The 142,198-nt window shown below is 53.1% G+C and overlaps 2 protein-coding genes and 1 pseudogene across 2 annotated transcripts; all 3 read right to left on the bottom strand.

Annotated features, from left to right (window-relative positions):
• Positions 1-44,821: 44,821 nt before the first annotated feature.
• On the bottom strand, positions 44,822-46,983 carry LOC135982823 (uncharacterized). Its single transcript, XM_065591028.1, has 2 exons — positions 46,057-46,983; positions 44,822-45,461 (listed from the first exon to the last, which is right to left on the bottom strand). Exons 1-2 carry the CDS (start codon positions 46,595-46,597, stop codon positions 44,959-44,961), a joined length of 1,044 nt encoding a protein of 347 aa, XP_065447100.1. The 5' UTR covers positions 46,598-46,983; the 3' UTR covers positions 44,822-44,958.
• A 14,068-nt stretch (positions 46,984-61,051) lies between these two features.
• On the bottom strand, positions 61,052-107,502 carry LOC135982779 (guanylate-binding protein 1-like). The gene is made up of 11 exons (XM_065590954.1): positions 107,370-107,502; positions 68,399-68,480; positions 68,115-68,242; positions 66,571-66,680; positions 65,513-65,715; positions 64,830-65,072; positions 63,407-63,687; positions 62,682-62,894; positions 61,981-62,083; positions 61,668-61,861; positions 61,052-61,246 (listed from the first exon to the last, which is right to left on the bottom strand). The coding sequence occupies exons 1-11, from the start codon at positions 107,463-107,465 to the stop codon at positions 61,052-61,054; spliced, it is 1,848 nt and encodes a 615-aa protein (XP_065447026.1). The 5' UTR covers positions 107,466-107,502.
• Positions 107,503-118,326: 10,824 nt separating this feature from the next.
• On the bottom strand, positions 118,327-128,395 carry LOC135982778 (guanylate-binding protein 1-like; annotated as a pseudogene).
• Positions 128,396-142,198: the final 13,803 nt, after the last annotated feature.

The following is a 142,198-nucleotide window of genomic DNA, read 5'->3' as shown; positions in this document are numbered from 1 at the left end:
CTGGAGCTCAGCAGTTTCTCTTTGGAGTCTGGTCCTGAAGTTTTTTTGCTGTAAGATGGCTACCTTAACATCTGCTATTGTGTGGCCAGGGAGGTTGAAGTGTTCTCCTACAGGTTTTTGTATATTGCCATTCCTGATATCTGACTTTTGTCCATTTATCCTCTTGCGTAGTGACTGTCCAGTTTGGCCAATGTACATAGCAGAGAGGCATTGCTGGCATATGATGGCATATATAACATTGGTGGACGTGCAGGTGAATGAGCCGGTGATGTTGTAGCTGATCTGGTTAGGTCCAGTGATGGTGTTGCTGGTGTAGATATGTGGGCAGAGTTGGCATCGAGGTTTGTTGCATGGGTTGGTTCCTCAGTTAGAGTTGTTATGGTGCGGTGCGTGGTTGCTGGTGAGAATATGCTTAAGGTTGGCGGGTTGTCTGTGGGCGAGGACTGGCCTGCCTCCCAAGGTCTGTGAAAGTGAGGGATCATTGTCCAGGATGGGTTGTAGATCACTGATGATGCGTTGGAGAGGTTTAAGCTGAGGACTGTAGGTGATGGCCAGTGGAGTTCTGTTGGTTTCTCTTCTGGGCCTGTCTTGTAGCAGGAGGCTTCTGGGTACATGTCTGGCTCTGTTGATTTGTTTCTTTATTTCCTTGTGTGGGTATCGTAGTTTTGAGAATGCTTGGTGAAGATCTTGTAGGTGTTGGTCTCTGTCTGAGGGGTTGGAGCAGATGCGATTGTACCTCAGTGCTTGGCTGTAGATGATGGATCGTGTGGTGTGACCGGGATGGAAGCTGGAGGCATGTCTGAGAGCAGACAGCTGTTTAGTCCAGCAGGCAAAGGCAGAACGAGATCGAGTGGCTCATTGTTGAAGCAAGACACATTCAGCCTAGCGTCCATGTGCACGTCTTTCCCAGGGCGGAGAATCAATGGCTGGAACAAATCACGGAGGGAAGTGGTGGGTTTTCCCGAGTCTCTAACTCCTGACGGGACGTCTTTCTAACAGACTCTCTCTAGCTCTCCCAGACGTGCTGGGCTGGCGGTGGGAATGACTGGGGGGGGGCTCTCGGCTCTGTGTATGCGGGAGGTCAGACAAGATAATCATAATGGTCCCTTCTGGCCGTAAGATCTATGAATCATGCCCCCGGATGTAATTCCTTTAGGGAGAATCCAGCTGCCCAACGGGTACGTGAAGTGCACTCAGACAGCTGAGTGCCGGGTTCTGCTGCCCACTCGCTTCCTGCTCCTAAGAGATGTGAGTCGGGGAAATTGTAACCCAGCCACCTCCTGCCCTGCCCAGCACTGACACCTTCTGTACCACGCAGCTCGGTCACCGTGTCTGACGCGCCTTCCTACATCCTACTGGGGTAAAACCTCACAGTGACCCGGGGTGTTCCATGCACCAGAACAACACTGAATTATTGCTGGTGGGACATGGGTATATCTGTATAATTTACGCTCAGATTGGCTCATGAGGTTAACCCAAAATTATCACTTCTACGTCCAGACACAGCCCCAGGACTGTATCTCTCATTCCAGCTGCTCCCAGACTCTCCATCCCCCGGCGATCGGCCATGGCAGACACAGCGACCTCCTTCCCCTGCCACGTGTGGGGATTCTACCCCGGGGACGTCACCGTCACGTGGCTGAGAGACGGGCGGGTTCTGACCGACGCCACCCGCTCTGCCCCCCAGAGGAACCCGGATGGGACCTTTAACCTCACTGCAGTTTACATCTTCACCCCCAGTGCGAGCGACTCCGGCAGCATCTTCTCCTGCTGCGTCAGCCACGCGGCTCTGGCCCAGCCCCTGCGGGAGGAGTTCCCCCTGGATGTCACAGGTGAGGGCGTGTTGGGCTCCCAGCTGGATGTTATGGGCTGAAGGGGGCACTCAGTTGAGTCTGACATGGGACCCCAGCAGAGACCCATGCTGGTACATTAGGGGAATATTGGGGGTGGGGGATGGGATGCTGGCGCCCCCAGGGCTGAAGGGGCCCAGTACAGTAGTGGGGGCAGTGGGAGGCCGGAGGAGCGCTCAGGTCTGACTGGCTTTATAACAGAAATGCCAGGGCAGCCGGCTCCCTCTGACCCCCAGCTTCCCCCCTCCCCACAACACACACACACTCCGCAGGCTCCAGGCTGGGGGCACAACAAGGCTGTAATTCTGCCTGACAAAATATGCTGTACAGGGACAGGTTCAGCAACCCCCAGGCAGCCCTGCGCCTGCATCCTGTACCCCCTGGCGGGTGGGGGAGCGCGGGGAGGGCACCACACCTCACAGGGAGGTGTCATGAGCTGGGTGTGACTTTCTCTCCCTTTCCCATCCCGGTGCAGGAGCGGATCACACCAGCGCTGCGATTGGGGCGACCCTGGGGATCCTGGTCGCAGTGGGATCTGCGGCAGCCATTTCCTGCTGGAGGACGAGGCGGGAAGGTAAGGGGGGACAGTGCCATTGGCCAGTGTGGGGGGGGGCTGTGTGGCCCCAGCGGGAGCAGAGAGTCCGGGGAGGCTGAGGGGATAGGTACACAGCCAGGGATACCCAAGGGACTATGGGACTAGGGGGGGGGCCTCTATACAGACTGAGCCCCCTGCAGTTGATGACTCACACCTCCTGATATTGGGGGGGCACAATGTAAAGGGGGGGACACGTGACCGCCCCGTGTGTCACCTCTGGGAGGAACTTCCCTGGGCGAGGGCAGCCAATCCCCCACGTGCCTCTGGGCCTGTCTGGGGCCAGCCCTGGTCCTGGGAGACTCACAGCACCAGTGTCTCCCCAGAGGTCACTGACACCTCAGTGTGGGGCGGGGGCAGGCAGTGCCCCTATCTCCAGCTCAGCAGGGGCCAGGGAACCTGCCCCCAGCACCCCCCCAGTGACCCCCTGGCCTGCGCCCAGCGTGGGGGCTGCCGTGCTCTGCCCCCCACCAGAGTTACCTGCGGGGGTGTCTCTGTCCTTCTCCCACTGTGCCTCCCCCCAGCTCACTTGGCCGCTCTCCCTGGGGCCTAGCGGGGAGGGGATTTTCCTCCTTCGCATCCCAGTGAGAGGAAAATCCCTCAGCTCTCCAGCCCCTGCTCTCACTGACGCTCCTGCTGTCCCCCCATCCCCAGCCCGGGCGCAGGTGTCCGGGATCCAGGTGTTACCGCACTGGGAGCCCCGGGACGAGGTGTCGTTTGCCATCCAGATCCAGAACTTTTACCCCAGGGCATAGGCACCGACTTCCCCTCTGCCCAGTGGGTGCTTGATCCCCCCACCACCACCCCTGGACCCACCCTCGCCCCATTCCAGCCCTTCCCCAAATTCCCCACCCCCTTCCTGCCCCCATTCCACCCCCTTCCCCCAAGTCCCCGCCCCAACCCCGCCTCTTCTCTGCCACCTCCCCCTAGCACGCCGTGTCCCCGCTCCTCCCCCTTCCTTCTAGAAAGTTCTAAGCACCGCCAAACAGCTGTTAGGTGGCAGGGGGTGGGAAGCACTGGAGGGAGGGGCAGGAGCGGGGACACGATGCACTCGGGGGGAAAGGGGGGAGCTTGGCTGCTGGTGTGTGTGGAGTACCTGCTAATTTTTCCCCGTGGGTGCTCTAGCCCTGCAGCACCCACCGAGTCGGCGCCTATGCCCCAGGGGGATTCACCGGATCCAGAGGAGCTGTGAGGGGGCAGAGAGATGGAGAGACGAGAGCCTAGCAATCCACCAGAACCCGGATCTCACGTTCAGTTCTACCAGCATCTGGAGACTCCCCAGATGGGGACTGAACCGTCCGTAGTTCAGAGTCCGAGTGTCCGTCACATTTGAGGGTAGGCAGGTAACATTCACACGTCTCCCTCAAGGGCTACACAATAGCCCCGCCCTGTATCACCGATGGGTGCACGCTATGGGTAGATCCTTGAATCACGACTCCCAAGTGCTGAGTTATGTTGATGAAATTCTAGTGGCTACGGCTACGAGGGAGGAAAATCTTACAGTAGTGGAGGAGGTCATTAGCACCATCCAGCAGACTGGCTTCTTGAGAACGCCGAGGAAAATCCAACTGGCTACCCAAACGGTGTCCTACCTCGGTATTACTCTAGGCGAGGATGGGAAATCCCTAGATAAAGCAAGGGTGGAGTTAATCACCAAATTACCAATTCCCAGAGATGTCTCAGCCTTACGGTCCTTTTTAGGGCGAGCGAGGCGTGGGAGCAGTTTTAATGCAGGAAGAACTGAATAAAAAATTCCATCCTGTCGTGTTTCTCAGCAAAAAACTGTCTGAGAGGGAAAGCCACTGGTCAATCAGCAAAAAAGGAATGCTACGCCATTGTGTACGCGCTGGAAAAACTATGCCCATATGTTTGGGGACGGTGTTTCCAACTACGAACAGACCATGCTGCGCTACAGTGGCTTCATACCACCAAGGGGAATAACAAAAACTTCTTCGGTGAAGTTTAGCTCTTCAAAATTTTGATTTTGAAATACAACACATTTCGGAAGCTTCTAACAAAGTGGCTAATGCACTCTCCCGGAAAAATTTCCCAGAGTTAACTGGTTAACAATTGTTTTTAAAATAAAACATATTGTTAGTTTTTATATAATCAGTAGTATGTCTAAAGGTACATGTGCTGGAAAACAGACTGCCGCTTCAGCCCCTGTTCCACCCTCCCCCCTCCCCATGTTCCGTATCCTCCTCACCCAGACGTGTAAGAACGCGGGGGGGGGAGGCTCCGTACACCTTCCCATTCCACCCCAGTAGACAGCCCAAGCAAAAGGCTGTCATTTTTTTAACCTTTTCTTTGTGGCTTTTTCCTTCCCAGCAATCCTCCTCCCAAATACCACCCGGGTTCCCTCCCTCTTTTTCTAATCTATTAATAAAGAATAAATGATTTTTAAATGATAGTGACTTTATTTGGTTTGAAAGAAAGCTGGGGGAAGGGGCAGGGTGGGTTCCTTACAGAAAATCAGTCAGTAAAGGGGGAGGGTTTTCATGAAGGAGAAACAAACAGATATTTCACACTGTAGCCTGGCCAGCCATGAAACTGGTTTTCAAAGCTTCTCTGATGCACAGCGCTTCCTGGTGTGCTCTTCTAATCGCCCTGGTGTCTGGCTGCGCGTAATCAGCAGCCAGGCGATTTGCCTCAGCCTCCCACCCCGCCATAAAGGTCTCCCCATTACTTTCACAGAGATTGTGGAGCACACAGCAAGCAGAAATAACAATGGGGAGATTTCTTTGGCTGAGGTCAGAGCGAGTCAATAATGAACGCCAGCGACCTTTTAAACGGCCAAATGCACATTCTACCACCATTCTGCACTTGCTTAGCCTGTAGTTAAACAGCTCCTGACTCCTGTCCAGGCTGCCTGTGTATGGCTTCATAAGCCATGGCATTAAGGGGTAGGCTGGGTCCCCAAGAATAACTATGGGCATTTCAACATCCCCAACGGTTATTTTCTGGTCCGGAAAGTAAGTCCCTTGCTGCAGCCCTTTAAACAGAGTAGTGTTCCTGAAGACGCGAGCGTCATGAACCCTTCCCGCCCAGCCCGCGTTGATGTTGGTGAAACGTCCCTTGTGATCCACAAGTGCTTGCAGCACCATTGAAAAGTACCCCTTGCGGTTTATGTACTCGGTGGCTTGGTGCTCCGGTGCCAAGATAGGGATATGGGTTCCGTCTATCGCCCCATCACAGTTAGGGAATCCCATTGCAGCAAAACCATCCACTATAGCCTGCACATTTCCCAGAGTCACTAACTTTTGTAGCAGCAGCTCAGTGATTGCTTTGGCTACTTGCATCACAGCAGCCCCCACAGTAGATTTGCCCACTCCAAATTGATTCCCGACTGACCGGTAGCTGTCTGGCGTTGCAAGCTTCCACAGGGCTATCGCCACGCGCTTCTCAACTGTGAGGGCTGCTCTCATCTTGGTATCCTGGCGTTTCAGGGCAGGGGACAGCAAGTCACAAAGTTCCATGAAAGTGCCCTTACGCATGCGAAAGTTCCGCAGCCACTGGGAATCATCCCACACCTGCAGCACGATGCGGTCCCACCAGTCTGTGCTTGTTTCCCTTGCCCAGAATCGGCGTTCCATGGATAGAATCTGCCCCATTAACAACATGATCTCCAAAGCACCGGGGCCTGTGGTTTCACTGAATTCTGTGTCCGTGTCCGTGTCCATGTCCTCATCATGCTTGTCGCTGCGCTGCCGCCGCCGCTGCCTCCTCTCCTCGTTTTTCTGGTCCTGGCTGAGCATAAACTCCACGAGAATGCGCGAGGTGGTTACAATATTCATGAGTGCTGTCTTGAGCTCAGCGGGCTCCATGCTTGCCGTGGTATGGAGTCTGCAGTGTTCACCCACCCAGGAAAAAAGGCGCGAAAATGGTTGTCTGCCGTCCGTTGCTTTCATGCAGGGAGGGAGGGAGGGAGGAAGTGAGGCTGTACCCAGAACCACCTGCGACGATGTTTTTTGTCCCATCAGGCACTGGGATCTTAACCCACAATCCCAATGGGCGCGGGAGACTGCGGGAACTATGGGATAGCTATGGAATTGCTACCCACAGTGCAACGGTGCAGAAATCGACGCTAGCCCCGGTACTTGGACGCACACCACCGAATTACTGTGCTAGTGTGGCCGCACTCATTTCGACTTTATACAACCTGTTTCTCAAATCCGAATTATCTAAATTCGGATTAATCCCGTAGTGTAGACATACCCTTATTAACTCTGTTTTCTCCTAGAACTCCAGGAAGAAATCACAGCCAGTGTGGAACCAAACGTCCAACACTGTCTGTGATTTGGGGGGGGTGTCGTAACTATAAAGGGAAGGGTAACAGCTATCCTGTGTACAGTACTATAAAATCCCTCCTGGCCAGAGACTCCAAAATCCCTTTCCCTGTAAAGGGTTAAGAAGCTCAGGTAACCTGGCTGGCATCTGACCTAAAGGACCAATAAGGGGACAAGATACTTTCAAATCTTGGGGGGGGTGTGGAGGCTTTTGTTTGTGCTTTTTGTTTTGGGTGTTCGTTCGCTCTCGGGACTGAGAGGGACCAGACATCAATCCGGGTTCTCCACATCTTTCTAAACAAGTCTCTCCTATTTCAAACTTGTAAGTAAATAGCCAGGCAAGGCGTCTTAGTTTTCCTTTGTTTTCTCAACTTGTAAATGTACCTTTTACTAGAGTGTTTATCTTTGTTTGCTGTACTTTGAACCTAAGACTAGAGGGGATTCCTCTGGGCTCTTTAAGTTTGATTACCCTGTAAGGTTAATTTCCATACTGATTTTACAGAGCTGATTTTTACCTTTTTCTTTAATTAAAAGCCTTCTTTTTAAGAACCGGATTGATTTTTCCTTGTTTTAGATCCAAGGGGTTTGGATCTTGATTCACCAGGAATTGGTGGGAGGAAGGAGGGTAATGGTTAATTTCTCCTTGTTTTAGATCCAAGGGGGTTGGATCTGTATTCACCAGGAGTTGGTGGGAGAAAGGAGGGGGGATGGTTAATATCTCTTGTTTTAAGATCCAAGGGGTTTGGATCTGTATTCACCAGGGAATTGGTGAAGGTTTCTCAAGGCTTCCCAGGCATGGGAATTCTGGGGATGGTGGCAGCAGACCAGAGCTAAGCTGGTAGTTAAGCTTAGAAGTTTTCATGTAGGCCCCTACATTTGTACCTTAAAGTTCAAAGTGGGGATACAGCCTTGACAGTAAAAAGCAACAGAGGGTCCTGTGGCACCTTTGAGACTAACAGAAGTATTGGGAGCATAAGCTTTCGTGGGTAAGAACCTCAATGAGGTTCTTACCCACGAAAGCTTATGCTCCCAATACTTCTGTTAGTCTCAAAGGTGCCACAGGACCCTCTGTTGCTTTTTACAGATTCAGACTAACACGGCTACCCCTCTGAGCCTTGACAGTGGGACACTTCTGGAGGCATTAACATGCCAGGGTGTCCACACTGGCTTGTGGCGCTCCAGCCGGGGCGCAGCAAGCCTTATGTTTCTCGTCGAGATGGATTACCGGGGTGCTCCAGTCGCGGAGTCAGGGCGCTCTACGTGCCTTGCCAGTGTGGACGTGTCAGGAGTTAGGGCGCCCGGGGCTGCTTTAATGCGCTCTAACTTGCAAGTGTAGCCAAGGCCTAAGTCAAGCTAGGGACACTTGGAGAACTTGCTGAGCAAGACGCCACAGTTCCAACGACAGTCACTGGCAGTAAGAGGGAACTGAGGGGGCGCCGGGTCGGCTGGGGGTATATATAGAGCATTATGGAGGTGCCACTTCAGGGGGCTCCACAGCCGACCCGACGGGTGCTGCTAGGGGAAAAACTTTCCGACGGCCGTGCATGCGGTGCGCACACCTAATTGGAATCGATATGAGTAATCACTTGAAGAAGAACCTGGGGCTGCTAATGGAGTGTCTGAAAAGCTGAACAGCATTTTGCCTTTCTCCATCCAATGGGCTTTACAATCCCCACCCCGGAATTCAGACTCCCAAACCCTCCTGGGAAGGAGGGAGCGTCGTTAGGCGACTTGTCCAGTCACACAGGACCTGAACCCAGGAATCCCGTTTCCCTCCCCCCAGAGGAAAGACCAGGCTTCTCCCCTAGCCCAGATCTTTGTGTGCAGAGGGGACTGATGCCACAAGCCAGCAAACAGGAACAAACAAACTCGACTGACTTCAGAATTTGGCTGTGTCTGTAACCCACATTAACACAACTCTTGGGTCTGTTCTCTCCCATCAATGTCGAGGAGGTGGATTACCTACATCGATGAGACCCGCCCGTAGCACGTGTGGTGTGGACGTGGCCCCAGCCTGCTATAGCTTTGGAGTGAACAGACCTGGTCTCTTAGGTCAGGCAGAAGAGGCTCATCATTTTAGATTCAGGAGCTAAGTTAATTTCCTGGATCTTCTCACCCACAGTCAACTTCTGGAACTCTCTGCCGCGGGATGTTGTGGAGGCCAAAGTATAAGTGGGTTCAAAAAAGGATTCGATAAGTTCATGGAGGACAGGTCCATCAATGGCTGTTAGCCAGGATGGGCAGGGACACAACCCCATGATCTGGGTGTCTCTAAACCTCTGACTGCTAGAAGCTGGGACAGGATGAGGGGGGATGGATCACTGGATAAATGCCCTGTTCTGTTCCTTCCCTCTGAGGGACCTGGCACCGGCCACTGTCAGAGACAGGACACTGGCCTGGAGGGACCATTGCTCTGACCCGGTCTGGCCGGTCTTACGACACAGATGCAAAAAATGCTGAAGAACATCGGCCTTAAAAGAACAGAGATTCCATGAAGTCTCCCAGGGACTTTGCTGCCGGTGCCGGGTCACCGAAAGGCCTGGAGATCCCCTGGGGCTGGGCTGTGGAGAAAACTCTCCCATAGCGAGCTGGCCAGAAGGAACACATGCGGCCAGGCCTAGTCGCCAAAGCCGAGGCCGTCGTTGCCTGACTGGTGACGAGGCTGGGGGAAAACACAGACGTGTCTTTCTTACCCTTCCTCCTCGCAAGCGCGCACTCTAGATAGTCGTCCTCCGTCACCTCCTGCCCGTTGAGCTTCAGCTCCAGCGTGAAATCCCAAACAGCCCAGATGAATTTGGGGAGTCGTCCTCAAAGCCATCCCCGGCCTGGGCTTTCATCCGGATGTGGGTGCTGATCTCAAACACAAAGCTACTCGTAGGGCTGAGGAATCCAGGCGGGGCCGTAACAAAGACAAGGAGTAGAACAGCCCCACCCTGTCCAGCGTGGAGCCCTCCCCCTCCCCCCAGGGCCACTCCCATGGCAAGGATACTGGTCCGTGGTCCCTTTGCTGTTGTAGACCAGGGTGCTGCTGAGCAGCACGGCCAGTGCGAAGATCCACACGTCGTTCTTGTTGTCGCCCTGCACAGGAAAGAGAAGACTGGTGGCATAACACAGGCTCCTGGGGTTGAGTTTTGGGGCCCTAGCAGCCAGCGGGGCTGGAGAGACAAGCCCCCTCCCAGCCGTGCAGTGACGCGGGACAGCCAGGATGGGAGATGTGGGCCTTTGCCTGGTTTTGCACCCTTGGTTCCGGGATTTCTCAGGGTGCCGCTGAACGCACGACCCCTGCGAGAGCTGCCACACGGCTGCTGCCCGACCAGCCCTAACTCCAAACGGCCCCCCCAGAGCTGAGCCCTGAGTCCTCCAGCTCCACTGCTTCTGCTGTCAGTTACTGGGCCGGTCTCCCTCCTTCCTTAGCTGGTCTGACCTGTGCCGAGTGGGGAAACCCCCCAACACAACCAGCCAGGCCATGCGAAAACCTCCCGCTGCAGCGGCTCCTACCCGGATTGTTCTGGAGAAAGCTCCTGTGGACGGCGCTAAACTTCCTTGGGGCCTCTCTGGTCCTGATGCCCTGCAGAGCCTGGGAAGCCCCCCTCCTGTGGAACTGGACCTGTTTTCCCAAGATGCCCTTTTGAAGTTATTGACATGAACTGTGACCATATAGATCATTGTTGGAACCAAGCAGGGGGTTGGACTAGATACCTCCTGAGGCCCCTTCCAACCCTGATATTCTATGATTCTATGATTCTATAGTTGCACCAGATCTTGTACAAAGGAGGTCAAGAAGGTGTCTATGAAAAGGTAGTATTTTGCTGGTTATAATTATACTATCTGTACATGTGTGTCATTTTTGTAGTTGAAGTTTGTATCTCAATGTGTTTGATTCTAAGTAACACCAGTGAAGCATTTTGCCAGCTTATGGAGAAGGGACTCTTCAGATTAAGTGCCCAATCAAGAAACACTTAACTGACAATGAACCTTGGGAGACTCCAATCCACATCCAAGGAGCCTCCCTGGGGACGTTCAAATTCGCATGTGAGCAATGGCTGCTCTACCTGTAAAGAACTGAGTCATGTATGGACAATAAAAGCTCTGACCTCCCTCGCCTTATCATCCTGGCACCGGCACGGCTACACCAACGCTGCGAACCAATCACCAGCGTCAGGCAGGTTTCTTGCTATAAGCCAATAATAAAACATAGCACAGGAAAAAGGTTCGGGACGATCCCCATCCCCGGGAAGCCGTCTCGGGTGGTGTTGTTACATTCACCTTACGCAGAAGGTGTGCGCCCCAAGTCACACCCCTAAAGCCATGTGCGTGTCCCCTCCCTGTGTACGGGCACAAGGGACAGTGTACGCCATTCAAAACTAGCGCTAACCCGTCAGCTTTCCCCTCCCATTGTCCTGGGGCCTCGGCGTCCCCTTGTCCTGATCACCTGCACTGCAGGTACTGAGGGGCGGGAAAGCACAACCTAGGGCTGTACCAGGGTCTTGTCTTCCTTTGGGACATCCCAGGGCTCTCCTGGGAGTTAACTGCCACCCGTTGCTGTGATGAGACGTGCCTATGTCCTGATCCTGCCAGCTTTTCTAGCTGCCTAGCCAAAGCTTCCTGCAGCTCACTCAGGGCCAGGGGATACTTGGTGTCAGGGATCAGGAATCGAATAAAGGCCCAGGCCAGTCTGGGCTCTGTCACTGCTAGAAAGTTTCTGCTTAATGCACACTAAGGTATACATGGTGCTGCTACTACATAGTGTTAACATGATAGATAGATAGATAGATAGAGACAGGATACAGGGAGAGCATAGATGACAAATTTCTAATCTGTTGGGGGGGATGCTCCCCCTGGCTCCTCCCAGGCCCCGCCCCCACTCCACCCCTTTCCCCAAGGCCCCACCCCGTCTTCCTTCTTCCCACCCCTGCCCCGCCTCTTCCCCACCCAGTTACGGCCCCTCCCCCAAGCCATTTTTTCCCCATGGGTGCTCCAGCCCCACAGCACCCACAGAGTCAGCACCTATGGGGGATAGACAGACAGACAGACAGACAGAGGCAATGTACGGGATATACAGCCTGACAGACAGAGGTGGTGAGACAGACAGACAGACAGGCAGTGTATGGGGATATACAGCCTGACAGACAGAGGCCGTGGCTGGATAACAGACTCATGCGAGCTGCTGCGAGCAGGGGGATTTCACAGCTGGCCCAAAGGGGGAGATGAAGGATCCCGGATGGTATCAGGAAGCAGAAGGTCTCTCACCCATTCTCCTGCCGGCCAGCTGGTTCAGCAGGGAAGGACTTGCCGGTGCGGTACAGCCTGGCGACGACCACCACCACCACGGGCTGATCCACGCAACGCAGGGCCTCCAGCGCCTCCTCCGTCACCTCCAGCCCCCCGTCGGCCGTGTTGGCGATGAGGCACACGGGCTGCTCCATCGCTCACCTGTGGAACAGCAGGCGCAGAGCTGGAGCCGGGGGAAAGAGGGGAGGGTGGCCTTGGCGTTTCCATCTGGCCCCTTCCCTCCACCACTGTTGTCAGGCCGCTCCGCAGGGGCCACAGACCCCAGCATGAGAATTATTGTCAGACATGCACCCACCCGCTGGTGGAGCACTGCACGAACGCTGCCTCGCGACCCTCCCAAGAGAGACTCCGCCTCCCTCTCACCCAGGGGAACCCAGGCCCTGAGAGGGGAAGTGATTCGCTGAAGGTTACGTATGAAGTCAGTGGCACAGCAAGGAGAGAAACCAGGAGTCCTGGCTCCCGCCCCCACTCCCTTCCCAAAGCAGGGATAGAACCCAGGAGTCCTGGCTCCCAGCCCCACTCTGCTGTAATCACTAGACTTCACTCCCCTCCTGGAGATCTTTATTCCAGACACTTCTCTGCACTTCCCACTTCCTTCCCTTTCCACCCCACCAGTTCCGGCCCCACTGGGAGTGCTCAGCTCTGTGAGCTACTGAGCAGCCCAGCTGGGATCCCCCAGCTCGCTCAGGCCAACCCTCGGCCTTCAGCGCAGAGCAGCCGCTGATCAAATACTGGAGGGCAACTGGACCAGCCACAGAGCAAGAGATTCCCTGCCCGGCTGCCCCAAAGAGCTGTAATTCACCTGCTAATGGAGAGAAACGTCCCAGCCGTTCGCTTTGTCTCTGCCTCCTTCTCTTCTCTCTGCTTGCACCTTGGCAGACATTTGAGATTGAAAGTGAAATCGATTTCCTAGCGAGACGGGGTGGTGGAGGGAATAGCTTGTATTGGACCCACTTCTGCAGGGGAGAGACCAGCTTTCACGCTTACACAGAACTCCTCTTTGGGGCCGGGAAACAGGCCTGGGCTGCACTAGAGTTAGGGGTAAGGCAGCTTATGTCAACCCAGTTCTGTCTGTGTCCACATGCCAGCCTTGCTCCCGCCGATGTAAGTGCCCTACTCCCCCGAACTGATAACGCCGCCTCTGTGAGTGGCGCAGGGCTTATGTCGGTGGAGTTACCCGGTGTGGACACTGCGGGTAACTTACATTGGCTGTCACTCTTGGCAATTCCATGGCTCCCTGCTTGGAGCCATGAAATGGACAAGAAAGCCACTCACCCCTTGGGCTGTCACCCCAGGGCAGGTGGGAGGCTCCAGCTAAAGCCCAGCTGCCCTCCGGGGTCCTGGCTCCCCACTCCCAGTCGGGTTGCTGCCTGGGCTCCCCGCTCCCTGCAGGGAGCTTGGGTGCCATCTGGGCTCTGGGGTCCCTGTTCCCCGCTGGGAGCCCGGGTGGCTGCCATGCTCCCAGCAGGAAGCGGGGAGCCGAGAGCCGGGGGGGAGGCATGCAGAGCTGAGAGTGTAAGTGGCTGTAAGTCGACCTAACAGCGATGGAGGGATGTTTGTAGGTTAGAGAAGCCCTTAGTACATTTCCCAGACCTCAAGGAGATCTCGGTGCGGCTCGAAAGCTCGTCTCTGTCCCCAAAGCAGCTGGGCCAATAAAAGCGATTCCCTCCCCCACCCTGTCTCTCTAATGTCCTGGGACTGACACGGCTACAGCTGCACTGCAGAGTTTTCATATCGAAAGTGAAAACAGGAGGTAAAAGTTTGATTTCACTGGGGCTTGGGAACAATGTACAGAGCAAATTCCAACCCTGCCATGCCCTCTTCTCCGGGAATTGTAATAATTAGCTAGCAATAGGACGGGCCAGTCTATCAGAAATAAACTGTGCTAAGGTTACATTTCATGCTACGCAGGCAGAGACCTTTGATAAAACCTCTGAATCCTCTTGTTGGAAGGCGGCAGCGTAACATGACTTCATTGCTTAGAATCCAGGACGATCCCAGACAAGAACCAAAACCAGAGAGAGACAAAGCAGGCTGCTCCCAAAGGCCGAGAGGCCCTGGTCCCCCCACCTTGCTCTAGGCTGGCTCTCCACAGACTAATTCGGATCGCACACTCCCTTACAGAGCCCCCGACCAGCCAGCAGGCCCAGGAAAACCCCTGGGGATTTAAAGCAAGAGCTTGTGTTTTTTTAACACAGTTTGCAATACACCGCTGGTCTGGTCGCTCAGGGCAGAGCCCTCGCCGTTGTGTTCTTCCTTCTGTACGGCTCCAAAGCTGAGGGACCAGCTCAGCCCAGCTGTCCTCAGGTGCGACACCCCCTAAAGCCTACAGGTTTGTGCCTGTTTATAAGGCATTGGAGTTACCCTAAGTGCTGAACGCGAGAGCAGCCGGGCCTGGTCCTGCTGAGCCTCAGGCCCCTGATTATTTATAATAAAGGCAATGGGTGCTGGCGCAGTTGTGGCTTCCCAGGTATTTTTAGCTGTGCAAGCTACCTCACAGCTGGAGCGGGTCTGCCCCCGAGCTACCATCCTAGCATAGACGTACCCTGAGCGCGAATGGCGTGTGCTGTCCAGGGAGCTAACGCAGTGCAGTACAAACTGCCTGGGCCAGGTCTGCCCTGGCACGGCCTGCGAGATTAATGGGCATTTGGCCCCAACCACCTCAGGCGGGGCCGAGCATCCCGTAGGCGCCTAAAGCCCTTTGGCAATCTACCCCCTCTGTCCTGGCTTGTACTGTGGGGCCGAGCCCCCACAGTGCCTGTCCAGTCTGAAAATCGGCTCCAAAGGGTCTTAAGGGGAGAGGGGTCAGAGACGCACCCGGCCGCCCCGCAGGGTTATGAAAACCAATATCCCAGTAAAAGAAAAAGGTTCTCCTGATCCCAAAGGACCAAGCCCCAGACCCAGGTCAATATACAAATCAGGTATTACCCACAAATCACGCTGTTGCCAATCCTTCAGAATCTAAAATCTAAAGGTTTATTCATAAAAGGAAAAAGATAGAGATGAGAGCTAGAATTGGTTAAATGGAATCAATTACATACAGTAATGGCAAAGTTCTTGGTTCAGGCTTGCAGCAGCGATGGAATAAACTGCAGGTTCAAATCAGGTCTCTTGAATACATTCCCCACTGGGATGGGTCCTCAGTCCTTTGTTCAGAGCTTCAGTTTGTAGCAAAGTCCCTCCAGAGGTAAGAAGCAGGATTGAAGACAAGATGGAGATGAGGCATCAGCCTTATATAGTCTTTTCCAGGTGTAAGAACACCTCTTTGTTCTTACTGTGGAAAATTACAGCAAAATGGAGTCTGGAGTCACATGGGCCAGTCCCTGCATACTTTGCTGAGTTACAAGGCGTATCTGCCTTCTCTCAATGGGTCCATTGTATAGCTGATGGTCCTTAATGGGCCTGCAGGGCTGGGAAAAGCCCTGGCTCCTGCCCGTTGCCCAGCCTTGAGCCCCGGGGAGGCCCTCAGGAGACCGGCCGCTGCTGTGGAGGTAGCAGCCGGGGCTGGCTCTGGCCCGGGTGGGCAGCGTGGGCCGCCGGAGACATGCGGCGAAGAGAGGCTGCGGGGGCGAGACTTGTCCCAGGCAGGGAGGCCGGCGGACAGGGGTGAGGGGCCAGCCGGGGTCCCCATAAACTTCCCCGCCGCTGCCAGGGAGCCCCGCGCCTCTCTTGCTTGGCTGCGCTCCAGCGGCTCGCCCCGCTGGGAAGGAGCCGCAGGAGCGCAGCCGAGCGGGAGAGGCGCGGGGCTCCCTGCCGGCGGCGGGACGCGCCGCATGTGCCCACGGCGGGCTGGGGGGCGGGAGGCTCTGCAGGGCTGGGAAAAGCCCTGGCTCCTGCCCGTTGCCCAGCCTGGAGCCCCTCAGGCGACCAGCCGCTGCTGTGGCTCGGCTGTGCCAGCTCTGGCCCCTTGCACGCCCGCGCCACGGTCTATACGGTCCCAGTTTATGTCAATAACATCACACGGGGTAGCAACTTCTTGCTCAGATACACGATGGGGTGTCTCTCCCCCTTTTCATCCTCCTGCATTAACACCGCCTCCAGTCCCGTGTCTGAGGTGTTGGTGAACACCAAAAAGGGCTTGTCAAAGTCTGGGTTTGCCAGAACTGGGCCACTGACCAGAGCCTCCTTCAGCGCCCGGAGAGCCTCCTGGCACTCCTCAGTCCAGACCACCTTGTCTGGCTTCCCCTTCTTGCAGAGCTCAGTGATGGGGGCGGCTATGGCGCTAAAGTGGGGCAGAAATCTTCGATAATATCCCACCATCCCAATAAAGGCTTGGACCTGCTTTTTGGTTTGGGGAGCGGGCCAGTCTCTGATCACCTCCACTTTGGCTGGTTCTGGCTTTAGGCAGCCGCTCCCCACCCGGTGACCTAGGTAGGATACCTCAGCCATCCCCACCTTGCACTTCTCCGGTTTTATGGTCAGCCCAGCCTCCTGGAGTCGGTCCAGCACTTGTCTAACCTGGGACACATGGTCCTCCCAGGTCTGGCTAAAGACACAGATGTCGTCAATATACGCCACAGCAAAACTCGCCATCCTCCTCAGTAGCTTATCGACCAGGTGCTGGAAGGTGGTTGGCGCTCCCTTGAGGCTGAAAGGCAGTGTCAGGAACTCAGAGCCCCAGAGGGGTGATAAAGGCCGATTTCAGCCTGGCATCCGCATCCAGTGGCACTTGCCAATAGCCCTTTGTAAGATCCATGGTGGTAAGGTACCGAGCACCTCCCAGCTTGTCTAGGAGCTCGTCAGGCCTGGGCATGGGGTAGGCATCGGCTACAGTGATGGCATTGAGCTTCCGATAGTCCACACAGAACCGGATTGACCCGTCCTTTTTGGGGATCAGCACCACCGGCGAGACCCAAGGGCTGGAAGATGGCTGGATCACCCCCAAAGCCAGCATGTCCCTGACCTCTCTTTCCAGGTCCTGAGCAGTTTTCCCTGTGACTCGGAAGGGGGAGCATTTTATAGGCGGGTGCGATCCTGTCTGCACCCGGTGGACAGTCAGATTAGTGCGTCCAGGCTGGTTGGAAAACAGCTGTCGGTACCGATGCAGCACCCCTCTGATCTCAGCTTGCTGGGCAGGGGTTAGCCGATCAGAGAGGGGAATTGCTTCCAGGGGGAAGCCAGCTCTTGTCCCAGGGAATAGATCTACTAAAGGGTCATCTCCCTGCTCCTCCCAGTGCCTACACAAGGCCACCACCACATTCCCCCTGTCATAATATGGCTTCATCATATTCACATGGTACACCCAGTGTGACAGCTCCACCACATAATTTACCTCATTTAATTGTTTGACAACCTTAAAAGGGCCTTCCCAAGTGGCCTGTAGTTTGTTTTTTCCCACGGGGATGAGAACCATCACCTGATCCCCAGTGGCGAAGGCTCGGGCCCGCGCCGTGCGGTCATACCAGACCTTCTGCTTCCTCTGGGCTCTGGCCAGATTCTCCCTGGCTAGGCCCATGAGCTCGGCAAGTCTTTCTCGGAAGGTCAGGACATACTCCACCACCGACTCTCCATCAGGAGTGGCCTTCTCCTCCCATTCGTCTCTCATCAAGGGACACAGGATCGGCAGTACTGTCAGACAGTGGTAAAGACCCCAGGCCAGTAAAAGTTCTGTAGCAGCCTCTGCTGGGTACGACTGATTCCCTGGTGCCCTGCGAGAGGGATGCCATGGGCCAGGTACAGTAGCTTGCGGCGATACTTCTGGGGGACCACCAGCTGCCTCCTGATCCCCCAGGACTCTGTTTTCCCTGGGGGAGCCCATTCTCGGTACAGGAACCCCTTCTCCCACAGGAACCTCTCCTGGCAACCTCTCCCCATGGTCTGTACCACACTGAGGTCAGCCAGGTCCCTGACCTTTCGCAAGGAGGGATCTTTCTGTAACTCAGCTTGGAACTCAGTGGCTGGGGAAGGGATGAGGACCTGCTCCCTCCCACTGGCTGAGTCTGAAGCCGCTGCCTCTCTGAGCCTTGTCCCAGGGCACTCCCTCCCCACCGGGGTTGGGTCCTGCGACTCCGGTGAGGTACCCTTCCCGAGTCAGGGCGTAGTGCCCCTCGCCAGCTCTGGCTCTGGGTCATGACCAGGGTGTTCCAGGGGTTGCTTGGCCAGTCCTCTAGGTTCCCCCCCGCCATTAACACCTCAGTGGGCAAATGGTGGTGCATGAGTTCAGTAAAACATTTCTGTTATACACTGATACGGCTTCTAACACAGTACAAGCTGTACTGAGACAGAACCCAGGATGGGGAGCTTTTGGGATGCACTCAGCGATGTTTGTGTCATCCCTTCCTGCATCAATTTTGCGTTGGGGGTGTGACGTTATGAGTGTTATATAATATCTCATTGAAAGGTGACAGGGCTAGAAAGAGTTAATTAATTCACAGACTGACCTGACCCATGGGCCGAACTTTAGAAACTGGTTAGGAAGATCTGTAAATGAATAGAGCTTTGAAATCCAAGTCTGCATTGTTAGAGATAGAAGGGGAGGTGTTTGCTCAGGTCTTGTGATGTAAGCAAACAAGTCTTGTCTATTGTTATAGCTTTGATTCAAAGATCAAAAAAGGAATATTAACATTTAGAAAGATTCTTGAGTGAAATAGTATTATTGTCTCTATGTCTCTTTGAAGGTTGTGATAACCCGGATCTGAACTGTTTAATGGATAAATTACCCTGTGCTAATTGCCAGGATATTTGGAAGAAAGAGAGTTAAGCCTATTGTTTTCTCAGGCCAAGAGGCTGCAGAAAATGTATAAAAACTCTGGGACACCATCCTGCTTCATCTCAGATCTGCTTTGGGTTTCAAGAGGGGGAAACCTTAAGCCACAAGGATTGAGATCCCCAGTCACTGACTGGAGCCACCCTGAATATGGACATTGGACTCTAACCTCTGGACTATTTCTAAAAGGACTTTTGGCCACTACAAGCTCACCTCTGCTATGTATCTGAAACTGAAGAATTGAATTCACATCTGTCTGTATATTGATCTTTTAACCAATTCTCTCTCTCTTTTCTTTTTTAATAAATTTTAGCTTAGTTAACAAGAATTGACTATAGCGTGTATTTTGGGTAAGATCTAAGTTATAATTGGACCTGGGTGTGTGGCTAATCCTTTGGGATTGGAAAAACCTTTTCTTTTATATGATGAGATAAGATTTTCTGTAATCATCATTATATCTGACAGGTGTGTCTGGAGGGAGGCCTGAGGCTGGGTACTTTAAGGGAACTGCGTTGTTTGGAATTCTGAGTAACCTGTATGGTAATATAGAAGTTATTTTGTGCTGGCTGGGCAAATCTAAGTATTGGAATATCCACCAGCGTTTGGGGTTTAGCCCCATTTTGCCCCATTTTGTTTGCAGTTCACCCTAATTGAGTGATCTCAGCTGGCTCCCACAGGCAGCATCGTCACAGCCCCCTTGCCTGGGAAGCCTGGCCCTCATCCGGCTAGGCCCCTACATAGTTAACCTGGTGTGGGTTCGGTCTGCTCAATCTGTTCTTGAGTTTGGGGCACTGGGTATGTATGGGGCCTCTCTGGCCACAGTAATAGCAGCTCATGTCCCGTTGGTCCCCTCGAGCCGGTTGATGGGTCCTAACGCCAGATGTTCCCCTTGGGAGGGGGTTCTCCATGTTCCCCATGTGGGAGGTCCCATGGTGACTCTCTCTCTGCATCATGGCGGACCTGATCCTTTGGGACTCCTCTCTGCCACCCCCTGACTGGCTCTTCACAAACTCCTTGGCCAGCTACCCTGCACGTCCTGAGTCCTCTGGCTTTTTGTCCACCAACCATAGCCTCAGGTCGGATGGGCACTGATCATACCGTTGCTCCAGGACACTTAGGTCAAGAAAGTCCTCCTTCGTCTGGCCCCATCTGCCCACTTGTGGGCGTAACCCTGCATCCGGAGGGCCAGTTGTAGATATGTGACCTCAGGGGTTTTACGCTGGCTCCAGAACCTTTCCCGGTACATCTCGGGAGTCAGCCCAAACTCGTGTAGCAGGGCTTTTTTGAATAGTTCGTAGTTCCCTGCCTCCGCTCCTTCCATTCCGCTGTACATCGCCACGGCTTTGGGGTCCAGTAAGGGGGTGAGAAACCGGAGCCTGTCCGCCGGGTCAATCCTGCGCAGCTCGCAGGCATTCTCAAAGGCATTGAGGAAGTCATCTATATCCTCCCCTTCCTTACGCTGGGCCAGGAAGCACTTATCAAAGCTCCGTGCAGTCCTGGGTCCCCCATCAGTCACCGCAGCCGGGACCTCACTGCTCCTTAGCCTGGCCAGCTCCAGTTAATGCTGCCTCTGCCTCTCCTCATGCTTTCTCTGTTTCTATTTCTGTTCCAGCTCATGCTGATGCTGCTTTTCACGATCCTCTAGCTTTCAGTTTTAGCTCCCTCTCCCATTCCAGCCGCCTCAGCTCCAGGGATGGGGAGCTCTGCCGGGAGGATCCCCTGCTGGCTGCAGGGGTCACGGTGCCCACGGTATTCGCTGGGCTCCTCCCAGCCCCTCCCCTAGGCATAGGAAGGAGGGGTCTCGGGATGCCCTCGGTAGCAGTCTGACCCCTCCCAGCTGGGACAGACACTGGTGCCCACCCTGCTTCCCTCAGAGACAGGGACCGGCTCCTCTGAGCGATCATCCTCCTCCAGCTGGGCAATCAGCTGTTCTTTGGTGAGCTTCCCAATGCTCAGCCCCCTCTGCTTGCACAGCTCCACCAGGTCGCTCTTAAGGCACTTGGCATACATCTCCTTGCTGGCCACTCGCAGGCCTGTGTGCTGGTTTCCAGGAAGAACCCCTAGTGTGCCAGCCCTTCTCCAGGTCACCACCTCTCTCCCAGGGTCGAGCCGCAGACTGCTCCGCCCCTGGGACTGCTCCTCTCTGAATCTTCAGCACGCCTGGTCCTGTCAATCCCCCCTTTGTTTTACTGCTCCCCAGTCACTTACTGCAGGAAGCGCCATCCACGGGGTGCAGTAGATCTCGTCGCTGCCACCAGTTGTCACGGAGTGTGGGGGGAGTCAGGGCCCTGCACCCCCGGCTTCCTGCGATTCACCATGACTCTCAGCCAGCCAGTAAAATGGAAGGTTTATTGGACGACAGGAACACAGTCCCAAACAGAGCTTGTAGGTACAACCAAGACTCCTCAATCAAGTCCCCTTGGGGGAGGGGGGGTCAGGGAGCTTAGACCCCAGCTTTGGCATTCCCTCTGTTTCCCCAGCCAGCTCCAAACTGAAAACCCGCCTCCATCAGTCTCCTCCACCTCCCCCCAGCTCCTCCTCCAGTCTTTGCCCAGTTTCCTGGGCAAAAGGTGTCACCGGGCCTCAACCCCCTCCTGGGCTCAGGTTCCATGCTCAGGTATCATCCCTCAAGTGAGGTCACACCCTGGAATCCCATCACCAATGCAGACAATCCCAAAAAAACTCTCACACAACATTCCCAGGTCAATCCACCCCACTCCTTACTCCATCACAAGAGGTCAGGGCTATGATAATGGTGCCAACATGAGAGGAAAGAACAGAGGAGAGCAGACATGGATCCAAGAGTGAAACCCTCGAGCTTTTTTTGTCCCATGCAGTTCTCATTCACTGAACTTAGTGGTCAGTGATGCAGCATCAGCTTCTAGTGAGGCTGCTGAATTTTTTAATGTAATTCAAAGCATCTGTGTATTTTTCTCTGCATCAATTCATTGATGGCAAATTTTGGGGAGTTTGCCTGGGAGCTGTCCAAGAGGAGGTACGCTAAGTGCTGCATTAGGGGGGCTGTGTTGGTGAGTATCTGAGTGCCTGCTGCTGGGACAGTTGGTCAGTTTGACCGTGTGCTTGATTGCTTGCTTGTTTGTTTGAAAAGTGTGAATTGGGAGTGCTTTGTTCCAGGTGGGCCTTGAGTGGGCCTGACTGGTATATAAGGGCAGTCAGCAGCGAACCAGCTGAGCGGTGAACAGCAGAGGCTAACAGCAGGAGTTTGCCTGGGAGTTCGCGTGGGGAGAGCGCACTGAGGCTTTCATCTGCAGGTTTCTCCGAGTAGTTCCTGCAACAGTTGAGGAAGCTCCTAAGAGGACGGTGATGTGGAAGGTGAGCGATCAGCTGTTGTAACCTGCACAGGTTGTGCCATGTTTGTCTTTCTTCCACAGGACAGAAGCGACTTTGTCTGTACAAAGTGCAAGCTGGTCTCCATGTTGGAGGAGAAGGTTCGAGGGCTGGAGAAACGAGTATCGACTCTGCGTTGCATAAGGGAAAATGAAGATTTCCTGGACAGACGTCAGGAGATGCTTCTACGGCCACAATGTTCTGAAGATTCAGAGCAGGCGCAGCAGGGACAGAAGGATTGTGAGGAGGGTGTTGCGGAGTGTGGGGGAGTCAGGGCCCTTCACCCCTCTTCCCGAGATTCACTGCGACTCTCAACCAGCCAGTAAAGCAGAAGGTTTATTTAAGGACAGGAACACAGTCTCAAGCAGAGCGTGTAGGTACGACCAGACCCCCTCAATTAGGTCCCTCTGGGAGGTTCAGGGAGCTTAGACCCCAGCTTGGGGTTCCCTGCGTTGCACCACCCAGCCCAAACCGAAACTAAACCCAAACTCCTCCCGCTGCTCCTCTCCTTTGTTCAGTCTCCTGGGCAGAAGGTGTTAATTCTCCCCACCCCCGTTCCTGGCTCAGGTTACAGCTCAGGTAGCTTCCTTCAAGGGAAGTTCCCCCTCCTCACTGCAATCCCCCTGCAACATTCCCAGGTCAAATCTGCCCTGCTCCCTGCTCCGTCACATCTCTCCCCCCTTGGAGACTGAACTGAGCAGGGTCACTCTGACCAGTGACCTGGGGAAGTTCAGGGCTCCCTCTCCGGGACAATGCGTCCGCTATCAGGTTGTCACGTCCCTTCACATGGACCACGTCCATGTCATAATCCTGCAGGAGCAGGCTCCACTCAGGAGCTTGGCGTTGGCTCCTTTCATCTGGTGCAGCCAGGTCAGGGGAGAGTGGTCGGTGTGCACGGTGAAGTGACGCCCAAAGAGATATGGCTCTAGTTTCTTGAGGGCCCACACCATGGCCAGGCATTCCTTCTCGATGGCCGCGTAGTTCTGCTCCCGGGGTAGCAACTTCTTGCTCAGGTACACGATGGGGTGTCTCTCCCCCTTTTCATCCTCCTGCATTAACACCGCCCCCAGTCCTGTGTCTGAGGCGTCGGTGAACACCATAAAGGGCTTGTCAAAGTCTGGGTTTGCCAGAACTGGGCCACTGACCAGAGCCTCCTTCAGCGCCCGGAGAGCCTCCTGGCACTCTTCGGTCCAGACCACTTTGTCTGGCTTCCCCTTCTTGCACAGCTCAGTGATGGGGGCGGCTATGGCGCTAAAGTGGGGCACGAACCTCCGATAGTACCCTGCCATCCCAATAAAGGCTTGGACCTGCTTTTTGGTTTGAGGAGCGGGCCAGTCTCTGATCACCTCCACTTTGGCTGGTTCTGGCTTTAGGCAGCCGCTTCCCACCCGGTGGCCTAGGTAGGATACCTCAGCCATCCCCACCTTGCACTTCTCCGGTTTTACGGTCAGCCCAGCCTTCTGGAGTCGGTCCAGCACTTGTCTAACCTGGGATATGTGGTCCTCCCAGGTCTGGCTAAAGACACAGATGTCATCGATATACGCCACGGCAAAACACTCCATCCCCCTCAGTAGCTGATCCACCAGGCGCTGGAAGGTGGCCGGCGCTCCCTTGAGGCCGAAGGGCAGTGTCAGGAACTCATAGAGCCCCAGAGGGGTGACAAAGGCCGATTTCAGCCTGGCATCTGCATCCAGCGGCACTTGCCAATAGCCCTTTGTAAGATCCATGGTGGTAAGGTACCGAGCACCTCCCAGCTTGTCTAGGAGCTCGTCCGGCCTGGGCATGGGGTAGGCATCGGCTACAGTGATGGCATTGAGCTTCCGATAGTCCACACAGAACCGGATCGACCCGTCCTTTTTGGGGACCAGCACCACCGGCGAGGCCCAAGGGCTGGAAGACGGCTGGATCACCCCCAAAGCCAGCATGTCATTGACCTCTCTTTCCAGGTCCTGAGCAGTTTTCCCTGTGGCTCGGAAGGGGGAGCATTTTATAGGCGGGTGCGATCCTGTCTGCACCCGGTGGACAGTCAGATTAGTGCGTCCAGGCTGGTTGGAAAACAGCTGTTGGTACAGATGCAGCACCCCTCCGATCTCAGCTCGCTGGGCAGGGGTTAGCCGATCAGAGAGGGGAATTGCTTCCAGGGGGAAGCCAGCTCTTGTCCCAGGGAATAGATCTACTAAAGGGTCATCTCCCTGCCCCTCCCAATGTCCACACACGGCCAACACCACATTCCCCCTGTCATAATATGGCTTCATCATATTCACATGGTACACCCGGTGGTGGTGTGCCCGGTTCGACAGCTCCACCACATAGTTTACCTCGTTTAGTTGCTTGACAACCTTGAAGGGCCCTTCCCAAGCGGCCTGGAGTTTGTTTTTCCTCACGGGGATGAGGACCATCACCTGATCCCCAGTGGCGAAGGCGCGGGCCCGTGCTATGCGGTCATACCAGACCTTCTGCTTCCTCTGGGCTCTGGCCAGATTCTCCCTGGCCAGGCCCATGAGCTCGGCAAGTCGTTCCCGGAAGGTCAGGACATACTCCACCACCGACTCTCCGTCAGGAGTGGCCTTCCCCTCCCATTCGTCTCTCATCAGGTCCAGGGGCCCCCTTACCCGCCTTCCATATAGCAGTTCGAAAGGTGAAAACCCGGTAGACTCCTGGGGTACCTCCCTGTACACAAACAGCAGGTGAGGTAAATACTTGTCCCAGTCCTGCGGGTGCTGATTCATAAATGTTTTCAGCATCATTTTTAGCGTCCCATTGAACCTCTCCACCAGCCCGTTGGATTGGGGGTGATATGCTGAGGCCCAGTTGTGCCGGACCCCACATCTCTCCCACAAGCACCGGAGTAGGGCCGACATGAAGTTGGACCCTTGGTCCGTCAAGACTTCCTTGGGGAACCCCACTCGGCTGAAAATGGTCAGCAGCGCATCCGCCACAGTGTCTGCTTCAATGGACGATAAGGGCACTGCCTCGGGGTAGCGGGTGGCGAAATCTACCACCACCAGGATGTATTTCTTCCCAGACTGGGTCGTCTTGCTGAGAGGTCCCACTATGTCCATGGCCACCTTCTGGAAAGGCTCCTCTATGATGGGCAAAGGTCTCAATGCTGCCTTCCCCTTGTCCCGGGCCTTCCCCACCCTCTGGCAGGGGTCACAGGATCGGCAGTACTGCCGGACGTTGGTGAAGACCCCGGGCCAGTAAAAGTTCTGTAGCAGCCTCTGCCTGGTGCGCCGGATCCCCTGGTGTCCTGCGAGAGGGATGTCATGGGCCAGGTACAGTAGCTTGTGGCGAAACTTCTGGGGAACCACCAGCTGCCTCCTGATCCCCCACGACTCCACTTCCCCTGGGGGAGCCCACTCTCGGTACAGGAACCCCTTCTCCCACAGGAACCTCTCCTTGCATCCTCTCCTCATGGTCTGTACCACACTGAGGTCAGCCAGGCCCCTTAGCTTCCGCAGGGAGGGGTCCTTCTGCAACTTGGCCTGGAACTCGGCGGCTGGGGAAGGGATGGGGACCTGCTCCCTCTTGTCGGCTGGGTCGGAAGCCCAAGCCACCCCGAGGCCTGTCCTTGGGTGTTCCCTCCCCACCCGGGAAGGGTTCGGTGCCTCCGGTGGGACATCCTTCCCAAGGTCAGGGCGTAGTGCCCCTCGCTGGCTCTGGCTACGGGTCACGACTAAGGCGGTCTGGGGGCTGCTTGGCCAGTCCTCTAGGTCCCCCCCCATCAACACCTCAGTGGGCAAATGGTGGTGCACTCCCACGTCCTTGGGGCCCTCCTTGGCCCCCCATTTCAGGTGTACCCTCGCTACGGGAACCTTGAATGGGGTCCCGCCCACCCCTGTCAGGGTCAGGAAGGTGTTGGGCACCACCCGATCTGGGGCCACCACCTCGGGCCGGGCCAGTGTCACCTCTGCGCCCGTGTCCCAGTATCCATAAACTTTCTTCCCATCCACCTCCAGGGGAACAAGGCACTCGTTCCGCAGGGACAGCCCCGCGCCAACCCTGTAAACGGAGAACTTTGAATCCGGAGCATCTGGCCCCCCAGAGAAGCTGGCCTGGGGCCCTTCTCTCTCTTGAGCAGTTGATAAGCTGCCAGCCCCTCTTGCGTGAGAAGCCTGCCCCTCGTCCGTCTGGGCCTCTACCAAGTTAACCCGGTGCGGGTTCGGTCTGCTCAGTCTGTCCTTGAGCTTGGGGCACTGGGCCCGAATGTGGCCTCTTCGGCCGCAGTAATAGCAGCTCATGTCCCGTGGGTCCCCTCGGGCCGGTCGGTTGTCCCTGATGCTGGGCATTCCCCTTGGGAGGGGATTCCCCATATTCCCCCTTTGGGAGGTCCCAGGGTGACTCTCTCTCTGCATCGCGGCGGGCCTGTTCCTTTGGGGCTCCTCCCTGCCACCCCCTGACCGGCTCTTTACAAACTCATCAGCCAGCTGCCCTGCGTGTCGCGGGTTCTCTGGCTTTCTGTCCACCAACCACATCCTCAGGTCGGATGGGCACCGCTCATACAGTTGCTCCAGTACCAGCAGTTTAATCAGGTCCTCCTTCGTCTGGGCCCCACCAGCCCACTTGCTGGCGTATCTTTCCATGCGGGCGGCTAGTTGCAGATATGAGATCTCAGGGGTTTTATCCTGACTCCGGAACCTTTCCCGGTACATTTCAGGAGTCAGCCCAAACTCACGTAGCAGGGCCTTTTTGAATAGTTCGTAGTCCCCTTTCTCTGCCTCTCCCAGTTGGCGGTACAATGCCACGGCTTTGGGGTCCAGTAAGATTCATAGATTCATAGATTATAGGACTGGAAGGGACCTCGAGAGGTCATCGAGTCCAGTCCCCTGCCCGCATGGCAGGACCAAATACCGCCTAGACCATCCCTAATAGACATTTATCTAACCTACTCTTAAATATCTCCAGAGACGGAGATTCCACAACCTCCCTAGGCAATTTGTTCCAGTGTTTAACCACCCTGACAGTTAGGAACTTTTTCCTAATGTCCAACCTAGACCTCCCTTGCTGCAGTTTAAACCCATTGTTTCTGGTTCTATCCTTAGAGGCTAAGGTGAACAAGTTCTCTCCCTCCTCCTTATGACACCCTTTTAGATACCTGAAAACTGCTATCATGTCCCCTCTCAGTCTTCTCTTCTCCAAACTAAACAAACCCAGTTCTTTCAGCCTTCCTTCATAGGTCATGTTCTCAAGACCTTTAATCATTCTTGTTGCTCTTCTTTGGACCCTTTCCAATTTCTCCACATCTTTCTTGAAATGAGGCGCCCAGAACTGGACACAATACTCCAGCTGAGGCCTAACCAGAGCAGAGTAGAGCGGAAGAATGACTTCTCGTGTCTTGCTCACAACACACCTGTTAATGCATCCCAGAATCATGTTTGCTTTTTTTGCAACAGCATCACACTGTTGACTCATATTTAGCTTGTGGTCCACTATAACCCCTAGATCCCTTTCTGCCGTACTCCTTCCTAGACAGTCTTTTCCCATTCTGTATGTGTGAAATTGATTTTTCCTTCCTAAGTGGAGCACTTTGCATTTGTCTTTGTTAAACTTCATCCTGTTTAATTCAGACCATTTCTCCAATTTGTCCAGATCATTTTGAATTATGACCCTGTCCTCCAAAGTAGTTGCAATCCCTCCCCATTTGGTATCATCCGCAAACTTAATAAGCATACTTTCTATGCCAATATCTAAGTCGTTGATGAAGATATTGAACAGAGCCGGTCCCAAAACAGACCCCTGCGGTACCCCACTCGTTACGCCTTTCCAGCAGGATTGGGAACCATTAATAACAACTCTCTGAGTATGGTTATCCAGCCAGTTATGCACCCACCTTATAGTAGCCCCATCTAATTTGTATTTGCCTAGTTTATCGATAAGAATATCATGCGAGACCGTATCAAATGCCTTACTAAAGTCTAGGTATACCACATCCACAGCTTCACCCTTATCCACAAGGCTCGTTATCCTATTAAAGAAAGCTATCAGATTGGTTTGATATGATTTGTTCTTCACAAATCCATGCTGGCTATTCCCTATCACCTTACCACCTTCCAAGTGTTGGCAGATGATTTCCTTAATTACTTGCTCCATTATCTTCCCTGGCACAGAAGTTAAACTAACTGGTCTGTAGTTTCCTGGGTTGTTTTTATTTCCCTTTTTATAGATGGGCACTATATTTGCCCTTTTCCAGTCTTCTGGAATCTCTCCCGTCTCCCATGACTTTCCAAAGATAATAGCTAGAGGCTCAGATACCTCCTCTATTAGCTCCTTGAGTATTCTAGGATGCATTTCATCAGGCCCTGGTGACTTGCAGGCATCTAACTTTTCTAAGTGATTTTTAACTTGTTCTTTTTTTATTTTATCCGCTAAACCTACCCCCTTCCCATTAGTATTCACTATGTTAGGCATTCCTTCAGACTTCTCGGTGAAGACCGAAACAAAGAAGTCATTAAGCATCTCTGCCATTTCCAAGTTTCCTGTTACTGTTTCTCCCTCTTCACTAAGCAGTGGGCCTACCCTGTCTTTGGTCTTCCTCTTGCTTCTAATGTATTGATAAAAAGTCTTCTTGTTTCCTTTTATTCCCGTAGCTAGTTTGAGCTCATTTTGTGCCTTTGCCTTTCTAATCTTGCCCCTGCATTCCTGTGTTGTTTGCCTATATTCATCCTTTGTAATCTGTCCTAGTTTCCATTTTTTATATGACTCCTTTTTATTTTTTAGATCGTGCAAGATCTCGTAGTTAAGCCAAGGTGGTCTTTTGCCACATTTTCTATCTTTCCTAACCAGCGGAATAGCTTGCTTTTGGGCCCTTAATAGTGTCCCTTTGAAAAACTGCCAACTCTCCTCAGTTGTTTTTCCCCTCAGTCTTGATTCCCATGGGACCTTACCTATCAGCTCTCTGAGCTTCCCAAAATCTGCCTTCCTGAAATCCATTGTCTCTATTTTGCTGTTCTCCCTTCTACCCTTCCTTAGAATTGCAAACTCTATGATTTCATGATCACTTTCACCCAGGCTGCCTTCTACTTTCACATTCTCAACGAGTTCCTCCCTATTTGTTAAAATCAAGTCTAGAACAGCTTCCCCCCAGTAGCTTTTTCAACCTTCTGAAATAAAAAGTTGTCTCCAATGCAGTCCAAGAATTTGTAGGATAGTCTGTTCCCTGCTGTGTTATTTTCCCAACATATATCCGGATAGTTGAAGTCCCCCATCACCACCAAATCTTGGGCTTTGGATGATTTTGTTAGTTGCTTGAAAAAAGCCTCATCCACCTCTTCCACCTGGTTAGGTGGCCTGTAGTAGACGCCTAGCATGACATCTCCCTTGTTTTTTGCCCCTTTAAGCCTAACCCAGAGACTCTCAACACTTCCGTCTCCTATGTCCATCTCTACCTCAGTCCAAGTGTGTACATTTTTAATATATAAGGCAACACCTCCTCCCTTTTTCCCCTGTCTATCCTTCCTGAGCAAGCTGTACCCATCCACACCAACATTCCAATCATGTGTATTATCCCACCAAGTTTCAGTGATGCCAACAATGTCATAGTTGTATTTATTTATTAGCACTTCCAGTTCTTCCTGCTTATTCCCCATACTTCTCGCATTTGTATATAGGCATCTAAGATACTGGTTTGATCTTTCCTCCCAGTTTTGTCCTGACTCTCCTTTCTCTCTGCCAATATAGCCCACACTCCCTCTTGTTTCCGACTCATTTCCCCGGTCTCCATGTTCCCCACTTACCTGTGGGCTTTGCTCACCTGTCCCCGTCGAACCTAGTTTAAAGCCCTCCTCACTAGGATAGCCAGTCTGTGTCCAAACAGGGTCTTTCCTCTCCTCGAAAGGTGAACGCCATCTCTGCCTAGCAGTCCTTCCTCGAATAGCATCCCGTGGTCTAGGAAGCCAAAGCCCTCCTGGCGACACCATCTTCGCAGCCAGGCATTCACCTCCATGATGCATCTGTCTCTGCCCGGGCCCCTACCTTTGACAGGAAGAATTGAAGAGAATACCACCTGCGCTCCAAACTCCTTCACCCGTACTCCCAGAGCCCTGTAGTCACTCTTGATCCGCTCAGTGTCACACCGCGCAGTATCATTTGTGCCCACATGGATGAGTAGCATGGGGTAGTAGTAGTAAGGGGGTAAGGACCCGGAGTCTGTCTGCGGGATCAACCCGGTGCAGCTCGCAGGCTGTCTCAAAGGCCTCCAGGAAGTCATCCATGTCCTCCCCCTCCTTGCGTGGGGCCAGGATGCACTTATCAAAGCTCCGTGCAGTCCTGGGTCCCCCCTCACTCACTGCAGCCGGGGGTTCACTGCCCCTCAGTCTCGCCAGTTCCAGGTCATGCTGACGCTGTCTCTCTTTCTCCTCCCGTTCACGCTGATGCTGTGCTAGGGGCAAAGCTTTTCTTGACCTGCTGCTCACAAACAGGGAAGAACTAGTAGGGGAAGCAAAAGTGGATGGGAACCTGGGAGGCAGTGACCATGAGATGGTCGAGTTCAGGATCCTGAAACAAGGAAGAAAGGAGAGCAGCAGAATACGGACCCTGGACTTCAGAAAAGCAGACTTTGACTCCCTCAGGGAACAGATGGGCAGGATCCCCTGGGAGAATAACATGAAGGGCAAAGGGGTCCAGGAGAGCTGGCTGTATTTTAAAGAATCCTTATTGAGGTTGCAGGAACAAACCATCCCGAAGTGTAGAAAGAATAGTAAATATGGCAGGCGACCAGCTTGGCTAAACAGTGAAATCCTTGCTGATCTTAAACGCAAAAAAGAAGCTTACAAGAAGTGGAAGATTGGACAAATGACCAGGGAGGAGTATAAAAATATTGCTCAGGCGTGCAGGAGTGAAATCAGGGAGGCCAAATCACACTTGGAGTTGCAGTTAGCAAGAAATGTTAAGAGTAACAAGAAGGGTTTCTTCAGGTATGTTAGCAACAAGAAGAAAATCAAGGAAAGTGTGGGCCCCTTACTGAATGAGGGAGGCAACTTAGTGACAGAGGATGTGGAAAAAGCTAATGTACTCAATGATTTTTTTGCCTCTGTCTTCACCCACAAGGTCAGCTCCCAGATTGCTGCACTGGGCAGTACAGCATGGGGAGAAGGTGACCAACCCTCTGTGGAGAAAGAAGTGGTTCGGGACTGTGATGTTATTGACATAAACTGGGACCGTATAGATCATTGTTGCAACCAAGGTCCTGTAGTGGCACCCAAATCTTGTATAAAGGGGATCAAATGGGGTGTCTAGGACAAGGTTATGGTTTGCTGGTTATAATTATGCTGTCTATATGTGTGTATCAGTTTTGTAGTTGAAGTTATGAATATTGGCTCTATACTGCCTGTATGGCAAACTTATGCTATGCTTCTGGGTGACATCCCAGACAAGCTGAGATTAGCTCTGCCTAGCCTGCTTGATGGCCCATTAAGGACCATCAGCTATACAATGGACCCATTGAGAGAAGGCAGATACGCCTTGTAACTCAGCAAAGTATGCAGGGACTGGCCCATGTGACTCCAGACTCCATTTTGCTGTAATTTTCCACAGTAAGAACAAAGAGGTGTTCTTACACCTGGAAAAGACTATATAAGGCTGGTGCCTGATCTCCATCTTGTTTTCAATCCTGCTTCATACCTCTGGAGGAACTTTGCTACAAGCTGAAGCTTTGAACAAAGGACTGAGGACCCCTCCCAGCGGGGGATGTATTCCAGAGACTTGATTTGAACCTGCAGTTTATTCCATCGCTGCTGCAAGCCTGAACCAAGAACTTTGCCATTACTGTATGTAATTGATTCCATTTAACCAATTCTAGCTCTCATCTCTATCTTTTTCCTTTTATGAATAAACCTTTAGATTTTAGATTCTAAAGGATTGGCAGCAGCGTGATTTGTGGGTAAGACCTGATTTGTATATTGACCTGGGTCTGGGGCTTGGTCCTTTGGGATCAGGAGAACCTTTTTTCTTTTACTGGGGTATTGGTTTTCATAACCATTTGTCCCCATGACGAGTGGCACTGGTGGGAGTACTGGGAAACTGGAGTGTCTAAGGAGATTGCTTGTGAGACTTGCGGTTAGCCAGTGGGGTGAGACCGAAGTCCTCTTAGTCTGGCTGGTTTGGTTTGCCTTAGAGGTGGAAAAAACCCCAGCCTTGGGCTGTAACTGCCCTATTTGAGCAATTTGTCCTGAGTTGGCACTCTCAGTTGGGTTCCGCCAGAACCGCATTGTCACAGGGACTATTTAGAAAAACTGGATGTGCACAAGTCCATGGGGCCGGATGCGCTGCATCCGAGGGTGCTAAAGGAGTTGGCGGGTGAGATTGCAGAGCCATTAGCCATTATTTTTGAAAACTCATGGCGATCGGGGGAGGTCCCAGATGACTGGAAAAAGGCTAATGTAGTGCCCATCTTTAAAAAAGGGAAGAAGGAGGATCCAGGGAACTACAGGCCAGTCAGCCTCACCTCAGTCCCTGGAAAAATCATGGAGCAGGTCCTCAAGGAATCAATTATGAAACATTTAGAGGAGAGGAAAGTGATCAGGAACAGTCAGCATGGATTCACGAAGGGGAAGTCGTGCCTGACTAACCTAAAGTGATCATTCCCCTCTATTTGACATTGGTGAGGCCTCATCTGGAATACTGTGTCCAGTTTTGGGCCCCACACTACAAGAAGGATGTGGAAAAATTGGAAAGAGTCCAGCGGAGGGCAACAAAAATGATTAGGGGTCTGGAGCACATGACTTATGAGGAGAGGCTGAGGGAACTGGGATTGTTTAGTCTCCAGAAGAGAAGAATGATGGGGGATTTGATAGCTGCTTTCAACTACCTGAAGGGGGGTTCCAAAGAGGATGGAGCTCGGCTGTTCTCAGTGGTGGCAGATGACAGAACAAGGAGCAATGGTCTCAAGTTGCAGTGGGGGAGGTCCAAGTTGGATATGAGGAAAAACTATTTCACTAGGAGGGTGGTGAAACACTGGAATGCGTTACCTAGGGAGGTGGTGGAGTCTCCTTCCTTGGAGGTTTTTAAGGCCCGGCTTGACAAAGCCCTGGCTGGGATGATTTAGCTGGGAATTGGTCCTGCTTTGAGCAGGGGGTTGGACTAGATGACCTCTTGAGGTCCCTTCCAACTCTGGTATTCTATGATTCTATGATTCTATGAATCATAGAATATCAGGGTTGGAAGGGACCTCAGGAGGTATCTAGTCCAACCCCCTACTCAAAGCAGGACCAATCCCCAACTAAATCATCCCAGCCAGGGCTTGGTCAAGCCTGACCTTAAAAACCTCTAAGGACGGAGATTCCACCACCTCCCTAGGTAACCCATTCCAGTGCTTCACCACCCTCCTAGTGAAAAAGTTTTTCCTCATATCCAACCTAGACCTCCCCCACTGCAACTTGAGACCATTACTCCTTGTTCTGTCATCTGGTACCACTGAGAACAGTCTAGATCCATCCTCTTTGGAACCCCCTTTCAGGTAGTTGAAAGCAGCTATCAAATCCCCCCTCACTCTTCTCTTCTGCAGACTAAATAATCCCAGTTCCCTCAGCCTCTCCTCATAAGTCATGTGCTCCAGCCCCCTAATCATTTTTGTTGCCCTCCGTTGGATTCTTTCCAATTTTTCCACATCTTTCTTGTAGTGTGGGGCCCAAAACTGGACACAGTACTCCAGATGAGGCCTCACCAATGTCAAATAGAGGGGAACGATCACGTCCCTCGATCTGCTGGCAATGCCCCTACTTATACAGCCCAAAACGCCATTAGCCTTCTTGGCAACAAGGGCACACTGTCGACTCATATCCAGCTTCTCATCCACTGTAACCCGTAGGTCCTTTTCTGCAGAACTGCTACAGTTCTCGGTCCCTAGTCTGTAACAGTGCATGGGATTCTTCCGTCCTAAGTGCAGGACTCTGCACTTATCCTTGTTGAACCTCAACAGATTTCTTTTGGCCCAATCCTCTAATTAGTCTAGGTCCCTCCGTATCCTATCCCTACCCTCCAGCGTATCTACCACTCCTCCCAGTTTAATGTCATCTGCAAACTTGCTGAGGGTGCAGTCCACGCCATCCTCCAGATCATTAATGAAGATATTGAACAAAACCGGCCCCAGGACCAACCCTTGGGGCACTCCGCTTGAAACCGGCTGCCAACTAGACATGGAGCCATTGATCACTACCCATTGAGCCCAACGATCTAGCCAGCTTTCTATCCACCTTATAGTCTATTCATCCAGCCCATATTTCTTTAACTTGGCAGCAAGAATACTGTGGGATTCTGTGTATCCTAGCATGACTACGCCACTGTAATGGTGCTGGCTTTGGTGGGACACTTCTGAGAATATCAATTCAGGACAAATGGCTTAGAGCAGGGCAGTTACAGCCCAAGGCTGGGGGTCCTTTGCACACCAAGGCAAATCGAACCAGCCAGACAGAGAAGACTTCGGTCTCACCCCACTGGCTAACCACAAGTCACACAAGCAATTCCCTTAGACACTGCAGTTTCCCGGTATCACCACTAGTGCTACTCGTTATGGGGACAAATGTTTTTGAAAACCAATACCCAGTAAAAGAAAAAAGATTCTCCCAAACCCAAAGGACCAAGCCCCAGACCCAGGTCGATATACAAATCAGACCTTACCCACAAATCACGCTGTTGCCAATCCTTCAGAATCTAAAATCTAAAGGTTTATTCATAAAAGGAAAAAGATCTAGATGAGAGCTAGAATCGGTTAAATGGAATCAATTACATACAGTAATGGCAAAGTTCTTGGTTCAGGCTTGTAGCAGTGATGGAATAAACTGCAGGCACAAATCAAGTCTCTGGAGTAAATTCCCAGTCGGGATGGGTCATTCAGTCATTTGTTCAGAGCTTCAGTTTGTAGCAAAGTCCCTCCAGAGGTATGAAGCAGGATTGAATATAAGATGGAGTTGAGGCATCAGCCTTTTATAGTCTCCTCCAGGTGTAAAGACACCTCTTCCTTCTTACTGTGGAAAACTACTACAAGATGTATTGGGAGCATAAGCTTTCGTGGGTAAGAACCTCACTTCTTCAGATGCATCTGAAGAAGTGAGGTTCTTACCCACGAAAGCTTATGCTCCCAATACTTCTGTTAGTCTTAAAGGTGCCACAGGACCCTCTGTTGCTTTTTACAGATTCAGACTAACACAGCTACCCCTCTGATACTACCAGATGGAGTCTGGAGTCACCCTCTATACACTGATAGAGTGATATGTACAGCTGTTTGCACACACACACACCCCAGGTATTCATACATACTCTGGGTTAATTAATAAGTAAAAAGTGATTTTATTAAACACAGAAAGTAGGATTTAAATGGTTCCAAGTAGTAACAGACAGAACAAAGTGAATTACCAAGCAAAATAAAATAAAACACGCAAGTCTATGTGTAATACAGTAAGAAAACTGAATACAGATAAAACCTCACCCTCACTCATAAAATGATGAGTGATGTGGAGAAAGTAGATAAGGAAAAGTTATTTCCTTATTCCCATAATACCAGAACTCAGGGTCACCAAATGAAATTAATAGGCAGCAGGTTTAAAACAAATAAAAGGAAGTTCTTCTTTTCACAGCGCACAGTCAACTTGTGGAACTCCTTGCCTGAGGAGGTTGTGATGGCTAGGACTATAACAGCGTTTAAAAGAGAACTGGATAAATTCATGGAGGTTAAGTCCATTAATGGCTATTAGCCAGGATAGGTAAGGAATGGTGTCCCTAGCCTCTGTTTGTCAGAGGGTGGAGATGGACGGCAGGAGAGAGATCACTTGATCATTACCTGTTAGGTTCATTCCCTCTGGGGCACCTGGCATTGGCCACTGTTGGTAGACAGGATACTAGTCTAGATGGACCTTTGGTCTGACCCAGTACGGCCGTTCTTATGTTCTTATGTTCTCAGTGATGTTCCAGTAAGCTTCCTTTTACAGACTCGTCTCCTTCTAGTCCGGGTCCAGCAATCACTCACACCCCCATGGTTACTGTCCTTTGTTCCAGTTTCTCTCAGCTATCCTTTGGGGGTGAAGAGGCTATCTCTTGAGCCAGCTGAAGACAAAATGGAGGGGTCTCCCAGGGGTTTAAATAGACTTTTCCTTGTGGGTGGAGACCCCCTCCTCTCTGCTATGCAAAGTCCAGCTCCAAGATGGAGTTTTGGAGTCACCTGAGCAAGTCACATGTCCATGCATGACTCAGTTCTTTACAGACGGCAGCCATTGCTCACATGCCACCCTGAACGTCCCCAGGAAGACTTCTTATCTGGGCTGGAGTCTTCCAAGCTCCATTGTCCGTTAAGTGTTTCTTGATTGGGCAATTAACTTGCACATTCCTTTCTCAAGAAGCTGACCAAATGCTTTACGGGGGGAGGGGAGTATGTCTATACTGGAAACTTCAAAGCGCTGTTGTGGGAGCACTCCCGTGGCAGTGCTTTGAAGTGTGAGTGTGGTCACGTGCGAGCGCTGGGGGAGAGCTCTCCCAGCGCTCCTGGTAATCCACCTCCATGAGGGGATTAGCTCTGAGCGTGGCTACCAGTTCTCGGAGCCTATCTACACTAGTGCTTTAAAGCTCTCAGACTTGCTGTGCTCAGGGGGGTGATTTTTCTCACCCCTGAGCCAGCAAGTTAGAGCGCTATCAAATGTACGTGTAGACAAGCCCTAAGGCTACTTCAGAATTAAAACACATTGAGATACAAGTACATAGCCAATATTCATAACTTCAACTACACAAATGATACACACATACAGACAGTATAATCATACCCAGCAAATCATAACCTTGTCATAGACACCTCACACAACAACCTTTGTACAATATTTGCTGCAAATATATAACAGTGGTTGCAACAATGATCTATATGGTCACAGGTTATATTAATAATGTCACACCATGTTAACTGTGTCACTGCTGATCGTTTCAGCAGGAACACCCAGCCCTGGTGCTTCTTCCATGTCGTTGTGGGGAACAGGGCAGATTTCATAGCCTGGGGGGGCGAGGCCAGAGCTATCCCGGAGCACTTGTATGGAGCAGGTTAACAACACATTGCCAGCCAGTGACAGCAAGATGACACCACTCCCGCAGGGCCCTGATCGGGTCGGGATTTCACACAGCGGGGGGCTTGGTTCCACGTTCCTTTCCTGACACCCCCCGCCGGTGCCAGCCAATCCTGCTAATTAAACTGTCCTCCAGCATTTGCGCTGCCAGGACCTCCCTGGGTAACTCGCTAACAAGTAGGTGAGAGCTCTATGCCCTGACAGGCCCCATACACGGCTCGGGGGGGGAGTGGGGGCTGGTGGGGTAGAGCCGGGGGAGCTGGGATCAAGGACTCCTAGGTTCTATCCCTGGCACTGGGAGGGGAGTGGGGTTTGGTGGTTAGAGCAGGGGGGCTGGGAGCCAGGACTCCTGGGTTCTATCCCTGGCTCTGGGAAGGGAGTAGGGTCTAGTGGTTAGAGATGGGGGGGCTGGGAGCCAGGACTCCTGGGTTCTTTTCCCATGGCATAGCAAGGCAGATATGTCCCCCCAGGCCAGCTCCCCCAGCTTAGGGTTACCATACGTCCGGATTTTCCTGGACATGTCTGGCTTTTTGGGCTCCAAATCCCCGTTCGGGGGGAAAGCCCAAAAAGCCAGACATGTCTGGGAAAATCGGGACATGCCGGCCGGCAGTGCGGGTGCTCAGGGGTCGGGGCGGGGGCTTGGGGGCCGGGGGCTCCGGGGCCGGGCCCGCGGTGCGGTTCCAGGCTGGGGGCTCCGGGGCCGGGCCCGTGGGGCCGGGCCGGGGGCTCGGGGGCTCCGGCGGGGCCGGGCTGGCGGGGCCGGGGGCTCCGGCGGGGCCGGGCCGGGGACTTGGGGGCCGGGCCGGCGGTGCCAGGCTGGGCTGGGGGCTCCGGGGCCGGGCCCGCGGTGCGGTGCCTGGCCGGGGGCTCCAGGGCTGGCGGGGCCGGGCCGGGGGCTGGGGGCTTGGCCGGGGGCTCGGCCGGGGGTTCGGGGGCTCCGCCGGGGGCTCGGCCGGGGGCTCGGCCGGTGGCTCGGCGGCTCCGCCGGGGCCGGGCCAGGGGCTCGGGGGCTCCGCCGGGGGCTCAGGGACTCTGCCGGGGCCGGGCCGGGGGCTCAGGGGCTCGGCCGGACCGGGGACTCGGGGGCCAGGCCGGGGGCCGGGCCGGGCCGGGGACCGCAGTGCTGGGCGGTCCGGGGGTGGTGGGCCGGGGGCCGGGCCCGGGGCCAGCACCCCAGGGCCGGTGACAGCCTGGGCCACGCCTCCTCCCCCCACACTCCCCCTTACCTGCTTCAGGCTTCCCGCCACTCAAATGTTCGCGGGAAGCAGGGGAGGGGGCGGAGACTTTGGGGAGGGGGCGGAGTTGGGGCGGGGGCGGGGCCGGGGCCCGTGGAGTGTCCTCTTTTGGGAGGCATGAAATATGGTAACCCTACCCCAGCTGGTCACTCAGCGTTGAAGCCGGGTGAATTCAGCATCCGGCAGCGTCTTCCTGCCCGGTCACCAGCCCCAGCCAGTCTGGAAAGTGAGAGAAAAAGTCTCAGGCAAAGACACCCAGAGCCCAGCTCAGCTACTTGCTGGGGTGACACCTCTGCTCCTCCTCCAGCCGGGGGCAGGGGGGCTGGGAGCCAGGACTCCTGGGTTCTCTCCTGGCTCTGGGAGGGGAGTGGGGGCTGGTGGGTTAGAGCGGGGGGGGGGGGGGGCTGGGAGCCAGGACTCCTGGGTTCTCTCCCTGGCTCTGGAGGGGAGTGGGGGCTAGTTGTTAGAGCAGGAGGGACTGGGGCCAGGACTCCTGGGTTCTCCCCGGCTCTGGGAGGGGAGTGGGGGCTAGTGGGTTAGAGCGGGGGGGGCTGGGAGCGAGGACTCCTGGGTTCTCTCCCTGGCTCTGGAGGGGAGTGGGGGCTAGTTGTTAGAGCAGGAGGGACTGGGGCCAGGACTCCTGGGTTCTCTCCCTGGCTCTGGAGGGGAGTGGGGGCTAGTGGGTTAGAGCGGGTGGGGGGGGGCTGGGAGCCAGGACTCCTGGGTTCTCTCCCTGGCTCTGGAGGGGAGTGGGGGCTAGTTGTTAGAGCAGGAGGGACTGGGGCCAGGACTCCTGGGTTCTCTACCTGGCTCTGGAGAGGAGTGGGGGCTGGTGGGTTAGAGCGGGGGGATAGTGAACCCCCCTGCTCCCTGCAGCACAGGACGCCTGGGGCCAGCCCTGACAGCTGCTGACCCACATACCAGGGTGGGGGAACAAGCTGGGTCTGGCAGCTCAAAATCCCCTGAACGCGTCAGTCAGATGGAAACCGAAAGCGGCCGGAGCCTTTCCTGGCACGGGGCTGATTCCAGGAAACCGGGGGTGGGGGAGGAGGACAAGTCTCTCTGAGCTGGTGGCCCCGGCTGAGCGTCTCCGTCCTGGGTGTGTTTAACCCTGGCTTTGCCATGCCGAGTTTCCAGGCATGGAGGGAGCTGCTGGCAGTACAGGGGCCATGACACACAACACAGCGATCCTGAGTGCACCCAGCAGAAGGGCGCGCTGCAAAGACTCCCGCTGCCCCGCTGCTTAGGCAGCAGAGATCAGCCCCAGTGAGCTGGGAGTGGGGGCCCTTGTACAAGCTCAGATGCAGCCGCTGTCTCGACCCCCCTTGCCTCAGTTTCCCTCTCCCCTGCCCAGCCAAAATCAAAATCTTCCCTCCTCAAATAATAAAATTCCTGATGAAACATGAACCCACCATCCTTGCCCTCCTGGGATCCCAGCACCCCCCACTGTCCCCCCACGCCCTGCTCCCTGCCGCATGGTACCCCCTACCGACCCCACTCCCTGCCACACAGCGCCCCCTTCTGATCCCCCACCCCGCTCCGCCCTGCTCCCTGCTGCACAACACCCCCTACTGACCCCCCACCCCGCTCCCTGACTCACGGCGCCTCCTACTTACCTCCTGCCCCACTCCATGCCGCACGACAACCCCTACAAACCCCCCACCCCGCTCCCTGCAACACGGCACCCCCTACTGACCTCCCGCCCCGCTCCCTACCGCATGGCGCCACCTACTGACCCCCTACCCCGCTCCCTGCTGCCACAGCGCCCCCTATTGACCCCCCACCTCTCTCCCTGCAGCACGGCGTCCCCTACTAACCCCCTACCAGCTCCCTGCAGAGTCATTGAGATGCGGGGAGGGTGCCAAGCTCCCACCCCCTCAGGAAATGCTGCCCTGCCACTCTGAGACCCAGAGCAGCTGACTGGGGCCCACAATATCCCCCTGGCAGAGAGAGGGGCCCAAACACCCCCAAAAGCCCCAGTGCAGCTGTGACAAAGTGGGACTGTTCCTAATGTTTCCTCTGAATACTCTGTGGGTGCCTCAGTTTCCCCTATGCATTTCTTAAGTCTCCAGTGTGCATAAATGGCTGACAGTCCCTATCCCTGGTAACAAATGGCTGGGGCCCTTCCCCCCTGCAAGGGAATAGCTAATGGTGAACAAAGAGATCAGGTGACCTCCTGGCCCAGGAAAGATACAAAGGCCTGAGGAGGAGGGGCTGGAGGGGGTTTCAGTTTGGAGCTGGCTGGGGATGGGAAGTGAGTGCAGACAGGGTTGTCTGGCTCACTGGGCCCCAGAATGGACCCGGCTGAGGGGTCCTGTCCTCTGTACCTATGTAACCCTTCTGCCATCTAAGTTGGCAGCAACAAGGGCCGGGTTCAGTATCTAGGGGTTCCGTTTCAATAACACAATGCAAAACCGGCTCGAGCCGGGCAGGGCATGCAGGGTGTTAAGGGGCACTTTACATGATCCAAGGGTGGCCAGCCATCTGTTTCTCTGTGGGGGTTCCACCGCAGCCTTCACCACAAGCCAGTCCACTTTCCTGCCACCCAAGAACTGCTCCGCTCCACACCGCTCCTCCAGTCATGCCCACAAATTGCTCCACCAGCGGCTGAGCAATATAGGTTCAGGCTCCCCCAGTAGTTAACACAGTCTCAGTGATCTCAGCTCTTAATAACTTTAGCTCTTTTATGATTTCAGCTCTTGGCTTTACCAGTGACCCAAATGGTGTTTCCAAAGCAAGCTCCTTATTCAGGATAAAAGCCTCCAGAGAAAACATGTAAACAGTAAATGGATTTATAGGCACATTGAATATACCGGAAATCCCTCATCTGTTCTAAGGGGCCCTGGCAGGCTAAAATTCCAACTCTTCCTCAGACTTGGGCCCCTTGGACCAAAAGTCCTGTCCATTTGCTGGATCAGAAAGAGGCCATGAGGCTGGATAAACTCAGCCTTGTGTAACCCTTCTGCCCATCTAAGTTGGCAGCAACAAGGGCCGGGTTCTGTATCTAGGGGTTCCGCTTCAATAACGCAATGCAAAACTGGCTCGAGCCCCCACCCAGTGACCTGGGACAATTACATACCACCCCCTGGGCGCCTCTAAGAGGCAATACTTCCCCTCTCGCAAGCACGGAGTCTGAGTGTAACAGAAAATGTTTAATAACATGAGGTAAACGACATCAGCATTAAATTGGAAAAACACCACAAACAGGATTCATAACACAAACCATGAGCAAAAAACCCACCCCAGCAAATTGGGCTGTGTCCTTTCCCTTTGGTTCTTGAATCCAGCAGCCCAAAAATCACCCAGAATCCCCAAAGTCCAACACCCCCAAAGTCTCTTAGGTCCAGCAACCACCCAAAGTCCCAAAAGTCCAACAACCCCCAAAGTCTCTGTCCCTGGTCAGTGCAGCCCCACAGTAAATGGGGGGGGGGAGGGGCAGCACACAGGGTGTTAAGGGCCACCTTACATGATCCGAGGCTGGCCAGCCATCTGTTTCTCCAGGAAGGGGGGTCCGCCACAGCCTTCATCACAACCCAATCCCCCTCATCTCTCCATTCACTGGGTTTTGTAACCCATGCCCCTTATCAAGCAAGTGCTACTTAGGTAATGGTGAAGGACTCACTCAGTCCTTCTGTCATACAACAGTTCCACTGGCCTTGATTCACAGAATCAGGGTAACAAAACTTTATTCTTCCTGCCCCAATAACAGAGAAACTGGGGATCCCACACCAGCCAAAGTAACCACTTTGAGTTGCTGTTGTTTCCTGCCAGGCAAGTGGGTGTGCCTATGCAAACCAGATCAGCCCCTGGAGTTCTTTTCCACACTCGCCATAATTCACCACCAGATGTCAGGGTAGAGCTCATTCTGACTCTGCTTACACCTACAAGCTCTGTTTTAGACCGTGTTCCTGTCATCTAAGGGTACGTCTACACTACGAAATTAGTTCGAATTTATAGAAGCCGGTTTTATTGAAATCGGTTGTATACAGCCCATTGTGTGTGTCCACACAATAAAATGCTCTAGGTGCTCTAGTCGGCGGACCGCGTCCACAGTACAAGGCTAGCGTCGACTTCCGGAGCATTGCACTATGGGTAGCTATCCCACAGCTATCCCACAGTTCCCGCAGTCTCCGCCGCCCCTTTGAATTCTGGGTTGAGATCCCAATGCCCGGATGATGCAAAACAGTGTCGCGGGCGGTTCTGGGTACATGTCGTCAGGCCCCTCCCTCCCCCGTCACAGCAACGGCAGACAATAGATTCGCGCCTCTTTACCTGGGTTACCTGGGTTACCTGTGCAGACAACATACCACGGCAAGCATGGAGCCCGCTCAGCTGAGCTCACCGTCACCATATGTCCTCTGGGTGCCGGCAGACGTGGGACTGCATTGCTACACAGCAGCAGCTGCTAACTGCCTTTTGGCGGTAGACGGTGTAGCATGAGTGATAGCCATGGGGCTGGCAGCCGTAGGGCTGCATTGCACCAGCCCCTTGCCAGGCGATGGTATATTATGACTGGTATCCGTCATCATCGTATTGGTGTGGCTGTCAATCATGGCCACCTGGGCAGACATGCTACTGTTTTGATGATGATGGCTACCAGTCGTAATATACTATTTTCTGCCAATTGCCCAGTATTGTCTGCTAAGCACCCAGAAGAGGCCGAGGGCGATGCTGGGTGCTGGCGGACGTGGGGCTGGCAGACGTGGGGCTGCATTGCTACACAGCAGCAGCCCCTTGCCTTTTGGCAGATGATGGTATTTTATGATTGGTATCCATCATCATCGTACTGGAGAGGCTATCACTCATGCTGCACCGTCGGCTGCCAGCTTAAGATGTAAAAAATCGATTTGTTCTGTATTCATTTGCTTCCATTTCCTCCGTGAAATCAATGGCCTGCTAAGCCCTAATCTTTGGGGGGACCATTCTGTGTGACAGTTGTTCGTGTTTCTCCCTGTTCCTGTACCTGTACGCCATGTCGTCACTCGGCCCTCACTCCTTCTCCTGGTCCATCAGATACTACTTTCGCGCCTTTTTTCAGACCAGGCGCCATAGCTAGCACTGGGATCATGGAGCCCGCTCAGATCACTGCAGCAATTATGAGCACTATGAACACCACGCGCATTGTCCTGGAGTATATGCAGAGCCAGGACATGCCAAGGCGAAACCCGGACCAGCCGAGGAGGCGATTGCAGCGCGGCGACGAGAGTGATGAGGAAATTGACATGGACATAGACCTCTCACAAGGCACAGGCCCCAGCAATGTGGAAATCATGGTGTCACTGGGGCAGGTTGATGCCGTGGAACGCCGATTCTGGGCCCAGGAAACAAGCACAGACTGGTGGGACCGCATCGTGCTGCAGGTATGGGACGATTCCCAGTGGCTGCGAAACTTTCGCATGCGTAAGGGCACTTTCATGGAACTTTGTGACTTGCTTTCCCCTGCCCTGAAACGCCAGGATACCAAGATGAGAGCAGCCCTCACAGTTGAGAAGCGAGTGGCGATAGCCCTGTGGAAGCTTGCAACGCCAGACAGCTACCGGTCAGTCGGGAATCAATTTGGAGTGGGCAAATCTACGGTGGGGGCTGCTGTGATCCAATTTGCCAGGGCAATGGAAGACCTGGTGATAGCAAGGGTAGTGACTCTGGGCAACGTGCAGTCAATAGTGGATGGTTTTGCTGAAATGGGATTCCCAAACTGTGGCGGGGCCATAGACGGAACCCATATCCCTATCTTGTCACCGGAGCACCAAGCCACCGACTACGTAAACCGCAAGGGGTACTTTTCAATGCTGCTGCAAGCCCTGGTGGATCACAAGGGACGTTTCACCAACATCAACGTGGGATGGCCGGGAAAGGTACATGATGCTCGCGTCTTCAGGAACTCTGCTCTGTTTCAAAAGCTGGAGGAAGGGACTTTCTTCCCGGACCAGAAAGTGACCATTGGGGATGTTGAAATGCCTATCATGATCCTTGGGGACCCAGCCTACCCCTTAATGCCATGGCTCATGAAGCCGTACACAGGCAGCCTGGACAGGAGTCAGGACCTGTTCAACTACAGGCTGAGCAAGTGCCGAATGGTAGTGGAATGTGCATTTGGACGTTTAAAAGCGCGCTGGCGCAGCTTACTGACTCGCTCAGACCTCAGCGAAAAGAATATCCCCATTGTTATTGCTACTTGCTGTGCGCTCCACAATATCTGTGAGAGTAAGGGGGAGACCTTTATGGCGGGGTGGGAGGTTGAGGCAACTCGCCTGGCCGCTGATTACGCGCAGCCAGACACCAGGGCGGTTAGAGGAGCACAGCAGGGCGCGGTGCGCATCAGAGAAGCTTTGAAAACGAGTTTTGTGACTGGCCAGGCTACTGTGTGAAACTTCTGTTTGTTTCTCCTTGATGAACCCTCCAAACCCCCCCCCGACCCGGTTCACTCTACTTCCCTGTAAACCAACCACCCCACCCCACCCTCCCCTCCTGCTTGCAGAGGCAATAAAGTCATTTTTTTTTAACATTCATGCATTCTTTATTAGTTCCTTACAGAGGTAGGGGGATAATTGCCAAGGTAGCCTGGGATGGGTGGGGGAGGAGGGATGGAAAAGGACACACTGCATTTTAAAACTTTAAGTCTTATTGAAGGCCAGCCTTCTGATGCTTGGGCGATCATCTGGGGTGGAGTGACTGGGTGGACGGAGGCCCCCCCACCGTGTTCTTGGGCGTCTTGGTGAGGAGGCTATGGAACTTGGGGAGGAGGGCTGTTGGTTACACAGGGGCTGTAGCAGCGGTCTCGGCTCCTGCTGCCTTTCCTGCAACTCAACCATACGCTCGAGCATATCAGTTTGATGCTCCAGCAGACGGAGCATTGCCTCTTGCCGTCTGTCTGCAAGCTGACGCCACCTATCGTCTTCAGCCCGCCACTTGCTCTGTTCTTCCCGCGATTCAGCCCGCCACCTCTCCTCTCGTTCATATTGGGCTTTTCTCATCTCCGACATTGACTGCCTCCACGCATTCTGCTGTGCTCTATCAGCCTGGGCGGACATCTGCAGCTCCGTGAACATCTCGTCCCTCGTCCTACTTTTTCTCTTTCTAATGTTCACGAGCCTCTGCGAAGGAGAAACATTTGCAGCTGGCGGAGGAGAAGGGAGAGGTGGTTAAGAAAGACACATTTTAGAGAACAATGGGTACACTCTTTCATTACAAGGTCGCATATTTCGGCTTGCAGGCAGCCATCATAGGCCACAGTGTTTTGGCTTTTTTAACCTTCTTAACATGCGGGAAAGGTTGCAAACAGCAGCGCATTTCCCATATCAAGGATGAATTGGGTTGTCCATTTAAAATGGGGTTTCAATGTAAAAGGAGGGGGCTGCGGTTTTCCGGTTAACATGCGGCACAAACACAAGTAAACCACCCCCCCCCCACACACACACGATTCTCTGGGATGATCACTTCACCCCTCCCCCCACCGCGTGGTTAACAGCGGGGAACATTTCTGGTCAGAAGAGCAGGAACGGGCGCCTCTGAATGTCCCCTTAATAAAATCACCCCATTTCAACCAGGAGAGCTTTCTGGAGATGTCCCTGGAGGATTTCCGCTCCATCCCCATACACGTTAACAGACTTTTCCAGTAGATGTACTGGCCGCGATTGCCAGGGCAAAGTAATCATTAAACACGCTTGCTTTTTTTTTGTAATGTTTACAAATAGTTACAAAGTTACACTCACCAGAGGTCTCCTGTGTGCCCTGAGGGTCTTGGGTGAGTTCGGGGGTTACTGGTTCCAGGTCCAGGGTCACAAACATATCCTGGCTGTTGGGGAAACCGGTTTCTCCGCTTCCTTGCTGCTGTGAGCTACCTACAGTACCTCCATCGTCATCTTCCTCGTTCCCTGAACCGTCTTCCCTGTGTGTTTCTCCAGTGAGAGAGTCATAGCACACGGTTGGGGTAGTGGTGGCTGCACCCCCTAGGATCGCATGCAGCTCCGCGTAGTAGCGACAAGTTTGCGGCTCTGCCCCGGACCTTCCGTTTGCTTCTCTGGCTTTGTGGTAAGCTTGCCGTAGCTCCTTAATTTTCACGCGGCACTGCTGTGTGTCCCTGTTATGGCCTCGGTCCTTCATGGCCTTGGAGATCTTTTCTAATACTTTTCCATTTCTTTTACTGCTACGGAGTTCAGCTATCACTGCTTCATCTCCCCATATGGCGAGCAGATCCCGTACCTCCCGTTCGGTCCATGCTGGAGCTCTTTTGCGATCCTGGGAGGACTCCATCACGGTTACCTGTGCTGATGAGCTCTGCGGGGTCACCTGTGCTCTCCACGCTGGGCAAACAGGAAATGAAATTCAAACCTTCGCGGGTCTTTTCCTGTCTACCTGGTCAGTGCATCTGAGTTGAGAGTGCTGTCCAGAGCGGTCACAATGAAGCACTGTGGGATAGCTCCCGGAGGCCAATAACGTCGAATTCCGTCCACACTACCCCAATTCCGACCCGCAAAGACCGGTTTTATCGCTAATCCCCTCGTCAGAGGTGGTGTAAAGAAACTGGTTTAAAGGACCCTTTAAGTCGAAAGAAAGGGCTTCGTTGTGTGGACGTGTCCAGGCTTAATTCGGTTTAACGCTGCTAAAGTCGACCTAAACCCGTAGTGTAGACCAGGCCTCAGATAACTCATCGATCGTCCCTCTTTCTCAGCATGAGACAGGAGTCCTCCCCTCTTGCAGTCTCGTGCTCATGCTTCCTCCCAGGATCCCATTTCCCCACTTACCTCAGGGCTTTGGTCGCCTTCCCCCGGTGAACCTAGTTTAAAGCCCTCCTCACTAGGTTAGACAGCCTGCTGGCGAAGATGCTCTTCCCTCTCTTTGTTAGGTGGAGCCCGTCTCTGCCTAGCACTCCTCCTTCTCAGAACACCATCCCATGGTCGAAGAATCCAAAGCCTTCTCTCCGACACCACCTGCATAGCCATTTATTGACTTCCATGATTCGACGGTCTCTACCCCGGCCTTTTCCTTGCACAGGGAGGATGGACGAGAACACCACTTGCGCCTCAAACTCCTTTATCCTTCTTCCCATAGCCACGTAGTCTGCAGTGATCCGCTCAAGGTCATTCTTGGCAGTATCATTGGTGCCCACGTGGAGAAGCAGGAAGGGGTAGCGATCTGAGGGCTTGATGAGTCACGGCAATCTCTCCGTCACATCATTTCAAACAGTTGACAAGAAGTTGTGAGTAACAGTGGGGGAAATTAGGTTTTGTAATGACCCAGCCACTCCCAGTCTTTATTCAGGCCTAATTTGATGGTGTCCAGTTTGCAAATTAATTCCAGTTCTGCAGTTTCTTGTTGGAGTCTGTTTCTGAAGTTTTTTTGTTGAAGAATCACCACTTTTCAGTCTGTTATTGAGTGTCCAGGGAGGCTGAAGTATTCTCCTACTGGTTTTTGAATGTTATAATTCCTGATGTCATATTTGTGTCCATTTGTTCTTTTGCGTAGAGACTGTCCGGTTTGGCCAATGTACATGGCAGATGGGCATTGCTGGCACATGATGGCGTATATCACATTGGTAGCCAAGTGGACACCACCAAATTAGGTCTGAATAAAGACTGGGCGTGGTTGGGTCATTACAAAAACTGATTTCCCCCTACTGTTACTCACACCTTCTTGTCAACTGTTTGAAATGGGCCACCCTCATTACCACTACTAAAGTGATTTTTCCTCCCTTGGTATCCTGCTGTTAATTTAATTGTCTCGTTAGACTGACCCCCCACTTGGTAAGGCAACTCCCATCTTTTCATGTGCTGTGTATTTATATCCGCTACTGTATTTTCCACTCCATTCATCTGATGAAGTGGGTTTTAGCCCACGGAAGCTTATGCCCCAATAAATGTGTTAGTCTCTAAGGTGCCACCGGACTCCTCGCTGTTTTTTGCTGATACAGACTAACACGGCTGCTCCTCTGAAACCTGTCTTCCTGCCTTGCAACTTTGTGATTAAATAAACCTCCCTGCAAACCTCACTCACGTGTCTGGGTCTCTTTGCTGCTCTCTGGGGATGTGAATCGTGCCCCTGAAACTGAAACTAAGAAACATGCAGGACATCGTGTGCTGGGACAAGCCAGAAACCTACCCTTGCTGCGGGCTGCCAAGACAGGGTCTGTGCTGTGAGATCGCTAAGCAGCTGGGTGCCTAGGGGGTGCTGGGATCCAGGACTCCTGGGTTCTCTCTTGGTCCCTTGGAGGGAAGTGGGGTGTAGTGGTTAGAGTGGGGTGGGGTTGAGAGTAGACACCCACACCAGGTGGCTGATTATGGGGCACCGGCAGACCTGGGGGGGCCGTGGGTCAGGATTGAGGGGCAGCGGCTCCGTGGGCCCGTTCCCCAGGTGCAGGGCCTGTTGCGAATCCCTCCGCTCGCTGACTCTGGTACAAATGAGCCCTGGCACCACAGCTGGTTTGCTGGGTTCGCGGCCCTTGGCTGATACCCAGCCGGAAACGTCCTGCCTCACGCCCGGCCCAGCCGGAGACACCCAGCCCAGCCCCTTCTCCCCGGGCCGCCAGCCGGGCGTGGCGCCAGGGCAGAGACTCCTACATGGCCTGGGGGGGACGTCGGGGCGCCTGGGGCCTGTGAGGGGTGTCTCAGGTGTTTTAAATCTGCCTAGCGTGGGTGGTGTGTGAACCGCTGGCTGGGGGAGCCCCCAGCCCTGCCCCTTCCACCCGAGGGCCCCTTCTGTGCCCCCTGGTGCCCAGAGACACCACCACCACAGCCGCCGGCCCCCACCCCAGGCTGGCTCATGCCTGCAGCCCCCCCCAGCCCCAGAGTGCTGGGAGAGAGAGTGCGCGGTGTCCCGGCAGCCCCCCCAGCCCCAGGAAGGGGGGCAGCATGGCCCTAGCCCCTGGAGCCCAGCGGCGCCACCAAAGTGGGGCCCTGTGGGTGGAGCATGGGCAGGGCCAGGCCTGGCTGGTTCGGCCTCCCCTACCCCCACCCATGCAGCCTATGTACCCCGGAGGAAGTGGAAGCTGAGCTGTGGGCAATGCCTGGCAGGGGCATCGGTAGACAGTTCGCCGGTGACTCCAGTCTCGGTGCCCGGGAGAGCCGTGGTCCCTGCAGTGCCCTGGCCTCTGTGAGCCCCCCCGGGCAGCCTCCGCGTCCGGCAGTCAGGGGCCCGCTCGTTACCGTGTCCTGTCACAGTGGCACCCAGAGACCGGAGCAGGTTGTGTCCCGAGTGCCCACAGGGGACCCCATCTTCCAGCGCCTGCAGCAGGGCCCACATGTTCCAGGCCCCGGGACGCACTGGCGGGGTGGGTGGAGGGCGCCTGCTTGGGGGCCCGATGCACCGGGAGGGAGCTGGCCGAGTAGCAAGGAACTGTGTGCCCTGGCCTGCCATGCCCTGGGCTGGAGCTGGGGTTCCCCTCACCCCGGTGCTCCCCAGAATGCCCCAGCCCGGAGTGGTCCAGGCCTGACCAGGGGGGGTGTGAGGAGCCCGGCGGTGCCCGGGGAAGGGGACGTGGATGCGCTTCACCCAGCTGATGGGTGGCTCTGCCTGCCAGATACAAACACGGCCTGACTGCAGACCAGTCGGGAACGTGACAGCCATGCGGGCTGCCCTGGGACCCTGTGTGTACTGGCAGCGGCTCCGGCCTCAGCCTGGCACCTCCGTGCCCGGCTCCTGCCCTGGCCGGCTGTGACGAACTGGGCCTGTTCTTACTGTGGTCCAAGCTCTGGATGTGAAAATATTAAATGCAGAAACCCACTGTCACGGAGTATTGGGGAACTCAGGGCCCTGCACCCCCGGCTTCCTGCGATCCGCTGCGACTCTCAGCCAGCCAGTAAAGCAGAAGGTTTATTTGGATGACAGGAATACAGTCCAAGACAGGTCTTGCAGGCACAGACAACAGGGCCCCCCTCAGTTAGGTCCATCTTGGGGTCCCAGGGCACCCCAGCCCAGCCCCCCTTGGGAGGTCAGAGCAATCTCTGCCTCCCAGCCATCTCTCCAGCCTGCTTCCAACACACTGCCTTCAGCGACCCCTCCCACAGCCTTTGTTCAGTTTCCCGGGCTAAGGAGTCACCTGGCCTTCAACCCCTTCCTGGGTTCTCATGTTACACACTCAGGTATGCGCCCTCGGGCAGTCTACCATCCCCCAATGCAGACTATCCCAGCCACACTCCCCTGTCAGCATTCACACACCCCAGCAAGAACAGTCCCAGTTCGTCACACCCACGTGCTCAGCATCACCTGTCACTGGGAGTGAGCGGGCGGGAAACAGAGTGAGAAATAGAACCCAGGAGTTCTGGCTCCCAGCCCCCACATAGCTGTCTCTGTCCCTTCAATACTTCCAGTGTGGGGGGCATCTGCCAGCACTGGAGCCTCGCTGGGCGGGTGAGGAGAGAGGGGGCAGCCAGGAGTCCCTGTGTGACGATGCTGCCCGTAGGAGCCAGCTGAGGTCACTCAATCCGGGTGAACTGCAAACAGAACGGGGCAGACAAACCCCAGACGCTGGTGGAGATTCCAATACTTAGATTTACCAACCAGCCTAAAACAGCTTCTATAGTATGTCGTGGAAAAAGTCACCCACGCATTGATTTTAGTTCACAGACTCAAGTTGACTCTGTAGTTACTGAAAAAAATTAAGCAGTAACACTACGTAAATGTTAAAAAAAAAAGGTATTATAAAAAAAAATTCTTGGTTTCTTTGCAGCCATTCCTTTGAGAAGTATCTGTAAATAATCCAGGCAAAAGGTTATTTAAGTAAAATCATTTAACTATAAACAAGTTATTCAAATTTGCCACAAAACACTCCTGGTGTGTACAATCTTTGTTTTATAAGTTTAAAATAAATTGGTGTTGCTTTGGGTAGTAAAACCAAAAAATACTTTTGCCAAACAAAGTAAACTAGTGTGGTTTGATTTTGGTATTTAGCATTTAATCCTTAAAGTAACTTAATGCTTTACAAATTTTAAATTGTTTTAAATAAAACCAAAGTTGTGGCTGCAGCAGGGCAGCCAAAGCCAGGGAAATGGGAAGGGTTCTTGGACGAGTTGCTGCAGCAGTTTGGGAGAAGGTGTTTCTTGGTTTGCCGAAGCTGTTGTGGATCTTGGTTTAGGAATTTTGTACCACAATTTGGCACAACTAAACAAACTGTAACCAGTTATGTGCAGCTTGACCAATATGGCCAAATGCCTTTTAAAGACCACTCTAAATCAAAAGACCGAACTCAGCTCTCATAAATTTCGAACAGAATCGCCCGATGCGACTACCGGCAGTGCCCTGCTGGCCCTGGCTCAGATAAACAGTCATTTCATAAATTACACAATAGTCAGGCACTAACGAAATGTGTTAGTTCTTTTTATATACAGCAGTCCTGCCACTCGCTGAAACCAGGAGACTGGGTCTACATAGAGGTCCATCAGCAGAGAACTGCCTTGGCCCCATGCTAAGGGACTCTTATCAAGTCCTGTTAATTATCAGCACCATTGTAAAGTACTGAGAATTGACTACCCGCCCATGTTTCTCATTGAAATGGCTCTTCGACTGATCGGTCTATCTTTCCTTCTGGCGTTGTTGCTCCTTCTGGACAGCAGAAGTGAAGGACAAGGTGAAAAGCCGGTAACCTCTCCTTTGTCCGCTGACAAACCCACTCCGCCTTTGGATCTTGCTAAGAAAACAACCTCTCCACCTGAGGACACAATAAAGCCTCCAACCAAGCAAGGTGATTGTGCTAGTAACCCCTCCCTTGTTGCCTCATTGCCGGACAGCTAAGTGAACTAAGACTACGAAATCTCAAAGAATAGCTTGCGGAAGCTAGCCAACACTACCTGAAAATGAAACTTTTAATATTCCTCAGCCTCTCCTCCTTAACGAACTTGGGGTGGGGAGGGAAAAGTAATATTTTTCTAAATCTTAGCCAATTAGTAGCCTCCGATTTAGCCTGTATCATATTGCAATATACCCCTACTTATACCATTAATATTAGTGCCTCTCTGCCCTTTGTAAAGGTGTTTAGCCAACAAATGTGGTATAATTCTTCACAGGAAAAAATGTGTTAGTGTGTTGGAACACTGATAAACTGTAATTAATGTCACATTAGGGACCATTAAGTTCACGCTGTCCTTATCCAGTTTTCAAATGACATATTATCTCCGCCCTTAGTGCAATAACCCAGAAACTTCTAACAAAAATTGTATTAAGTGTCAGCAAGTCTAAAAAGGCATTGCAGTGGGATCTGACATGTTCAAAAGTTTGGGATTTTCTGAATGACCAGCTCACGGCCGTTCGGAGCAATCTTGAACATCAGGTGTGGCCTACTGCCCTTATAGACACCTCGAAAGTACCATCTAATCTGTTGCCATGAAGACATACTTAAAAATTTTCTGGGTGAAAGTGCAAAAGTTTGCAGTGCTACTTCCAAGCATACAGGCTGGTTGAAGGGATGTGGGCTCCCACATACCGAATCCTACCAGGTCCGTAAAAAGAATGCACGTAACCAATTTATAGTCAGTGCTACCGCACTACTATGCTTTGCACTAAACTAATGTCCTTTGTTTTCTGGCTATAGACCCCCGCCCCTTTCCCAGACCCTGCTCTTCCCCATCACCCAGCCCGAGAAAAATGAAGCTGGTTTCAGGGAGGTACGGTATGCAATGGGGCATGGGGTGAAGGTTGTAGGCCCACTTAGTGTCAGTACCCCTAGCATTAACTCCCTTAAACAGGCCGGCACCAATCTCGGCACTCCCAAGCTGACCAGTTCACGATCCTCGGCCGTGTCCAGCAAAAACAAATCTTGGTGATGCCTACACGGCATCAGAGGAGGGAAATTGTGGGGGAATAGGCCTAGCTGGCCTCCCTTGCACCGATCAGAACATCGGCGAAGACGCGTCATATAGGCCCGCCCTGCAGGCCACAAGCCGGAACTAGGCTAAGTGACACAGCCTCCTGCCAAACGCGGTCAAGGGTCATGACCAGAGGGGAGGGGGGGCCAAGGAGGCAAAGAATAAAAAGCCCCAGCAGCAGCACTAATGAAATATGTTCATGGCTGATAAAATATAATAACCGCTTGTGTGAAGCAATAGGTAACTTTAGCTGGATGTAAACTGACTAAATGCAGCTTCTCCTTTGGGTGATCTGGGACACCCTCCCCCCACCCCGTGATTCCAGCTAAATGCAAGGAAGCCAATCATGGTTCTCTTCTGGGTGCTCTGTGACCTCCCCGAATTTCTAGCTAAATACAAACTGACTGATTAGATACCTTCTTTAGGCGTCCTGTCAACCCCTCCCCGGTACACTGACCATAACGCCCCGGAAGGTACCATGCACTCTTCTGAGAATGTACCCTAGCTGGTGCCAAGTTTTGACCGCATCAGGCTTCTCGAGAAGCCCCCCACCCAATATGCACCCAGTTCTCAGAAAAATAATGAGGAAGGTACCGAGAAAGGGAACAGACCCCAACTCTTTTATTTTTGTCAATGACGTACTATGTTTGCGGTTTGTAAGAATAAAAGCAGCCTGCGAGCTGTGATCAGGGGTGTGGTTTCTGACTACAACCCCCAACGCCTTGGTATGTATTGCAATAAACTGGCCTCAGGCTTGAGTCTGTGAACTAAAATCAATGCTTGGGTGACTTTTTCCACGACAAGTACCTCACTGGTTACTCAGACGTCCAAACAACGCAGTTCCCTTAAAGTGCCCAGCCTCAGGCCTCCGTCCAGACACACCTGTCAGATATGATGATGATTACTGACAATCTGATCTCATCATATAAAAGAAAAGGTTTCCAATCCCAAAGGATCAGCCACACACCCAGGTCCAATTATAACTTAGATCTTACCCCAAATCCACGCTTATAGCCAATTCTTATTAACTAAACTAACATTTATTAAAAAAGAAAAGCGAGAGAGTGTTGGTTAAAAGATCAATATACAGATAGACGTGAATTCAAATCTTGAGGTTCAGATACATAGCAGAGGTGAGATTGTAGTTGCCAAAAGTCCTTTTAGAAATAGTCCAGAGGTTAGAGTCCAATGTCCATATTCAGGGTGACTCCAGTCAGTGACTGGGGATCTCAATCCTTGTGGCTCCGGGTTTCCCCCTCTTGAAACCCAAAGCAGATCTGAGATGAAGCAGGATCGTGTCCCAGGGTCTTGTACATTTCCAGCAGCCTCTTGGCCTGAGAAAACAATAGGCTTAACTCTCCTTCTTCCAAACATCCTGGCAATTAGCACAGGGTAATTTAGCCATTAAACAGTTCAGATAAAGGTTACCACAACCTTCAAAGAGACATAGAGACAATAATACTATTTCAATCAAGTGTCTTCCTAAATGTTAATGCTCCTTTTTTGATTGTTGAATCAAAGCTATAGTGATAGACAAGACTTGTTTGCTTACATCACAAGACCTGAGCAAACACCTCCTCTTCTACCTCTAACAATGCAGACTTACATTTCAAAGCTCTGTTCATTTACAGATCTTCCTAACCATTTTCTAAAGTTCGGCCCATGGGTCAGGTCAGTCTGTGAGTTAATTAACTCTTTCTGGCCCTGTCATCTTTCAATGAGCTATTATATTACACTCATAATGTCACACCCTGGAAGGGGATAAGCTGGGAAGTGGGGCAGAGGATCCGGGGGAGGGGTGTGTGTGACAAAGTGGGAATGTTCTTAATGTTTTCTCTGAATGCTGTGTGGGTGCCTCAGTTTCCCCTATGCATTTCTTAAGTATCTAGGTGGTGGGATCAGGGGGTGTGATTGTTGCAGAGCCCGAGAGGGCCAGTGTGATGCTGTCTGCACAGAGAATGGCTGATGCCCTGTCTCCTGATGGCCTGGGCCCCTCCCCTGTAAGGTGCCAACTGAAGGTGTCGGAGAACAAATTGATTAGGTGACCTCCTGGCCCCGGGAAAGAAACAAAGGCCAGAGGAGGGGCTGGAGAGTCTCAGTTTGGAGTTGGCTGGGGAAATGGAGGGGAGCCCAGATAGGGCTCTGGCCTCCCTGGGCCCCCTCCCCAAAATGGGCCTAACTGAGGGGGTCCTGTTGTCTGTACTTGCAAGACTTGTCTTGGACTGTGTTCCTGTCATCCAAATAAACCTTCTGTGTTACTGGCTGGCTGAGAGTCATGGTGAATCGCAGGAAGCCGGGGGTGCAGGGCCTTGTGTTCCCCAACTCCGTGACGGGGGGTGTCTCTGTTAGGTCCCCTGGCACTGGGTGCAGGATCTCGGCCTGTGAGGTGGCAGCCAAATAGTCCCATGGAAGGGGCAGACCTGGGGAAAGGCACCGAGGGTCATGCCCATGCCCAGGCCGAGGGCTGCCACTGCCCTGCCCTCTGTGTCTGAGCTGCTTCCCACTCGCCGTCAGCCCCCTGGCCCCTGCCCATGTCGCCGAGCCCTGACCCCGCTTGCAGCCAGCAGCTCCGGGCAAACAGGCCGGCCAGGGCAGGAGCCGGGCACGGAGGTGCCTGGCCGAGGCCGGAGCCGCTGCCAGTACACACAGGGTCCCAGGGCAGCCCGCATGGCTGTCACGTTCCCGACTGGTCTGCAGTCAGGCCGTGTTTGTATCTGGCAGGCAGAGCCACCCATCAGCTGGGTGAAGTGCATCCGCGTCCCCTTCCCCGGGCACCGCCGGGCTCCCCACACCTCCCCCCGGTCAGGCCTGGACCACTCCGGGCTGGGGCATTCTGGGGAGCACCGGGGTGAGCGGAACCCCAGCTCCAGCCCAGGGCATGGCAGGCCAGGGCACACGGTTCCTTGCCACTCGGCCAGCTCCCTCCCGGTGCATCGGGCCCCCAAGCAGGCGCCCTCCTCCCACCCCGCCAGTGCGTCCCGGGGCCTGGAACATGTGGGCCCTGCTGCAGACGCTGGAAGACGGGGGCCCCTGATGGCACTCGGGACACAACCTGCTCCAGTCTCTGGGTGCCACTGTGATAGGACACGGTAACGAGCGGGCCCCTGACTGCCGGACGCGGAGGCTGCCCGGGGGGGCTCACAGAGGCCAGGGCACTGCAGGGACCACGGCTCCCCCGGGCACCGAGACTGGAGTCACCGGCGAACTGTCTACCGATGCCCCTGCCAGGCATTGCCCACAGCTCAGCTTCCACTTCCTCCGGGTTACATAGGCTGCACGGGCGGGGGTAGGGGAGGCCGAACCAGCCAGGCATGGCCCTGCCCATGCTCCACCCACAGGGCCCCGCTTTGGTGGCGCCGCTGGGCTCCAGGGGCTAGGGCCATGCTGCCCCCCTTCCTGGGGCTGGGGGGGCTGCCGGGACACCGCGCACTCTCCCTGCCAGCACTCTGGGGCTGGGGGGGGCTGCAGGCATAAGCCAGCCTGGGGTGGGGGCCGGCGGCTGTGGTGGTGGTGTCTCTGGGCACCAGGGGGCACAGAAGGGGCCCTCGGGTGGAAGGGGCAGGGCTGGGGGCTCCCCCAGCCAGCGGTTCACACACCGCCCACGCTAGGCAGATTTAAAACACCTGAGACACCCCTCACAGGCCCCAGGCGCCCCGACGTCCCCCCCAGGCCATGTAGGAGTCTCTGCCCTGGCGCCACGCCCGGCTGGCGGCCCGGGGAGAAGGGGCTGGGCTGGGTGTCTCCGGCTGGGCCGGGCGTCAGGCAGGACGTTTCCGGCTGGGTATCAGCCAAGGGCCGCGAACCCAGCAAACCAGCTGTGGTGCCAGGGCTCATTTGTACCAGAGTCAGCGAGCGGAGGGATTCGCAACAGACCCCGCACCTGGGGAACGGGCCCACGGCGCCGCTGCCCCTCAATCCTGACCCACGGCCCCCCCAGCTCTGCCGGTGCCCCATAATCAGCCACCCGGTGTGGGTGTCTACTCTCAACCCCACCCCACTCTAACCACTACACCCCACTTCCCTCCAGCCTACAGCAAGGGTGGGTTTCCGGCTTGTCCCAGCACACCATGTCCTGCATGTTTCTTAGTTTCAGTTTCAGGGGCACGATTCACATCCCCAGAGAGCAGCAAAGAGACCCAGACACGTGAGCGAGGTTTGCGGGGAGGTTTATTTAATCACAGAGTTGCAAGGCAGGAAGACAGGTTTCAGAGGAGCAGCCGTGTTAGTCTCTATCAGCAAAAACAACGAGGAGTCCGGTGGCACCTTAGAGACTAACATTTATTTGGGCATAAGCTTTCGTGGGCTAAAGCCCACTTCTTCAGCTGAATGGAGTGGAAAATACAGTGGAGAGGTATAAATACACAGCACATGAAAAGATGGGAGTTGCCTTACCAAGTGGGGGGGGGGGGGGGGTCAGTCTAATGAGGCAATTAAATTAACACCAGGATACCAAGGGAGGAAAAATCACTTTAGTAGTGGTAATGAGGGTGGCCCATTTCAAACAGTTGACAAGAAGGTGTGAGTAACAGTAGGGGGAAATCCCGGATGACTGGAAAAAGGCTAATGTAGTGCCCATCTTTAAAAAAGGGAAGAAGGAGGCTCTGGGGAACTACAGGCCAGTCAGCCTCACCTCAGTCCCTGGAAAAATCATGGAGCAGGTCCTCAAGGAATCAATTATGAAACACTTAGAGGACAGGAAAGTGATCAGGAACAGCGAGAATGGATTCACCAAGGGGAAGTCGTGCCTGACTAACCTAATTGCCTTCTATGAGGAGATAACTGGCTCTGTGGATGAGGGGAAAGCAGTGGATGTGTTATTCCTTGACTTTAGCAAAGCTTTTGATACGGTCTCTCACAGTATTCTTGCCGCCAAGTTAAAGAAGTATGGGCTGGATGAATGGACTGTAAGGTGGATAGAAAGCTGGCTAGATCGTCGGGCTCAACGGGTAGTGATCAATGGCTCCATGTCTAGTTGGCAGCCAGTTTCAAGCGGAGTGCAACAAGGGTTGGTCCTGGGGCCGGTTTTGTTCAATATCTTCATTAATGATCTGGAGGATGGCGTGGACTGCACTCTCAGCAAGTTTGCAGATGACACTAAACTGGGAGGAGTGGTAGATACGCTGGAGGATAGGGATCGGATACAGAGGGACCTAGACAAATTAGAGGATTGGGCCAAAAGAAACCTGATGAGGTTCAACAAGGACAAGTGCAGAGTCCTGCACTTAGGACGGAAGAATCCCATGCACTGCTACAGACTAGGGACCGAGTGGCTAGGCAGCAGTTCTGCAGAAAAGGACCTAGGGGTCACAGTGGACGAGAAGCTGGATATGAGTCAACAGTGTGCTCTTGTTGCCAAGAAGGCTAACGGCATTTTGGGCTGCATAAGTAGGGGCATTGCCAGCAGATTGAGGGACGTGATCGTTTCCCTTTATTCGACATTGGTGAGGCCTCATCTGGAGTACTGTGTCCAGTTTTGGGTCCCACACTACAAGAAGGATGTGGAAAAATTGGAAAGAGTCCAGCGGAGGGCAACAAAAATGATTAGGGGTCTGGAGCACATGACTTATGAGGAGAGGCTGAGGGAACTGGGATTGTTTAGTCTCCAGAAGAGAAGAATGAGGGGGGGATTTGATAGCTGCTTTCAACTACCTGAAGGGGGTTCCAAAGAGGATGGAGCTCAGCTGTTCTCAGTGATGGCAGATGACAGAACAAGGAGTAATGGTCTCAAGTTGCAGTGAGGGAGGTCTAGGTTGGATATTAGGAAACACTATTTCACTAGGAGGGTGGTGAAGCACTGGAATGGGTTCCCTAGGGAGGTGGTGGAATCTCCTTCCTTGGAGGTTTTTAAGGCCTGGCTTGACAAAGCCCTGGCTGGGATGATTTAGTTGGGAATTGGTCCTGCTTTGAGCAGGGGGTTGGACTAGAGGGCCCTTCCAACCCTGATGTTCTATGATTCTATGAAATCAGTTTTTGTAGTGACCCAACCATGCCCAGTCTTTATTCAGGCCTAATTTGATGGTGTCCACATGGCTCCCAATGTGATATACGCCATCATGTGCCAGCAATGCCCCTCTGCCATGTACATTGGCCAAACCGGACAGTCTCTACGCAAAAGAACAAATGGACACAAATATGACATCAGGAATTATAACATTCGAAAACCAATAGGAGAATACCTCAGCCTCCCCGGACACTCAATAACAAACTGAAAAGTGGTGATTCTTCAACAAAAAAAACTTTAGAAACAGACTCCAATGAGAAACTGCAGAACTGGAATTAATTTGCAAAGTGGACACCATCAAATTAGGCCTGAATAAAGACTGGGAGTGGCTGGGTCATTACAAAACCTAATTTCCCCCATTGTTACTCACACCTTCTTGTCAACTGTTTGAAATGGGACACCCTCATTACCACTACAAAAGTGATTTTTCTTCCCTTGGTATCCTGCTGTTAATTGAATTGGCTCGTTAGACTGACCCCCCCACTTGGTGAGGCAACTCCCATCTTTTCATGTACTGTGTATTTATACCTCTCCACTGTATTTTCCACTCCATTCATCTGATGAAGTGGGTTTTAGCCCACAAAAGCTTATGCCCAAATAAATGTGTTAGTCTCTAAGGTGGCACAAGGACTCCTCGTTGTTAAGGCAGGGAGAGCGGTGCCCCCCGCCCACGCTAGCTCCCCTCCCTCGGCCTGGGGCTAGAGAGGTGTGATGAAGTGTGTGTGTGTGTGGGGAGGTTATTAGTGATGGTGCGTGCCTCAGTTTCCCTGTGTGCTGCGTGTGTAATGAGGGGATAGGAGAGGGGTTGTTGTTGCAGGGGACTAGGTGTGACCTCAGCTAGCAGTTGGGATCCCGGATACTGGCCTGGAGATTGGGGACCCAGCGACTGGTGATCAGGGGGCCCCCGAGCTTGGGAGCAGCTGGTTCTGGCCAGTGTAGGGACAATGGGCTGAGGAGAGAGGCGCTTGGGGACCTGACCAGCTCTGGGGGGAACAAAAGACTGAAGAGAGGGGCCCAGACGGCCTGTCAACCTGGGACTGAAGACAAAGGGTGGAGGAGGGGCGGGTGGGGGAGGGGATTTAGGGGGCTCGGCTGGAAGGAGGGGGCGGGGTGGGGCTAGGCTGGGGACAAGGAGCAGCCGGACCCATGGGGACGGCACAGACCCACCTGCCCAGGGCTGAGACTGGCCAGGCCCGAGGGCCCTGAGAACTGCCTGGGCTGGGTCCAGACGTTCAATAAATCTCCTGTGTGACGCTGACGGAGAGTCACTGCAGCTAGAGATCGGGGGCGTTGCTCCCTCTGGGGGTGGGGGCCCCAGGGGCCCAGAGTGAGGGGACTCCCTGAGGGGCCCACGGCAGAGCCAGGCTGCTGGGGACTCAGAGGCTCAGTCCCAAGAGGCAGCAAGGCCAGAGGGCCTAACCCCAGAGAGAGAGTGGACCCCGAGAAGGGCTGTCACACTGCGGGGTTCCTCACAGGGGCCGTACGGAGCCCAGAGAGCCCGGGGCCTAGGAGTCCATGACAGGAGGTATCCAGGCTGTGGGGCTCCGGGTTCCTAGGTGTGGGCAGTGTCTCACTCCCCTGGGGGTGATGTTCTGGTGGCCACCTCGCCTGGGTCCTGCCCCACAGATCAGGCCCATGGGCTCATCCATCCCAGTATCCGTCTCCCTACAGCACCTGTGCACCTTGAGGTAGCACATCTCCCAGAATGTACCTCCCTGCAAGGCCTTGTGGGGTGACATATTCCTCCCTGACCCAGCCCAGGCCATGAAGCGTGGGGGTGGAGAGCTGTCAGCGTTGCAGTTAGAACTAAGCATTACTAAGCTGCTTGCTGGTAGAGCATCCTGTGGCAGGGGGTTCCGCGGGTGAACAGGGCGCTGGGGTAGAGAGGCGAGCGGGAGGCCACGGGCCCCATCAGGACCAGCGCCTGAAGAGCTTGCCAAAGATGCCAGGTAGCACAAGGCAGGCCGCCTCACCCAGCGACCCCAGCGCTGATTCGATCCAGGGCGGGTTCTGGAGCTCCTTGTTCTGCTGCTGCAGGCGCTGGATCTCAGCTTCCATGCGTGTGGCCTTCGCCTGGAGCCCCTCCTTCTTCAGGTTCTCCAGCTCCTGGGGGGCAGCGATAGCATGAATGGTATCCCCAGCACACCCCATGGGACAGTCCCCACCCCACGGGACAGCCCCCGCCCCAATGGCAGGGAGGAGTCACGGCAACAGTGTGGGGCTGGCCTGGGGGGAATGGGGACCCAGGGCAGGGGGACCAGGGTGTGTGTGTGTCCCTGCCACCCCCCGCTGGAGGGGACAGGCCCTGCTCTGTCCGTGCACATGTCGTTCCCCACACTGCACCTACCAGCAATCCCGTCCCTGGGGGATCCGCTCCACAGGCCCATCTAGCCCGGTATCCCACCGCCTGCCTGCCATTTGCCAGCACCCCGGCTACCCTACCCCCGGGCAGGCTGAGGCCGGTGGCAGTGGTGCCCTTGCGCGGGCTGTGCCCATCCTGCCCCCTTAGCACCCGCCCCCCCGGTACCTTCAGTTTCTGATCCAGCATCTTGTGCTTCTCCTCCAGCAGCTTCTTCCTCTCGTCCTCCAGCTTCTCCTTCAGCTGCTGCTGGTTCTCCTGGTAGCTGCGTTCCTGGTCCTTCAGCTTCTGCTGCAGCTCAGCCTCCTTCTGCTGCAGGACCTGCCGCTCCCGCTCGGCCGCCTTGGCCCAGGCTCGCTCGGCTGGCACGGGGAGAGAGAGGTGGATCAGCACGGGGAGGGCCACGGTGACTTTGCCTGCCGGGGCTGCAGCCCAGTCCCCTCTCCCCCGTCCCAGCAGCACCACGTCCCCCGGTGTGTACCTGCCATCTCCTTCTCCTTCTCCGTCAGGGCCTCGTCCATCTGCAGGATGTTCTGGGCCGCGACCTCCTTGGACTGGAGGAACTCCTGCAGCACCTCGTCGGCCTGGGGATGGAAAGTGGGAGCCACCAGGTCAGGGGGGTTTGTCCCATAGGGCTGGATCTGGGTCGGGATTCTGGATTGCAGCACTGGAGAGGAACAGGGGACTGGCTGGCTTGGAGGGGGGCGGGGGCCTTTCCCCTCTAGGGGGCGCTGGCCCTGATCCGGCCCCACGACAGGGACTGGCTGGCTCAGGGGGGTGGGGGTGGGACATGGGGCCTTTCCCCTCTAGGGGGCACCAGCTCCCATCCGGCCCCAGAGTCAGCATTTGGTTTCCACGCGACAGCCTCGGTGCCTGTTCCAGATGAGCTGGAGGCCGAACCTGTTTTTTAACAGGACAAAGGCGATAACTGGCCCCCACCAGCAGCCCCAGCAGAGAGGCCGAGGGCTGGAGGGGCCACGGGAACCAGGCACCCCGGCACGTTGGCAGTGGGGATGGCTGTGGGGGGGGAGAGGCTCACACTCTGATGCTGCCCCTGCTCTGGGGAGGATCCAGGAACTGCCCAGGTGCGGGAAGCTGATGCCTGGTTCTCAGCAGGGCTTCCTGGGCCACACAACAAGGGGGCACAAAGACACACAGAGCTGGGCACCAGCCCTCTCCTACCTTTACCCCCTTCGCCGGCACCTGCCGGTATCTCTCCACCATCCGCTGCCGGTCGTCCAGGAAGCACTGGTAGCCCCCGGGCACCGAATACACCCCCAGGACGATCCGGTCGTCCAGCTCGTCCCACAGCTCCTGCAGGGCAGCCGTGCAGCGCTCCGAAGATGCCAGTTCGTTCCGGCGGCAGAGCTCCTGCTTCTGCTCCTCCAGGTGGCGCTGCCAGGTTGGGCACAGACAGGGCAGGCGTGAGCCGGGGAGGGGCACAGACAGGGCAGGCGTGAGCCGGGGAGGGGCACAGACAGGGGCAGGCGTGAGCCGGGGTGGGGTACAGACAGGGCAGGCGTGAGCCGGGGGGGGGGGTATGAACCAGGGCAGGGTACGAGCCAGGACAGGGCCCAAATGAGGCAGGGATGTGTCCCAATCCGCATGTGCCCGGGGCTGGAGATTGCTTGTGACTGCAGCTGGGTGTGTCCCTACCTGTGTGATGCTGGTGGAAGTGCATCTGGGGGGCTTTGCAGCTTGTCACAGCAGCACAGCGTGAGAGGGAGCCCAGGCTGGTGGGACGGGGGGCTCTGTGGTACCCCAGTTCCAGGTGGCGTCCCAGGGGGGAACCTATCACACCGGGGCTGGGAGATCCCTGGGAAAGGGGATCGGGGAGCCCCAGCCCCGCCCATCCCGCAGAGGGGCAGCTATCCCTTAAACCCTGGGGCCAGCGCAAGGGGCTGTACCATGAGCTCCCCTTGGAAGCGGCAGTCGTCGTCCTTGAAGGCGCGCGCCATGAACGCCCGCAGCGCCTCCCGCTCACACTGGGCGTGCAGCTCCAGCAGCTCCTGCACGGTCTCCGTGGGCAGCGCCGCCCGCTGTCCCAGCTGCTCCTTGTAGACAGCCACGGCCTCCCCCACCGCCGCCGAGTTCTCGATCTGCGCCAGGGCCAGCACCGCAATCTCCACACAGGGCACCGCCCCGCTGCGGATGGCGTCGACGTAGGTCACTGCCAGGTTCCCCAGCACTGCCGGAGAGGCAGGGTCACTGCCAGGTTCCCCAGCACTGCCAGAGAGGCAGGGTCAGTGCCAGGGTGCCCAGCACGATGGGGGGGGCAGGGTCAGTGCCAGGTTCCCCAGTGCCACCGGAGGGCCAGGGTCAGCTCCAGGGTGCCCAGTGCGGCCGGAGGGGCAGGGTCAGTGCCCAGTGTGCCCAGCCCCTCCCACACTGCTCCCTGCCTCTCCCTGCAGGACAGACACCAAGCCTGGGACGTGCCCCCCTCCCCACCCTGGATATGCCCCAGTCCCCCCATCCCAGTCAGAAATGTACCCCCATCCCCCCTCTCTGTGAGCAACTGGTGCCTCGTCTCTCATTGGGACGCGCCTGGCGTCACCCCCGAGCCATGGGGCGCTGCAGAGAAATGGCCCTACCAAATTCACGGTCTATTATGGTCAATTTCACAGCCAGAGGATTTAAAAATTGGTAAATTTCATGTTTTCAGATGTTTAAAAAGGGGAGGGGGGAGCTGTTGTTGGGGGGTCATGGAATTACCACCCTCACTTCGGTGCTGCCCCCAGAGCTGGACTCTGAAGGCAGCAACTGCAGAGCTTCCTGCAGCCGCAGGAGGTTCCTGGAGGTGGGGGTGGGTCTGATGCCCCCCCAGCACAGCTGTGCAGGAGATGGACAAGTCCTTCCCCTCCCCTGCCCATCTGGAGTTTGGGGCCCCTTTTGCTGGGGCGCTCCTAGGAACAAGGGGACATCGGATTTCATGGGGAAAGGGCTTATTTCATGTTCCGTGACACATTTTTCATTTGAAATTGGTGGGGCCCAACCAATGGCCCCTGGAGACGCAGGCATCCCTCCCCGGGAAACGCACCCACGGGGCTATCTAGGCCTCTCCCCATCTCCCCTGGGATCCACTGACCAGATCTGCTCTGTCGGGCTCCCCCCACCTGGCCTGTTCTCCCCCGGGGGTTGTTTCCGTGGCTTTGCTCCACTCCTCAAGGATTTTCTAGTGCGCCCTCTAACCGCCCACCCCAGAGCTGGGCGCAGGCGCCAGCATTGGCCCCAACAGTGCTGGACACAGGGGACCCCCTCCCAGCTCGGTTCATCCTGCTCAGCACCCCACAAGCCCTGCTGGCCCCCGGCCCCAGAGCTACCGATACTCACTGGCCCCAGTCACCACGTGGCCGCCTGGGATGGTCTTGGGCTGTGACATCTCCCAGACGTGGCGGCAGAACCGGGCCACCTGCTCCCGGAACTCAGGCTCCAGCTCGTCCTCCTGCAGCTCCTCCAGCCGGCTCATTTTCCTCCTGCTGGTCGGCGGGACGAAGACGAAGCATTTCCGGGCAGGGAAGAACCGGCGAATGCATTCGCGGGGCAGGTTGTAGAGCTTGGTTTGCTCACTGCTGCCTGGGGAGGAGACGGGAGCTGGGCAGCAGCCCTGCGCCGACATGCGGCTGCTTCTGGGGGGCAGCATGGTGGGTGTTGGACAGATTCCCTGGGGGAAGAGACCCCGATATCCACAGGGGATTGAGGGGAGCCGGGGAACCGTCCAAGCTGGAATGTGGCCAGAACAGCGAACGCCTCAACTCTCAGGGACCGGTAACCCCCGCAAGGTGTCAACAGCTTGGGATTGTGTCTCGAGCAAAAGTCACCCCCTCTGCAATCACAGCGCCCCCTAGCGGCACCCTGGGGCCAGCCCTGACTGCCAGGGGAGCCCCCACCCCACCCCCTGTAGCCCAGCGCTCCCTAGTGCCGTCCTGGGGACAGCCCTGACTGCCAGGGGAGCCCCCACCCCCTGCAGCCCAGCGCTCCCTAGTGCCGCCCTGGGGCCAGCACCGCTCCCCTACCTGGCTTTAGTTTCAGGGCGCTCTCCAGGTACTCGTCCTCGGTGATCTCCCGCCCATCCAGCTCCAGCTGCAGCATGAAATCCCGCACGGCCCACACAAAGGCCGGGAAGAACCGCACAAATTCGGCCGAATCCGCCCCCTCCTGCCGGCCGCCCCCACCTGCCACCTTCACCTTGATGCGCTCCGTCAACTCCGTCACGTAGCTGGGGGCCGGCTAAGGAACCGGAGATTCTGTGTCCCCTGCAGGGGGTCCCAATCCCTCAGGGACCCCCAACCCACCTGCGATGGGGGCTCAGAAGCGACTGGGGGAAGGGGAGGATATTGTGACTCAGTAGGGAGCGGGGCGGACTGACCTGGGAATGTCGTCTAGTTTTGCTGGGACTGTCTGCATTGGGGGATGGGAGAGCAGGGGGTGACTTCACTTGAGGGACGATACCTTAGCCTGTAACCTGAGCTCGGAGGGGGTTGGACCCAGGTGACATCTTTGCCTGGGAAACTGGACAAAGGCTGGAAAAGGAGCCCGGGGAGGGGGAGTGAGATGCTGGAGGGGGTTTCAGTTTTGGGCTGGCTGGGGAAATCGGAGGGAACCCCAAGGCTGGGGTCTAAGGTCCCTACTCCCCAGAAGGACCTGACTAAGGGGTCCTGTTTATGCCTACAAGCTCTGGTTTGGACTGTGTTCCTGTCGTGTCATAAACCTTCTGTGTTACTGGCTGGCTGAGAGTCACGGTGAATCGCAGGAAGCCGGGGGTGCAGGGCCTTGTCTCCCCCCAAACTCCGTGTCAGATATTTCATCACAACACCAGGAAGCAGGGATTGAACCCACCACTTTCAGGGTCCAGAGCAGCCGCCTGCAGCACGGGACCTGAAGGAGCAACTCTGACAGCTGGTGGCAGTAGCGGGTTGTTATCCCCTCATGCGGAGTGGCCACTAGAGGGGGCCATGGTGCACACCCTGTGCTGTGGGTCACAATTTCGCAGGGGGTGAAGTGTTTAGATGGAAGCACGGGGCCCTTCCCCGGGGACATGCCCCCCCCAGCCCCGGCCCCCAGGCAAGGATACTGCAGCTGGTCCATGGCCTGCTGGTCGATGGTGCCCCGGCTGTTATAGACCAGGGTGCTGCTGAGCAGCACGGCCAGCGCGAAGATCCACGTGTCGTTCTTCGCGTCGCCCTGGAATGACACCCGCCGTCACCGTCCCGAGCACGTCCCAGCTGCAGAGCTCACAGCCCATCGGAAAGCACGACGGGATTGCCAGCCCCATGGCACAGATGCGGAAACTGAGGCACGGGGGAGGACTGGCCAGGGGAACAGCCCCCAGCTCTCCAGAATACCAGGTCAGACCACAATGAATTCCCATTCTCGGACCTGGGAAGTCACTATTTGGGGTTGGCATATTCCCCTCCCCCACCCCATTAAATCCCCAGCTCCCGGAGGCAGGGGAAGGGCAGGAGCTCCCATTGCTCTCCTTTTACTGCAGTAAGTTTCTAACCCATGTGGCTCCATTTAAACTTCGGGAAGGTGACAACCCCCGCCCCCAGCCCCATGAGGTCCAGCTGCAGCAGCCCCCACTTCAGGGCGCGGGGTTTGCAGCTGCTCTTGTGCATTTTTTGGTCCCGACTTTTTTTTGCCCCCTGGTGACTGGCGATGCCGGCTCTTCCCTCCACCAACAGCAGAGCGATGCTGACATATGGCCAAGGCTGCGGGATCCTCCTCAAAGGAGGAGGATCCCGCATATTATCGGCCGTGTCTGAGCCCCTCTCCAGCGTGAAGGTATTTATTGTCACACTCCCTCTGGCAGGCTGGGTGGGGAAACTGAGTCCAAGGTCACCCGGGGGTCTGTGGAGCAGGGATTTGAACCCAGTTCTCCTGAATGCCAGGCCTGCCCTCCATTGCTACAGATGGTCAGGAAATTGTCACTGGAGAACATTGAATTGTTGATACCAAAATCACTGGTGAAACAGGGTCAGGTAAGGTTTCCTGACTTGAAAAATTATTTGGAAAAAAGTTTCAGAATTGTGGAAACAGCCCGACAGGCCGTTTGTCTAACCGGAAACTTGCTGTTTTTTAAGGCAAAGTGACATCTCGTTGCCAATGTTTTGGTAAATTTGGACCAAGTTAAGAAAGAAAGAAAAAAATAGACAATCAAAATGAAATGTTTGAAAATGATCCAAGTTTTTTGTGTGACCCGGGGACCCAGGACACATTTCCGATTTTCAGGCCCTGGCACTTTTCCCCCATTTTGACTTTTCATCGCGATTCAGGATGGGAAACATTTTTGATATCTCAACAGTTCTCCCTGGGCAGGACAAGAGTTTCCAGCCATACCCCTGGGCCTCTCGTCCCAGCCCTGCCACGGCATCCCCAGCCCTCCCGGCATTGGCACTGCCGCCTTAGAGGGCGTCAGCCCCACATCAGACAGCCCCTCCTTCCCCTACATGGGGCTCGCTGAGTCTGTCCCTTAGCAGAGGGAGCTCCTTAAATACCCCAGCCCCTTTCCCAGCATGCCTTGCCCTGAACTACAAGTCCCAGCAGCCCCTGCGTGCTGAGGGAAGTTCCATCCTGCTCTGCAAATTGGCTGATTCTCATACACTGATCCCCACTCACCTTCTCCACGTCACCCAGCCCCTCGGTGTCCAGCAGCACCAGGGTGTGGCCGGCCCGGCGGGGGTGGGGCAGGCACCACATCCAGATGCCCTTGGTGTGCGACTGGATGGTGGAGCCCAGCGAGAACCCTGGGGAGAGAGGGGTGGAGCTGGGACAGATGCAGAGCGAGGGAACCCAGGAGTCCTGGCCCCCAGCCCCCCTGCTCTGACCCCACTCCCGTGTAAGCACCAGGGAGAGAACCCAGGAGTCCTGGCGCACTGGGGCAGGACTCACGTCTATCTCACCTGTTCTCTTGCCGGCCAGTTTGTTCATGAGGTAGGACTTGCCGGTGCGGTACAGCCCGGCGATGGCCACCACCACCACGGGCTGGGAGATCTCCGCGAGCACCTCCAGCGACTCCTTCTTCACCCGCAGTTCCCCTGCCGGGCTGTTCTCGATCAGGCAGACAGGGACCAGCATGGGCGGGAGGTCTGCAGAACACAGAGAATCGAAGGTCAGCGGGGACGGGCGGGGGAGACATGGGTGGCAATGATACACAGAGACAGGCCCCCCAAACTGCGGAAGACCGTTCCACCCACCACGGATGCAGCGTACAGACCCCAGCGTCGCCCGCTGCAGCTCACCCCGGGGGAGACAAGACCTGGCACTCCTAGGCATCACTGCATACCCCACCCGGTGCCCCTTTAATCACACCTGGCGGTGTAGCTGCAGGACAGGCAAGACGGTTCAGTGGTTAGAGCGCTTCCATCTCTGGGGAATGGGATGCCCCGGAAAATCTTTTCCAGCTGGCTAGATGGTGGGAGAGTCACTTTCCTTTTGGGCCCAAGAGTCCGTGTAGACTAGGGAAATTGAGCAGGAGCTGGCAGGTTTTTACAGGTGCTAAAGCCTGTCTACATGAACCTTTACAGATGTGTTACTTAAACCGTGTTAGTGAACATCCTACGAACACAACCCATGTTGTAGATAAATCTCTGATAATTTTCATATGACTTTACATTGTGCCTCTTCATATAACCTTGTGGTGGGTCTACCCACGTGTGACCTCTGTTTTCATGGGACTTTGTATCAAAGCCTCATTTAGGAACTTTGCATTGCCCTTGGTATAATATTATAGCCCCTAAGGATAGAATAAGAGAGAAGAAAAATGTCTTTTTGCTAGCAGTAGAACAAGAGCTCTCCCCCCCTCTCTTAATCAATAGCCCTGTTGAATGAATGAGGTGTGGATGAGCAAGGCATGGAAGGCAGCACCTCCAGACAGCCTCAACTGTTGGAGAGGGGCTGGGAGCCAGACCCAAGGACAATAAAACGTGTCAAGTGGGCTCATTAAAGACAAGCAGACATACCGACCGCCTCGGGGGTTAGAAGCAAGCACCTTCTTTTGGAAACACCCTCTTTGCAGCATTGGGACAACACTCAAAAGAAAGCAGCACAAAGGACCAATGGACACAGACACAGAGTTTGAATCTGGTCTAGATTTGCATAAGAGAAAAGCTGCTATAAAAGTGAGGTGTCTTGCAGAGGACCCCGGGTCTCGTCTTGTCAACATGGGAGCATCGATCCGGATCGGCAGAAGCCCGGCTCCACCCCTCCCCCATCTAACTCACCTGGCCAGTGCAGTTAAGGGGAGCAACTAATTGGTAACAACAAGACGGAGTGTGTTTGTGTGTGTGTGTGAGTGTAAGTGTAATATATTATATGCATATGATACAGTGTTAATGAATACATGTATTACTAATAAATGTGGCGTTTTGTCTTATTCCCCCTGAAAAGATGCTGTGCAGTACTTTAAGTACAACATTATTGGTGGAGATCATAATAAATGTGGCATCTTTATCTTGTCCCCTTTAATAATATCCTGTTAGGTTTTTTTGGTATAACATTATATCTACTCTAAACAGGTCCCAGCTGGCCTAGAGCAAGGATTTTTCCCTGATAATATAATTTTGTTTTAAAGTGCAGACTGACCTATCACCTGCAGCTCCCGGCTCCGTCTCTCCAGGGGGGTCTTTAGGGCGATGTGTCCCACCCGGCAGACGTACTCGGCCCCCTGGTCTCTCTGCACCGAGGGGGTGAAGCTGAGTCTCGTCTCCTGCTGGAAGCTTTTCCCGTCCTGTGTGCGGGGAGCTCCGGGCTCGATTCTGTACTCGGCAGAGCCCTGCAGGGGAACAGCAGCCCCGGCCCCCCGGCCCCCTCCTGAGCCAGGTCACACTCAGCGCCCCAGGGAAATGCCCCGTCATGAGGCAGCTCAGAGTGATTTCCTCCCCCGCCGTCACTGACTCGGTTTGGGAGATTTCCGAGACCTCCGGGGGCCGCAGGAGACCTGGGGAATGAAACATCCAGAGAGAGTTACAGGCCACATAAGGGGGATATGGGGCCTGGCGGGGGCTGCTCCCTCCTCACTTCAGAAAGGAGAGATCTGACCCCTCAGTGGGGCTGTTACCCGATAAATCACCCCCATGTGTGACACTGTTCAAGCCCGACTCATCAGCGTCTCCAATCGGAAAGAGGGACGAGGAATATTAGCTCCCAAAGCTCATTCATCCCTCAGGGACCCCGTGGGGAGTAGTGATTCCTGCTCATTCCCCGTCTGACCCCAGGGACCCCTCCCCTCACCTGTGTCCCCAGCTCTGATCTCTCTCTCGATCGGGGGACTTTGAGGGGTTTGCTGAACGGACACGGTGACTTTAAATTCCGGACGGGTGATTTGGTCACTGGGGAGTCTCCAGATGCTGGTAGCGCTGAACGTGAGATCCGGGTTCGGGCTGCAGTCGGTTGGTTCACACTTTTCCCAGGCTTTCCCATCACAGCGCCACTGGATCCGGTGAATCCCCCTGGGGTAAAAGTTCTGGATCTGGACAGCAAACGGCACCTCCTCACGGGTCTCCCAGTGAGGTAAAACCTGGATCCCGGACACCTGCAGCCGGGCTGGGGGGGGACAGCAGGAGTGTCTGTGAGAGCAGGCCTTGACCACAGGTTACAGGACGACACTAGTGATGCCTGGGTGAGTTGAAATCCTTGTATTCAGGGGAGCTCAAGGAGCACTCCCTCTGCAAAGCACCTCAAAGGGAGTCAGGAGGGGACAGGGTCCTGCCTCCCTTGCCATGAATAGCCTCTGGGCATGGTGGGAAAACAAAAATTATTTTTCATTTCATTTTTTAATTTAAATGCAGGTTTCTTTTGTAAAAATAAACCTATTTAAAAATAGATTTGAAATTGACAACCTTGGTTAAGGCTTTAACTTATTATAATTTATTAATCACTTAAAAACAAAAATAATATTAAGCAGTGTATGGTTGCTATGTTTTAACGCCAGTCACACCACTGAGCTGGTGGAAGTCCCTGTTCAGTTAAGCACCTGGAACCAAAGTTTGCTGAAGTGCCAAACCAGCTTTTGACAGCAGTCGTCCCCTCTGTAGGTGCTGGGAGAGTATTTCCTTCATTTCAGTTTATTCAGCTACTTCTGTTCAACGACTAATTCATTTAAAGTTAAGAAACTGATTGAGAGTTGGAAGAGCAGGAAGGCCTCCTCCTCTTCCCATCTCTGAATAAAAGCTAGCTGTGAAAGGCTGAGATCTACTAGCTCTAAAATCCTGAAGGACACAGTGACCAGAAACAATCACTTCAATTCACTAACTACAGAGCATACTGTGAAAATTAACCATGGTCTAGCAACTAAGAACTGTATCATTCACCGTTCTCGAACACAAATAACATCAATATTCAGAATCTGAATAAATGGGAGTTAAGCTGTACAGGTGCTTAAATCAATGGGTGTGGGGACAGGGCATCCTCCTGGCTAGCAAAAAGAAATACCAGTTTTAGAATAAAGGCCAGATTTAGTTGCTAATGCACTTGGTTTAACAGTTCCCAACCAATCTGAAGCAACCTTTCTTTAGGAAAACTAACTGAAAAGTACAAATGCAAACAGGATTAAACCCAGTGACTGAACTCAAGGCTTCCTGCTCCTGGACTGAAATCATGATTCAAACCAGTGATTTCAATGGCTTTCATTTCAGACACCCACCCTGCATAGGGGCTGGACCAGCTTTGGGGCAGACAGCACGATATACCATTCAGAGGGTGAGGCATGGCGCACATCCCCTGCCGGCTTGGTCCCTCTGGCAGGGACTGTGTTTATGGAGACACAAAGCCTCTTTATTGGGGCGGCAGAGGGAGGTGCCCCAGCACGTCCACTGCGGATGGCTAGATGGTGGGAGAGTCACTTTCCTTTTGGGCCCAAGAGTCCGTGTAGACTAGGGAAATTGAGCAGGAGCTGGCAGGTTTTTACAGGTGCTAAAGCCTGTCTACACGAACCTTTACAGATGTGTTACTTAAACCGTGTTAGTGAACATCCTACAAACACAACCCATGTATCTACTCTAGACAGGTCCCAGCTGGCCTAGAGCAAGGATTTTTCCCTGATAATATAATTTTGTTTTAAAGTGCAGACTGACCTATCACCTGCAGCTCCCGGCTGCGTCTCTCTGCGGGGGTTTGTAGGGTGACGTGTCCCACTGGGCAGACATACTCGGCCCCCTGGTCTCTCTGCACCGAGGGGGTGAAGCTGAGTCTCGTCTCCTGCTGGAAGCTTTTCCCATCCTGTGTGCGGGGAGCTCCGGGGTCGATTCTGTACTCTGCAGAGCCCTGCAGGGGAACAGCAGCCCCGGCCCCCCGACCCCTCCTGAGCCAGGTCACACTCAGCTCCCCGAGGAAATGCCCCGTCATGCGGCAGCTCAGGGTGATTTCCTCCCCCGCCGTCACTGACTCGGGTTGGGAGATTTCCGAGACCTCCGGGGGCCGCAGGAGACCTGGGGAATGAAACATCCAGAGACAGACCACATAAGGTGGTTATGGGAACTGGTGGGGATTGCTCCCTCTTCACTTCAGAGAGGAGAGGTCTGACTCCTCAGTGGGGCTGTTACCCCATAATATCACCCCTGTGTATGACAGTCTTTGACCCAGACCCATTGGCGTCTCCAGCTGGAAAGGCGAATGAGGAATATTAGCTCCGAAAGCCCCTTCATTCCTCAGGGACCCCACGGGGGGCACTGATTCCTGATCATTCCCCATTAGACCCCAGGTTGTCCCGCTCACCTGTGTCCCCGGCTCTGATCTCTCTCTCAATCGCATGGGTTTGAGGGATTTGTTGAACCGACACTGTGACTGCATATTCCGGATGGGTGATTTGGTCTCTGGGGATTCTCCAGATGCTGGTAGCACTGAATGTGAGATCCGGGTTCTGGCTGATTTCTGGGGTCTCATCGCTCCAACTCTCTACCCCGTCCCAGCTCCACTGGATCCAGTGAATCCCCTTGGGGTAAAAGTTCTGGATCTGGATGGCAAACGGCACCTCATCCGGGCGTTCCCAGTGCGGTAACACCTGGATCCTGGACACCTGTGCCTGGGCTGGGGGGACAGCAGGAGAGTCAGTGAGAGCAGGGCTGGGAGAGCTGAGGGATTTTACTTTCACTGGGATGCAAAGGAGGGAAATCAGGAACCTGCTAGAACCTGTTAAGGCAGGCAGGCTAATTAGGACACCTGGAGCCAATTAAGAAGAAGCTGCTAGAATCAATTAAGGCAGGCTAATCAGGGCACCTCGGTTTTAAAAGGAGCTCACTTCAGTTTGTGGTGCGAGTGTGAGGAGCTGGGAATAAGAGGCGCAAGGAGCTGAGAGTGAGAGGGTGTGCTGCTGGAGGACTGAGGAGCACAAGCGTTATCAGACACCAGGAGGAAGGTCCTGTGGTGAGAATAAGGAAGGTGTTTGGAGGAGGCCATGAGAAGTAGCCCAGGGAGTTGTAGCTGTCATGCAGCTGTTACAGGAGGCACTATAGACAGATGCAGTCCACAGGGCCCTGGGCTGGAACCCGGAGTAGAGGGCGGGCCCAGGTTCCCCCCAAACCTCCCAATTGACCTGGACTGTGGGTTCTTCCAGAGGGGAAGGTCTCTGGGCTGTTCCCCAACCCACATGGTGAATCTCTGAGGCAAGAAAATCCGCCAATAAGCACAGGACCCACCAAGATAGATGAGGAACTTTGGTTATGTCTACACTACGAAATTAGTTCGAATTTATAGAAGCCGGTTTTATTGAAATCGGTTGTATACCGCCAATTGTGTGTGTCCACACATAAAATGCTCTAGGTGCTCTAGTCGGCGGACCGCGTCCACAGTACGAGGCTAGCGTCAACTTCCGGAGCATTGCACTATGGGTAGCTATCCCACAGCTATCCCACAGTTCCCGCAGTCTCCGCCGCCCCTTGGAATTTTGGGTTGAGATCCCAATGCCCGGATGATGCAAAACAGTGTCGCGGGTGGTTCTGGGTACATGTCGTCAGGCCCCTCCCCCCCCCGTCACAGCAACGGCAGACAATAGATTCGCGCCTTTTTACCTGGGTTACCTGTGCAGACAACATACCACAGCAAGCATGGAGCCCGCTCAGCTCAGCTGAGCTCACCGTCACCATATGTCCTCTGGGTGCCGGCAAACGTGGGACTGCATTGCTACACAGCAGCAGCTGCTAACTGCCTTTTGGCGGTAGACGGTTGAGTAGACTGGTAGCCTTCATCGGCGATCTGGGTGCTGGCAGCCGTGGGGCTTGCCTTTTGGCAGTAGATGGTGTATTACGACTGTTAACCGTCCTATTACAAGTTGGGTCATTGCACATTGGCAGAGTCTTCCCCGAGCACCCAATCGTGCAATAGGCCTGAAGACCATCGTCATACACTAACTGCCAAGCGCCCAGTATTTGCTGCCAAGCACCCAGAAAGATGCCGAGGGCTATCAGTCACGCTGCACCGTCGTCTTAAGATGTAAAAAATAAATTTTCTCTGTATTCATTTGCTTCCCCCTCCCTCCGTCAAATCAACGGCCTGCTAAACCCAGGGTTTTCAGTTTAATCTTCGGGGGCACCATTCTGTGTAACAGTTGTTTGTGTTTCTCCCTGGTGCACAGCCACCGTTCTTGATTTTAATTCCCTGTACCTGTACGCCATGTCGTCACTCGGCCCGCCCTCCCTCCTTCCCCTAGTCCGTCAGATACTACTTTCGCGCCTTTTCGTTGAATTCTGGGTTGAGATCCCAATGCCCGGATGATGCAAAACAGTGTCGCGGGCGGTTCTGGGTACATGTCGTCAGGCCCCTCCCCCCTCGTCACAGCAACGGCAGACAATAGATTCGCGCCTTTTTACCTGGGTTACCTGTGCAGACAACATACCACGGCAAGCATGGAGCCCGCTCAGCTCAGCTGAGCTCACCGTCACCATATGTCCTCTGGGTGCCAGCAGACGTGGGACTGCATTGCTACACAGCAGCAGCTGTTAACTGTCTTTTGGCGGTAGACGGTGTAGCATGAGTGATAGCTGTGGGGCTGGCAGCCGTAGGGCTGCATTGCACCAGCCCCTTGCCCTTTGGTAGGCGATGGTATATTATGACTGGTACCCATCGTCGTCGTTCTGGAGTGGCTGTCAATCATGGCCACCTGGGCAGACATGCTACTGTTTCGATGATGATGGCTACCAGTCGTAGTATACTATTTTCTGCCAATTGCCCAGTATTGTCTGCTAAGCACCCAGAAGAGGCCGAGGGCGATGCTGGGTGCTGGCGGACGTGGGGCTGGCAGACGTGGGGCTGCATTGCTACACAGCAGCACCCCCTTGCAGATGATGGTATATTATGATTGGTATCCATCATCATCATAATGGAGAGGCTATCACTCATGCTGCACCGTCGGCTGCCAGCTTAAGATGTAAAAAATAGATTTGTTCTGTATTCATTTGCTTCCCCTTCCTCCGTGAAATCAACGGCCTGCTAAGCCCAGGGTTTTCAGGTTAATCTTTGGGGGGGGCATTCTGTGTGACAGTTGTTTGTGTTTCTCCCTGTTCCTGTACCTGTACGCCATGTTGTCACTTGGCCCTCCCTCCTTCTCCTGGTCCATCAGATACTAGTTTCGCGCCTTTTTTCTGACCAGGCGCCATAGCTAGCACTGGGATCATGGAGCCCGCTCAGATCACCGCGGCAATTATGAGCACTATGAACACCACGCGCATTGTCCTGGAGTATATGCAGAGCCAGGACATGCCAAGGCGAAACCCGGACCAGCCGAGGAGGCGATTGCAGCGCGGCGACGAGAGTGATGAGGAAATTGACATGGACATAGACCTCTCACAAGGCACAGGCCCCAGCAATGTGGAAATCATGGTGTCACTGGGGCAGGTTCATGCCGTGGAACGCCGATTCTGGGCCCGGGAAACAAGCACAGACTGGTGGGACCGCATCGTGCTGCAGGTATGGGACGATTCCCAATGGCTGCGAAACTTTCGCATGCGTAAGGGCACTTTCATGGAACTTTGTGACTTGCTTTCCCCTGCCCTGAAACGCCAGGATACCAAGATTAGAGCAGCCCTCACAGTTGAGAAGCGAGTGGCGATAGCCCTGTGGAAGCTTGCAACGCCAGACAGCTACCGGTCAGTCGGGAATCAATTTGGAGTGGGCAAATCTACGGTGGGGGCTGCTGTGATCCAATTTGCCAGGGCAATGAAAGACCTGCTGATATCAAGGCTAGTGACTCTAGGCAACGTGCAGTCAATAGTGGATGGTTTTGCTGAAATGGGATTCCCAAACTGTGGCGGGGCCATAGACGGAACCCATATCCCTATCTTGTCACCGGAGCACCAAGCCACCGACTACGTAAACCGCAAGGGGTACTTTTCAATGCTGCTGCAAGCCCTGGTGGATCACAAGGGACGTTTCACCAACATCAACGTGGGATGGCCGGGAAAGGTACATGATGCTCGCGTCTTCAGGAACTCTGCTCTGTTTCGAAAGCTGGAGGAAGGGACTTTCTTCCCGGACCAGAAAGTGACCGTTGGGGATGTTGAAATGCCTATCGTGATCCTTGGGGTCCCAGCCTACCCCTTAATGCCATGGCTCATGAAGCGGTACACAGGCAGCCTGGACAGGAGTCAGGACCTGTTCAACTACAGGCTGAGCAAGTGCCGAATGGTGGTGGAATGTGCATTTGGACGTTTAAAAGCGCGCTGGCGCAGCTTACTGACTCGCTCAGACCTCAGCGAAAAGAATATCCCCATTGTTATTGCTGCTTGCTGTGCGCTCCACAATATCTGTGAGAGTAAGGGGGAGACATTTATGGCGGGGTGGGAGGTTGAGGCAACTCGCCTGGCCGCTGATTACGCGCAGCCAGACACCAGGGCGGTTAGAGGAGCACAGCAGGGTGCGGTGCGCATCAGAGAAGCTTTGAAAACGAGTTTTGTGACTGGCCAGGCTACTGTGTGAAACTTCTGTTTGTTTCTCCTTGATGAATCCTCCAAACCCCCCCTCCCCCGACCCGGTTAACTCTACTTCCCTGTAAACCAACCACCCCACCCCACCCTCCTCTCCCCAATTCGAGCACCGCTTGCAGAGGCAATGAAGTCATTGTTTTTTTCACATTCATGCATTCTTTATTAGTTCCTCACAGAAGTAGGGGGATAATTGCCAAGGTAGCCTGGGATGGGTGGGGGAGGAGGGATGGAAAAAGACACACTGCATTTTAAAACTTTAAGTCTTATTGAAGGCCAGCCTTCTGATGCTTGGGCGATCATCTGGGGTGGAGTGACTGGGTGGACGGAGGCCCCCCCACCGTGTTCTTGGGCGTCTGGGTGAGGAGGCTATGGAACTTGGGGAGGTGGGCTGTTGGTTACACAGGGGCTGTAGCCGCGGTCTCTGCTCCTGCTGCCTTTCCTGCAGCTCAACCATACGCTCGAGCGTATCAGTTTGATGCTCCAGCAGACGGAGCATTGACTCTTGCCGTCTGTCTGCAAGCTGACGCCACCTATCGTCTTCAGCCCGCCACTTGCTCTTTTCATCCCGCCATTCAGCCCGCCACCTCTCCTCTCGTTCATATTGTGCTTTTCTCATGTCCGACATTGACTGCCTCCACGCATTCTGCTGTGCTCTATCAGCGTGGGAGGACATCTGCAGCTCCGTGAACATATCGTCCCTCGTCCTACGTTTTCTCTTTCTAATGTTCACTAGCCTCTGCGAAGCAGAAACATTTGCAGCTGGTGGAGGAGAAGGGAGAGGTGGTTAAAAAAGACATATTTTAGAGAACAATGGGTACACTCTTTCATTACAAGGTCGCATATTTCGGCTTGCAGGCAGCCATGGTAGGCCACAGTGTTTTGGCTTTTTTAACCTTCTTAACTTGCGGGAAAGGTTGCAAACAGCAGCGCATTTCCCATATCAAGGATGAATTGGGTTGTCCATTTAAAATGGGTTTTCAATGTAAAACCAGGGGCTGCGGTTTCCCGGTTAACATGCGGCACAAACAAGTAAACCACCCCCACACACACACACACACGATTCTCTGGGATGATCACTTCACCCCTCCCCTCCACTGCGTGGTTAACAGCGGGGAACATTTCTGTTCAGAAGAGCAGGAACGGGCGCCTCTGAATGTCCCCTTAATAAAATCACCCCATTTCAACCAGGTGACCGTGAATGATATCACTCTCCTGAGGATAACAAAGAGAGATAAGGAATGGATATTGTCTGCATGCCAGCAAACACCGGGACCATACGCTGCCATGCTTTGTTATGCAACGATTCCAGACTACGTGCTACTGGCCTGGCGTGGTAAAGTGTCCTACCATGGCGGACGGGATAAGGCAGCCCTCCCCAGAAACCTTTTGCAAAGGCTTTGGGAGTACATAAAGGAGAGCTTTCTGGAGATGTCCCTGGAGGATTTCCGCTCCATCCCCATACACGTTAACAGACTTTTCCAGTAGATGTACTGGCCACGATTGCCAGGGCAAATAAATCATTAAACACGCTTGCTTTTAAACCATGTGTAATGTTTACAAATATTTACAAAGGTACACTCACCAGAGGTCTCCTGTGTGCCCTGAGGGTCTTGGGTGAGTTCGGGGGTTACTGGTTCCAGGTCCAGGGTCACATACATATTCTGGCTGTTGGGGAAACCGGTTTCTCCGCTTCCTTGCTGCTGTGAGTACCTACAGTACCTCCATCCTCATCTTTCTCGTTCCCCGAACCGTCTTCCCTGTGTGTTTCTCCAGTGAGAGAGTCATAGCACACGGTTGGGGTAGTGGTGGCTGCACCCCCTAGAATGGCATGCAGCTCCGCGTAGTAGCGGCAAGTTTGCGGCTCTGCCCTGGACCTTACGTTTGCTTCTCTGGCTTTGTGGTAAGCTTGCCGTAGCTCCTTAATTTTCACGCGGCACTGCTGTGTGTCCCTGTTATGGCCTCGGTCCTTCATGGCCTTGGAGATCTTTTCTAATACTTTTCCATTTCTTTTACTGCTACGGAGTTCAGCTATCACTGCTTCATCTCCCCATATGGCGAGCAGATCCCGTACCTCCCGTTCGGTCCATGCTGGAGCTCTTTTGCGATCCTGGGACTCCATCACGGTTACCTGTGCTGATGAGCTCTGCGTGGTCACCTGTGCTCTCCACGCTGAGCAAACAGGAAATGAAATTCAAACCTTCGCGGGTCTTTTCCTGTCTACCTGGTCAGTGCATCTGAGTTGAGAGTACTGTCCAGAGCGGTCACAATGAAGCACTGTGGGATAGCTCCCAGAGGCCAATAACATCGAATTCCGTCCACACTACCCCAATTCCGACCCGCAAAGGCCGGTTTTATCGCTAATCCCCTCGTCGGAGGTGGTGTAAAGAAACCGGTTTAAAGGACCCTTTAAGTCGAAAGAAAGGGCTTCGTTGTGTGGACGTGTCCAGGCTTAATTCGATTTAACGCTGCTAACGTCGACCTTTACCCGTAGTGTAGACCAGGCCTTAGTTTGAAATACAGACCGTATAGAGCCAATACTTATAACTTTAAATACAAAAATGATATATGCATACAGATAGCATGATCATAACTAGAAAATCATAATCTTTTCATAGACACTTTACTTAACCTCCTTTGTACAAGATTCTGGCGGAGCTAGAGAGTGTCTGTTAGAAAGACGTCCAGTCGGGAGTTAGAGACTCGGGAGAACCCACCACTTCCCTCGGTGAGTTGTTCCAGCCATTTATTCTCCTCCCTTTGAAAGACGTGCACATGGTCTCTAGGCTGAATGTGTCTTGCTTCAACAATGAGCCACTAGGTCTCGTTCTGCCTTTGCCTGCTGGACTAAACAGCTGTCTGCTCTCAGACATCGGTTCCCCAGGCAGGTCCGTAGGGCCTGTGAGCACGTCCCCTCTGAACCGGCTCTTGTTTACACCTGTCGGCTGTGCTCACAGGATACGGCCAACAGGGCTGTCAGTCACGGTGCCCGCGGTGCGACCTCTGTGGGACTGACGTGCGCAGGAGGGACTCCTGGCCTGAGGAATGCAGGCCTCAGAAACTTGCTTATGGTCATAACTGGGCAGCACAGCATGGGGAGGAGGTGACCAGCCCTCTGTGGAGAAAGAAGTGGTTCAGGACTATTTGGAAAAGCTGGATAAGCACAAGTCCATGGGGCCGGATGCACTGCATCCAAGGGTGTTAAAGGAGTTGGCGGATTCCAGTATTGAAAAGCTGAGTGAAATAAGAGGAGACATAGCCGGGGAGATGAGATTGGACATAGTAAGGACAGGGGGGATGGACACAAAGAGGCCCGCAACATATAGTGCTACTAATGGGAGACAGGCTAAACGACATGTATTAGGGTGTTTATACACCAATGCGAGAAGCCTAGGTAATAAAATGGAGGAATTGGAGCTCTTGGTCCGAGAATTGAAACCAGATATCGTAGGAATAACTGAAACGTGGTGGAATGGCAGTCACGACTGGAACACAGGTATGGAGGGGTATGCGCTGTTTAGGAAAGACCGGGAGAAAGGTAAAGGTGGGGGGGTGGCATTGTATGTCAATAGTGAAATAAGCTGTAAAGAAATAATAGTGGATGGAATAGATAACACAGAGTCCGTCTGGGCAATACTCACACTGGGTAAAAGGACTACTAGAGCCTCTCCGGGGATAGTGCTTGGGGTGTGCTATAGACCGCCGGGATCGACCCAGGATATGGATAAGGAACTATTTAATGTATTTAGGGAAGTAAATACTAATAGAAACTGTGTAATTATGGGGGACTTTAACTTCCCGGATATAGATTGGGGAACAAACGCTAGTAGCAATAATAGGGCTCAGATGTTCCTAGATGTGCTTGCTGATCAATTCCTTCATCAAGTGGTAGCTGAACCGACGAGGGGGGAGGCCATTTTAGATTTGATTTTGGTAAGTAGTGAGGACCTCATTGAGGAAGTGGTAGTAGGGGACAACTTGGGCTCCAGTGATCATGAGCTAATTCGGTTTAAACTAAATGGAAGGAGTAACAGAATTAAGTCAAAGACTAGGGTTTATAATTTTTAAAAGGCCAATTTTAACAAATTAAGGGGACTGGTAAGGGAAGTGGATTGTGCAAACGTATTAATGGATCTAAAGGCAGAAGAAGCCTGGGATTACTTTAAGTTAAAGATGCATGAGCTGTCAGAGGCCTGTATCCCAAAAAAGGGAAAAAGATTATTAAGCAAGAGATTTAGACCAAGCTGGATGAGCGACCGACTCAAAGGGGCGATTAGGAAAAAACAGAAAGCGTCCAAAGAGTGGAAGAGGGGAGGGATCAGTAAGGAAACGTACCTTAGTGAAGTCAGAGAATGTAGAGATAGAGTGAGAAAGGCCAAAGGCCGTGTAGAGTTGGACCTAACGAGGGGAATTAAAAGCAATAGTAAAAGGTTTTACAGCCATATAAATAGAAAGAAAGCAAAGAAAGAAGAAGTGGGACCGCTGAAGTCTATTGCCGGAGAGGAGATTAAAGATAATCTAGGCATGGCGCAATATCTCAATGAATATTTTGCATCGGTGTTTAATGAGGCCAATGAAGGAATTAGGGATACTAGCACCATTACAGAGGGGCATACAGGATGGGGGATTACCGTATCCGAGGTAGAAACAAAACTTGAACACCTTAATGGGACTAAGTCGGGAGGACCGGACGATCTTCATCCGAGAACATTGAAGGAATTGGCGCGGGAAATAGCAGGCCCGTTAGCGATAATATTTAATGAATCTGTAAACTCGGGAGTGGTCCCGTTAGACTGGAGAATAGCTAACGTGGTTCCTATTTTCAAGAAAGGGAAAAAAAGTGATCCGGGTAACTACAGGCCTGTTAGTTTAACATCTGTAGTGTGCAAGGTGTTAGAGAAAATTCTGAAAGAGAAACTAGTTGAGGACCTTGAGGTTAATGGCAAGTGCGATAATTTACAACATGGTTTTACGAAGGGCAGATCGTGCCAAACGAATCTGATCTCCTTCTTCGAGAAAGTAACAGACTTATTAGATAAGGGAAATGCGGTGGACCTAATATACCTGGATTTCAGTAAAGCGTTTGATACTGTACCCCATGAGGAACTATTGGTTAAACTGGAAAACATGGGGATCGATATGAAAATCCAGAGGTGGATAAGGAATTGGTTACTGGGGAGAATGCAGCGGGTGGTATTAAAGGGTGAACTGTCAGGTTGGAGGGAGGTTACTAGTGGAGTGCCTCAAGGTTCAGTTTTGGGACCCATTTTATTTAATCTATTTATAACTGACCTCGGAACCGATTGCAGGAGTGGGCTGATAAAGTTTGCGGATGATACAAAGGTGGGAGGCGTTGCAAATTCGGAGGAGGATAGGGATATTCTGAAGGGAGACTTGAATGACCTTGTGAATTGGAGTATCAGAAATAGGATGAAATTTAATAGTGAAAAGTGTAAGGTGATGCACTTGGGGATGACTAATAACAATTTTAGTTACAAGCTGGGGACGCATTGGTTAGAAGTAACGGAAGAGGAGAAAGACCTAGGGGTCCTTGTAGACCGCAGGATGACTATGAGTCGACAATGTGACGTGGCGGTGAAAAAAGCCAATGCTGTCTTGGGATGCATTAGGCGAGGTATATCTAGTAGGGATAAGGAGGTCCTGCTTCCGTTGTATAAGGCGCTGGTGAGACCTCATTTGGAATACTGTGTGCAGTTCTGGTCTCCCATGTTTAAAAAAGATGAACTTAAACTGGAACGAGTGCAGAGAAGGGCTACTAGGATGATCAGAGGAATGGAAAACCTGTCATATGAAAGGAGACTAGAGGAGCTTGGGTTGTTTAGTCTGAGAAAGCGAAGGCTGAGGGGGGATATGATTGCTATCTTTAAATATGTCAGAGGGATAAATACAAGGGAGGGAGAGGAATTATTCCAGCTTAGTACTAATGTGGACACGAGAACGAATGGATATAAACTGGCCGTGGGGAAGTTCAGGCTTGAAATTAGACGAAGGTTTCTGACCGTCAGAGGAGTGAAATATTGGAACGGCCTTCCGAGGGAAACGGTAGGGGCGACGGACCTGTCTGGTTTTAAGATTAAGTTAGATAAGTTTATGGAGGGAATGGTTTAATGGTAAAACATAGTAGCCAAGGAAAACCAAGCAATGGTACGTAAATAGTATAATGGCCAACAGGGGTCAGGCTGGAGACTCTTGCCTACATGCTCGGGGTCTTACTGATCGCCATATTTGGGGTCAGGAAGGAATTTTCCTCCAGGGTAGATTGGCTGAGCCTCTGGAGGTTTTTCGCCTTCCTCCGCAGCATGGGGCAGGGATCACTAGCAGGAGGGTCTCTGCTGATTGAAGTCACTGAAACACAGGATTGGGGACTTCAACGGCAGAGTCCAGGGAAGGGTTTTGTGGCCTGCAGCATGCAGGGGGTCAGACCAGATGATCATAATGGTCCCTTCTGACCTTAAAGTCTATGAGTCTATGAGTCTATGTGATTGCGGAGCCATTGGCCATTATCTTTGAAAACTCATGACGATCGGGGGAGGTCCTGGATGACTGGAAAAAGGCTAATGTCGTGCCCATCTTTAAAAAAGGGAAGAAGGAGGATCCGGGGAACTACAGGCCAGTCAGCCTCACCTCAGTCCCTGGAAAAATCATGAAACGGGTCCTCAAGGAATCAATTCTGAAGCACTTAGAGGAGAGGAAAGTGATCAGGAACAGTTAGCATGGATTCACCAAGGGCAAGTCATGCCTGACTAACCTAATTGCCTTCTATGATGAGATAACTGGCTCTGTGGATGAGGGGAAAGCAGTGGATGTGTTATTCCTTGACTTTAGCAAAGCTTTTGATACAGTCTCCCACAATATTCTTGCCAGCAAGCTAAAGAAGTGTGGGCTGAATGAATGGACTATAAGGTGGATAGAAAGCTGGCTAGATCATCAGGCTCAATGGGTAGTGATCAATGGCTCCATATCTAGTTGGCAGCCGGTATCAAGCAGAGTGCCCCAAGGGTTTATCCTGGGGCCGGTTTTGTTCAATATCTTCATTAATGATCTGGAGGATGGCTTGGACTGCACCCTCAGCAAGTTTGCAGAAGACACTAAACTGGGAGGAGTGGTAGATAGGCTGGAGGGTAGGGATAGGATACAGAGGGACCTAGAAAAATTAGAGGATTGGGGCAAAAGAAATCTGATGACGTTCAACAAGGACAAGTGCAAAGTCCTGAACTTAGGACAGAAGAATCCCATGCACTGCTATAGACTAGGGACCGAGTGGCTAGGCAGCAGTTCTGCAGAAAAGGACGTAGGGGTTACAGTGGACGAGAAGGTGGATATGAGTCAACAGTGTACCCTTGTTGCCAAGAAGGCTAACGACATTTTGGGCTATATAAGAAGGGGCATTGCCAGCAGATCAAGGAACTTGATCGTTCCCCTTTATTCGACATTGGTGAGGCCTCATCTTGAGTACTGTGTCCAGTTTTGGGCCCCACACTACAAGAAGGATGTGGAAAAATTGGAAAGAGTCCAGAAGAGGGGCTAGAGCACATGATTCATGAGGAGAGGCTGAGGGAACTGGGATTGTTTAGTCTGCAGAAGAGAAGAATGAGGGGGGATTTGATAGCTGCTTTCAACTACCTGAAAGGGGGTTCCAAAAAGGATGGATCTAGACTGTTCTCAGTGATGGCAGATGACAGAACAAGGAGTAATGGTCTCTCAAGTTGCAGTGGGGGAGGTCTCGGTTGGATATTAGGAAAAACTTTTTCATTAGGAGGGTGGTGAAGCACTGGAATGCGTTACCTAGGGAGGTGGTGGAATCTCCTTCCTTAGAGGTTTTTAAGGTCAGGCTTGACAAAGCCCTGGCTGGGATGATTTAGTTGGCGATTCTTCCTCCTTTGAGCAGGGGGTTGAACTAGATACCTCCTGAGGTCCCTTCCAACTCTGATCTTCTATGATTCTATGAATTCCTCGGATAGGTACCCGTGTAGCTAACACAGCTCCTTAGTGGTTAACCCATGCACCCCCCAACAGCTCCGCTCTGTGCTGACTGGTTCCTGTGTTTACATACACTGGGCGCTGTCACCAGTTCTGGGGCGCTCTGTGCTGGGCAGGTCACTCCCCACATCTCTGCTTGCAGCTCCAGTGCCTGTGGCCTCACATCCTTGCTTAAGCGTTTGTTACACACATCCCTGAGTTCCAAGCAGTCAGGATCCGGATGGACCTGGGGGGAGGGGAGTCCTACTGAGATTTCTGCCCACTCCTTTTGAATCCCTGCTAAGGATTGTTTGCCTTCTTTGGAGCGTCTTTTGTGCCCAGTTGACCTTCCCAAGGATTTGGATAAGAATCCATCCCCCAGCATGTTCTGTTGAGACCCCTGTTCCTTTGCCACAGTTCAAATTTCCAAGACGTTCTTCTCACCTGCTGCACTGAGCATCTGACAACAACTGGACACGTCTCTACGCTTTGAACTTCTTGTTCTCTTTCCTCTGGTGGTCACACCCAGTTCTGCTTCTGGCTCTGCAGAGTGTCTCCTCTGTCCTTGCCTGGTCACAATCTGCCGATCCTCCTCTTGGTTTTGCACCCTCTCCTGATCCCTTGGAACCAATTCCTGTGTGTGGTGCGACGTGCAGCGATGCAGCCCGGCTGCCCAGAATTCTTGTGGCTCTCTGATGGGACAGAGGGCTGGTGACTCTCCATCAGTGCCAGCAAACTTTTCCTCCACTCGGGCCAGCAACTTCCATGTCATGCACAGGAAGTGTTGGTCATCAGGCAGGAAACAGACCATGTTACAACCCTCGCATGTCACGACAGCTGTTCCAACGCTGGCCACCACCGGTTATATAAGAACTGGAGCCGGAGAAAGAGCTCGTCCCCTCTCTCTGCTGCAAACTCCCTCCCTGCCCAACGCGGAGTGAGAATTAAATCCCAGACAGAGGCACAGAATTTCCAAACCCCATCCCAGGAAGGAGCCATTGGCTGCCCCCAGTGTTTGGCAGGAACCTTTCCTGAGAAGGGAACTTTGACACTCCCAGCAGCAGCGCAAAGGCACCAGCACTAACCTCAGGGCAGACTGTTAAACCCAGGGCTCAAACCCCACACGGGCTGTGAGTTCCACACTTACATTTCACCAACCAGCTGCACCAAGTGCAAACTTCTCAGCACATTAACAGCTTTAAACGGAGTCACAGGCGGTCTCCTGGGATACTCTGCTTCTCCCATTGCTGTAGTTAACTCACCTCCCCTAGAAGTGGTTGCTAGGTGGACAGAAGAATTTGACCGTCAACCTAGTGCTGTCTACACCGGGCATTATCTCAGCTTCACTATGTCACTTAATGGGTGGATGGGAGAGGATGTGCTGCTGGAGGACTGAGGAGCACGAGCATTATCAGACACCAGGAGGAAGGTCCTGTGGTAAGAACAAGGAAGGTGTTTGGAGGAGGCCATGGGGAAGTAGCCCAGGGAGTTGTAGCTGTCATGCAGCTGTTACAGGAGGCACTATAGACAGCTGCAGTCCACAGGGCCCTGGGCTGGAACCCGGAGTAGAGGGCGGCCCGGGTTCCCCCCAAACCTCCCAATTGACCTGGACTGTGGGTTCTTCCAGAGGGGAAGGTCTCTGGACTGTTCCCCAACCCACATGGTGAATCTCTGAGGCAAGAAAATCTGCCAATAAGCGCAGGACCCACCAAGATAGAGGAGGAACTTTGTCACACTGGTGTCAGGGGTCAGATCTTGGGGTGCACAGCGCAGCGGAAGAAGGAGGGTGATTTAAAAAATAATAAAATAAAAAAAGGGAGAGGGTTTATTTTCCCCCCACCACCACAATGGATGACATAGTGCGGGCACTGATACAAGCTACGGCGGCCCAGCAGGAGGCTACCCGTGTCCAGGCAGCCGCCCAACAGGAGGCAGTGCGGCTGCAGCAAGAGACTAATCGCCTGCTGATGGACCAGGCTGCTCAAGACCGAGCTATGTGGCGGGAACTGGTAAACCAGGTAAAGTCCCTTACAGAGCTGAATCGTGGCCATGATGGGACGCGGCTCATACGGGCCAGCCATTGACTGCAGAAAATGACACTGGAGGATGATGTAGAGGCATACCTTCTGGCCTTTGAGAGGACAGCCCTATGGGAAGCCTGGCCTCGAGATCAGTGGTCTGGCATCCTTGCCCCATTCCTGTGTGGGGAGGCCCAGAAGGCCTACCATGATCTGCCTGAAGAGGCTGCGGCAGACTACCCCCAGCTGAAAGCAGAGATCCTGGCCAGATCTGGGGTAATCACAGTAGTGCGGGCCCAGCAGTATCACGGTTGGAGGTACCAGGAAGACAAAGCCCCGCAGTCCCAATTGTATGACCTCATCCATCTCGCACAAAAGTGGTTGCAAACAGAGTCCGAAAGAGATCCTAGCGGTTCTGGTCATCGACCGATACATGAGGGGACTACCACCAGATCTTCGTGCCTGGGTAAGCCAGAACGAACCCTCCACCTATGACAAGGTTGTCGCCCTGGTAGAGAGGCGAAGGACAGCGAGGGAGCTGACCCGACCAGTTAAGGAAGAGGCACCCCGGGTTAAACTAGCAGCACCAAGCCCTAAAGTTCGGGTAACTGGGCCGCCAGGAGGGCCCAGGTGGAAAAAAAGAGAGGCTGAAAGCCCATCAGAGGCCACAAAGAGTCGGAGCACTGAGGGAGAAGAGGATCGTGGTGCTAGACTGCCCAAACCAAGAGACCGGGGAACGCCTAGGCTCCATACAGATGTTATGCCTGCGGGGAGTGGGGACCCATGGCTGCACAATGTCCCAATGCTGAGGAGCCTATGCAGGGTAACCTGGGGAACTGGGCAGATCCATGCTCCCTAATCCACCTTGTGGGGGTCTCACTAACCCCACATATCTATACCAGACCAGTGAAACTAAACGGGGTAGGGACCACGGCACTGATTGATTCGGGGAGTGCTATCACGCTTATCTCAGGGAAGCTTGTGAAGCGAAGTCAGCTGCTACAGGCTAAACGTACGGGGATAACATGAGTCTATGGGACAGTTAGTTACTACCCCACCATCCCAGTAAAAATCGAGTTCCAAGGGACCACTACTGAGGTAGCAGCAGGTGTAGTCCCTAAACTCCCATACCCGGTGCTCATAGGGAGGGACTTCCCAGGGTTTGGAAACTTACTCCCAGTAGGGAGATTGGAGAAAGATGGGGACCCTAAAATTGGTGAGGCATCCACAGCAGACTGTCAACCCCCAATCTTCTCTGAAATATCCCCAGATTTGTTCTCCACTCCCAGACAGGGTAGAAAGACAAAAAGGGAAAGAAGGGCAGCTAAGACCTTGGGAACCCGAATACTGACCCAAAGCCAGAGGGTCACTCTTATAGGTAGGTGGACCCACGCAGCTGAAAAGGAGGCCACACAGGAGGGAGAAGCACCTGAGTCTGACCCCCACCCTAATGCTTCAGAACCAGTAGAGGCAACAGAGACTGGGCCCCTAGATCTTGGGCAGATTAGCCCCGGGAGAGGAAATTTTGGATGGGACCAGGCAGAAGACCCAAGGTATGACAACATTAGGAAGGAGGTGACTGAAATAGATGGGGTCCCAGTGGAAGGAAAAACCCAGGGTCCAGGACCCTACTTCATAATGAAGAAGGATCTCTTATACCGGGTTGCACCAGTACAGGGGCAGAAGGTACAGCAGATCCTAGTACCTCAAAAACACCAGAACGCTGTATTAAGTCTGGCTCATAGTCATCTTTTTGGGAGGCATTTGGGGGTAGAGAAGACCCTGGCACGAGTCCTACGACGGTTCTTCTGGCCCAGAGTACATGAAGAAGTGCGGAGGTACTGTGCCTCCTGCCCAGAGTGTCAGCTGCACAGTCCCCGTCCCCACTTGAGGGCACCTTTAGTACCCCTTCCCATCATAGAGGTCCCCTTCGAGTGAATAGCCATGGACCTAGTGGGACCCCTGGAGAAGACGGCTCGGGGCCACCAATATATACTTGTTGTTTTGGACTATGCTACTCGCTACCCAGAAGCTGTTCCCCTGCGGAACACGGTCTCTAAAACTATAGCCAAAGAGCTGGTGGGGATCTTTGCCTGAATGGGGCTACTGAAGGAGATATCAACCGACCAAGGAACCCCATTTATGTCGAAGCTAATGAAGGACCTCTGTACGCTGCTCCATATACATTCCCTGAGAACTTCGGTCTACCATCCGCAGACTGATGGGTTGGTAGAAAGGTTTAACCGAACCCTCAAGGCTATGATAAGGAAGGTGGTAAGTCAGGACGGGAAGGATTGGGACACCCTACTACCCTACCTTATGTTCGCTATCCAGGAGGTACCACAGGCCTCAACTGGGTTTTCCCCCTTCGAGTTATTATACGGGCGTCACCCCCGTGGCATACTAGATATCGCCAAAGAGATCTGGTAAGAGGAACCCAATGAGGGGAGAAATATAATACAGCATGTAATGCAGATGCGAGACTGGATAGCCTGGGTTACCCCTATTGTACGGGAACATTTGGAGAAGGCACAGGAGGCCCAGCGAACCCATTACAATCGCCAGGCAAAAGTGCGACAGTTCCAGCCAGGGGATCGGGTTATGGTGTTGGTACCCACGGCAGAAAGCAAGCTTCTGGCCCAATGGCAGGGGCCCTATGAGGTGGTTCAACCCGTGGGGGAAGTAACCTACAAGGTGCGGCAGCCAGGATGCAGAAAACAAGAACAGATTTATCACGTTAACCTTCTGAAACCCTGGCATGCACAACGGTCCAAAAAGACCTAACCCAGGAAAACAAGCCTTCCAAACAGGTGAGAGTGTCTCCTGATTTAACACCAGACCAGAAGAATGAGGTGTCTGAGATGATCTTCCGGAACCAAGATGTGTTCGACAAAACCGGGTCGAACAACCGAGACATATCACCACATTGTCACGAACCCTGGGGCCAGAGTAAGAATGAGGCCCTATCGGATGCCAGCACCAAAAAGGGAGGAAATAAAAGCAGAAGTAAAAAAAATGCTGGAGTTGGGGATCATCGAAGAATCCCACAGTCAGTGGTCCAGCCCAATTGTGCTGGTGCTCAAACCTGATGGCACCACAAGATTTTGCAACGACTTCCGGCAACTAAACAAAGTATCCCAGTTCGACGCGTACCCCATACCTCGCATAGATGAGCTAGTGGACCGTCTGGGTAATGCCCGGTACTTGACTACCCTAGACTTGACAAAGGGGTACTGGCAGATTCCCCTTGCAGAAGACGCAAAGGAAAAGATTGTGTTCTCTACACCAGAGGGTCTTTTTCAATATACTGTCCTTTTGGACTACATGGGGCCCCAGCTACCTTCCAGCACCTCATGGACAAGCTATTACGCCCGCATAACAGTTATGCTGCTGCCTACTTGGACGATGTGGTCATTCATACCCCAGACTGGGAAACCCACCTCGAAGGTGGAGGCAGTCCTCGATACCTTCAGGCAAGCTGGCCTTACAGCAAACCCTGCCAAGTGTGCTCTAGGGTTTACAGAGGCCAAATATCTTGGCTACATTGTGGGAAAAGGTCTGGTAAAACCCCAAGCGAACAAGTTAGAGGCCATCCAAAATTGGCCCCGAGCAAGTCGTAAGAAACAAGTCCAGACATTCCTAGGTGTGGTGGGGTATTACCGACGATTTATCCCCCACTTTGCCACAAGGGCAAGCCCCCTGACAGACCTAGTGAAAGCCCGTGGACCTGATCTGGTGAGATGGTCTGATGCAGCAGAGGAAGCATTCACAGACCTACGGACTGCCCTCTGTAGTAACCCCGTACTGATAGCCCCTGATTTCACCAAGGAGTTTATCCTGCAGACGGATGCATCGGAAGTAGGGTTGGGGGCCGTTCTATCACAAATGGTCGGGGGGGAGGAACACCCAATTCTATACCTCAGTCGGAAACTCCTTCCAAGGGAAGAAAAATATGCAGTGGTGGAGAGAGAATGCCTCGCTGTAAAATGGGTCATGGAAACATTGCGCTACTACCTGCTCGGGTGCAGATTTGTCCTCGTGACCGACCATGCCCCTCTTCAATGGATGCAGCGGAACAAGGAAAAGAACACAAGGGTGACCAGATGGTTCTTATCCCTCCAACCTTTCCAGTTCCGTGTGCAACACAGAGCAGGGAGCCGTCATGGCAACACCGATGGCTTGTCACGTGTGCACTGTCTGGCGTCCCAAGCTGCCCAACCCCTTGGCATTGAGCAGGGGGGAGGGATATGTGACAGACCCAGACCAGTGGGGTACAGGAGTCTGGTAGAGGGCAAATATACTGGTCACTGGATGAGTAGTTTTCTGTTCCCTGAGTGACCAGAGCAGGGGCTGCACTAGAGTAATCAGGAACCTGCTAGAAGTAATTCAGGCAGGCAGCCTAATTAGGACACATGGAGCCAATTAAGAAGAAGCTGCTAGAATCAATTAAGGCAGGCTAATCAGGGCACCTGGGTTTTAAAAGGAGCTCACTTCAGTTTGTGGTGCGAGTGTGAGGAGCTGGGAGCAAGAGGCGCAAGGAGCTGAGAGTCAGAGGGTGTGCTGCTGGAGGACTGAGGAGCACAAGCGTTATCACACACCAGGAGGAAGGTCCTGTGGTGAGAATAAGGAAGGTGTTTGGAGCAGGCCATGGGGAAGTAGCCCAGGGAGTTGTAGCTGTCATGCAGCTGTTACAGGAGGCACTATAGACAGCTGCAGTCCACAGGGCCCTGGGCTGGAATCCGGAGTAGAGGGCGGGCCCGGGTTCCCCCCAAACCTCCTAATTGACCTGGACTGTGGGTTCTTCCAAAGGGGAAGGTCTCTGGGCTGTTCCCCAACCCACATGGTGAATCTCTGAGGCAAGAAAATTCACCAATAAGCGCAGGACCCAAGATAGAGGAGGAACTTTGTCACAGAGGGTAGACTGCCTCCATTCCCAATGCCTCACGTTGAATTGGGCATAGTTAGTTTCTGCCTTGCTTAGAGTGCGTGAAGCAAAAGCAATAGGTCTCTCTTCTCTTGAAGACATAATGTGTGACACGACTGCTCCCACTCCATAAGGGGACGCATCGCAGGCCAATTGTAGGGGTAAAGATGGATCAAAGTGCGTTAGAACTTCAGAATTTAGCAATGCACCCTTAGCTTTGTTAAATGCAACATCACAGGCTTCAGTCCATTTCCAGGCCTTGTTCTGCCGAAGGAGTTCGTGAAGTGGTTTTAGCAGTGTGGCTAACTGTGAGATGAACTCGTTCAGTAGTCCTAGAAATGAGCGAAGCTGGCTAACATTTCGAGGTGGGGGAGCCTCCACAATAGCCTTAACTTTTGCAGGGGCCTTATGAAGACCTGCAGCATCAATGATGTGTGCCAAATATTCAACAGAGGGCTGGAAGAATTCACACTTGTCTTTGCGGACTCGCAGTCCATACTCTTCAAGTCTTTGTAGGGTAGCCTCTAAATTCTTTAAGTGATCCTCTTCATTCCTTCCAGTGACCAGGATATCGTCCAGATAGCACTGAACTCCTGGCAAGCCACACAAGATCTGGTCTATAGCCCTCTGGAACAGGGCGGGAGCAGACGTTATTCCGAAGGGTAGGCGACAGTATCGATAAAGCCCCTTATGAGTCACAATAGTCAACAGCACTTGGGACTTTTCATTGATGTGCATCTGTAAATACGCTTGATTCAGATCAATCTTACTGAACTTTTGTCCCCCAGCCAGGCCCGTGAAGAGGTCATCGATGTGGGGAAGCGGGTATTGCTCTGCACACAACACCGGGTTGACAGTGACTTTAAAATCACTGCAAATCCAGAGGCAGCCATCTGTCTTCACTATTGGAATGATAGGAGTGGCCCATGGGCTATGGGTAACTGGTATTAGGACTCCATTGGTGACCAGGCACTCCAGGTCCGCTTCACCTTTTGGCCTGATGGCATATGGCACAGTTCAGGCTTTCAGATATTTTGGTGGACTGTCAGGTTTAATGTTCCATGTCACAGTGATTCCCTTCATACTTCCCAGATCCTCTCCAAAAACAGCAGCATGTTTCCTGAGTATAGGGATCAGACTGGTTTCTTCTTTAGTCATTTGGTGCACTTCTGCCCAATTCAGCCAGATCTTCCCAATCCAAGACCTACCTATTAAGGCTGGGTAATTACCTCTCACCATAAACAGTGGCAATTTAGCAGCCTGTCCATTGAGCTCCACCTTAACATCAATAGTGCCCAGCATGGGCACAGCTTCTCCTGTATACGTCTTCAGAACAGTTTTTGTTGCCTTAAGCAGAAGATGCTGTAGCTTTTCTTTATACACAGTCTTGGAGACCAGCGAGACGGCTGCACCGGTGTCCAGTTCCATGCATATAGGTTTGCCGTCCAACAACGGGGTTACCCAGTATTCATGTGAGCCCACTGCCAAAGACAAAATGTGCAGTGGCACTTCTTCTTGCGATGAGGTGTCACTTTGGTCATCCTGGGTCTGTTCTAGGGTATGCAGGGTTGCCCTTTTGGTCGGCCAGACCACAGACCTCTTTTTCTTTTGTTTACAGGCACACTCAAGGTGTCCCTTTTTGCCACAGTGTCAACACACCAGGTCCTTACACCAGCATTCTGATGCCTGGTGACCCGGCTTACCACAGCGGTTACATTCCTGACTCTCCACAGTTTGGTGGGTAGGTTCTTGTGACACTGTATGCACCCTAGGGGATGCACCGATGTATTGCGCCTCCTTTGTAGCCAGTTCATGGAGACTGCAATATCAATGGCCTTCTGTAATGTAAGCTGAGCCTCTGTCAGTATCAGAGGGGTAGCCGCGTTAGTCTAAATCTCTAAAAAGCAACAGAGGGTCCTGTGGCACCTTTGAGACTAACAGAAGTACTGGGAGCATAAGCTTTCGTGGGTAAGAACCTCACTTCTTCAGATGCAAGTAATGGAAATCTCCAGAGGCAGGTAGAAATCAGTCTGGAGATAACAAGGTTAGTTCAATCAGGGAGGGTGAGGTGCTCTGCTAGCAGTTGAGGTGTGAACACCAAGGGAGGATAAACTGCTTCTGTAGTTGGATAGCCATTCACAGTCTTTGTTTAATCCTGATCTGATGGTGTCAAATTTGCAAATGAACTGGAGCTCCGGTGCCTCCTCTTCGTAGTGGGCTCGGGGCAGTTAGGGTAACGGCCTCAGGTCTCAGAGGTCTCCCGGCCACGAGCTCCCGGCGGCACGTCTGCTATCTGCGGCGGCTGAGCCCTGACTGAGCTTTGGCGGCCGGCTTTTATACTTCCTGTCCCACCCCTTGACTTCCTGGGGGCGGGAACAGGCGGCAGTGGCTCCGTCCACTTGGGTGTTTGCAAGGAGGCTCCCTCTGCTGGACAGGAGGGGAGCCACACCGACTCACTACAGTATGCATGTATCATTTTTATATCTGAATTTATGAGCATTGGCTCTATGCTTGTATTTAAAGTGTTTGCTGTAGAAAGCACCTAAGGCAGATTTGGTGAACATAGTGTGAAGGGGTTATTCAAGTAATTGAGTACTTTGCTAACAATGGATCTTGGAAGACGCCAATCCGCATCTGAGCTTTCCTGGGAACATTCAAACTAACATGTAAACAATGGTGTCGGCCTGTAAAGAACTGAGTCATTCATAGACATGTAGATTGCCCATGTGACTGCAAAACTCCATCTTGTAGCTGTGAATCTACACGGGGGAGGGAGGGGTTTCCACCCACAAGGGAGGCTATATAGGCCCCTGGAAACCCCTCCATTTTGTCTTCAGCTGGCTCAAGAAATAGCCTCTCCACCCCAAAAGGATGCCTGAAAGAAACTGGGACAAAGGAAAGTAACTACAGGGGTGTGAGTGATTGCTGGACCCAGACTAGGAGGAAGTCTGGTCTGTCAAAAAAAGCTTGATGGAACATCTCTGAGGGTGAGATTTACCTGCATTTAGTTTTTTACTGTATTAGGTTTAGACTTGCCTGTTTTATTTTATTTTGCTTGGTAATTCACTTTGTTCTGTCTGTTATTACTTGGAACCACTTAAATCCTACTTTTCATATCTAATAACATCACTTTTTACTTATTAATTAATCCAGAGTATGTATTAATTCCTGGGGGAACAAACAGCTGTGCATATCTCTCTATCAGTGATATAGAGTGTGAACAATTTATGAAATTACCCTGTATCAGCTTTATAGAGAGTAAAACAGATTTATTTGGGGTTTGGATCCCATTGGAAACTGGGTATCTGAGTGTTGGAGACAGGAGCATTTCTTAAGCTGTTTTCAGTTAAGCCTGCAGCTTTTGGGGGATGTAGTTCAGACCTGGGTCTGTGGTTGTAGCCGGCTAGTGTGTCTGTCACAAACAGGCAGGGCACTGAAGTCCCAAGCTGGCAGGGAAAACAGGCTCAGAAGTAGTCTCAGCACATCAGGTGGCAGTCCCAAAGGGGTCACTGTGACCCAACCCATCACACAGTTCAAATAACCTAGTTGGCACCTGACCAGAAGGACCAATGAGGAAAGAAGTTACTTTCAAATCTGCAGGGGAAGGATTTGTTTGTTGTTCTCTTTTGTTGTTCCCTCTCTGGACAGAGGGAGAAGCCAGGCAGGTACGACATCTCTTGAAAATATACCTGGAATAATCCATCTAAAACCATAAAAATTGTAAGTAGGGCAAGGAAATGCGTTAGGTTATCTTTTGTTTTAGCTTGTGAATTTTCCTATGCTACAGAGGTAGTTTTATTCCTGTTTTTGTAACTGTGAAGCTGAGCCCAGAGGGGAATCCTCTGTGTTTTAAATCTTTTTATTACAATGTAAAGTACCTTCCATCCTGATTTTGCAGGTGTGATTCTTTTAATTTTTTCTTTATAAATCAAGTTCTTTTTTTAAGAACCTGATTGATTTCAGTGTCCTGAAGACAAAGGGTCTGGTCTGTGCTCACATTGCTAAAGCAATTGGTTGGTATATTATTCTCAAGCCTCCCCAGGAAAGGGGAGGCTATTTCTCTTGTAGCCATTTCTGAGTTTAACGCCTGAGACTTCTACTCACTTTAAATCTCTCTCGTTGTAGTTGTTTCATTCATAAATTAAGACTAATCCAGTGTTGTGAATTGTTGGGGTAATTCCCTGTACGGCAACAGACTGTTGTAGATTGATCCCTGTAGAGGGGCAAAGGACCTGAGCTGTCTGAACTGCCCAGGAGAGGGCTGGACAGTGCAGAACACAGACTGTTGGGGAAACATCGGGGATGGAGAGCGCATTGTAAGCTAGTAACCACGTCTGGCGGAAGCCAGAGCGTAGCTGCTGTTTGCTGACAGGCTGCGGGGGTCAGAGCTGCTGGCCCAGGGCTGTGGCTACACACAGACACTCAGGGTGTGACCTGCAGGCTGTTGGTCTGGTTCTCAGGAGCCCAGGGTGGAAGCGACAGCAGGAAGCACTGGGAGGCACCCCAGGGTGCAGGGCAGGTGGTGACACAGTTGCTGACCGATTTGGCCTGCAGTGTCCTAGCAAAATTAACCCACAGGTGAGCCAGACCGATTCCAGCTCAGTCTCTGTCAGTGTTCAGCTGAGACACGGGGACCCTGGCATGAGCTGGCACCTGGTCTACCAGAGTCACAGTCACACCTTCTGCTAGGAGAGCGGCTGTGTCTGAAACCCATCACTGCCTCGCGCTGCCCAGGCCAGTGTTTGCATCCTCGCCTGCCTCGTCTACACACCCTGTCACTGGTTTAGCTTTCGCTGTTTCACTTTCACTTAAACCCGACACTGATCAGCTCACCCTGAACGGCTGTACACCGGTCACAGCCTGCAGTGAGAGCGTCCACTGGGGGGTTGTGTTGGGCTACTGAACTCGGTTTCAATTCACATCTTTAGTTAAATCGACACAACCATGTGTAGACAAGTCCTCAACTCCATCCCCTCCTCCCACCTGCTGGATTGTGGGACCAACTCAGGAACAGCCACTCCCGAGTTCCCAGCCAGGGAACATCTGAGCTCTTCTCCTGTCCTTACCGAGCACACGGAGGGTCGTCTCTCCCTGCAGCTGCTCCGTACCGTAACCAACGACACATTTATACGGCCCCTCATCCAACACCGTCACCCTGGAGAGCAACAGGGAGGCATCCCCCATCTCCAACTCCTGCTCTGATACGCTCGCTCTGGACTGGGATTCTCCCCTGCCCTGGTCATACTGCGCAATCCTCTCCTCAAACAGATACCACTGAACCCGCAGGGAGCTCAGATCGACCGGCCCCCCGACATTGAACTGACATTTCAGCAGCGCCCCAGAGCCCAACAGGGCCCGGGAGGAGGGTTCTGTGACCATCTGCAGCCAGGAACCTGCACAAGGAAAGAGAAAATCACACTCTGGGGCTCGGTGCAGGGCTGGGCCATGCGGAGAGAAGGTCACTGCCTGGGGATGGATGAGACAGTGACGGGATCTGGTCCCGCAGGGACGGGGAGATGGTGGGATACCTGGGGCAGGGTTCGGCTGTGCTCTGGCTCCCCTGGGTCTATCAGTTATGATACACCCCCCACCTTTTCTCCTTCCCAAACTGTCCCACACGGGGTCCCTCCGAACCGGGACAATGCATCAAAGGGGGGAGGGATAGCTTGGTGGTTTGAGCATTGGCTTGTTAAACCCAGCATTGTGAGTTCAATCCTTAAGGGGGTCACTTAGGGATCTGGGACAAAATCAGTACTTGGTCCTGCTAGTGAAGGCAGGGGGCTGGACTCAATGACCTTTGGGGGTCCCTTCCAGTTCTATGAGATAGTATATCTCCATATATTTTTATTTTATTTAAAGGGAGGTTTTGCAAATCGCTCTGGATTTCTTCCCGCATTCCCTCTGGCCCTGTTCACACCCCTCAAGCGATCTCTGTCACCCTGTCTCCACTAGCCTGGCTCACTCCACTGGGGCACAGTGCTGGGGCAGGGCTGGGGCAGAGCCGGGTTAGACGATACAGTGCAATAAACACCTGCCCCCCCCATCTACACGCACTCGTTGTTGGGCTACGGCACGGGGGGGACCCAGCAGAAGGGCTCTAACCCCCCTGCTTCCTTCTGGGCCTGAGCCAGCCCCACACGGAGCGGTCATGGGGAGGGACATTCTCTGGGGGCAGGTTAGTCCGTGGATGTTCCTGTCCCAATATCGGGGGCCAGCTGCTGTGGGAGGCAGGACCCAGACGAGAGGGGCGCTGGGATGCTCCGGCCTGGCTGTTCCCAAGGTCCTGTCCCCGGGGCAAGGTCAGAAGGTGACCGGTGAGGTCATTGCTGAGAGGTTTTGCCCTGACAGACACCAAGATATTGGGCAGCAGCAGGTTCCCGGTGCCCTGTCTGAGATCTCAGTGTGCCCGTCCCTTCGCTCAGACCCCGACCCCCTTCTCCTGCCCCCAGTATTCCCGGCGGCTCCCCCGTTCCCTCCCCCGGCTCCTGTTACACTCTGGGGCATTCACACGGGCTCAGGGCAGACTCGAGGGCTGAGGCCGGGCAGAGCTGGGCAGTGACTGACCCACCGGTACCCAGGCCCCGTCCCCGGGACTTTACACTGCCGGGGAACCCCGGGGCCCTGCCCTGCCCGTCCCCCAGGGCACCAGTGGGTCTGTACTTACCGGCCACCCTGAAGATGAGGAGGTGGATGAGGAGACACCCCAGCCCCATGGTCCATGCCCTCTGTCCCCACGTGATCTCCGGGGCTGGCAGGGCCCCCAGCAAATTCCCTTTCACTTTCCATGTTACGCAGGGGCTGTAAGAACAGGAAAAGGGCGGAGATAAGAGTTTACAGTTACTGATACTGTGACACACAGACACTCACCGAGCCAGGGGAAGGGCCCAGCCTCCCACCCCCATAACCCCCTCCCCGGTGGGCTGGGGGTGAATCCCCTGGGGTCAGCAAGCGCTAGGTCCTGTAGCCTATAGGACTAACCTGCTTGCTTGTACATATATTGTCATAACTATAAAGGGAAGGGTAACAGCCCTCCTGTGTAAAATACTATAAAATCCCTCCTGGCCAGAGATTCCAAAATCCTTTTACCTGTAAAGGGTTAAGAAGCTCAGGTAACCTGGCTGACACCTGACCCAAAGGACCAATAAGGGGACAAGATACTTTCAAATCTTGGGGAGGGGGAAGGCTTTTGTTTGTGCTCTTTGTTTTTGGGGTTGTTCGCTCTTGGGAGTAAGAGGGACCAGACATCAATCCAGGCTCTCCACAACTTTCTGAACAAGTCTCTCATATTTCAAACTTGTAAGTAACAGCCAGGCAAGGTGTGTTAGTTTTATCTTTTTTTTCTCAACTTGTAAATGTTCCTTTTGCAAGAGTGTTTACCTCTGTTTGCTGTAACTTTGAACTTAAGGCTAGAGGGGAGTCCTCTGGGCTCTTTCAATCTGATTACCCTGTAAAGTTATTTTCCATCCTGATTTTACAGAGATGATTTTTACCTTTTTCTTTAATTAAAAGCCTTCTTTTTAAGAACTGGATTGATTTTTCCTTGTTCTAAAATCCAAGGGGATTGTTCTGGACTCACCAGGAATTGGTCGGGGAAAGGGAAGGGGGGGTGATGAATTCCTCCTTGTTTTAAGATCCAAGGGGTTTTGGATCAGTATTCACCAGGGAGTTGGTGAAAGAGTCTCTCAAGGCTACCCAGGGAAGGGAGTTAGCCCATTGGGAGTGGTGGTAGCAGATCAGGTCTAAGCTGGTAGTTAAGCTTAGAAGTTTTCATGCAGGCCCCCACATCTGTACCCTAAAGTTCAGAGTGGGGAAGGAGCCTTGACACATATATATTCTTATAGTTTAAGTATTTGGTTTATTGTGATAAGTTTATAGATTTATATTAAAAATAAGTTTGGCTGTAAAGCAAGGGACCTACAGGCCATATCCTGTATGTTAAGCTAAGGCAAAGTGAGCATATCTATATTAAGACTTTTTACCCAGAAAGTAAAGTTGACCTATATCTTGTTACCTAACTAGATAAGTATCCACGCATATGTCTATGACCTTTTATCTAGACCAATAGACAATGGAAGAATGTCATAGGGGGTTTTTCAATTTGTATCCACAGACTTAACAGGTACACCACAAGGAAACTTATGTGCGTATATTGTTGTCCCACAAACTTATACAGGATCGTTTTAGGGGTCAAGGCAAAGATGCCACATTTATTATTAATCTGTAACTATTAACAAATACCTCAATGCTTATACACATACAGTCACACACACACACACACACCAAAATGTTCTGCAGCTGCTGGATAGTTACCAGTCCTGAGTGTAGTTTGAGTTCGCAGCTTGGGATCGTAGCTCGTGACAGCTAACTGGCCAGGAGAGCTGAGCACGAGGGGGAGCCGGGTCTCTGTCGGGCGCGCACCGATGCTCCTTGATGTTGATAGCAGAACGTTACCCAAAGTCTCTCATCTCACCCTTCCTTTTTTATAGGAGTTTTTGGATTCAAAGTCTCTAGGTCTCGCTGTGTCACGCCGCCTCTGGGTTTGACTTGATCACCCGTCAATTGCAGGCGTGACTGTCAGCCTGGGACCTGGCTTTGATCTTCCTTCTGTTGTTTCTTTTTAAGGTGGATGCTTCTTGCTTGAGTTAGGGCTGTTGTCTAGTTCTTCAGCCGTTGGTATTTGAACTTTATCTCATCAGGAAGGGCTGGTGCTGGAGGTTGATTCTATCACCCATACATCCCTCATTCACACATCTTAACTAGACTAATAAGGTTACAGCAGGGTTTGCAAAAATGAAGGTTGCAGCAAGCCCTTACAAAATGGAGTAAGCATTTTAAAATGGGGTTTGAATTACAATATGGCACAGAAGTTACAATGTAAGCAAAATGGCAAGTGTAATGAAAGTTACAATGTAGCAAAATGGCAAGTGTAATGAAAGTTACAATGTAGTAACAGAAGTTACAATGCTACAGTGGATAACTTAAAAATAATTTCATTCACATTGGTTCTACAATATACATGTCATCAATACGCACATACATACTAGCCTATGGGGTAAGCGTAGCCTAACATTTTGTGGGTGAGGAATTAAATTTGGGCATAGGAGGAAGGATTTCCGGCACTTGTGCCCTATAAAAGAGGTGACCCATCTCGCTAGAGTATTCTATTTCTACTCTATCTCTCTCTATCTATTCTATCTATCTATGATGACTGCTACTATTAGTAGGCTATACTTGTTCTTCTTAAACTTTAAGTTTCAAGGGAATTAGGCTAAGTTTGGTTTCCCTAAGTTTTATTCTTAGTTTGTTTATTAAGTTTTGATTTTAAGTTTAAGTTAGTCAAATAAACCTTAATTTAGTTTTGATAACTCTTAGCATTAATTTCCTCTAAGCACTGCATCCCTCACTCAAGAATTGAGAAACCTGAACTGCAAGGCTGGTCCTCTGTCTCTTACCACCAGGTTATCCAGGAAGGGTGTGAGTATATTAACCAAAGCTTTGTTGCATAGAATTCTATAGTATCATATGTATCGTTTGAATAGCAGTAATACAATTGTAACTTTGTAACTGAGTATTTTACCATTTACTTACTATGATTGATTTTAATAAAAAGTCTTTAAGGCTATATCTGTCTCTGTGTGAGCTTCCTGTCATACCCCTGAGGGTCCTTTGTAAATTCTGTGGAGCCTGATTCGGGAAAAGAACTTTTATCTTCTGATCAAACAGATTGGCAAGCCTAAAACCCATACTATTAATGTTAATAATTAATTATCATTAATATTATTTATTCCATTAAATTAAATAAGAATTAAACTGATGAATAAAATTAATATTATCTGTACACCCTAAATCAGGTGATAGTCCCCCCAGGAATGGTGATGGGGTTCAGCCAGGGCCAGCACAACCACTAGGCAACCCAGGTGGGGGGGAGGGATAGCTCAGTGGTTTGAGCATTGGCCTGCTAAACCCAGGGTTGTGAGCTCAATCTGGGGCAAAATCAGTACTTGGTCCTGCTAGTGAAGGCAGGGGCTGGACTCAATGACCTTTCAAGGTCCCTTCCAGTTCTAGGAGATGGGATATCTCCATTAATTTCTATTTTTTTCTATTTCTAGAGCACCAGGATTTGGGGGGAGGCATTTTGGGTCCGTCAGCAGCATTTCGGTGGTGACACTTCGCGGCGGCGACATCTTCGGCCACCCCAGTCTTTGGCGCCATTTTGGTGGCAGCTTCTCCTGGAACCGCCCCTCTCCTGTCCTCTTCTGTCCTTGGTGCCGCCTGGGGCAGCAAAAAGCTGGTGCCGGTCCTGGGCTCAGCCCCCGTCCCACCCCGTGCTGGCTGGGGGTGAATCCCGTGAGGCCGGTGGGGGGCTGGGTCCCCAGCAATGGTAAAGGGGCTCAGCTGGCTGGGAACTTTGCGTGAGACTTTTTCTCTCACTTTCCAGACTGGCTGGGGCTGGTGACCGGGCAGGAAGATGCTGCCGGATGCTGAATTCACCCGGCTTCAATGCTGAGTGACCAGCTGGGGGAGCTGGCCTGGGGGGACATATCTGCCTTGCTATGCCATGGGAAAAGAACCCAGGAGTCCTGGCTCCCAGCCCCCCCATCTCTAACCACTAGACCCCACACCTTTCCCGAAGCTGGGGATAGAACCCAGGAGTCCTGGCTCCCAGCACCCCTGACTTTAATCCCCCCAGCCCTCCACTCCCCGCCCAGCACCAGGGAGAGAACCCAGGAGTCCTGGCTCCCAGCCCCCCTGACTCTAACCTCTAGACCCTGCTCCCCCCCCGAGCCGTGTATGGGGCCTGTCAGGGCATAGAGCACTCACCTGCTCATTAGCGAGTTACCCAGGGAGGTCCTGGCAGCGTACATGCTGGAGGACAGTTTAAGCAGTGCGATTGGCTGGCACCGGTGGTGGGCATCAGGAATGGACACGGAAGCAAACCCCCCGCTGTGTTAAATCCCGAGCTGATCAGGGCCCACAGGGGGTGGTGTCATCTTGCTGTCACTGGCTGGCAATGTGTTATTTAGCCTGCTCCATACAAGTGTTCTGGGGTTGCTCTGGCCTCGCCCCCCCCAGGCTCTGACATCTGCCCTGTTCCCCACAACGACATGGAAGAAGCACCAAGGCTGGGTGTTCCTGCTGAAACGATCAGCATTGACACAGTTAACATGGTCATCATTAGGTTCCAGGGGTAACATTATATTGCTATGAAAGACACAACTCACACTGGGGTCAGGCTATCTGCAGATACAGGCAGCAAACCAGGTGTATTCAGGTCACATTGGGAAGGTTTTGTAGAGGCCCAGGGCCAGATTCTCACCGACACTGGGGCCCCGTTTGGCCTGGAAGTGGGTGAAAATATAACATGGGCCTCTTTGTACTTCACAAGCTCTGTAGAGGGGCCGTAGCACCAATGAGAATCCAGCCCTGCCCTGCCAGCCATTGTGTCTGCAAAGAAAGCTTCCAAATGTGACTTCTTCTGGGCAGGGTTTTCTGCCTGAATGTGCAGAGAGCCTGAGCCGAAAGCCCTGTGAGTGGCATGAACTGCCTTGTTTCTACTGATCGTCTGTTAACTCTGAAACCTAATGACAGCGGGATTACCTGTTTTGCTGATCGTTCCAGCTATGGGTCAGCACGGGTGTAGCGCCTGAGGTTGGAGTCATTCATTGCTGGGGGGATGTGGAATAAAGGTTCCCTTCACGTGCGCCTCTGGGGCGGAGCACTTTGGACACCAGCGGTTCACACACACCGCTCTTCCTGCTGCTCCCTCTCTTTAGCACATGGCCATGGAGGAACCCGTATGCCTGGTGGGGAACGGCACCAATGGGGAGATGGAGATGAACCCCGTGGCGCTGGAGACCCTGTGCGATGTGTGTAGATAAATCTCTAATAATTTTCATATGACTTTACATTGTGCCTCTTCATATAACCTTGTGGTGGGTCTACCCACATGTGACCTCTGTTTTCATAGGACTTTGTATCAAAGCCTCATTTAGAAACTTTGCATTGCCCTTGGTATAATATTATAGCCCTTAAGGATAGAATAAGATAGAAGAAAAATTTATTTTTGCTAGCAGTAGAACAAGAGCTCTCCCCCCCCCACTCTTAATCAATTGCCCTGTTGAATGAATGAGGTTTGGATGAGCAAGGCATGGAAGGCAGCACCTCCAGACAGCCTCAACTGTTGGAGAGGGGCTGGGAGCCAGACCCAAGGACAATAAAACGTGTCAAGTGGGCTCATTAAAGACAAGCAGACATACCAAGGGCCTCGGGGGTTAGAAGCAAGCACCTTCTTTTGGAAACACCCTCCTGGCAGAATTGGGACAAAACTCAAAAGAAAGCAGCACAAAGGACCAATGGACACAGACACAGAGTTTGAATCTGGTCTAGATTTGCATAAGAGGAAAGCTGCTATAAAAGTGAGGTGTCTTGCAGAGGACCCCGGGTCTCGTCTTGTCAACATGGGAGTGTGACGTTATTGATATAATCTGGGACCATATAGATCAAGGTTGCAACCAAGGTCCTGTAGTGGCACGCAAATCTTGTATAAAGGGGGTCAAATGGAGTGTCTAAGACAAGGTTATGGCTTATGGGTTATGATTATGCTGTCTATATGTGTGTATCAATTTTGTAGTTGAAGTTATGAATATTGGCTCTATACTGTCTGTATTTCAAACTTATGCTATGCTGCTGGGTGACATCCCAGACAAACTGGTGCTAGCTCTGCCTAGCCTGCTTGATGGCCCATTAAGGACCATCAGCTATACAATGGACCCATTGAGAGAAGGCAGATACACCTTGTAACTCAGCAAAGTATGCAGGGACTGGCCCATGTGACTCCAGACTCCATTTTGCTGTACTTTTCCACAGTAAGAACAAAGAGGTGATCTTACACCTGGAAAAGACTATATAAGGCTGATGCCTGATCTCCATCTTGTCTTCAATCCTGCTTCTTACCTCTGGAGGAACTTTGCTACAAGCTGAAGCTTTGAACAAAGGACTGAGGACCCATCCCAGCGGGGGATGTATTCCAGAGACTTGATCTGAACCTGCAGTTTATTCCATCGCAGCTGCAAGCCTGAACCAAGAACTTTGCCATTACTGTATGTAATTGATTCCATTTAACCAATTCTAACTCTCATCTCTATCTTTTTCCTTTTATGAATAAACCCCCTCAGTTAGGTCCATCCTGGGGTCCCCGGCCAGCCCAGCCCAGCCCCCCTTGGGAGGTCAGAGCCATCTCTGCCTCCCAGCCATCTCTCCAGCCTGCTTCCCCCCCCCTTCAGCGACCCCTCCCACAGCCTTTGTTCAGTTTCCCGGGCTAAGGAGTCACCTGGCCTTCAACCCCTTCCTGGGTTCTCATGTTACACACTCAGGTATGCGCCCTCGGGCTGTCTCCCATCCTCCAATGCAGACTATTCCAGCCACACTCCCCTGTCAGCATTCACAGACCACAGTGAGAACAGGCCCAGTTTGTCACAGAGGTCAAGAAGGTGTCTATGAAAAGGTAGTATTTTGCTGGTTATAATTATACTATCTGTACATGTGTGTCATTTTTGTAGTTGAAGTTTGTATCTCAATGTGTTTGATTCTAAGTAACACCAGTGAAGCATTTTGCCAGCTTATGGAGAAGGGACTCTTCAGATTAAGTGCCCAATCAAGAAACACTTAACTGACAATGAACCTTGGGAGACTCCAATCCACATCCGAGGAGCCTCCCTGGGGACGTTCAAATTCGCATGTGAGCAATGGCTGCTCTACCTGTAAAGAACTGAGTCATGTATGGACAATAAAAGCTCTGACCTCCCTCGCCTTATCATCCTGGCACCGGCACAGCTACACCAACGCTGCGAACCAATCACCAGCGTCAGGCAGGTTTCTTGCTATAAGCCAATAATAAAACATAGCACAGGAAAAAGGTTCGGGACGATCCCCATCCCCGGGAAGCCGTCTCGGGTGGTGTTGTTACATTCACCTTACGCAGAAGGTGTGCGCCCCAAGTCACACCCCTAAAGCCATGTGCGTGTCCCCTCCCTGTGTACGGGCACAAGGGACAGTGTACGCCATTCAAAACTAGCGCTAACCTGTCAGCTTTCCCCTCCCATTGTCCTGGTGCCTCGGCGTCCCCTTGTCCTGAACACCTGCACTGCAGGTACTGAGGGGCGGGAAAGCACAACCTAGGGCTGTACCAGGGTCTTGTCTTCCTTTGGGACATCCCAGGGCTCTCCTGGGAGTTAACTGCCACCCGTTGCTGTGATGAGACGTGCCTATGTCCTGATCCTGCCAGCTTTTCTAGCTGCCTAGCCAAAGCTTCCTGCAGCTCACTCAGGGCCAGGGGATACTTGGTGTCAGGGATCAGGAATCGAATAAAGGCCCAGGCCAGTCTGGGCTCTGTCACTGCTAGAAAGTTTCTGCTTAATGCACACTAAGGTATACATGGTGCAGCTACTACATAGTGTTAACATGATAGATAGACAGATAGATAGATAGATAGAGACAGGATACAGGGAGAGCATAGATGACAAATTTCTAATCTGTTGGGGGGGATGCTCCCCCTGGCTCCTCCCAGGCCCCGCCCCCACTCCACCCCTTTCCCCAAGGCCCCACCCCGTCTTCCTTCTTCCCACCCCTGCCCCGCCTCTTCCCCACCCAGTTACGGCCCCTCCCCCAAGCCATTTTTTCCCCATGGGTGCTCCAGCCCCACAGCACCCACAGAGTCAGCACCTATGGGGGATAGACAGACAGACAGACAGAGGCAATGTACGGGATATACAGCCTGACAGACAGAGGTGGTGAGACAGACAGACAGACAGGCAGTGTATGGGGATATACAGCCTGACAGACAGAGGCCGTGGCTGGATAACAGACTCATGCGAGCTGCTGCGAGCAGGGGGATTTCACAGCTGGCCCAAAGAGGGAGATGAAGGATCCCGGATGGTGTCAGGAAGCAGAAGGTCTCTCACCCATTCTCCTGCCGGCCAGCTGGTTCAGCAGGGAAGGACTTGCCGGTGCGGTACAGGCTGGCGACGGCCACCACCACCACGGGCTGATCCATGCCACGCAGGGCCTCCAGCGCCTCCTCCGTCACCTCCAGCCCCCCGTCGGCCGTGTTGGCGATGAGGCACACGGGCTGCTCCATCGCTCACCTGTGGAACAGCAGGCGCAGAGCTGGAGCCGGGGGAAAGAGGGGAGGGTGGCTTTGGCATTTCCATCCGGCCCCTTCCCTCCACCGCAAAACCACTGTTGTCAGGCCGCTCCGCAGGGGCCACAGACCCCAGCATGAGAATTATTGTCAGACATGCACCCACCCGCTGGTGGAGCACTGCACGAACGCTGCCTCGCGACCCTCCCAAGAGAGACTCCGCCTCCCTCTCACCCAGGGGAACCCAGGCCCTGAGAGGGGAAGTGATTCGCTGAAGGTTACGTATGAAGTCAGTGGCACAGCAAGGAGAGAAACCAGGAGTCCTGGCTCCCGCCCCCACTCCCTTCCCAAAGCAGGGATAGAACCCAGGAGTCCTGGCTCCCAGCCCCACTCTGCTGTAATCACTAGACTTCACTCCCCTCCTGGAGATCTTTATTCCAGACACTTCTCTGCACTTCCCACTTCCTTCCCTTTCCACCCCACCAGTTCCGGCCCCACTGGGAGTGCTCAGCTCTGTGAGCTACTGAGCAGCCCAGCTGGGATCCCACAGCTCGCTCAGGCCAACCCTCGGCCTTCAGCGCAGAGCAGCCGCTGATCAAATACTGGAGGACAACTGGACCAGCCACAGAGCAAGAGATTCCCTGCCCGGCTGCCCCAAAGAGCTGTAATTCACCTGCTAATGGAGAGAAACGTCCCAGCCGTTCGCTTTGTCTCTGCCTCCTTCTCTTCTCTCTGCTTGCACCTTGGCAGACATTTGAGATTGAAAGTGAAATCGATTTCCTAGCGAGACGGGGTGGGGGAGGGTATAGCTTGTATTGGACCCACTTCTGCAGGGGAGAGACCAGCTTTCACGCTTACACAGAGCTCCTCTTTGGGGCCGGGAAACAGGCCTGGGCTGCACTAGAGTTAGGGGTAAGGCAACTTATGTCAACCCAGTTCTGTCTGTGTCCACATGCCAGCCTTGCTCCCGCCGATGTAAGTGCCCTACTCCCCCGAACTGATAACGCCGCCTCTGTGAGTGGCGCAGGGCTTATGTCGGTGGAGTTACCCGGTGTGGACACTGCGGGTAACTTACATTGGCTGTCACTCTTGGCAATTCCATGGCTCTCTGCTTGGAGCCATGAAATGGACAAGAAAGCCACTCACCCCTTGGGCTGTCACCCGAGGGCAGGTGGGAGGCTCCAGCTAAAGCCCAGCTGCCCTCCGGGGTCCTGGCTCCCCACTCCCAGTCGGGTTGCTGCCTGGGCTCCCCGCTCCCTGCAGGGAGCTTGGGTGCCATCTGGGCTCTGGGGTCCCTGTTCCCCGCTGGGAGCCCGGGTGGCTGCCATGCTCCCAGCAGGAAGCGGGGAGCCGAGAGCCGGGGGGGGGGGAGGCATGCAGAGCTGAGAGTGTAAGTGGCTGTAAGTCGACCTAACAGCGATGGATGGATGTTTGTAGGTTAGAGAAGCCCTTAGTACATTTCCCAGACCTCAAGGAGAGCTCGGTGCGGCTCGAAAGCTCGTCTCTGTCCCCAAAGCAGCTGGGCCAATAAAAGCGATTCCCTCCCCCACCCTGTCTCTCTAATGTCCTGGGACTGACACGGCTACAGCTGCACTGCAGAGTTTTCTTATCGAAAGTGAAAACAGGAGGTAAAAGTTTGATTTCACTGGGGCTTGGGAACAATGTACAGAGCAAATTCCAACCCTGCCATGCCCTCTTCTCCGGGAATTGTAATAATTAGCTAGCAATAGGAGGGGCCAGTCTATCAGAAATAAACTGTGCTAAGGTTACATTTCATGCTACGCAGGCAGAGACCTTTGATAAAATCTCTGAATCCTCTTGTTGGAAGGCTGCAGCGTAACATGACTTCATTGCTTAGAATCCAGGACGATCCCAGACAAGAACCAAAACCAGAGAGAGACAAAGCAGGCTACTCCCAAAGGCCGAGAGGCCCTGGTCCCCCCACCTTGCTCTAGGCTGGCTCTCCACAGACTAATTCAGATCGCACACTTCCTTACAGAGCCCCCGACCAGCCAGCAGGCCCAGGAAAACCCCTGGGGATTTAAAGCAAAAACTTTTTTTAACACAGTTTGCAATACACCGCTGGTCTTGTCGCTCAGGGCAGAGCCCTCGCCGTTGTGTTCTTCCTTCTGTACGGCTCCAAAGCTGAGGGACCAGCTCAGCCCAGCTGTCCTCAGGTGCGACACCCCCTAAAGCCTACAGGTTTGTGCCTGTTTATAAGGCATTGGAGTTACCCTAAGTGCTGAACGCAAGAGCAGCCGGGCCTGGTCCTGCTGAGCCTCAGGCCCCTGATTATTTATAATAAAGGCAATGGGTGCTGGCGCAGTTGTGGCTTCCAAGGTATTTTTAGCTGTGCAAGCTACCTCAGAGCTGGAGCGGGTCTGCCCCCGAGCTACCATCCTAGCATAGACGTACCCTGAGCGCGAATGGCGTGTGCTGTCCAGGGAGCTAACGCAGTGCAGTACAAACTGCCTGGGCCAGGTCTGCCCTGGCACGGCCTGCGAGATTAATGGGCATTTGGCCCCAACCACCTCAGGCGGGGCCGAGCATCCCGTAGGCGCCTAAAGCCCTTTGGCAATCTGCCCCCTCTGTCCTGGCTTGGACTGTGGGGCCAAGCCCCCACAGTGCCTGTCCAGTCTGAAAATCGGCTCCAAAGGGTCTTAAGGGGAGAGGGGTCAGAGACGCACCCGGCCGCCCCGCAGGCCAGCAGCTGGACCGAACCTACAACTTGCGAAACCACAACAGATGCTGCTATTTCACTGCAGATGGTAGATGGTGGTCACACACACACATACACACAGAGCAGGGCTCGCTCAGCCCCTCCAGCAGGGGGTGGCAGGGACCATCCCTACCCATACGCAAAGTACACAGCTGCATAGGGTGCCAGGAAATTTGGGGCACCACATTTCCTGGTGCCCTGCACAGCTGTGTGCTGCTCCAGCCCCTGCTCTGCCTCTTCCCCAGGGCCCCAGCCCCGCCCCCACTCCCCTGAGCTCTGCAGCAGGGCCAGGCCTGCACTCACCAGTGGCGGGAAGTGCAGGGGCCCAGCCCCAGCTGTGCCGCCGGTGAGTGCTGAGGGGTGGTTCCCCACTCCCCACTCCCCGTGGAGGCCTGGGATCTGCCCCCCGGAGAGGCCTGGGGCCCCACACCTCCCCCACAGGGGGGTGACGTAGGGCCTCAGAGTTGTTAGGGACAGCCCTGCCCACACTGGAGGTGTGGTAGCATTGCCCAGCGTTAAAGCGGTTCAGAGCTTTCAGTTAAAAGCCGATTTTTCGGCAAGCTCGGCAGTGCTCGCGCACCGGCAGGTTGCCTCGCACCCGGCTCTGCAGCATAGAGTCACTGGTGCACATTCGGGGTGTTCTGGTCAAAGCAGTTTGAGTTAAATGTCCAGACTACGCCCTGTCCCTGCTCAGGAGTGGGCGGCCTGCCGTCCGACGCCCCCGTGGAGTCTGCCTGTCTCGCCGACACACTCACTGTTCGAACTTGGGAGGGGAAAATGGCAGCTGAGGAAAGACTCAGCGCTCGCTCAGAAAGAAGGGGGCCGGGTGACTTGATCCCGGTGTGTAAGGCTGGCCACGGGGAGAATCTCCCAGGTGCCAGAGGGCTCTGTGAGCTGGTGGAGAAAGGCAGAACAAGCACTGCCGCTGGCAGTTAAAGCCAGACACGTTACAGCTGGAAATAAGGCCAATATATTTAATGGGACAGGTGATTAGCTGCTAGAACATGCTCCCAAAGGAAGCGCTGGATCTTTGCAGGGCCCCAGAGCCAGACCGACTGCTGTTCACAAAGCAGTTTTGGCAAATTGAAAAGCTGAAAAAACACCTACTTTGCGACCAAAGGAAACGTGGTGTTTTCATCACGGTCATTTTTAAACACGTCTGGAGTTGGGACGTGGCATAAAGTCAAATGGAGATTTTGGAACCAAAAGTTGTTTAAAACCAAAAGCAAACAAAAAATCCAAAATTTATTATTTATTTTCCTCCCAAAGGAACAAGTCAACAAACCCAACCGGAACCTGCAAAGTGACACCTTAATCCACAGGTTTCACCAAACCCAAGCGGTCGGCTGTAACTACACACCTCTCCCAACCGCCGCTCGGTAGATATGCGGATTGCCTGGCCCTCTGGAGACGCGGAGACCTGCGCGATATCAAACGCTGGCTGCAGAGCTCGGAGGAGCTCACGGATAACAGTGTTTCGTTTGGGGCCCGGCCAGTGATGAGCTGCCAAAAAATTAACAACCGGTTCCCTCCTCCTCACCCCACGAGGGAGTCATGCCCTCCCCGGGACTCCTGCCCCATCCAACCCCCACATTCCTTGACACACACCCCCGGGACCTCTGCCCCATTCACCCCCCTTCCCTGTCCCCTGACTGCCCCCGGCGACCCCATCCAACCCCTCTTCTCATTCCTGATGGGCCCCTGGGTCCCCTGCCCCATCCAACCACCCCTTCTCTCTGTCCCCGACTGCCCCTGGAACCCCTGCCCCGAATGTCCCCCACCGCCCTGTTGCCGGCACAGAGGGCCCGAGGACAGCAACAGCGGGGTTCATTGCCCGGTGTGCTTCACGCCAATGAACACACCAGGGTGGAGAAACAAACAACGTTTATTTGAGATCTCAAAGCGGTGCAAGGAGACTGGCATGTCTCAAATCAAGCACACCATCATAAGCAGCTTTTCTCTTTTTATACATTTTACAGCTAAGTTCCTCCATCTTCCCCCCTCCCTTCTCTTCCCCCACATTCCCCCTCCTCCCCTCTCTACCCCTCCCTTCCCCCCTCCCTTCTACCTATAGCAGGATCCACCCTCCCGAGTTACCTAGGGTTATGTGTAGATCAATCTCTGATAATTTTCATATGACTTTACATTGTGCCTCTTCATATAACCTTGTGGTGGGTCTACCCATGTGTGACCTCTGTTTTCATGGGACTTTGTATCAAAACCTCATTTAGAAACTTTGCATTGCCCTTGGTATAATATTATAGCCCCTCAGGATAGAATAAGATAGAAGAAAAATTTCTTTTTGCTAGCAGTAAAACAAGAGCTCTCCCCCCCCCCCACTCTTAATCAATTGCCCTGTTGGATGAGGTGTGGATGAGCAAGGCATGGAAGGCAGCACCTCCAGACAGCCTCAACTGTTGGAGAGGGGCTGGGAGCCAGACCCAAGAATAATAAAACGTGTCAAGTGGGCTCATTAAAGACAAGCAGACATACGGACCGCCTCGGGGGTTAGAAGCAAGCACCTTCTTTTGGAAACACCCTCTTTGCAGCATTGGGACAACACTCAAAAGAAAGCAGCACAAAGGACCAATGAACACAGACACAGAGTTTGAATCTGGTATAGATTTGCATAAGAGGAAAGCTGCTATAAAAGTGAGGTGTCTTGCAGAGGACCCCGGGTCTCGTCTTGTCAACATGGGAGCATCGATCCGGATCGGCAGAAGCCCGGCTCCACCCCCTCCCCCATCTAACTCACCTGGCCAGTGAAGTTAAGGGGAGCAACTAATTGGTAACAACAAGACGGAATGGGTTTGTGTGTGTGTGTGTGTGTGAGCGTAAGTGTAATATATTATATGCATATAATACAGTGTTAATGAATACATGTATTACTAATAAATGTGGCGTTCTGCCTTATTCCCCCTGAAAAGATCCTGTGCAGTACTTTAAGTACAACATATGCCTAGTGACACCAACAGCCCACGAGTGGCTGGATCCCCTGACGCTCGCTCGGCGCATGGGGCTCTCCAGGCCTTGTACTCCCCGGCGCGTACTTCAAGAGGTGAGGGCCGCTTTGCCGCCCGCTGCTCGGGTTTGCCTCGACCGGATCCTGCACGAGGGCACGCCCCAACCACCCTACACCCCTGGCCCTCCAGACCTTTTCATCGGGCCCCTGTCCCGTGGACCCAACCGGCCCCCCCGCCCCTTCTCCGTGAGCCGGCTGCACGACTTGCAGCCGGTTTGTTTCCTGACCGCGCCAAGGAAACATCTATACACGCTCGTGCTCCACACTCTTCACTTCCTCACCCTGGTGTCCCGCCCCGATACGAAGTGGCGGGACCTCCTGCCACCTGTCGAGGGTGAGACGCCCCGGTGGGCCAGCCTCTCTATTCCACCCTGGTCCTGAGGCCCGCCGGGGATATCAGCTGGCGGCTCCTTCATGGGGCCGTGAGCACGGGCGTGTACTTGGCGCGGTTTACCCCTGTCCCGGACACCTGTCCTTTCTGCGGCGTGAGGGAGACCCTGGCTCACGTTTACTTAGAGTGTGCCAGGTTGCAGCCCCTACACCGGCTCCTCACCGATATTATGTTACGTTTTTGGTTACACTTTTCCCCTCACCTTCTCATTTACGCACTCCCTATCCGTGGCCCCACAAAGTCACGGGACCTCCTGGTCAACTTCCTCTTGGCCCTGGCTAAACAGGCCATCTATAAAACCAGGGAGAGGAGTCTGGCCGATGGAGGTTCCTGTGACTGTGGGGCCTGTTTCCGATCCTCTGTCCGTTCATGTATCCGGGCAGAGTTCCTCTGGTCGGCGTCCACTGGCTCCCTTGACGCTTTTGAGGAGCAGTTGGCGCTGTCCGGGGTTCTCTGCTCGGTGTCCCCGTCAGGTTCCCTTCTTTTGACCCTTTGACCGCACTCCTGTCCCTGTTTTTACATTAGTTGTCCCCTGTAATTATTTGAGTTCCAGGCCCTGTGGATCCTCCCCTTATGCTGGGGGGGGGATCCTTTAGCAGTGGGCGGGCTTACGCCCGCCCACTTCCCGGAACCCAATATGGACACCAACAGCCCCATCCAAATCCTGCTCCTTCCTGACTGCCCCTGGGACCCCTGCCCCTATTCAATCCCCCTGTTCCCTGCCCTCTGGCTGCCCTGATCCCTATCCACCCACATCCACCCCCCGAACTCCCCTGCCCTCTATCCAACACCTGTGCACACCTGCATGGCCCTTTCTGGTGTCCTGTACCTTGAAGCCGGGTGAGTTCAGCATGGGGCAGTGTCTTTGCTGCTCAGTCACCAGCCCCAGCCAGTGTGTAAAGGGAAAGGAAAAGTCTCAGGCAAAGACACCCAGAGCCGGCAGCTCAGCCACTTGCTGGGGTGACACCTCTGCTCCTCCTCCAGCTGGGGGACGGGGTGGAGCTGGGAGCCAGGACTCCTGGGTTCTCTCCCTGGCTCTGGGAGGGGAGCAGTTGCTGGTGGGTTAGTGCGGGGAGGTGGGAGCCAGGACACCTGGGTTCTTGTCACAGACTCACAGGGCCCGTGTTCTCTGGGCTCCATACAGTCCCTGGCAGGAACCCCCTTCAGTGTGACAGCCCTTCTCAGGAGTCCACTCTCTCTTGGGGCTTAAGCCCTGCACCTCTCTGAGCCTCCAGCACACCTGTGTCTCAAAGTGGGCATGCTCAGGGAGTCCACTCGCTCGGGACCTCTGCCCCCTCTCCCCCCAGGGACAAGACCGTCTCTAGGCACCAGCAAAGCAAGCACGTGCTTGGGGCGGCACATTTCCGGGGCGGCATTCCAGCCATCCTTTTTTTTCAGGGCAGTTGCGCTCTCGGAGCTGCACCACTTAGAGAGGGCGAGGGTGCCGCGCCCCCAGCTGCAGCGGGAAGGGGAAGCCCCAGCCCCGGGATGCTGAGCTGCCAGGGCCCGGCCGCTACCTGGGGAGGAGAGGGCGAGTCCTGCTGGGGAGTCGGGGCTGCGCCACCTCATCTGTGCAGTGGCTGCTGCGCTGCCTTGGGCCACCCCTGATATCGGGGCTTCTCTGCGCGGCCGGGCGGGGGAGGGGGTAAAGCCCCTGCAGGCGCTGGGAGAAGGTGACATCCCTCCCTCCACTTCCAGCACCGCCTGCGAGCCCCAGCCCCACCTGAGCTTGGGGTGGCAAATGTTTTGCTTGGGTCGGCAAAAAACCTAGAGCCAGCCCTGCCCAGGGAGCAATGCCCCCCCCCATCTCTAGCCTGCAGTGACTCAGCCAGCGTTAAACAGGAGATTGAAGGTGACTCCTGAGCTGGGGCCTATAGTCCTGTGACCCCCACGGCCCTATGGATCTGGTTTATTGAATGTCTGGACCCAGCCCAGCCCCCTCCTTCCAGCCCAGCCCCCTATATCCCCTCACCCACCAGCCCCTCCTCTGCCCTTTGTCTTCAGTCCCAGGTGAACAGGCTGCCTGGGGCCTCTCTCTTCAGTCCTTTGTTCCCCTTTGGCTGGAACCGGCTGCGGCTGCTTTCCAGATCACCGGGGCCCTCTCTCCTCAGCTCCTTTGTCCTCCCACTGGCCACAACCGGCTGGCTCCCAAGATGGGCTGGGCCTCTTGGTCACGGTTCGCAAAGTTCCACAGTGTCCAGGCCATTGTCCGGGATCCTGGCTGCTAGGCAAGGGCACACCTGATCCTCTGCAACAACAAACTCCCTTTCCCAGCCTCTGCTACACACGCAGCACACAGGGAAACTGAGGCCCACACCGTGTTCATGAAAACCATTAGGAAAATAAGAAAATCTCCCATATCGTCACATCTCTCCCTTCTTTGAGTCTGACCTGAGCGGGGTCACTCCAACCGGTGACCTGGGGAAGTTCAGGCCCCCGTCTCTGCCACAAAGCATCAGCTATAACAGCTGCACTCCCCTTAATATGGACCACCTCCATGTTATAATCCTGGTGGGTCAGACTCCATCTCAGGGGGTTGGCATTGACCCCTTTATCTGGTGTAGCCACGTCACAGGCGAGTGGTCAGTGCACACGGTGAAGTGTCCCCCAAATAGATCCGGTGGCAGCTTTTTAAGAGCCCACCCCAGGGCCAGGCATTGCTTCTGTATGGCCACATAGCCCTGCTCCCAGGGCAGCAGCTTCCTGCTCGGGTACATGATGGGGTGTTTCTCCCTTTGCATTGGCCTGTCTCGGCACCGCGCCCAGCCCTGCGTCTGAGGCGTGTTGGTGAACACCCTAAAGGGTTTGTCAGAGTCTGGGTTTACCAGACCCAGGTCTTGAATGAGCGCTTCCTTCAGTGTGCAGAGCGCCCTCTGGCACTGCCCGGTACAGACCAGCTTGTCTGGCTTCCCCTTCTCACATAGCTCCGTGATGGGAGCCGACACAGAGCTAAAGTGGGGCACAAACCTCCGGCAGTGCCCCGCCATCCCAGTAAAGGCCTGGGCCTGTTTCTTAGTCTGGGGAGTGGCCAAATCTCTGATCGCCTCCACCTTGGCCGGCTCTGGCTTTAGGCAGCCGCTCCCCACCTTGTGGCCCGGGTACGACACCTCTGCCATCCCCACCTTGCACTTATCAGCTATTACTGTCAGTCCTCCATGGACTGCATGGACAAAATGGAGAGAGGTAAATAGTGGTGTCCCCGAGGGGTCTGTACTGGGACCCATCCTAGTCAACATATTCATAAATGATCTGGAAAAGGGGGTAAACAGTGAGGTGGCAAAGTTTGCAGATGATCCAAAATTACTAAGGATAGTTAAGACCCAGGCAGACTGTGAAGAGCTACAAAAGGATCTCTCAAAACTAGGTGACTGGGCAACAAAATGGCAGATGAGATTCAATATTGATAAATGCAAAGTAATGCACATTGGAAACCGTAATCCCAGCTATACATATAAAACGATGGGGTCTAAATTAGCTGTTACCTGCCGCGTCTGGACCCACGGTGAGTTCGAACTAAGGTACTTCGAATTCAGCTACGTTATTAACATAGCTGAATTTGCGTACCTTAGTCTGGAGTGGGGGCTTAGTGGGGACCAGGCCTAAGAGTACGCCCTGAGCCCTAGGAACTGGGTACGGGTAGGTGCCTTTCACCTGGAGCCTAAGAACTGGGAAAGGGTGGGGGTGCCTAAATCAACCGGGTTATGCGCTAAGAATTGGGTAAAGGTGGGCGCCCCAGACTGTGTGGGTGACACCTTAGGGTCTTCCTACTCTGACCCAACCAGGGAACCCTCTTTTATATTGTAATTTTGACCACACCCAATGCCTTATGCATATGCATGAAGGTGTCAACTTTCTTTCCCTTACCTGCCCCATTTTCACAGGTTGTTCGTAGTTCCTCTATTCTCATTAGTATTTACGCATGACGTGTACCCTGCGCTCAGAACAGACATTTAAACATGTTACAATCAGTGTCCCTTAGTCTCAGACAACACATTTGCAGTTTATTGCAATTCATTTTTCCATAAGCTCCCCGACTAGCACATCCTATGCAGTAACCCTGTGTCCTTAAGGACATGGGGTTTTCCTAGGTCACCCACCTATGTCAAGCGTTCTTAAGCCTATGGCCCAGTCTGGTTAAGCTAAAATCGTACAGGGCTAAGCCTGTAGGCCTTGCGTTCCAGCCAGCAGCACGAACTTTCTCCGGGACCGGTGGGTGCCCACGCCCGCCCGCCCCTCTCCCTGCCCCTGGCCCTGCCCCGCCTCCACCCCATCCCCAAAGTCCCTGCCCTAACTCCGCCCCCCTCCCTGCCCCTATTGTATCCCTTCCCCAAATCCCCGCCCCGGCCCCGCCTCTTCCCCTAGCGCGCGGCGTTCCCCCTCCCTCCCTGCCCCGCGAATCAGCTGTGTCGCGGCACAAGGGCTGGGAGGGAGGAGACGCAGGACATGGCAGGGCACCCGCGGAGGAGGCGGAGGTGAGCTGCAGCGGGGGGGGGGGCAGGGCGGGGCAACAGGGAGTTGCCGGTGGGTGCTCAGCATCCACCAATTTTTTTCTTGGGTGCCCCGGAGTCGGCGCCTATGGTTCCAGCCACGCTTTACTTATATTCCTAATACACACTCATCACTTCTAAAGATTTATCAATCTGATATTTCTAGAATTCTACCATTTAAATCTATTTAGCACACAATGATTGTACACGAAATAGCATATGATAAATGAACTAATTGGTTAAGAGGTGAAGCAGATGGAGACATTGATAATTCCCTGCTGGTTCCTCAGGCTCTGAATCTGCCGCTTCAACTGTGCTGCCTCCTTCTGGAACCCTTCACGCAGCAGCCACTCCTGCTCCTGGGGGATGGAGCCGAGGGTTAGCGCCACTGACACAGGGCTGTGAGGATCTGGGGCCAGGGAGCAGAGTGGGGATAGAACCCAGCAGTCCTGGCTCCCAGTCCCCGTTGCTCTAACCCACTAGACCCCACTCCCTTCCCCTCCCAGAGCCAGGGAGAGAACCCAGGAGTCCTGGCTTCCAGCCCCCCCTGCTCTAACCCACCAGACCCCACTCCCCTCCCAGAGCTGGGAGAGAACCCAGGAGTCCTGGCTCCCAGCCGCCCTGCTCTAGTCTCCAAGACCCCACTTCCCACCCAGAACTGGGGAGAGAACCCAGAAGTCCTGGCTCCCAGACTCCCCCCACTCTTTTGGCAGCCCAGTCCCAGCTCCCCATGGGTCTGGGGCAGGTACCTGCTCTTTCAGGGCCAGCACTCTCTGCTGCTCGGCCAGCAGCTGCCTCCTGTCCTCCTCCATCTTGGCTGTCAGCTGACGGATGTGCTCCTGGTGGCTGCGCTCTTGGTCTTGCAGGAGATGCTCTGTCCTGGCCTGCATCTCCTGGCTCAGCTGGGCCTCCCGTTTGGCTGCCTTGGCCCACGCACGCTCTGCTGAGGGTCATGGTCAGGACCAGGGGCTCGGGGTGCAGAGCCCTGGCCCGGGGTCACTGGGTCATCGGCACCCAGGAGTCACCGCATCCATGGGGTGTTGGATCTATAGGCCCTGGGGTCACCGGATCTATGGGGCACTGCGGTCACTGGGCCTGGGGGCACTTAATGTATGGGTCCCTCAGGACCCTCCCAGCCCTGCGAGGCCACAGAGCCCCTACCTTCAGGTACTGGATCTATGGGGCCATGGGGATCACAACACCTATGGGGCACTGGATCTATGGGGCTCACAGCCCTGGCATCTCTGGGGTCCAGAAGTCACAGGATCTATGGAGCCCTGAGGGCCAGGGGTCACTGTGTCTATGGGGCCCTGGTGTTCAGGGGGATGACACTGTGGCCAAGGGATCACAAAATCCATAGGGCCATGGGGGTCACAGGACTATAGGCCCCAGCTCTGGAGTCACCTTCAATCTCCCTGTCTGTCCGTGAGGCTCTGGTCTGTCTGCAGGAAGGCCTGGGCCACCGTCTCCTTGGACTTCAGAAACTGCTGCAGCACCTCGTCCGCCTGGGAGAACCAGGGAGAAACGGGGTGAGCCGGGGCCCTCAGCCCCTCCTGCCTGCAGCTGCCTTCCCTCACTGATCATGGGGCCCAAAGCACCTCCCGCACCCACCCCTCCGCCACACAGATGCCGAGGGGACCCCAGACCAGCAAGAGCCTCCATGCTACCCTCACATCCCGTCAGCCAAGGGCGAGCCCGGATCACAAACCCGCACCACCCGATGCCGTCGGTACTTCTCCTCCCAAGGGCGTCCGTGGGCTGTGTGTGAAGCTCAAAGCCACGGCCAGAAACAGAACCCAGGAGTCCTGGCTCCCAGTCCCAATTAATGCTATTAAGCCAATTCACCATGATCCCTTTCCCTGGCACCAGCTGGTATTTCTCCACCATCTCCCGCTGGTCGTCCTTGAAGAGCTGGTAGCCCACGGGCACCGAGTAGCTCCCCCCGTGGACTCGCTTCTCCAGGTCCTGCGACAGCTCCCTCAGCACAGCCATGCACCGGTCCGACGACGCCAGCTTGTTCCGGCAGCAGAGCTCAGCGCGCTTGGTGTCCAGCTTGTCCTGCAGAGAGAGGGGAGTTCGGAGCTGGTGCCCCCTGGAGGGGAAAGGCCTCGTGCCCCATTCCCTGCCCCAAAGAGCCAGCCAGTGCCCCGACCTGGAGCCGGCACCCCATGGAAGCCCCATGCCCCATTCTCCACTCCACAGAGCCAGCCAGAATCCCGCCTTGGGGCCGGAGCAGGGCCAGCACCCCCTGGAGGGGAAATGCCCCGTGCCCCATTCCCCTATGGGTCGTTCCAGGCTGGAGCAGGGGGGGTTGTGCCCCCAGCACAGCGTCCCTGGTACCTTCAGCTGCCGCTGGTATTGCTGCTGGTCATCCTTGAAAGCGCGCACCATGAATGCCCGCAGCGCCTCCCACTCGCACTGGGCGTGCAGCTCCAGCAGCTCCTTCACGGTCTCCGTGGGCAGCGCCACCCGCTGCCCCAGCTGCTCCCCATAGACAGCCACGGCCTCCCCCACCACTGCCGAGTTCTCGATCTGCGCCAGGGCCAGCACCGCACTCTCCACACAGGGCACCGCCCCGCTGCGGATGGCGTCCACGTAGGTCACTGCCAGGTTCCCCAGCACTGCCGGAGGGGGCAGGGTCAGCGCCAGGTTCCCCAGCACTGCCGGAGGGGGGCAGGGTCAGCGCCAGGTTCCCCAGTGCGTCCAGAGGGGGACAGGGTCAGCGCCAGGGGGCCCAGCGCGGCCGGAGGGGGCAGGGTCAGCGCCAGGTTCCCCAGCGCGGCCGGAGGGGGGCAGGGTCAGCGCCAGGTTCCCCAGCGCGGCCGGAGGGGGGCAGGGTCAGCGCCAGGTTCCCCAGCGCGGCCGGAGAGGGGCAGGGTCAGCGCCAGGTTCCCCAGCGCGGCCGGAGGGGGCAGAGTCAGTGCCAGGTTCCCCAGTGTGGCCGGAGAGGGGCAGAGTCAGCGCCAGGGGGCCCAGCGTGGCCAGAGAGGGGCAGAGTCAGCGCCAGGTTCCCCAGCGCGGCCGGAGGGGGCAGGGGCAGCACCAGGGGCCCCAGCGCGGCCGGAGGGGGGCCAGGGTCAGCACCAGGTTCCCCGGCACTGCCGGAGGGGCAGTGTCAGTGCCAGGGTGCCCAGCCCCTCCCACAGCCTCTTCAAATCCTCCAGTACCCCGGCTGCTCTCTGCCCTCCCTGCACCCCTTGACTTCCCCTCCCCCTGCAGGGTAGACGCTAAGCCTGGGATGTGCCCCTATCCCCACCCGGATGTGCCCCAGTCCCCCATCCCAACCAGAAATGTATCCCCATCCCCACATCTCCATCAGCAATTGGTGCCTGTTTTCTTACTGGGATGTGCCCGGATTCACTCCCCACCCAGCCGTGGGGCCCTGTTCTGCCTTTCTCCGCAGCCCAACTGGCCCCATGGGACCCGGGCATCCCTCCCTGGGGAGAGGCGCCAGCCCTTCCATCCAGGCCTCTCCCCATCAACTTCCCTGGGACCCGCTAACTGGACCTGCTCTGTTAGGCTCCCCCTGCCCATCCTGTTCTCCAGCCCACGGGTCATTTCTGTGCCTCTGCAACACCCCTCAATTATTTTCCAGTGCCCCCTCTAACCGCGCACCCCAGAGCTGGGCGCAGGGCTCGGTTCATCCCACCCAGCACCCCACAAGCCCAGTTGGCCCCAGCGTTCCATGGGGAGCTGGTGACCCCCAGTCCAAGGGCTACCAACACTCACTGGCCCCGGTCAACACGTGGCTGCCTGGGATGGTCTTGGGCTTCGAAGTCTCCCAGACGTGGCGGCAGAACCTGGACACCTGCTCCCGGAACTTGGGCTCTAGCTTGTCCTCCCGCTGCTCCTCCAGCTGGGGCAGGTCTGTCCCATTGGCTGGCGGGATGAAGACGAAGCATTTCCGGGCAGGGAAGAACTGGCGGATGCACACGTGGGGCTGGTTGTAGCGCTGGCTTTTCTGGTTGCTGCCTGGGGAGGAGATGGGAGCTGGGCAGCAGCCCTGTGCCAACATGCGGCTGCTTCTGGGGGGCAGCACGGAGGCTGTTGAACAGATAACCCATGGGGGAAGAAACCCCAATATCCACAGGGCATTGAGGGGAGCCGGGGAACCGTCCAAGCTGGAATGTGGCCAGGACAGCGAACACCCCAACTCCCATGGACCAGTAACACCCGCAAAATGTCAGCAGCTTGGGTTTGTGTCTTGAGCAAAAGTCACCCCCTCTGGAAGCCCTGGGGCCAGCCCTGACTGCCAGGGGAGATCCCCAACCGCCCCCTGCAGCCCAGCGCCCCCTAGTGCCACTCTGGGCAGGGCTGCGCAGAGGATTGAGGGGGCCTGGGGCAAAGCAATTTTGGGGGCCCCTTCCATAAAAAAAAGTTGCAATGCTATATAATACTATATTTTTGTGGGGGCCCCTGTGGGGCCCGGGGAAAATTGCCCCACTTGCCCCCCCCTGGGAGGCCCTGGGAAAAATAAACATTTAAAAACCTTCCGCATCTCAGCACAAACCCAGTTTTGAGAAAACTTCTTTTCAAGTCACCTTTGCAAGGTATCACTGGTTCTCAGCATCAGCTAGTGCTAAAAGGCACTAAAGCTCATTAAAAGAGTTGGACAAATATTTTCCGTCAAAACTTTTTTTGGATCGAAAACTAGGGATTTTTAAAAAGCAGAAAAACCACGGACAATGTCTGCTTTCCTTCAAAATTTGTTGTGTTTTTTTTAATTGAAAAGCTGAAATTAGTCTGCCGAAACCTGAACATGGTTTGGGGTTTCAGAAGTGTGTGGCCAAATATTTGCTGCTTGCTGTGTTTGATTGTTTAAAGAAACAATAAAAAAATTCTGCTTAAAAAAAATCCAAAACTTTTGAACCACCTCAGCTTGTGACCAAGCGCCTGAGCCCATCCAGTCAGAGATTTTTGCAGGTTTCTGATACTTTGCTGGCTTCCTTGACTCATATCTGTCTCCAGAACTTCGGGTTCATTTAGGTTAGAACATAAGAACGGCCGTACAGGGTCAGACCAAAGGTCCATCCAGCCCGGTATCCTGTCTACCGACAGTGGCCAATGCCAGGTGCCCCAGAGGGAGTGAACCTAACAGGTAATGATCAAGTGATCTCTCTCCTGCCATCCGTCTCCACCCTCTGACAGACAGAGGCTAGAGACACCATTCCTTACCCGTCCTGGCTAATAGCCATTAATGGACTTCACCTCCATGAATGTATCTGTTTCCTAGAGACTGGCTCCATGGGGTCCCTCACAAACTGGAGATGGTTACTGTGGGTTTGTCTTTAGTATATAGCTTATGTACATACTCCACGAACTGAGCATTTGAGCTTGTTCCAGAACCTGGGATGAGCCTATGTTGTGAAAACTGAAATGTTCAAAATAGCACATGCATGTGAATGGACACAGGGTGCTAAAATTAAATTCACCCAGGGGTTCTCAAGCTGGGGGTTGGGACCCCTTAGGAGGTCACAAGGTTATTACTGGGGGTTGCAAGCTGTCAGCCTCCACCTCAAACCCTTCTTTGCCTCCAGCATTTATAATACTGTTAAATATATTTAAAAGTGTTTTTAATTTATAAGGGGGGTCGCACTCAGAGGTTTGCTGTGTGAAAGGGGTCACCAGTCCAAAAGGTTGAGAACCACTGAATTAACCCCTCTGGAGCCTCGGGGAATGCAGGGGAGGGGGATCTCCCTTGGTAGGGTTGGGAAGGAGGTAGGTGGTGTAGGATATTGCTCTTCTCATGTGATCCCTCCCCCATGGCTCTCTTGGCTCTGTCACTGTTAATCTAAAGTGGCTAATTTGAAATGAAGCTCCCCTCCCCTGACATGACTCTCCCTATGGCACTGAAATTAACTGTAGACTATAATTTGGCATTTAAGTGAAAGGGATGGTGGTAGCCCTAAGGGAAAAGATAACAGCTTGGCTCTTTGTGTTAAATAGCTGTTTGCAAGCTTCAAACTGCTGAATGAGCTTTAGAGTAGGGAAGGCTGTGCCTCCCCAAACAGCCTGGCCCTGCCCCCTTCTGACCCCCACCCACTTCCTGCCCCCGACTGCCCCCCTCAGAATCCCTGACCCATCCTGCTCCTTGTCCCCTCACCGCCCCCCCGGAGCTCGCAGCCCCGCCCCGGCCTTACCACGCAGCTCCGACTCAGCGGGAGGAGCTCAGGGCCCGCCGGAGCCACGCTGCTGCCGCCCTGTCCAGGGCTGTTCCTGGACGCAGCGTGCTGAGGTGCTGGGGGATGGGGGAAGGCGGGGGCGGGGTAGGGGGGAGCCTCCAACATTCTCGTGGGGCCTGGGGCAAATTGCCCCACTTGCCCCCCCCCGGGCAGCCCTGCAGGTATCTTCCCTCAAGGAAAGTCTCCCATCCCCAATGCAGACAGTCCCAGTAAAACTCCCCTGCAACCTTCCCAGGTCAATACTCCCCACTTCCTGCTGCATCACAACTTTTCCCCCTTTTACACTGAACTGAGCGGGGTCACTCTGACCAGTGACCTGGGGAAGTTCAGGGCTCCCTCTCCGGGACAACGCATCCGCTATCAGGTTGTCACTTCCCTTCACATGGACCACGTCCATGTCATAATCCTGCAGGAGCAGGCTCCACCTCAGGAGCTTGGCGTTGGCTCCTTTCATCTGGTGCAGCCAGGTCAGGGGAGACTGGTCGGTGTGCACGGTGAAGTGTCGCCCAAAGAGATACGGCTCTAGTTTCTTGAGGGCCCACACCATGGCCAGGCATTCCTTCTCGATGGCCGCGTAGTTCTGCTCCCGGGGTAGCAACTTCTTGCTCAAGTACACAATGGGGTTTCTTTCCCCCTTTTCATCCTCCTGCATTAACACCGCCCGTAGTCCCCTGTCTGAGGTGAAGCACAGGAACAAATCTGTACAGACACATGTCTAGAACCCCGACCAGGGGTATTCTATTTGCTACCCAAGATCCATAAACCTGGAAATCCTGGATGCCCCATCATCTCCAGCATTGGCACCCTAACATCAGGCTTGTCTGGTTATGTGGACTCTCTCCTCAGACCCTACGCTACCAGCACTCCCAGCTATCTTCGAGACACCACTGACTTCCTGAGGAAACTACAATCCATCGGTGATCTTCCAGAAAACACCATCCTGGCCACTATGCACATAGAAGCCCTCTACACCAATATTCCACACAAAGATGGACTACAAGCTATCAGGAACAGTATCCCCGATAATGTCACAGCTAACCTGGTGGCTGAACTTTGTGATTTTGTCCTCACCCACAACTATTTCACATTTGGGGACAATATATACCTTCAAGTCAGCGGCACTGCTATGGGTTGTATGGTATGGCTCCACAATATGCCAACATTTTTATGGCTGACTTAGAACAACGCTTCCTTAGCTCTCGTCCCCTAACGCCCCTACTCTACTTGCGCTACATTGATGACATCTTCATCATCTGGACCCATGGAAAAGAAGCCCTTGAGGAATTTCACCATGATTTCAATAATTTCCATCCCACCATCAACCTCAGCCTAGATCAATCCACACAAGCGATCCATTTCCTAGACACTACTGTGCTAATAAGCGATGGTCACATAAATACCACCCTATACCGGAAACCTACTGACCGCTACACTTACCTACATGCCTCCAGCTTCCATCCAGGACACACCACATGATCCATTGTCTACAGCCAAGCTCTAAGATATAACCGCATTTGCTCCAATCCCTCCGATAGAGACAAGCACCTACAAGATCTCTATCAAGCATTCTTAAAATTACAATACTCACCTGCTGAAGTGAAAAAACAGATTGACAGAGCCAGACGAGTACCCAGAAGTCACCTCCTACAAGACAGGCCCAACAAAGAAAATAACAGAACACCACTAGCTGTCACCTTCAGCCCCCAACTAAAACCTCTCCAGCGCATCATCAGAGATCTACAACCTATCCTGAAAGATGATCCTTTACTCTCACAGATCTTGGGAGACAGACCTGTCCTCGCTTACAGACAACCCCCCAACCTAAAGCAAATACTCACCAGCAACCACACATCACTGAACAAAACCACTAACCCAGGAACCTATCCTTGTAACAAAGCCCGATGCCAACTCTGTCCACATATCTATTCAAGTGACATCATCATAGGGCCTAATCACATCAGCCATACCATCAGGGGCTCGTTCACCTGCACATCTACCAATGTGATATATGCCATCATGTGCCAGCAATGCCCCTCTGCCATGTACATTGGCCAAACCGGACAGTCTCTACGCAAAAGAATTAATGGACACAAATCTGACATCAGGAATCATAATACTCAAAAACCAGTGGGAGAACACTTTAACCTGTCTGGTCATTCAATGACAGACCTGCAGGTGGCTATCTTACAACAGAAAAACTTCAAAAACAGACTCCAAAGAGAGACTGCTGAGCTAGAATTGATATGCAAACTAGATACAATCAACTCAGGATTGAATAAGGACTGGGAATGGCTGAGCCATTACAAACATTGAATCTATCTCCCCTTGTAAGTATTCTCACACTTCTTATCAAACTGTCTGTACTGGGCTATCTTGATTATCACTTCAAAAGTTTTTTCTCTCTTACTGAATTGGCCTCTCAGAGTTGGTAAGACAACTCCCACCTGTTCATGCTCTCTGTATGTGTGTATATATATATCCTCAATATATGTTCCATTCTATATGCATCCGAAGAAGTGGGCTGTAGTCCACGAAAGGTTATGCTCTAATAAATGTGTTAGTCTCTAAGGTGCCACAAGTACTCCTGTTCTTTTTGCGGATACAGACTAACACGGCTGTTACTCTGAAACCTGACATAAAGGGCTTGTCAAAGTCTGGGTTTGCCAGAACTGGGCCACTGCCCAGAGCTGCCTTCAGCACACAGAGAGCCCTCTGGCACTGCTCGGTCCAGACCACCTTGTCTGGCTTCCCCTTCTTGCACAGCTCAGTGATGGGGGCGGCTATGGTGCTAAAGTAGGGCAGAAATCTTCGATAATATCCCACCATCCCAATAAAGGCTTGGACCTGCTTTTTGGTTTGGAGCGGGCCAGTCTCTGATCACCTCCACTTTCGCTGGTTCTGGCTTTAGGCAGCCACTCCCCACCCAATGGCCCAGGTAGGATACTTCAGCCATTGCCACCTTGCACTTCTCAGTCTTTATGGTCAGCCTGGCCTCCTGGAGTCGATCCAGCACTTGCTAACCTGGGACACATGGTCCTCCCAGGTCCGGCTAAAGACACAGATGTCGTCAATATACGCCACGGCAAAACTCTCCATCCCCCTCAGTAGCTGATCCACCAGGCGCTGGAAGGTGGCCGGCGCTCCCTTGAGGCCGAAGGGCAGGGTCAGGAACTCATAGAGCCCCAGAGGGGTGATAAAGGCCGATTTCAGCCTGGCATCTGCATCCAGCGGCACTTGCCAATAGCCCTTTGTAAGATCCATGGTGGTAAGGTACCGAGCACCTCCCAGCTTGTCTAGGAGCTCGTCAGGCCTGGGCATGGGGTAGGCATCGGCTACAGTGATGGCATTGAGCTTCCGATAGTCCACACAGAACCGGATCGACCCATCCTTTTTGGGGACCGGCACCACCGGCGAGGCCCAAGGGCTGGAAGACGGCTGGATCACCCCCAAAGCCAGCATGTCCCTGACCTCTCTTTCCAGGTCCTGGGCAGTTTTCATTGTGACTCGGAAGGGGGAGCATTTTATAGGCGGGTGCGCTCCTGTCTGCACCCGGTGGACAGTCAGATTAGTGCGTCCAGGCTGGTTGGAAAACAGCTGTTGGTACAGATGCAGCACCCCTCCGATCGCAGCTTGCTGGGCCGGGGTCAGCTGATCATAGAGGGGAATTGCTTCCAGGGGGAAGCCAGCTCTTGTCCCAGGGAATAGATCTACTAAAGGGTCATCTCCCTGCCCCTCCCAGTGTCCACACACGGCCAACACCACATTCCCCCGGTCATAATATGGCTTCATCATATTCACATGGTACACCCGGCGGTGGTGCGCCCGGTTCGACAGCTCCACCACATAGTTTACCTCATTTAATTGTTTGACAACCTTAAAAGGGCCTTCCCAAGTGGCCTGTAGTTTGTTTTTTTCCCACGGGGATGAGAACCATCACCTGATCCCCAGTGGCGTAGGCGTGGGCCCGCGCCGTGCGGTCATACCAGACTTTCTGCTTCCTTTGGGCTCTAGCCAGATTCTCCCTGGCCAGGCCCATGAACTCAGCAAGTCTTTCTCGGAAGGTCAGGACATACTCCACCACCGACTCTCCATCAGGAGTGGCCTTCTCCTCCCAATCATCTCTCATCAGGTCTAGGGGCCCCCTTACCCTCCTGCCATATAACAGTTCGAAAGGCGAAAACCCAGGAGACTCCTGGGGTACCTCCCTGTACACAAACAGCAGGTGAGGTAAGTATTTGTCCCAGTCCTGTGGGTGCTGGTTCATAAATGTTTTTAGCATCATCTTTAGCGTTCCTTTGAACCTCTCCACCAGCCCGTTGGATTGGGGGTGATATGCTGAGGCCCAGTTGTGCCAGACCCCACATCTCTCCCACAAGCACCGGAGTAGGGCCGACATGAAGTTGGACCCTTGGTCCGTCAAGACTTCCTTGGGGAACCCCACTTGGCTGAAAATGGTCAGCAGCGCATCTGCCACAGTGTCTGCTTCGATGGACGATAAGGGCACTGCCTCGGGGTAGCGGGTGGCGAAATCTACCACCACCAAAATGTATTTCTTCCCCGACCAGGTCGACTTGCTGAGAGGCCCCACTATGTCCATAGCCCCTTCTGGAAAGGCTCCTCTATGATGGGCAAAGGTCTCAAAGCCGCTTTCCCCTTGTCCCGGGCCTTCCCCAGCCTCTGACAAGGGTCACAGGATCGGCAGTACTGACAGACAGTGGTAAAGACCCCAGACCAGTAAAAGTTCTGTAGCAGCCTCTGCTGGGTACGACTGATTCCCTGGTGCCCTGCGAGAGGGATGTCATGGGCCAGGTACAGTAGCTTGCGGCGATACTTCTGGGGGACCACCAGCTGCCTCCTGATCCTCCAGGACTCTGTTTTCCCTGGGGGAGCCCATTCTCGGTACAGGAACCCCTTCTCCCACAGGAACCTCTCCTGGCAACCTCTCCCCATGGTCTGTACCACACTGAGGTCAGCCAGGTCCCTGACCTTTCGCAAGGAGGGATCTTTCTGTAATTCAGCTTGGAACTCAGTGGCTGGGAAAGGGATGAGGACCTGCTCCCTCCCACTGGCTGAGTCTGAAGCCGCTGCCTCTCTGAGCCTTGTCCCAGGGCACTCCCTCCCCACCGGGGTTGGGTCCTGCACCTCTGGTGAGGTACCCTTCCCGAGTCAGGGCGTAGTGCCCCTCGCCAGCTCTGGCTCTGGGTCATGACCAGGGTGTTCCAGGGGTTGCTTGGCCAGTCCTCTAGGTCCCCCCCTCCATTAACACCTCAGTGGGCAAATGGTGGTGCATGAGTTCGGTAAAACATTTCTGTTATACACTGATACAGCTTCTAACCCAGTACAAGCTGTAGTGAGACAGAACCCAGGATGGGGAGCTCTTGGGATGCACTCAGCGATGTTTGTGTCATCCCTTCCTGCACCAATTTTGCGTTGGGGGTGTGACGTTATGAGTGTAATATAATATCTCATTGAAAGGTGACAGGGCCAGAAAGAGTTAATTAACTCACAGGCTGACCTGACCCATGGCCGAACTTTAGAAAATGGTTAGGAAGATCTGTAAATGAATAGAGCTTTGAAATGCAGCCGGCATTGTTAGAGGTAGAAGGGGAGGTGTTTGCTCAGGTCTTGTGATGTAAGCAAACAAGTCTTGTCTATTGTTATAGCTTTGATTCAAAGATCAAAAAAGGAATATTAACATTTAGAAAGATTCTTGAGTGAAATAGTATTATTGTCTATATTTCTCTTTGAAGGTTGTGATAACCTGGATCTGAACTGTTTAATGGATAAATGACCCTGTGCTAATTGCCAGGATGTTTGGAAGAAGGAGAGTTAAGCCTATTGTTTTCTCAGGCCAAGAGGCTGCAGAAAATGTATAAAAACTCTGGGACACCATCCTGCTTCATCTCAGATCTGCTTTGGGTTTCAAGAGGGGGAAACCTTAAGCCACAAGGATTGAGATCCCCAGTCACTGACTGGAGCCACCCTGAATATGGACATTGGACTATAACCTATGGACTATTTCTAAAAGGACTTTTGGCCACTACAATCTCACCTCTGCTATGTATCTGAACCTGAAGAATTGAATTCACATCTGTCTGTATATTGATCTTTTAACCAACTCTCTCTCTCTTTTCTTTTTTAATAAACTTTAGCTTAGTTAACAAGAATTGACTATAGCGTGTATTTTGGGTAAGATCTAAGTTATAATTGGACCTGGGTGTGTGGCTAATCCTTTGGGATTGGAAAAACCTTTTCTTTTATATGATGAGATAAGATTTTCAGTAATCATCATTATATCTGACAGGTGTGTCTGGAGGGAGGCCTGAGGCTGGGTACTTTAAGGGAACTGCGTTGTTTGGAATTCTGAGTAACCTGTATGGTAATATAGAAGTTATTTTGTGCTGGCTGGGCAAATCTAAGTATTGGAATATCCACCAGCGTTTGGGGTTTAGCCCCATTTTGTTTGCAGTTCACCCTGATTGAGTGACCTCAGCTGGCTCCCACAGGCAGCATCGTCACAGCCCCCTTGCCTGGGAAGCCTGGCCCTCATCCGGCTAGGCCCCTACACAGTTAACCTGGTGTGGGTTCGGTCTGCTCAATCTGTTCTTGAGTTTGGGGCACTGGGTATGTATGGGGCCTCTCTGGCCACAGTAATAGCAGCTCATGTCCCGTTGGTCCCCTCGAGCCGGTTGATGGGTCCTAACACCAGATGTTCCCCTTGGGAGGGGGTTCTCCATGTTCCCCATGTGGGAGGTCCCATGCTGACTCTCTCTCTGCATCATGGCGGACCTGATCCTTTGGGACTCCTCTCTGCCACCCCCTGACTGGCTCTTCACAAACTCCTTGGCCAGCTACCCTGCACGTCCTGAGTCCTCTGGCATTTTGTCCACCAACCATAGCCTCAGGTCGGATGGGCACTGATCATACCGTTGCTCCAGGACACTTAGGTCAAGAAAGTCCTCCTTCGTCTGGCCCCATCTGCCCACTTGTGGGCGTAACCCTGCATCCGGAGGGCCAGTTGTAGATATGTGACCTCAGGGGTTTTACGCTGGTTCCAGAACCTTTCCCGGTACATCTCGGGAGTCAGCCCAAACTCGTGTAGCAGGGCTTTTTGAATAGTTCGTAGTTCCCTGCCTCCGCTCCTTCCATTCCGCTGTACATCGCCACGGCTTTGGGGTCCAGTAAGGGGGTGAGAAACCGGAGCCTGTCCGCCGGGTCAATCCTGCGCAGCTCGCAGGCGTTCTCAAAGGCATTGAGGAAGTCATCTATGTCCTCCCCTTCCTTACGCTGGGCCAGGAAGCACTTATCAAAGCTCCGTGCAGTCCTGGGTCCCCCATCACTCACCGCAGCCGGAGCCCCACTGCTCCTCAGCCTGGCCAGTCCAGTTAATGCTGCCTCTGCCTCTCCTCATGCTTTCTCTGTTTCTCTTTCTCTTCCAGCTCATGCTGATGCTGCTTTTCACGATCCTCTAGCTCTCAGTTTTAGCTCCCTCTCCCATTCCAGCCGCCTCAGCTCCAGGGATGGGGAGCTCTGCTGGGAGGATCCCCTGCTGGCTGCAGGGGTCACGGTGCCTGCGGTATTCGCTGGGCTCCTCCCAGCCACTCCCCTAGGCATAGGAAGGAGGGGTCTCGGGATGCCCTCGGTAGCAGTCTGACCCCTCCCAGCTGGGACAGACACTGGTGCCCACCCTGCTTCCCTCAGAGACAGGGACCGGCTCCTCTGAGCAATCCTCCTCCTCCAGCTGGGCAATCAGCTGTTCTTTGGTGAGCTTCCCAATGCACAGCCCCCTCTGCTTGCACAGCTCCACCAGGTCGCTCTTAAGGCGCTTGGCATACATCTTCCTGCTGGCCACTCACCGGCCTGTGTGGTGGTTTCCAGGAAGAACCCCTAGTGTGCCAGCCCTTCTCCAGGTCACCACCTCTCTCCCAGGGTCGAGCCGCAGACTGCTCCGCCCCTGGGACTGCTCCTCTCTGAATCTTCAGCACGCCTGGTCCTGTCAATCCCCCTTTGTTTTACTGCTCCCCAGTCACTTACTGCAGGAAGCGCCATCCACGGGGTGCAGTAGATCCCGCCGCTGCCACCAGTTGTCACGGAGTGTGGGGGGAGTCAGGGCCCTGCACCCCCGGGTTTCTGCGATTCACTGTGACTCTCAGCCAGCCAGTAAAATGGAAGGTTTATTGGACGACAGGAACACAGTCCCAAACAGAGCTTGTAGGTACAACCAAGACTCCTCAATCAAGTCCCCTTGGGGGAGGGGGGGTCAGGGAGCTTAGACCCCAGCTTTGGCATTCCCTCTGTTTCCCCAGCCAGCTCCAAACTGAAAACCCGCCTCCAGCAGTTTCCTCCACCTCCCCCCAGCTCCTCCTCCAGTCTTTGCCCAGTTTCCTGGGCAAAAGGTGTCACCGACCCCAACCCCCTCCTGGGCTCAGGTTCCATGCTCAGGTATCATCCCTCAAGTGAGGTCACACCCTGGAATCCCATCACCAATGCAGACAATCCCAAAAAAACTCTCACACAACATTCCCAGGTCAATCCACCCCACTCCTTACTCCATCACAAGAGGTCAGGGCTATGATAATAGTGCCAACATGAGAGGAAATAGCAGAGGAGAGCAGACATGGATCCAAGAGTGAAACCCTCGAGCTTTTTTTGTCCCATGCAGTTCTCATTCACTGAACTTAGTGGTCAGTGATGCAGCATCAGCTTCTAGTGAGGCTGCTGAATTTTTTAATGTAATTCAAAGCATCTGTGTATTTTTCTCTGCATCAATTCATTGATGGCAAATTTTGAAGCAACATCATAGAATCATAGAATATCAGGGTTGGAAGGGACCTCAGGAGGTATCTAGTCCAACCCCCTACTCAAAGCAGGACCAATCCCCAACTAAATCATCCCAGACAGGGCTTGGTCAAGCCTGACCTTAAAAACCTCTAAGGAAGGAGATTCCACCACCTCCCTAGGGAACCCATTCCAGTGCTTCACCACCCTCCTAGTGAAAAAGTTTTTCCTCATATCCAACCTAGACCTTCCCCACTGCAACTTGAGACCATTACTCCCTGTTCTGTCATCTGCTACCACTGAGAACAGCCGAGCTCCATCCTCTTTGGAACCCCCCTTCAGTTAGTTGAAAGCAGCTATCAAATCCCCCCTCATTCTTCTCTTCTGCAGACTAAACAAACCCAGTTCCCTCAGCCTCTCCTCATAAGTCATGTGCTCCAGACCCCTAATCATTTTTGTTGCCCTCCGCTGGACTCTTTCCAATTTTTCCACATCTTTCTTCTAGTGTGGGGCCCAAAACTGGACACAGTACTCCAGATGAGGCCTCACCAATGTCGAATAAAGGGGAACGATCACGTTCCTCGATCTGCTGGCAATGCCCCTACTTATACAGCCCAAAATGCCGTTAGCCTTCTTGGCAACAAGAGCACACTGTCGACTCATATCCAGCTTCTCATCCACTGTAACCCGTAGGTCCTTTTCTGCAGAACTGCTACAGTTCTCGGTCCCTAGTCTGTAACAGTGCATGGGATTCTTCCGTCCTAAGTGCAGGACTCTGCACTTATCCTTGTTGAACCTCAACAGATTTCTTTTGGCCCAATCCTCTAATTTGTCTAGGTCCCTCTGTATCCGATCCCTACCTTCCAGCGTATCTATGACTCCCAGTTTAGTGTCATCTGCAAACTTGCCGAGGGTGCAGTCCACGCTATCCTCCAGATCATTAATTAAGATATTGAAAAAAACCAGCTCCAGGACCAACCCTTGGGGAACTCCGCTTGAAACCAGCTGCCAACTAGACATGGAGCCATTGATCACTACCCATTGAGCCCGACGATCTAGCCAGTTTTCTATCCACCTTATAGTCTATTCATCCAGCCCATATTTCTTTAACTTGCCAGCAAGAATACTGTGGGATTCTGTGTATCCTAGCATGACTACGCCACTGTAATGATGCTGGCATTGGTGGGACACTTCTGAGAATATCAATTCAGGACAAATGGCTTAGAGCAGGGCAGTTACAGCCCAAGGCTGGGGGTCCTTTGCACACCAAGGCAAATTGAACCAGCCAGACAGAGAAGACTTCGGTCTTACCCCACTGACTAACCACAAGTCACACAAGCAATTCCCTTAGACACTGCAGTTTCCCGGTATCACCACTAGTGCCACTCGTTATGGGGACAAATGGTTTTGAAAACCAATACCCAGTAAAAAAAAAAGATTCTCCCAAACCCAAAGGACCAAGCCCCAGACCCAGGTCGATATACAAATCAGATCTTACCCACAAATCACGCTGTTGCCAATCCTTCAGAATCTAAAATCTAAAGGTTTATTCATAAAAGGAAAAAGATAGAGATGAGAGCTAGAATCGGTTAAATGGAATCAATTACATACAGTAATGGCAAAGTTCTTGGCTCAGGCTTGTAGCAGTGATGGAATAAACTGCAGGCACAAATCAAGTCTCTGGAATACATCCCCCGCTGGGATGGGTCATTCAGTCATTTGTTCAGAGCTTCAGTTTGTAGCAAAGTCCCTCCAGAGGTATGAAGCAGGATTGAATATAAGATGGAGATGAGGCATCAGGGTTTTATAGTCTCCTCCAGGTATAAAGACACCTCTTCCTTCTTACTGTGGAAAACTACTACAAGATGTATTGGGAGCATACGCTTTCGTGGGTAAGAACCTCACTTCTTCAGATGCATCTGAAGAAGTGAGGTTCTTACCCACGAAAGCGTATGCTCCCAATACTTCTGTTAGTCTTAAAGGTGCCACAGGACCCTCTGTTGCTTTTTACAGATTCAGACTAACACGGCTACCCCTCTGATACTACAAGATGGAGTCTGGAGTCACCCTCTATAACACTGAAAGAGTGATATGTACAGCTGTTTGCACCCCCCCCCCCCAGGTACTCATACATACTCTGGGTTAATTAATAAGTAAAAAGTGATTTTATTAAACACAGAAAGTAGGATTTAAATGGTTCCAAGTAGTAACAGACAGAACAAAGTGAATTACCAAGCAAACTAAAATAAAACATGCAAGTCTATGTGTAATACAGTAAGAAAACTGAATACAGATAAAACCTCACCCTCACTCATAAAATGATGAGTGATGTGGAGAAAGTAGATAAGGAAAAGTTATTTCCTTATTCCCATAATACCAGAACTTGGGGTCACCAAATGAAATTAATAGGCAGCAGGTTCAAAACAAATAAAAGGAAGTTCTTCTTCTCACAGCTCACAGTCAACTTGTGGAACTCCTTGCCTGAGGAGGTTGTGATGGCTAGGACTATAACAGCGTTTAAAAGAGAACTGGATAAATTCATGGAGGTTAAGTCCATTAATGGCTATTAGCCAGGACGGGTAAGGAATGGTGTCCCTAGCCTCTGTCTGTCAGAGGGTGGAGATGGATGGCAGCAGAGAGATCACTTGATCATTACCTGTTAGGTTCACTCCCTCTGGGGCACCTGGCATTGGCCACTGTTGGTAGACAGGATACTAGTCTAGATGGACCTTTGGTCTGACCCAGTACGGCCGTTCTTATGTTCTTATGTTCTCAGTGATGTTCCAGTAAGCTTCCTTTTACAGACTCCTCTCCTTCTAGTCTGAGTCCAGCAATCACTCACACCCCCATGGTTACTGTCCTTTGTTCCAGTTTCTCTCAGCTATCCTTTGGGGGTGAAGAGGCTATCTCTTGAGCCAGCTGAAGACAAAATGGAGGGGTCTTCCAGGGGTTTAAATAGACTTTTCCTTGTGGGTGGAGACCCCCTCCTCTCTGCTATGCAAAGTCCAGCTCCAAGATGGAGTTTTGGAGTCACCTGAGCAAGTCACATGTCCATGCATGACTCAGTTCTTTACAGGCGGCAGCCATTGCTCACATGCCACCCTGAACGTCCCCAGGAAGACTTCTTATCTGGGCTGGAGTCTTCCAAGCTCCATTGTCCGTTAAGTGTTTCTTGATTGGGCAATTAACTTGCACATTCCTTTCTCAAGAAGCTGACCAAATGCTTTACGGGGGGAGGGGGGTATGTCTATACTGGAAACTTCAAAGCGCTGTTGTGGGAGCACTCCCGTGGCAGTGCTTTGAAGTGTCAGTGTGGTCACGTGCGAGCGCTGGGGGAGAGCTCTCCCAGCGCTCCTGGTAATCCACCTCCATGAGGGGATTAGCTCTGAGCGTGGCTACCAGTTCTCGGAGCCTATCTACACTAGTGCTTTAAAGCTCTCAGACTTGCTGCGCTCCGGGGGGTGATTTTTCTCACCCCTGAGCCAGCAAGTTAGAGCGCTATCAAATGTACGTGTAGACAAGCCCTAAGGCTACTTCAGAATTAAAACACATTGAGATACAAGTACATAGCCAATATTCATAACTTCAACTACACAAATGATACACACATACAGACAGTATAATCATACCCAGCAAATCATAACCTTGTCATAGACACCTCACACAACAACCTTTGTACAATATTTGCTGCAAATATATAACAGTGGTTGCAACAATGATCTATATGGTCACAGGTTATATTAATAATGTCACATCATGTTAACTGTGTCACTGCTGATCAGCATCACCTGTCACTGGGAGTGAGCGGGCGGGAAACAGAGTGAGAAATAGAACCCAGGAGTCCTGGCTCCCAGCCCCCACATAGCTGTCTCTGTCCCTTCAATACTTCCAGTGTGGGGGGCATCTGCCAGCACTGGAGCCTCGCTGGGCGGGTGAGGAGAGAGGGGGCAGCCAGGAGCCCCTGTGTGACGATGCTGCCCGTGGGAGCCAGCTGAGGTCTCTCAATCCAGGTGAACTGCAAACAGAACGGGGCAGACAAACCCCAGATGCTGGTGGATCTTCCAATACTGAGATTTACCAACCAGCCCAAAACAGCTTCTATAGTATGTCGTGGAAAAAGTCACCCACGCATTGATTTTAGTTCACAGACTCAAGTTAACTCTGTAGTTACTGAAAAAAATTAAGCAGTAACACTACGTAAATGTTAAAAAAAAAAAGGTATTATAAAAAAAAAATTCTTGGTTTCTTTGCAGCCATTCCTTTGAGAAGTATCTGTAAATAATCCAGGCAAAAGGTTATTTAAGTAAAATCATTTAACTATAAACAAGTTATTCAAATTTGCCACAAAACACTCCTGGTGTGTACAATCTTTGTTTTATAAGTTTAAAATAAATTGGTGTTGCTTTGGGTAGTAAAACCAAAAAATACTTTTGCCAAACAAAGTAAACTAGCGTGGTTTGATTTTGGTATTTAGCATTTAATCCTTAAAGTAACTTAATGCTTTACAAATTTTAAATTGTTTTAAATAAAACCAAAGTTGTGGCTGCAGCAGGGCAGACAAGGCCAGGGAAATGGGAAGGGTTCTTGGACGAGTTGCTGCAGCAGTTTGGGAAAAGGTGTTTCTTGGTTTGCCAAAGCTGTTGTGGAGCTTGGTTTAGGAATTTTGTACCACAATTTGGCACACCTAAACAAACTGTAACCAGTTATGTGCAGCTTGACCAATATGGCCAAATGCCTTTTAAAGACCACTCTAAATCAAAATTACACAATAGTCAGGCACTAACGAAATGTGTTAGTTCTTTTTATATACAGCAGTCCTGCCACTCGCTGAAACCAGGAGACTGGGTCTACATAGAGGTCCATCAGCAGAGAACTGCCTTGGCCCCATGCTAAGGGACTCTTATCAAGTCCTGTTAATTATCAGCACCATTGTAAAGTACTGAGAATTGACTACCCGCCCATGTTTCTCATTGAAATGGCTCTTCGACTGATCGGTCTATCTTTCCTTCTGGCGTTGTTGCTCCTTCTGGACAGCAGAAGTGAAGGACAAGGTAAAGGGCTGGTAACCTCTCCTTTGTCTGCTGACAAACCCACTGAGCCTTCGGATCAAACAACCTCTCCACCTGAGGACATCATAAAGCCTCCAACCAAGCAAGGTGATTGTGCTAGTAACCCCTCCCTTGTTGCCTCATTGCCGGACAGCTAAGTGAACTAAGACTACGAAATCTCAAAGAATAGCTTGCGGAAGCTAGCCAACACTACCTGAAAATGAAACGTTTAATATTCCTCAGCCTCTCCTGCTTAACGAACTTGGGGTAGGGAGGGGAAAAGTAATATTTTTCTAAATCTTAGCCAATTAGTAGCCTCCGATTTAGCCTGTATCATATTGCAATATACCCCTACTTATACCATTAATATTAGTGCCTCTCTGCCCTTTGTAAAGGTGTTTAGCCAACAAATGTGGTATAATTCTTCACAGGAAAAAATGTGTTAGTGTGTTGGAACACTGATAAACTGTAATTAATGTCACATTAGGGACCATTAAGTTCACGCTGTCCTTATCCAGTTTTCAAATGACATATTATCTCCGCCCTTAGTGCAATAACCCAGAAACTTCTAACAAAAATTGTATTAAGTATCAGCAAGTCTAAAAAGGCATTGCAGTGGGATCTGACATGTTCAAAAGTTCGGGATTTTCTGAATGACCAGCTCACGGCCGTTCGGAGCAATCTTGAACATCAGGTGTGGCCTACTGCCCTTATAGACACCTCGAAAGTACCATCTAATCTGTTGCCATGAAGACATACTTAAAAATGTTCTGGGTGAAAGTGCAAAAGTTTGCAGTGCTACTTCCAAGCATACAGGCTGGTTGAAGGGATTTGGGCTCCCACATGCCGAATCCTACCAGGTCCGTAAAAAGAATGCACGTAACCAATTTATAGTCAGTGCTACTGCACTACTATGCTTTGCACTAAACTAATGTCCTTTGTTTTCTGGCTAAAGACCCCCGCCCCTTTCCCAGACCCTGCTCTTCCCCATCACCCAGCCCGAGAAAAATGAAGCTGGTTTCAGGGAGGTACGGTATGCAATGGGGCATGGGGTGAAGGTTGTAGGCCCACTTAGTGTCAGTACCCCTAGCATTAACTCCCTTAAACAGGCCGGCACCAATCTCGGCACTCCCAAGCTGACCAGTTCACGATCCTCGGCCGTGTCCAGCAAAAACAAATCTTGGTGATGCCTACACGGCATCAGAGGAGGGAAATTGTGGGGGAATAGGCCTAGCTGGCCTCCCCTGCACCGATCAGAACATCGGCGAAGACGCGTCATATAGGCCCGCCCTGCAGGCCACAAGCCGGAACTAGGCTAAGTGACACAGCCTCCTGCCAAACGCGGTCAAGGGTCATGATCAGAGGGGAGGGGGGGCCAAGGAGGGAAAGAATAAAAAGCCCCAGCAGCAGCACTAATGAAATATGTTCATGGCTGATAAAATATAATAACCGCTTGTGTGAAGCAATAGGTAACTTTAGCTGGATGTAAACTGACTAAATGCAGCTTCTCCTTTGGGTGATCTGGGACACCCTCCCCCCACCCCGCGATTCCAGCTAAATGCAAGGAAGCCAATCATGGTTCTCTTCTGGGTGCTCTGTGACCTCCCCGAATTTCTAGCTAAATACAAACTGACTGATTAGATACCTTCTTTAGGTGTCCTGTCAACCCCTCCCCGGTACACTGACCATAACGCCCCGGAAGGTACCATGCACTCTTCTGAGAATGTACCCTAGCTGGTGCCAAGTTTTGACCGCATCAGGCTTCTCGAGAAGCCCCCCACCCAATATGCACCCAGTTCTCAGAAAAATAATGAGGAAGGTACCGAGAAAGGGAACAGACCCCAACTCTTTTATTTTTGTAAATGACGTACTATGTTTGCGGTTTGTAAGAATAAAAGCAGCCTGCGAGCTGTGATCGGGGTGTGGTTTCTGACTACAACCCCCAACGCGTTGGTATGTATTGCAATAAACTGGCCTCAGGCTTGAGTCTGTGAACTAAAATCAATGCTTGGGTGACTTTTTCCACGACAAGTACCTCACTGGTTACTCAGACGTCTAAACAACGCAGTTCCCTTAAAGTGCCCAGCCTCAGGCCTCCGTCCAGACACACACGTCAGATATGATGATGATTACTGACAATCTGATCTCATCATATAAAAGAAAAGGTTTTTCCGACCCCAAAGGATCAGCCACACACCCAGGTCCAATTATAACTCAGATCTTACCCCAAATCCACGCTACAGCCAATTCTTATTAACTAAACTAACATTTATTAAAAAAGAAAAGCGAGAGAGTGTTGGTTAAAAGATCAATATACAGACAGACGTGAATTCAATTCTTGAGGTTCAGATACATAGCAGAGGTGAGCTTGTAGTGGCCAAAAGTCCTTTTAGAAATAGTCCAGAGGTCAGAGTCCAATGTCCATATTCAGGGTGACTCCAGTCAGTGGGTGGGGATCTCAATCCTTGTGGCTCCTGGTTTCCCCCTCTTGAAACCCAAAGCAGATCTGAGATGAAGCAGGATCGTGTCCCAGGGTTCTTATACATTTCCAGCAGCCTTTTGGCCTGAGAAAACAATAGGCTTAACTCTCCTTCTTCCAAACATCCTGGCAATTAGCACAGGGTCATTTAGCCATTAAACAGTTCAGATAAAGGTTACCACAACCTTCAAAGAGACATAGAGACAATAATACTATTTCAATCAAGTGTCTTCCTAAATGTTAATGCTCCTTTTTTGATTGTTGAATCAAAGCTATAGTGATAGACAGGACTTGTTTGCTTACATCACAAGACCTGAGCAAACACCTCCTCTTCTACCTCTAAAAATGCAGACTTACATTTCAAAGCTCTATTCATTTACAGATCTTCCTAACCATTTTCTAACGTTCAGCCATGGGTCAGGTCAGTCTGTGAGTTAATTAACTCTTTCTGGCCCTGTCATCTTTCAATGAGATATTATATTACACTCATAACGTCACACCCTGGAGCAGACCTGGAAGGGGATAAGCTGGGAAGTGGGGCAGAGGATCCGGGGGAGGGGTGTGTGTGACAAAGTGGGAATGTTCTTAATGTTTTCTCTGAATGCTGTGTGAGTGCCTCAGTTTCCCCTATGCATTTCTTAAGTATCTAGGTGGTGGGATCAGGGGGTGTGATTGTTGCAGAGCCCGAGAGGGCCAGTGTGATGCTGTCTGCACAGAGAATGGCCGATGCCCTGTCTCCTGATGGCCTGGGCCCCTCCCCTGTAAGGTGCCAACTGAAGGTGTCGGAGAACAAAGAGATCAGGTGCCTCCTGGCCCCGGGAAAGAGACAAAGGCCAGAGGAGGGGCTGGAGAGTCTCAGTTTTGTTAGCCAAATGGGCTCGTTTCCCCCTGGAGCTGCCCAATTACCCCAAGGAGACACGGGAGTCTAGAAGACGGCTTTAAGTTTTTATTGACCAGTCAGCTGAGTGGGCGCTCTCCTCGGCTAATGCCAGAGAGAGAGCCCCTTACAAGTACAGAGCAGCCTTTTCATACCTAGCAACAAACAACTTAGCATGCATACCTTATATGTATATGCGGAAGGAACATTTCAAAAGGCCTTGTATGCAGATTGAGAGAGGGGCAAGGGAATGGATACATAACAGGATGCGGTTTAACATTTTACTTGAACTTATCACCTCTTTCCTTAGCACCCCCCTTCTCTCCCCCCTGCACTCCACTCTGAGGCATCTGTTAGACTAAAATAGCAGTGTCTGTCTGTCTCACCTAGGCTGGTGGTTTGGCCACCTTGTCTTATCGCATAATCTTGCTGCACAGAGGGCTGCAGCGGGTATTTTGCAGAGACAGCCGTTGCTCCTGATATGACAGCTGGGCTTATAAGCAAATAGTTGACCTGTTGCTCTAACAGGATTCTCCCCCCTTAAAAGCATTTTGAGAGCTTTATGGCCCCCAATCCTTAGCCTTCACCGGCTGGTACAGTGCTATCATTTGTTGGTATACAATTTGATTAGTCATTCGTCTGATCAGTGCCACTATACAGGGAGCAAAGCAAGCTAGGATTAATAGGGTTACAATAAAGAGTACGAAGAGGAGGAAGCCTTTTCGAAGCCATCCCAGTTGCGGTAAC

Source organism: Chrysemys picta, chromosome 4 (genome assembly GCF_011386835.1).
Source record: "Chrysemys picta bellii isolate R12L10 chromosome 4, ASM1138683v2, whole genome shotgun sequence".
NCBI classification, from domain to species: Eukaryota; Metazoa; Chordata; order Testudines; family Emydidae; genus Chrysemys; species Chrysemys picta.
The sequence above is the reverse complement of the archived record's forward strand: the minus strand, read 5'-3'. Positions and strand labels throughout refer to the sequence as shown.

Excerpts from the sequence above, each read along its gene's own strand:
- LOC135982823 (XM_065591028.1), bottom strand. The coding sequence starts at position 46,597 with ATGGAGTCCTCCCAGGATCGCAAAAGAGCTCCAGCATGGACCGAACGG. Across the intron at positions 45,462-46,056 it reads GGGCACACAGGAGACCTCTG|CTGCAAATGTTTCTCCTTCG; the intron begins GTGAGTGTAACT and ends CTCCTCCGCCAG.
- LOC135982779 (XM_065590954.1), bottom strand. The coding sequence starts at position 107,465 with ATGGAGCAGCCCGTGTGCCTCATCGCCAACACGGCCGACGGGGGGCTG. Across the intron at positions 68,243-68,398 it reads ACTGGCCGGCAAGAGAACAG|GGTTCTCGCTGGGCTCCACC; the intron begins GTGAGATAGACG and ends CTCTCTCCCCAG. Across the intron at positions 65,073-65,512 it reads CGCCCTGAAACTAAAGCCAG|GCAGCAGTGAGCAAACCAAG; the intron begins GTAGGGGAGCGG and ends TCTCCTCCCCAG.